The sequence below is a fragment of the Rutidosis leptorrhynchoides genome, chromosome 6, assembly GCF_046630445.1.
Source record: "Rutidosis leptorrhynchoides isolate AG116_Rl617_1_P2 chromosome 6, CSIRO_AGI_Rlap_v1, whole genome shotgun sequence".
NCBI lineage: Eukaryota > Viridiplantae > Streptophyta > Magnoliopsida > Asterales > Asteraceae > Rutidosis > Rutidosis leptorrhynchoides.
The window spans coordinates 330,101,381-330,245,559 of NC_092338.1; the positions used below are offsets into that span (position 1 = coordinate 330,101,381).

Below are 144,179 nucleotides of genomic sequence, written 5' to 3' on the forward strand. Positions count from 1 at the left end.
ATAACTTAATCAACTTGTATTGTATATTATGTAATCTTGAGATACCATAGACACGTATACAATGTTTCGACCTATCATGTCGACACATCTATATATATTTCGGAACAACCATAGACACTCTATATGTGAATGTTGGAGTTAGCTATACAGGGTTGAGGTTGATTCCAAAATATATATAGTTTGAGTTGTGATCAATACTGAGATACGTATACACTGGGTCGTGGATTGATTCAAGATAATATTTATCGATTTATTTCTGTACATCTAACTGTGGACAACTAGTTGTAGGTTACTAACGAGGACAGCTGACTTAATAAACTTAAAACATCAAAATATATTAAAAGTGTTGAAAATATATTTTAAACATACTTTGATATATATGTATATATTGTTATAGGTTCGTGAATCAACCAGTGGCCAAGTCTTACTTCCCGACGAAGTAAAAATCTGTGAAAGTGAGTTATAGTCCCACTTTTAAAATATAATATTTTTGGGATGAGAATACATGCAGGTTTTATAAATGATTTACAAAATAGACACAAGTACGTGAAACTACATTCTATGGTTGAATTATCGAAATCAAATATGCCCCTTTTTATTAACTCTGGTAATCTAAGAATTAGGGAACAGACACCCTAATTGACGTGAATCCTAAAGATAGATCTATTGGGCTTAACAAACCCCATCCAAAGTACCGGATGCTTTAGTACTTCGAAATTTATATCATATCCGAAGGGTGTCCCGGAATGATGGGGATATTCTTATATATGCATCTTGTTAATGTCGGTTACCAGGTGTTCACCATATGAATGATTTTTATCTCTATGTATGGGATGTGTATTGAAATATGAAATATTGTGGTCTATTATTATGATTTGATGTATATAGGTTAAACCTATAACTCACCAACATTTTTGTTGACGTTTTAAGCATGTTTATTCTCAGGTGATTATTAAGAGCTTCCACTGTCGCATACTTAAATAAGGATGAGATTTGGAGTCCATGCTTGTATGATATTGTGTAAAAACTGCATTCAAGAAACTTATTTTGTTGTAACATATTTGTATTGTAAACCATTATGTAATGGTCGTGTGTAAACAGGATATTTTAGATTATCATTATTTGATAATCTACGTAAAGCTTTTTAAACCTTTATTGATGAAATATAGGTTATGGTTTGTTTTAAAATGAATGCAGTCTTTGAAAAACGTCTCATATAGAGGTCAAAACCTCTCAACGAAATCAATTAATATGGAATGTTTTTAATCAATAAGAACGGGAAATTTCAACCTGGGCTACTGGAAAGTTGATTTTCAGTTAGTTCGGTTCGAGTAGATGATTTTCCGTTTAGACCTCGTCTTAATCCGAGTTACGGTTTAGGATTTATGGCCTTCCGAAAGTCACTACACCCTATTAACGTTGTGCTGAAATTTCTGACCTACTCGAACTTAAACCGTCGCCACGGTCAAACGATGACGAGTTAGGTTCTAAAAATTGGTCAGCAGTTAGGGGACTCATATACGGAGCCATAGCCACTGACTACGCGTCTTTTCATTTTGTATAGAGGTCGTAGCCGCTGACCGAAGGCAGCCTATTGTTTCGATCTCTATTCTTGTCAAACTTACTTAGCTTTTATTATGATGAATGATGATGATGATGACACTTAAACTTATATTATGCACTATTATAACTTATGAGGATAACATACTGACCTAGTAACCTTTGACTTAGGTTGACGACCTTTCGGCCGACTTACTACTTGCATACTTTCATTATCGACTTTACCGCTCTTATCACTATGAGTTATAGCATCTCTTTTTACTTTAACTATTTTGGGACTAAGAATACATGCGCTTTTTACGCTTTACATACTAGGCATGAGTACTTAAGCTTTATATATGTGTGGGTTATACAACGGCATAAACTTTCCCCTTAGCTCGGTAACGTTTAGTCATTGGTTTTTGAACCAGTGAACGCGAATCTTAGATATGGATCCATAGGGTTTGACATCCCCACACGGGCTAGTCGCGCTAGCATTTAACGGGTGTTTAATACTTCGTAAACATACGCACTCGCCAAGTGTACTTTTAGGGGGTTATAAACGTTAAGTTAGTTACCAAGTGCCCACGGTTGAACATATACTTTTCATACTGTTTTGAAGCACTGAAATCTCGTGGTCTACCTTACATTACTATTACAACTTAAACTATAGCTCACCAACATTATTGTTGACGTTTTTAAGCATGTTTTCTCATATGTTTAGAGGTTTGTTGCTTCCGCTGTTTAGACTTGCTGTCTTGGTGTTTAAACTTGCTGTTAACGACCTGCTGTGCTAGAATTCTGCTGCATTACTTAGAGATGTCTCAATCATGAAACTTTTCTTTTGCATTCGTAATTTATGTTATTTTCAAATAATGACTTTGTAACGACCTTTGTGTCACGTTATCTTTTGTAAACGCTATCGTTTTATGAATGCAAAACTGGTTTTCAAACAGCATATAGTGTTTGACCTTGTAATGATCCTGTTGATGATCCGTACGGGGTGTCACATTTGGTATCAGAGCATTGGTTGTAGGGAATTAGGTTGCATTATGTAGTGACCCAAACTTTTCCATGTTTATATATATTAATTGAGATTGATATTTACATGACTAAATTTTTCCAACGTGTTAAGCAATCAAACTTGTTAAGACTTGATTAAATGAAATAAGTTTCATATAGACAATTGATCACCTAAGTTGACAGGTGATTCACGAACGTTACAAATTTGTAAAAACTACATGTTGTGGTATATATAGACATATATATATATATATATATATATATATATATATATATATATATATATATATATATATATATATATATATATATATATATATATATATATATATATATATATATATGGTTGACATGAGATTATGATGAGTAAGTATCTCACTAAGTATATTAACAATGTGTGATATACATAAGAAATGATATTACTAAGTTAAGAAACTCGAAATCAAATATATAACGATTATCGCTATGATAACGTCTACTAAATACATATGTATCATATTAAGATATTGATACACTATATTTAACATGATAAAATGATATTTAAATATATCATTAAGTGTGTTAACAATGATCTACATATGTAAAAACAAGACTACTAACTCAAGAATTACGAAACGAGACATATATGTAACGATTATCGTTGTAACGATATTTTAATGTATATATCATTTTAAGAGATATTCATACATCATAATATCATGATAATATAATAATTTAACATCTCATTTGATATAATAAACATTGGATTAACAACATTAATTGAGATCGTTAACTTAAAGGTTTCAAAACAACACTTACATGTAACGACTAACGAAGACTTAACGACTCCATTAGAATGTATATACATGTTGTGTTTTGATATGTATTCTTACACTTTTGAAAGACTTCAAGACACATATCAAACTACTTCTACTTAACAAAAATGCTTACAATTACATCCTCATTCAGTTTCATCAACAATTCTACTCGTATGCACCCGTATTCGTACTCGTAACAATACACAGCTTTTAGATGTATGTACTATTGGTATATACACTCCAATGATCAGCTCTTAGCAGCCCATATGAGTCACCTAACACATGTGGGAACCATCATTTGGAAACTAGCTTGAAATATCTCATAAAATTACAAAAATATTAGTAATCATTCATGACTTATTTACATGAAAACAAAATTACATATCCTTTATATCTAATCCATATACCAACGACCAAAAATACCTACAAACACTTTCATTCAATTTTCTTCATCTAATTGATCTCTCTCAAGTTCCATCTTCAAGTTCTAAGTGTTCTTCATAAATTCCATATAAAAATCAAGAATACTTCCAAGTTTGCAAGTCTACTTCCAAGCTTTCTAATCCATTTCAATTAATCATCTAAGATCAAGGAACCTTTGTTATTTACAGTAGGTTATCTTTCTAATTCAAGGTAATATTCATTTTCAAACTTTGATTCAATTTCTACAACTATAACAATCTTATTTCGAGTGAAAATCTTACTTGAACTGTTTTCGTGTCATGATTCTGCTTCAAGAACTTTCAAGCCATCCAAGGATCCTTTGAAGCTAGATCAATTTTTCTCATTTCCAGTAGTTTTATCCAGAAAACTTGAGGTAGTAATGATGTTCATAACATCATTCGATTCATACATATAAAGCTATCTTATTCGAAGGTTTAAACTTGTAATCACTAGAACATAGTTTAGTTAATTCTAAACTTGTTCGCAAACAAAAGTTAATTCTTCTAACTTGACTTTTAAAATCAACTAAACACATGTTATATATCTATATTATATGCTAACTTAATGATTTAAAACCTGGAAACAAGATGAACACCATAAAATCGGATATACGCTGTCGTAGTGAAACCGGGGGCTGTTTTGGTTTGGATAATTAAAAACTATGATAAACTTTGATTTAAAATTTGTTCTTCTGGGAAAATTATTTTTCATATGAACATGAAACTATATCCAAAAATCTTGGTTAAACTCAAAGTGAAAGTATGTTTTTCAAAATGGTCATCAAGATGTCGTTCTTTCGACGGAAATGACTACCTCTTTAGTAATTGACATGTAACTTAAATTTCTGACTATAAATCTATAATTTTTCTGTTTGGATTCTTAAATTAGAGTTCAATATGAAATCATAGCAATTTCATTCACTCAAAACGGATTTAAAATGAAGAAGTTAGGGGTAAAACAAGAATGAATATTTTTGATCTTTTTAGCTACGAGAAATGTTTAACAAATCTATACAAATCATATCCTAGCTAACTTATATTGTATTATACATGTATTCTAATATATTATGTAATCTTGGGATACCATAGACACGTATGCAAATGTTTTGACATATCATATCGACCCATGTATATATATTATTTGGAACAACCATAGACACTCTATATGCAGTAATGTTGGAGTTAGCTATACAGTGTTGAGGTTGATTCCAAAAAATATATATACTTTGAGTTATGATCTAGCCTGAGACGTGTATACACTGGGTCGTGGATTGATTCAAGATAATATATATCGATTTATTTCTGTACATCTAACTGTGGACAACTAGTTGTAGGTTACTAACGAGGACAGCTGACTTAATACTCTCAAATCTTTAAAACATAATAAAAATGGTTGTAATTATATTTTGATCATACTTTGATATATATGTACATATTTGTATAAGTTCGTGAATCGATCCGTGGCCAAGTCTTATTTCCGAGGAAGGAAATATCTGTGAAAGCGAGTTATTGTCTGAAATGTCCCGTTCTTATTGATTAAAAACGTTCCATATTAATTAATTTAGTTGCGAGGTTTTGACCTCTATATGAGATGTTTTTCAAAGACTGCATTCATTTTTAAAACAAACCATAACCTTTATTTCATAAATAAAGGTTTAAAAAGCTTTACGTAGATCATCAAATAATGATAATCTAAAATATCCTGTTTACACACGACCATTACATAATGGTTTACAATACAAATATGTTACATCGAAATCAGTTTCTTGAATGCAGTTTTTACACAATATCATACAAACATGGACTCCAAATCTTGTCCTTATTTTAGTATGCAACAGCGGAAGCTCTTAGTATTCACCTGAGAATAAACATGCTTTAAACGTTGATAATGCTAAAAACGAACATATATTTCATAGCATTATTCCTCAAGAAAGACAAGCTTTTAGTTGCAATTGTTCTATTTACAAGTGATATTCGTTTAAATAATAAAAGGTGAAGACAAAAGACAGATTCGACGAATTGAAGACGCAAACGACCAAAAAGCTCAAAAGTACAAAAGACAATCAAAGAGGTTCCAATTATTGATAAGAAACGTCTCGAAATTACAAGAGTACAAGATTTAAAACGCAAAGTACAAAATATTAAATTGTACGCAAGGACGTTCAAAAATCCGGAACCGGGACCAGAGTCAACTCTCAACGCTCGACGCAACGGACTAAAAATTACAAGTCAACTATGCACATAAATATAATATAATATTTAAATAATTCTTATAATTATTTAATATATTATATTATTTATAAAACCGTCGGCAGAAGAAAACAACCAAAAATGAGCCTCCCCAGCTGGCCATGCGATCGCATGGCCTGGAAGGCATAAATCCATGCGATCACATGAGCCCCAGTTCCAGCCCACATGCCTATAAAAATCGAGCTTTGGTGCACCAAAAATCAATCAATCTTTCTCTCTTCTCTCATATATACGTAAAATATATATATATATAATTTATATTTTAATTTTAATTTTAATTTTAATCCTAATAATAAGGGTATGTTAGCAAATATTGTAAGGGTGTAAGTCGAAATTCTGTCCGTGTAACGCTACGCTATTTTTAATCATTGTAAGTTATGTTCAACCTTTTTACATTAATGTCTCGTAGCTAAGTAATTATTATGCTTATTTAATCCGAAGTAATCATGATGTTGGGCTAATTACTAAAATTGGGTAATTGAGCTTTGTACCATAATTGGGGTTTGGACAAAAGAACGACACTTGTAGAAATTAGACTATGGGCTATTAATGGGCTTTATATTTGTTTAACTAAATGATAGTTTTTTAATGTTAATATAAAGATTTACAATTCGGCATCCCTATAAATTACCATATACACTCGATCGGACACGATGGGCGGGGTATTTATATGTACGAATAATCGTTCATTTAACCGGACACGGGAATGGATTAATAGCCACTAGAATAATTAAAACAGGGGTGAAATTATGTAAAAGGACACTTGGTATAATTGATAACAAAATATTAAAACCTTGAGTTACACTCAGTCGACATCCTGGTGTAATTATTAAACAAAGTATTAAAATCTTGTTACAGTTTAAGTCCCCAATTAGTTGGAATATTTAACTTCGGGTATAAGGATAATTTGACGAGGACACTCGCACTTTATATTTATGACTGATGGACTGTTATGGACAAAAACCAGACGGACATATTAAATAATCCAGGACAAAGGACAATTAACCCATGGGCATAAAACTAAAATCAACAAGTCAAACATCATGATTACGGAAGTTTAAATAAGCATAATTCTTTTATTTCATATTTAATTTCCTTTATTTTATATTTAATTGCACTTCTAATTATCGCATTTTTATTTATTGTTATTGTATTTAATTGAACTTTTAATTATCGCAAGTTTATTTTATCGCACTTTTATTATTCGCAATTTCATTATAGTTATTTACTTTATGCTTTAATTTAAGTCTTGTATTTATTTTTAATATTTTACATTTGGTTTTAACTGCGACTAAAGTTTTAAAATTGACAAACCGGTCATTAAACGGTAAAAACCCCCCTTTATAATAATAATATTACTTATATATATATATTTGTATTTTTATAAAAGTAAACTAATATAGCGTTAAGCTTTGTTTAAAAAGATTCCTCGTGGAACGAACCGGACTTACTAAAAACTACACTACTGTACGATTAGGTACACTGCCTATAAGTGTTGTAGCAAGGTTTAAGTATATCCCTTCTATAAATAAATAAATATCTTGTGTAAAATTGTATCGTATTTAATAGTATTTTCTGCTAAAATTTAATAGTATTTTATACCCCTTAGCTTTGACATCAAACGTCAACAAAAATATTGGTGAGTTATAGGTTTAACCTATATATATCAAATCGTAACAATAGACCACAAGATTTCATATTTCAATACACATCCCATACATAGAGATAAAAATCATTCATATGGTGAACACCTGGTAACCGACATTAACAAGATGCATATATATAAGAATATCCCCATCATTCCGGGACACCCTTCGGATATGATATAAATTTCGAAGTACTAAAGCATCCGGTACTTTGGATGGGGTTTGTTAGGCCCAATAGATCTATCTTTAGGATTCACGTCAATTAGGGTGTCTGTTCCCTAATTCTTAGATTACCAGACTTAATAAAAAGGGGCATATTCGATTTCGATAATTCAACCATAGAATGTAGTTTCACGTACTTGTGTCTATTTTGTAAATCATTTATAAAACCTGCATGTATTCTCATCCCAAAAATATTAGATTTTAAAAGTGGGACTATAACTCACTTTCACAGATTTTTACTTCGTCGGGAAGTAAGACTTGGCCACTGGTTGATTCACGAACCTATAACAATATATACATATATATCAAAGTATGTTCAAAATATATTTACAACATTTTTAATATATTTTGATGTTTTAAGTTTATTAAGTCAGCTGTCCTCGTTAGTAACCTACAACTAGTTGTCTACAGTTAGATGTACAGAAATAAATCGATAAATATTATCTTGAATCAATCTACGACCCAGTGTATACGTATCTCAGTATTGATCACAACTCAAACTGTATATATTTTAGAATCAACCTCAACCCTGTATAGCTAACTCCAACATTCACATATAGAGTGTCTATGGTTGTTCCGAAATATATATAGATGTGTCGACATGATAGGTCGAAACATTGTATACGTGTTTATGGTATCTCAAGATTACATAATATACAATACAAGTTGATTAAGTTATGGTTGAAATAGATTTGTTACCAATTTTCACGTAGCTAAAATGAGAAAAATTATCCAATCTTGTTTTACCCATAACTTCTTCATTTTAAATCCGTTTTGAGTGAATCAAATTGTTATGGTTTCATATTGAACTATATTTTATGAATCTAAACAGAAAAAGTATAGGTTTATAGTCGGAAAAATAAGTTACAAGTCGTTTTTGTAAAGGTAGTCATTTCAGTCGAAAGAACGACGTCTAGATGACCATTTTAGAAAACATACTTCCACTTTGAGTTTAACTATAATTTTTGAATATAGTTTCATGTTCATAATAAAAATCATTTTTCTCAGAATAACAACTTTTAAATCAAAGTTTATCATAGTTTTTAATTAACTAACCCAAAACAGCCCGCAGTGTTACTACGACGGCGTAAATCCGGTTTTACGGTGTTTTTCGTGTTTCCAGGTTTTAAATCATTAAGTTAGCATATCATATAGATATAGAACATGTGTGTAGTTAATTTTAAAAGTCAAGTTAGAAGGATTAACTTTTGTTTGCGAACAAGTTTAGAATTAACTAAACTATGTTCTAGTGATACGAGTTTAAACCTTCGAATAAGATAGTTTTATATATATGAATCGAATGATGTTATGAACATCATTACTATATCAAGTTTAGTAGGTAAACCTACTGGAAGTGACAAGAAATGATCTAGCTTCAAAGGATCTTGGATGGCTTGAAAGTTTTTGAAGTAGGATCATGACACAAAAACAAGTTCAAGTAAGATTTTTACTCGAATTAAGATAGTTTATAGTTATAGAAATTGAATCAAAGTTTGAATATGAATATTACCTTGAATAAGAAAGATAACCTACTGTATATAACAAAGGTTTCTTGATCTTAGATGATTACTTGGAATGGATTAGAAAGCTTGGAAGTAAATTAGTAAACTTGAAGGGATTTTTGAAGTGTTCTTGAAGTGTTCTTCCTATGATGATTATAGCTTGATTCTTGAAGTGATTTTTGATGAAGATGATGATTAACTACTGGAAAAATACGTTCATAATAGTGTGTGTGTGTTGAGAGAGAATTAGAAAGAGAATTGGAAGTGAAATGGAGTGAATGATGAGTGGTAATTGGTGAGTGGTGAGTGGGGTTAAAAGGAGTTCTAGTTAGTTGACTAGCTCATGGAAGAAGTTAAAATTGATTAGTAATACATGACATAATCAAGAGTGGAATCCCATGCTAGTTCCTATTGGTATATACTCATAGTAAGTACGTTTTGAAGCTGTGTATAATACGGGTAAGAATACGACTAGAATTCTTGATGAAAGAAAAGAATGGAAAAGTAACTGTAACCATTTTCATTAAGTATGAGTGTTTTGATATATGTCTTGAAGTCTTCTAAAAGTATTTTAATACATCTAAATACACTACATGTATATACATTTTAACTGAGTCGTTAAGTCATCGTTAGTCGTTACATGTAAGTGTTGTTTTGAAACCTTTAAGTTAACGATCTCAATTAATGTTGTTAACCCATTGTTTATTATATCTAATGAGATGTTAAATTATTATATTATCATGATATTATGATATATTAATATATCTTAATATGATATATATACATTTAAATGTCGTTACAACGATAATCGTTACATATATGTCTCGTTTCGAAATCCTTAAGTTAGTAGTCTTGTTTATATGTATATAACTCATTGTTAATATACTTATGGAGATACTTACTTATCATAATCTCATGTTAACCATATGTATATCCATATATATATATCGTCATGTCATTTTTACAAGTTTTAATGTTCGTGAATCGCCGGTCAACTTGGGTGGTCAATTGTCTATATGAAACATATTTCAATTAATCAAGTCTTAATAAGTTTGATTGCTTAACATGTTGGAAACATTTAATCATGTAAATATCAATCTCAATTAATATATATAAACATGGAAAAGTTCGGGTCACTACAGTACCTACCCGTTAAATAAATTTCGTCCCGAAATTTTAAGCTGTTGAAGGTGTTGACGAATCTTCTGGAAATAGATGCGGGTATTTCTTCTTCATCTGATCTTCATGCTCCCAGGTGAACTCGGGTCCTCTACGAGCATTCCATCGAACCTTAACAATTGGTATCTTGTTTTGCTTAAGTCTTTTAACCTCACGATCCATTATTTCGACGGGTTCTTCAACGAATTGAAGTTTTTCATTGATTTGGATTTCGTCCAACGGAATAGTGAGATCTTCTTTAGCAAAACATTTCTTCAAATTTGAGACGTGGAAAGTGTTATGTACAGCCGCGAGTTGTTGAGGTAGCTCCAGTTGGTAAGCTACTGGTCCGACACGATCTATAATCTTGAATGGTCCAATGTACCTTGGATTTAGTTTCCCCCGTTTACCAAATCGAACAACGCCTTTCCAAGGTGAAACCTTAAGCATGACCATTTCTCCAATTTCGAAATCTATATCTTTTCTTTTACTGTCCGCGTAGCTCTTTTGTCGACTCTGGGCGGTTTTCAATCTTTGTTGAATTTGGATGATTTTCTCGGTAGTTTCTTGTATTATCTCCGGACCCGTAATCTGTCTATCCCCCACTTCACTCCAACAAATCAGAGACCTGCACTTTCTACCATAAAGTGCCTCAAACGGCGCCATCTCAATACTAGAATGATAACTGTTGTTGTAGGAAAATTCTGCTAACGGTAGGTGTCGATCCTAACTGTTTCCGAAATCAATAACACATGCTCGTAGCATGTCTTCAAGCATTTGTATCGTCCTTTCGCTCTGCCCATCAGTTTGTGGATGATAGGCAGTACTCATGTCTAGACAAGTTCCCAATGCTTGCTGTAATGTCTGCCAGAATCTTGAAATAAATCTGCCATCCCTATCAGAGATAATAGAGATTGGTATTCCATGTCTGGAGATGACTTCCTTCAAATACAGTCGTGCTAACTTCTCCATCTTGTCATCTTCTCTTATTGGCAGGAAGTGTGCTGATTTGGTGAGACGATCAACTATTACCCAAATGGTATCAAAACCACTTGCAGTCCTTGGCAATTTAGTGATGAAATCCATGGTAATGTTTTCCCATTTCCATTTCGGGATTTCGGGTTGTTGAAGTAGACCTGATGTTTCTGATGCTCAGCTTTGACCTTAGAACACGTCAAACATTCTCCTACTTATTTAGCAACATCGGCTTTCATATCTGGCCACCAAAAATGTTTCTTGAGATCCTTGTACATCTTCCCCGTTCCAGGATGTATTGAGTATCTGGTTTTATGAGCTTCTCTAAGTATCATTTCTCTCATATCTCCAAATTTTGGTACCCAAATCCTTTCAGCCCTATACCGGGTTCCGTCTTCCCGAATATTAAGATGCTTCTCCGATCCTTTGGGTATTTCATCCTTTAAATTTCCCTCTTTTAAAACTCCTTGTTGCACCTCCTTTATTTGAGTAGTAAGGTTATTGTGAATCATTATATTCATAGATTTTACTCGAATGGGTTCTCTGTCCTTCCTGCTCAAGGCGTCGGCTACCACATTTTCCTTCCCCAGGTGATAACGAATCTCAAAGTCGTAATCATTCAACAATTCAATCCACCTACGCTGCCTCATATTCAGTTGTTTCTGATTAAATATGTGTTGAAGACTTTTGTGGTCGGTATATATAATACTTTTGACCCCATATAAGTAGTGCCTCCAAGTCTTTAATGCAAAAAACAACCGCGCCTAATTCCAAATCATGCGTCGTATAATTTTGTTCGTGAATCTTCAATTGTCTAGACGCATAATCAATCACCTTTGTTCGTTGCATTAATACACAACCGATACCTTGCTTTGATGCGTCACAATAAATCACAAAATCATCATTCCCTTCAGGCAATGACAATATAGGTGCCGTAGTTAGCTTTTTCTTCAATAACTGAAACGCTTTCTCTTGTTCATCATTCCATTCAAATTTCTTCCCTTTATGCGTTAATGCAGTCAAGGGTTTTGCTATTCTGGAAAAGTCTTGGATGAACCTTCTGTAGTAACCAGCTAGTCCTAAAAAATGGCGTATGTATTTCGGAGTTTTCGGGGTTTCCCACTTTTCAACAGTTTCTATCTTTGCCGGATCCACCTTAATACCTTCTTTGTTCACTATGTGACCGAGGAATTGAACTTCTTCCAACCAAAATGCACACTTTGAAAACTTAGCGTACAATTCTTCCTTCCTCAATACTTCTAACACCTTTCTCAAATGTTCACCGTGTTCTTGGTCATTCTTTGAGTAAATAAGTATGTCATCAATGAAAACAATGACAAACTTGTCAAGGTATGGTCCACACACTCGGTTCATAAGGAACATGAACACAGCTGGTGCATTAGTTAAACCAAACGGCATGACCATAAACTCGTAATGACCGTAACGTGTTCTGAAAGCAGTCTTTGGAATATCATCTTCTTTCACCCGCATTTGATGATACCCGGAACGTAAGTCAATCTTTGAATAAACAGACGAGCCTTGTAGTTGATCAAATAAGTCGTCGATTCTCGGTAGTGGGTAGCGGTTCTTGATGGTAAGTTTGTTCAACTCTCGGTAGTCGATACACAACCTGAATGTACCATCTTTCTTCTTGACAAAGAAAACAGGAGCTCCCCACGGTGATGTGCTTGGTCGAATGAAACCACGCTCTAAAAGTTCTTGTAATTGGCTTTGCAGTTCTTTCATCTCGCTGGGTGCGAGTCTGTATGGAGCACGAGCTATTGGTGCAGCTCCTGGTATAAGATCTATTTGAAATTCAACGGATCGCTGTGGGGGTAATCCCGGTAATTCTTTCGAAAATACATCGGGAAATTCTTTTGCAATGGGAACATCATTGATGCTCTTTTCTTCAGTTTGTACTTTCTCGACGTGTGCTAGAACAGCATAGCAACCTTTTCTTATTAGTTTTTGTGCCTTCAAATTACTAATAATATGTAGCTTCGTGTTGCCCTTTTCTCCGTACACCATTAAGGGTTTTCCTTTTTCTCGTATAATGCGAATTGCATTTTTGTAACAAACGATCTCTGCTTTCACTTCTTTCAACCAGTCCATACCGATTATCACATCAAAAATCCCTAACTCTACTGGTATCAAATCAATCTTAAATGTTTCGCTAACCAGTTTAATTTCTCGATTCCGACATATATTATCTGCTGAAATTAATTTACCATTTGCTAATTCGAGTAAAAATTTACTATCCAAAGGCGTCAATGAACAACTTAATTTAGCACAAAGATCTCTACTCATATAGCTTCTATCCGCACCCGAATCAAATAAAACGTAAGCAGATTTATTGTCAATAAGAAACGTACCCGTAACAAGCTCCGGGTCTTCCTGTGCCTCTGCCGCATTAATATTGAAAACTCTTCCGCGGCCTTGTCCATTCGTGTTCTTCTGGTTCGGGCAATTTCTAATAATGTGGCCTGGTTTTCCACATTTATAACAAACTTCATTGGCATAACTTGCTCCGACACTACTTGCTCCGCCATTACTCGTTCCGACACCATTTGTTCCTTTCGTTCTATTAACCCCTGGTCCGTAGACCTCACACTTCGCCGCGCTATGACCATTTCTTTTACACTTGTTGCAAAATTTGGTGCAGAACCCCGAGTGATACTTTTCACACCTTTGGCATAGCTGCTTCTGATTGTTGTTGTTGTTGCGGTTATTATTGTTGTTGAGATTATTGTTGTAGTAGTTGTTGTTGTTGTTGTTGTTGTTGTTGTTGTTGTTGTTGGGCCATTTGTTGTAGTTGCGATTGTTGGGATAATTGTTGCGATTGTTGGGATAATTGTTGCGATTATTGTTGTAATTGCTGTTGTTGTTGTATTGGTGATTCTTATCACCGTTTTCCTCCCACTTTCTTTTGACTTGCTTCACATTGGCCTCTTCAGCAGTCTGTTCTTTAATTCTTTCTTCAATCTGGTTCACTAGTTTGTGAGCCATTCTACATGCCTGTTGTATGGAGGCGGGCTCGTGTGAACTTATATCTTCTTGGATTCTTTCCGGTAATCCTTTCACAAACGCGTCGATCTTCTCTTCCTCATCTTCGAATGCTCCCGGACACAATAGGCACAATTCTGTGAATCGTCTTTCGTACGTGGTAATATCAAATCCTTGGGTTCGTAACCTTCTAAGTTCTGTCTTGAGCTTATTGACCTCGGTTCTGGGACGGTACTTCTCGTTCATCAAGTGCTTGAATGCTGACCACGGTAGTGCGTACGCATCATCTTGTCCCACTTGCTCTAGATAGGTATTCCACCATGTTAACGCAGAACCTGTGAAGGTATGCGTAGCGTACTTCACTTTGTCCTCTTCAGTACACTTACTTATGGCAAACACCGATTCGACCTTATCGGTCCACCATTTCAATCCGATCGGTCCTTCGGTTCCATCAAATTCCAAAGGTTTGCAGGCAGTAAATTCTTTGTAGGTGCATCCTACACGATTTCCTGTACTGCCAGATCCAAGGTTATTGTTGGTATGTAGCGCAGCCTGTACTGCGGCTATGTTTGAAGCTAGAAAAGTACGGAATTCCTCTTCATTCATATTCACGGTGTGTCGAGTAGTCGGTGCCATTTCCTTCAAAATAGTCAAATGGAACAAGTTAATCATACAGAATATTAAGAGTAGTTAATAGTATTTCGTAGCATAATATGAACTCATTTATAAAAGCTTTTTCTTCATATTAGCGTTTTATAAGTTTAAATTCGGGTAGTACCTACCCGTTAAGTTCATACTTAGTAGCTAATATACAATTCAACTACTACAATTCTATATGAAAAACTGATTGTAATAATATTTCGCGTTCAAACTTTTATACAATATTTTACAAACTTACAATACCGCTTATTTTACATAAAGCATGAAATATAGCACACAATAACTTTGATACAAGATAGTTGTGAAGATAATTCTAGCTAGTACACAAGTCGTTCAGCAAAGGCAATAAAGACACGTAATTCATACGTCCAGAAACAAGTCATGCATTCTGGTTTTACTAGGACTACTTCCCATCCTTGGTCTTGTGGAACATAACCGTTATGGCCGTTGATAAGACAGCGTGTTGTAACGTCGTCAAAGGGACGAGGGTTACGTAATGACCAACAGTCTCGTAATAACCTAAAAACCTCATTTCTTACCCCAATTACCGACTCCGTCACTTGTGGGAACGTTTTGTTTAATAGTTGTAGCCCGATGTTCTTGTTCTCACTTTGGTGAGAAGCGAACATTACTAACCAGTAAGCATAACATGCTTCTTTATGTTGCATGTTAGCCGCTTTTTCTAAATCACGAAGTCCTATATTCGGATATACTGAGTCAAAATAATTTCTTAACCCGTTGCGTAAAATAGCATTTGGGTTCCCCGCAATATATGCGTCAAAGTAAACACATCATGACTTATGGATTTCCCAATGTGATATCCCCCATCTTTCGAATGAAAGCCTTTTAGAAACCAAGGCATTCTTGGAACGTTCTTCGAATGTCTTACAAACTGATCTCGCCTTAAATAGTTGTGCCGAGGAATTCTGACCGACTCTAGACAAGATTTCATCAATCATGTCTCCGGGTAGGTCTCTTAAAATATTGGGTTGTCTATCCATTTTGTGTTTTTATACTGTAACATAGACAAGAGTTAGATTCATAAAAAAAATACTTATTAATACAAGCAATTTTTACATATATCATAAAGCATAAGCACACTATATTACATATATTACACCACACGAATACAACTATCTTATTCTGACTCGCTCGTTTCTTCTTGTTCGGTTTTGGTTCGTTTTGCCAAGTTTCTAGGGATATATGATGTTCCCCTAATACGAGCCGTCGTTGTCCACATTGGTTTAGAAAAACCTGGTGGTTTAGAGGTTCCCGGGTCATTGTTACAACTTAAGGACTTCCGGGGTTGACGATACATATAAAGTTCATCGGGGTTGGAATTAGATTTCTCTATTTTTATGCCCTTTCCCTTATTATTTTCTTTTGCCTTTTTAAATTCAGTTGGGGTAATTTCTATAACATCATCGGAATTCTCGTCGGGATCCGATTCATCGAAGAATTGGTAATCCTCCCAATACTTTGCTTCCTTGGCGGAAACACCATTGACCATAATTAACTTTGGTCGGTTGGTTGAGGATTTTCTTCTACTTAACCGTTTTATTATTTCCCCCACTGGTTCTATTTCTTCTTCCGGTTCCGATTTTTCTTCCGGTTCCGATTCTTCTTCCGATTCCGACTCTTCTTCCGGTTCCTCTTCGGGAACTTGTGAATCAATCCACGAATCATTCCAATTTACATTTGACTCTTCATTATTATTAGGTGAGTCAATGGGACTTGTTCTAGAGGTAGACATCTATCACATAATATCAAACACGTTAAGAGATTAATATATCACATAATATTCATATGTTAAAAATATATAGTTTCCAACAAAAATGTTAAGCAATCATTTTTAAAGAAAACACGGTCGAAGTCCAGACTCACTAATGCATCCTAACAAACTCGATAAGACACACTAATGCAAATTTTCTGGTTCTCTAAGACCAACGCTCTGATACCAACTGAAATGTCCCATTCTTATTGATTAAAAACGTTCCATATTAATTAATTTCGTTGCGAGGTTTTGACCTCTATATGAGACGTTTTTCAAAGACTTCATTCATTTTTAAAACAAACCATAACCTTTATTTCATAAATAAAGGTTTAAAAAGCTTTACGTAGATTATCAAATAATGATAATCTAAAATATCCTGTTTACACACGACCATTACATAATGGTTTACAATACAAATATGTTACATCGAAATCAGTTTCTTGAATGCAGTTTTTACACAATATCATACAAACATGGACTCCAAATCTTGTCCTTATTTTAGTATGCAACAGCGGAAGCTCTTAGTATTTACCGGAGAATAAACATGCTTTAAACGTCAACAAAAATATTGGTGAGTTATAGGTTTAACCTATATATATCAAATCGTAACAATAGACCACAAGATTTCATATTTCAATACACATCCCATACATAGAGATAAAAATCATTCATATGGTGAACACCTGGTAACCGACATTAACAAGATGCATATATATAAGAATATCCCCATCATTCCGGGACACCCTTCGGATATGATATAAATTTCGAAGTACTAAAGCATCCGGTACTTTGGATGGGGTTTGTTAGGCCCAATAGATCTATCTTTAGAATTCACGTCAATTAGGGTGTCTGTTCCCTAATTCTTAGATTACCAGACTTAATAAAAAGGGGCATATTCGATTTCGATAATTCAGCCATAGAATGTAGTTTCACGTACTTGTGTCTATTTTGTAAATCATTTATAAAACCTGCATGTATTCTCATCCAAAAAATATTAGATTTTAAAAGTGGGACTATAACTCACTTTCACAGATTTTTACTTCGTCGGGAAGTAAGACTTGGCCACTGGTTGATTCACGAACCTATAACAATATATACATATATATCAAAGTATGTTCAAAATATATTTACAACATTTTTAATATATTTTGATGTTTTAAGTTTATTAAGTCAGCTGTCCTCGTTAGTAACCTACAACTAGTTGTCCACAGTTAGATGTACAGAAATAAATCGATAAATATTATCTTGAATCAATCCACGACCCAGTGTATACGTATCTCAGTATTGATCACAACTCAAACTATATATATTTTAGAATCAACCTCAACCCTGTATAGCTAACTCCAACATTCACATATAGAGTGTCTATGGTTGTTCCGAAATATATATAGATGTGTCGACATGATAGGTCGAAACATTGTATACGTGTTTATGGTATCTCAAGATTACATAATATACAATACAAGTTGATTAAGTTATGGTTGGAATAGATTTGTTACCAATTTTCACGTAGCTAAAATGAGAAAAATTATCCAATCTTGTTTTACCCATAACTTCTTCATTTTAAATCCGTTTTGAGTGAATCAAATTGCTATGGTTTCATATTGAACTCTATTTTATGAATCTAAACAGAAAAAGTATAGGTTTATAGTCGGAAAATAAGTTACAAGTCGTTTTTGTAAAGGTAGTCATTTCAGTCGAAAGAACGACGTCTAGATGACCATTTTAGAAAACATACTTCCACTTTGAGTTTAACTATAATTTTTGGATATAGTTTCATGTTCATAATAAAAATCATTTTTCTCAGAATAACAACTTTTAAATCAAAGTTTATCAAAGTTTTTAATTAACTAACCCAAAACAGCCCGCGGTGTTACTACGACGGCGTAAATCCGGTTTTACGGTGTTTTTCGTGTTTCCAGGTTTTAAATCATTAAGTTAGCATATCATATAGATATAGAACATGTGTGTAGTTAATTTTAAAAGTCAAGTTAGAAGGATTAACTTTTTTTTGCGATTAAGTTTAGAATTAACTAAACTATGTTCTAGTGATTACGAGTTTAAACCTTCGAATAAGATAGTTTTATATATATGAATCGAATGATGTTATGAACATCATTACTACCTCAAGTTTAGTAGGTAAACCTACTGGAAGTGACAAGAAATGATCTAGCTTCAAAGGATCTTGGATGGCTTGAAAGTTTTTGAAGTAGGATCATGACACAAAAACAAGTTCAAGTAAGATTTTTACTCGAATTAAGATAGTTTATAGTTATAGAAATTGAATCAAAGTTTGAATATGAATATTACCTTGAATAAGAAAGATAACCTACTATATATAACAAAGGTTTCTTGATCTTAGATGATTACTTGGAATGGATTAGAAAGCTTGGAAGTAAATTAGTAAACTTGAAGGGATTTTTGAAGTGTTCTTGAAGTGTTCTTCCTATGATGATTATAGCTTGATTATTGAAGTGATTTTTGATGAATATGATGATTAACTACTGGAAAAATACGTTCATAATAGTGTGTGTGTGTTGAGAGCGAATTAGAAAGAGAATTGGAAGTGAAATGGAGTGAATGATGAGTGGTAATTGGTGAGTGGTGAGTGTGGTTAAAAGGAGTTCTAGTTAGTTGACTAGCTCATGGTAGAAGTTAAAATTGATTAGTAATACATGACATAATCAAGAGTGGAATCCCATGCTAGTTCCTATTGGTATATACTCATAGTAAGTACGTTTTGAAGCTGTGTATAATACGAGTAAGAATACGACTAGAATTCTTGATGAAAGAAAAGAATGGAAAAGTAACTGTAACCATTTTCATTAAGTATGAGTGTTTTGATATATGTCTTGAAGTCTTCCAAAAGTATTTTAATACATCTAAATACACTACATGTATATACATTTTAACTGAGTCGTTAAGTCATCGTTAGTCGTTACATGTAAGTGTTGTTTTGAAACCTTTAAGTTAACGATCTCAATTAATGTTGTTAACCCATTGTTTATTATATCTAATGAGATGTTAAATTATTATATTATCATGATATTATGATATATTAATATATCTTAATATGATATATATACATTTAAATGTCGTTACAACGATAATCGTTACATATATGTCTCGTTTCGAAATCCTTAAGTTAGTAGTCTTGTTTATATGTATATAACTCATTGTTAATATACTTATGGAGATACTTACTTATCATAATCTCATGTTAACCATATGTATATCCATATATATATCGTCATGTCGTTTTTACAAGTTTTAACGTTCGTGAATCGCCGGTCAACTTGGGTGGTCAATTGTCTATATGAAACATATTTCAATTAATCAATTCTTAATAAGTTTGATTGCTTAACATGTTGGAAACATTTAATCATGTAAATATCAATCTCAATTAATATATATAAACATGGAAAAGTTCGGGTCACTACATTGTCCCACTTTTAAAATCTAATATTTTTGGGATGAGAATACATGCAGGTTTTATAAATGATTTACAAAATAGACACAAGTACGTGAAACTACATTCTATGGTTGAATTATCGAAATCGAATATGCCCCTTTTTATTAAGTCCGGTAATCTAAGAATTAGGGAACAGACACCCTAATTGACGCGAATCCTAAAGATAGATCTATTGGGCCTAACAAACCCCATCCAAAGTACCGGATGCTTTAGTACTTTGAAATTTATATCATATCCGAAGGGTGTCCCGGAATGATGGGGATATTCTTATATATGCATCTTGTTAATATCGGTTACCAGGTGTTCACCATATGAATGATTTTTATCTCTATGTATGGGATGCGTATTGAAATATGAAATCTTGTGGTCTATTGTTACGATTTGATATATATAGGTTAAACCTATAACTCACCAACATTTTTGTTGACGTTTAAAGCATGTTATTTCTCAGGTGAATACTAAGAGCTTCTGCTGTTGCATACTAAAATAAGGACAAGATTTGGAGTCCATGTTTGTATGATATTGTGTAAAAACTGCATTCAAGAAACATATGTCGATGTAATATATTTCTATTGTAAACCATTATGTAATGGTCGTGTGTAAATAGTATATTTTAGATTATCATTATTTGATAATCTACGTAATGTTTTTAAAACCTTTATTGATAAAATAAAGGTTATGGTTGTTTTAAAAATGAATGCAGTCTTTGAAAAACGTCAATATGGAACGTTTATAATCAATATGAACGGGACATTTCACATTAGTGAGTCTAAACCGGACCGAGTAGGATTCACTAATAGGACTAATCTATAACTTTTTAGTTTACTTGTTTCCGCGAAACTTACTGCATGCTGCTATTTACTTTTACTGCTATATGACGTATACTGCTACTTGATTTTCACTACTGCATGACATTATCTGCTTTCGATTGCATGATACTTCTGTACGATTTGCTATTATTGTATAGATGATCTAGACTGTCGTAGTTATTTTGCCTAATACGTGCTTGCCTTATGACTTACTGACATGGAAAAAGTTATTTTTCCCTGTTCAGATGTCGGATATCCCGCCCGTTATCATTTTGGAGAGCGACTCAGACTCACCCTCCACCTCGCCTGCCATTGTTGCCGATTCATAGATCCCGTCATTGACGCACTCCAGTGACTCTGGCGCTTCGTCCTCTGGAGCCAGTGGCCATGCACCCGACCCAGTGATCATCTCAGACGTACACGAGGATCCACCGGAGATTCCAGCTCCACTCATCCCAGGACCCTCGGAGCCACAGCACCATTCTGGTGGTGTTGTGATTCCCGGGGAACACGGGGATGTTCCGTTCCGTAATGAGCATAACCATTGGTCTAGACACCTTCTTGATGGATGTGTCATGCCGATCCCACCTTTATTATGACTACCGGCCAAGCAGAGCCACCTCCAGCTGTTTTTGACGACTCATCATCCGTCAACTCATCCTCTGATGACTCCAGTGACGAGGATTCCAATGAGGACCCTGAGGAGGCGCTCGTGTAGCCACCCTCTACCTTGCCGAAGAAGCGTTATCGTTTCGATGGTACCGTTATTCAAGGGGTTAACGGAGGTAGGTCGTCCGTTAACGCACATGGACTGAGGACTAGGGTCACCGCCTGCAAGCGGGTTGTGCCATATCCTGCCGATCCATTCGTGTGTAAGGCTTACCATTACGCACCATCTACTTCTGGCACTGGATCGTCTACACCACCTGCACCACCTGTACCATCTGCACCGCCTGCCCCACCATCTCCCTCAGTCGAGGAACTGACGAGGGAAGTAGAGATCCTCCGTGCTCGGGTAACTGAGCTCGAGGACCAGATGTCCCACGTAATGGACATCCTTTACCCACCATCACCATAGGGCATTGTAGTAGATTTCATTATGTAATATCGTTTGTAGTTTCATGTTTTACTCATGTATTATACGAACCTATGCGGATGTATGCAACTTATTATTAATGAATGGAAATTAGTGTTGTTTACTTTTTGTACGGTGTTCTAATTACGTTACTGTATGATGATTCTCTGGTATCTGCATCTAGTTGCATTACTTAGTTAACATGTGTTGCGTTGATTCCATGTTGGTTGCCAAATACTATATTATTATTTATTAAATGCTGGATTTTGACTTAAGTCAAAAATTTTGTTTAGTAGAGCAATGGCAAACGGAAGAACAGCGCCCACAGCAGCACAAATTGAGGAAATGATTGCTGAAAGAGTAGCCGTAACTATTGCGGAAATCAACCCACAAGCTCCATCAGTTAACCAGCCCATCCGTAACGAGTGTACATATAAGGAGTTTCAAAGCTGCAAGACCCACAACTTTAGTGGTACTGAGGGGCCAGTTGGATTGACTAGGTGGTTTGAGAAACTAGAAGCTGTGTTCCGTGTAAGCAACTGCTCAGAGACGAACAAAACCAAGTATGCCTCCTGTACGCTATCGGACGGCGCCCTAACCTGGTGGAACACACTTGCTCAGGCCAAAGGTATTGACGAGGCTTATGCTACTCCTTGGGAAGAATTTAAGGGAGCCATGATCGAAGAGTACTGCCCCAGAACAGAGATACAGAAAATGGAGGCTGAGTTCTGGGAGTTGAAGGTTGTGGGAAATGATCTTGATGGTTACAACCATAGGTATCTGGAATTAGCGCTGATGTGCCCCACGATGGTTACCCCGGAGTTTAAGAGAATGGAACGATACTTGTGGGGACTTCCCAAGTCCATTCAGGGAAATGTCACCTTTTCTAAGCCACCCAACGTCCCGGAAGCTATGCACATGGTGCACACCCTGATGAACCAGATCACCCACAAGGAACCTGAGAAAGCGAAATCAGAATCGGGGACTAGTCAAGAGAAGCGTAAGTGGGATGGAAACAAGGGAAAGGTCTTTGATCAAAACCCAGCTAAGAGGCATGAGGGTTTCAAGGGAAACAATGACTGGAGGAACCCCAACCCGACCCCTAGCTCGAACCTCAACTATAAGGGTAGTCTACCGCAGTGCAAGAGGTGCTACAAGCACCATACCGGGTACTGTAATGTGGTCTGTGAAAAGTGCAAAAGGACCGAGCATATTGGTAAGGACTGCAAGATTCCCACCCCAACGGTGAAGACAAACCCTACTGGACCAAGGCAGTGCTATGAGTGCGGAAAATAGGGCCACTTCAGGAATGAATGTCCCAACAAGAGAAAGGACAGCGGGCCAGCGCGTGGAAGAGCTTTCAATGTAAACGCAAGGGATGCCCGTGAGAACCCCGACTTGGTTACAGGTATATTCACTATCAACAATCTATTAGCTTCTGTCCTATTTGATACTGGTGCCGATAGGAGCTATGTTTGTAGACACTTTTGCTCTAAGATAGATTGGTCGTTAGTTCCTTTAAAGGAGAGTATGCTTGTCGAGGTAGCCAATGGAAAACTTGAGAAAGTTGACCAAATTGGCCGAGGAGCTATTATCAACATAGCTGGTGTAGATTTCGAGATTGACTTGATACCCATCAAATTGGGAAGCTTTGATGTAATTGTCGGTATGGACTGGTTGACCAAACTAAGGGCTGACATTATCTGTGGAGATAAAGCTCTTCGTATACCCCACGGAGATGGTGAGCCACTGATTATTTACGGAGAGAGATGTAGTTCGAAGCTGAACCTCATTAGTTGCATGAAAGCAGAAAAGATCATGAAGAAAGGACGTCTTGCTGTTTTAGCACATGTGAAAACATTAGAAGCCGAGGTGAAGAGTGTGAATGATGTACGAATTCTGAACGAATTTCCCGATGTCTTTCACGAAGAATTGCCTGGATTACCGCTACCGAGAGCAGTAGAGTTCCAGATCGATCTAGTGCCGGGAGCTGCACCCGTAGCTCGCGCACCTTATCGACTAGCACCTTCTGAACTGCAAGAGTTGCAGAGTCAACTGCAGGAATTGCTAGACCGTGGATTTATCCAACCAAGTTCATCGCCTTGGGGCGCACCTGTTTTATTCGTGAAGATGAAGGACGAATCTTTTCGTATGTGTATCGATTATCGTGAGCTGAACAAGTTGACGATTAAGAATCGGTATCCCCTTCCCAGAATTGACGATCTTTTCGATCAGCTGCAAGGATCCAGCGTTTATTCCAAGATCGATTTGCGATCCGGTTATCACCAATTGAGGGTGAAGGAGAGTGATGTGATGAAAACTGCGTTTAGAACCCGCTATGGTCATTATGAGTTTCTCGTGATGCCATTCGGTTTAACCAACGCACCTGCCGTATTTATGGATCTCATGAATCGTGTATGTAAGCCATACCTGGATAAGTTTGTTATCGTTTTCATAGATGATATCCTCATCTATTCCCGAAGTGAAGAAGAACATGAACAACATCTTCAACTAGTGTTGGAACTCTTGAGACAAGAGCAACTTTATGCCAAATTCTCCAAGTGTGAATTTTGGTTGAAGAAAGTTCAATTTCTGGGTCATATTGTGAGTGATCAAGGTATCAAAGTTGATCCCGCAAAGATCGAAGCTATCAGCCAGTGGGAAACCCCCACTACTCCGACTCACATCCGCCAATTTCTAGGTCTTGTCGGTTACTACCGAAGATTTATTGAAGGTTTCTCTCTGATTATGTGACCTTTGACCGCACTGACTCACAAAGGGAAGAAGTTCGTTTGAGAAAAAGAACACGAATCAGCATTTTAAAACTTGAAGCAGAAATTGACCACCGCACCTATCTTATCTCTTCCTGAAGGCAGTGATGATTTCGTCGTATATTGTGATGCCTCAAAAAATGGTTTTGGTTGCGTATTGATGCAAAGATCGAAGGTTATTGCTTATGCTTCTCGTCAACTAAAGATTCACGAGCGAAACTACACTACTCACGACCTCGAGCTTGAAGCCGTTGTCTTTGTGCTCAAATTGTGGAGACACTATCTTTATGGAACTAAGAGTACCATCTTCACCGACCACAAAAGCCTCCAGCACATATTCGATCAGAAACAACTGAACATGAGGTAGCGATGATGGATCGAGACGTTGAACGACTATGATTGTGAACTTCGTTACCATCCTGGAAAGGCAAATGTTGTAGCCGATGCCCTGAGCCGAAAGGAGAGGACGGTACCTCTTCGTGTCCGCGCCTTGAACATCACCATTCATTCAAATCTTAATAGCCAGATCCGAGTAGCCCAAGATGAGGCTCTCAAAGAGGAAAATATTTCTCAAGAACACTTGAACATTCTCGTTTCACGATTCGAGGTTAAGGAGTCTGGATTCCGATGCTTTGCTGGAAGGATTTGGGTACCTAGTTATTGTGATGACCCGGAAATTTCCAACCAAATTTAAACTTGATCTTTATATTATTTCAACACGATGAGTAAAGTCTGTAATGTTGAGTCACAAAAATTTTGAACTGTTTCATATATTCGTTTGACTTTCGACCATTTTCGACGATTCACGAACTATTACATATAAATAAATAAATACATATATATTTAAATACATACATATATATATATATATATATATATATATATATATATATATATATATATATATATATATATATATATATATATATATATATATATATATATATAATACTTTGAAATATAGTTTGATATAATATATGATAAAATAAAATGATATAAGAGATAATAAAAGTTATTATTAAAATAAATCTATATATATACAAAAAAAGTATATTAAACATATATTTTGTGATTTCGAAGTTATTTAGTAAACAACGGTAACACTCAATTGTCATATTGATTGACAATGAACGAGTTAAAAAGAAACTTATTTAATTTTAAGATAAACAGTGATTCGAAAATGAGTTTTATAAATTTTAGGCTTAATAATAATATATGTAGAAGTTGTTTGTCAAATTTTAAAACTTTTTATATTTTACTTGGGGGTTGGGAGTGAATAATTAATGTAATTTTTATTTAAAAGTTAATAACCAAATTTTATGTCATAATGACCAAAATAAATAAGGACATTTAATTTAAAAATTTGGGATTATTCTGTAAACTTTTATCCGTCACTAAATCACAAGTACGAAATGTTATCCTAAATAAACTGTCGGCAGAATATTAAACTACTGTACTATTTAAAAACACGTTTTCTTTCACTTGAGACCTTAATTATTATTATAATATTTAAGTAACTGCTTTTGGCCATTATCTAATCTAAATTTATATGAATTATATGAATATGCTTAACATACATACTGCATTAATCGATTGATCAACCTTTAGTTTCTTTTTTTATTTCATTCCACCAACTGCATACATATGATTATATATACTACCTACATATATTATATATACATAGCATATATGTAAACACCCATCATCTATGATCAAACGATCACCTTCCATTTAACCTCCGTTCAACCTATCATCGCCATCCTTGATCGCCACTACAACACCACCACCGGGAACCACCGCAACACCACCTCTCTCTCTATCTATCTCTCTCTCCTAACCTTGTTCGAGAGCACCGTCTTCATCCTTGCATCACCACCACCATTGTCAAACTTTAAAGCACCACACATCACCGAAAAACACCATACATCACCATTTAACTCCACCTCTAATCAACACCCTCAACCATCATCTCAAGGCTGCATGTTATTTCTGTCAAAGAGGATCAACCCAAAACGAACCACATACAATCACCACCACAAACCATCATCGAACCTCCAGTCGAAGGCCACCTGCTGTTGCACTATTTTTGCTCGAGCCATAGAGGAACCAAACACCATATTTTCTTCCTTTTCCTCTTGATTCTTCTACGGCGACTGCATCGTTGTTTAAACCACCATCATCGCCACCATGATGATGCTAAAATTCTGTTTTAAACCTCTATACACCACAGTTATCCATCATCATTTATCACCACCAAAAACTATTACAATTCAGTTTTCTTTTTCTTGTTTCTGCTCAACACCAAGTGATTATCATCATCATCAACACTTACGATCACCATCATCATGGTTTACTGCTGTTTTCTTTTCCTGTTGACGGATCGAACGACCCAATTAAAACCACCATTTACAACCTGCAAACACCAACCCAAAACAACCGTCAATATTATGCTACTATTCCGGTGCTGTGTAACAGTAACGTTGATATTAAAGATGATAATACGTAAATATTGATGATGATATATTGATGACAGTGGAATGATGAAAAGCTTGTTGGTAATCAATCGTGAGTATTGATGAGGCGAGTATGAGGTTTCATGATGATGATGGAACCCTAAAATATAAATGATGATATAACTGTGCTACTGCTACTGCTACAGCAATGATGATGAATGAAGAACTTGGCGGCTGTGATAATCGAGCAACAGACATACATTTTTTTTTTCATCGGGCTTATTAAATAATAGATGGGTTCATGATCCATTAATCATAACGGGCCATGAGTGTTTCCTCTCTTGGGCTTATTTTAAACTGTTGGGCTGTTCGAATTATAGGGGTTAAATAAAACTAGGTACCAGTTAGTTCAGAAAAACAATAAGGTGTGCAGTGGCTAGAAGGGGTGTTGGGGTATCGGGAGGTCGCGGTTCAAGGCAGGCAGTGGCAATGTTTTTTTTTAAAGCTTATTCTAGTGAGGTAGTAATTTTATTAGCTTTACTATTATTATTATTTCATTATTATTATTATTACTATTACTATTACTATTACTATTATTATTATTATTATTATTATTATTATTATTATTATTATTATTATTATTATTATTATTATTATTATTATTATTATTATTACTAATATTGGTAATAAGATTATTAGATAATTAATATTATTAACATTATTGATAATATTGTTGTTATCATTAATTGATAAATATCATTATTAGTAAGAGTATCATTATTATCATTAATATTATAAATATCATTATTATTATTATTATCATTATTATTATGAATATCATTATTAGTAATACTATTATCATAATTATCATTATAATTATTATCATTTTGTTAAAATGAGAACTAATACTGGTATTAGTATTAGTATTATCAATATCATTATTTTTTTGAAATTAGCAGGTTTATGAAAATATATTTTTAAAATAAATATACTGTTTTCAAGGAAATTATAAATGAAAGATCATTATCATTAATATCACTAATCATTATCAAAATTGGTACAAATAGATACTCGTATATAAAAATTTCATTACTATAATATTAGTAATACATATTGATAATGCTAAAAACGAACATATATTTCATAGCATTATTCCTCAAGAAAGACAAGCTTTTAGTTGCAATTGTTCTATTTACAAGAGATATTCGTTTAAATAATAAAAGGTGAAGACAAAAGACAGATTCGACGAATTGAAGACGCAAACAACCAAAAAGCTCAAAAGTACAAAAGACAATAAAAAAGGTTCCAATTATTGATAAGAAACGTCTCGAAATCACAAGAGTACAAGATTCAAAACGCAAAGTACAAGATATAAAATTGTACGCAAGGACGTTCGAAAATCCGGAACCGGGACCAGAGTCAACTCTTAACGCTCGACGCAACGGACTAAAAATTACAAGTTAACTATGTATATAAATATAATATAATATATAATTAATTATATTAATTATATATATATTATATTTATATATATAAAACCGTCGGCAGAGAAACTCCAAGGGTGTGAGCTGTAATTTCTATCTCCGCGACTCGCGGAGTTTTAAGGGCATTTTGCCGCGAGTCGCGGAGCCCCAAAAATCAACTCTGGCTATAAAGCCAACCGAATTCTGATCAAAATTTCATCATCTTTTTTTTTCTCATTCATACGAGATATATATATATATATAATTTATATTTTAATTTTAATTTTAATTTTAATTCTAATAATAAGGGTATGTTAGCGAATGTTGTAAGGGTGTAAGTCGAAATTCTGTCCGTGTAACGCTACGCTATTTTTAATCATTGTAAGTTATGTTCAACCTTTTTACATTAATGTCTCGTAGCTAAGTTATTATTATGCTTATTTAAAACGAAGTAATCATGATGTTGGGCTAATTACTAAAATTGGGTAATTGGGCTTTGTACCATAATTGGGGTTTGGACAAAAGAACGACACTTGTGGAAATTAGATTATGGGCTATTAATGGGCTTTATATTTGTTTAACTAAATGAAAGTTTGTTAATATTAATATAAAGATTTACAATTGGGCGTCCCTATAAATTACCATATACACTCGATCGGACACGATGGGCGGGGTATTTATATGTATGAATAATCGTTCATTTAACCGGATACGGGAATGGATTAATAGCCACTAGAATAATTAAAACAGGGGTGAAATTACATTCAAGGGTAATTGGTGTAATTGTTAACAAAGTAGTAAAACCTTGGTTTACACGCAGTCGATAACCTGGTGTATTCATTAAACAAAGTATTAAAACCTTGTTACAATTCGAATCCCCAATTAGTTGGAATATTTAACTTCGGGTATAATAATAATTTGACGAGGACACTTGCAATTTATATTTATGACTGATGGACTGTTATGGACAAAAACCAGACGGACATATTAAATAATCCAGGACAAAGGACAATTAACCCATGGGCATAAAACTAAAATCAACACGTCAAACATCATGATTACGGAAGTTTAAATAAGCATAATTCTTTTATTTCATATTTAATTTCCTTTATTTTATATTTAATTGCACTTCTAATTATCGCACTTTTATTTATTTTATTTTATCGCACTTTTAATTATCGTACTTTTTAATTATCGCAATTTTATTTTATCGCATTTTTATTATTCGCAATTTCATTATCGTTATTTACTTTACGCTTTAATTTAAAGTCTTGTATTTAATTTATATTTTACATTAGGTTTTAACTGCGACTAAAGTTTTAAAATCGACAAACCGGTCATTAAACGGTAAAAACCCCCCTTTATAATAATAATATTACTTATATATATAATTGTATTTTTATAAAAGTAAACTAATATAGCGTTGAGCTTTGTTTAAAGATTTCCCTGTGGAACGAACCGGACTTACTAAAAACTACACTACTGTACGATTAGGTACACTGCCTATAAGTGTTGTAGCAAGGTTTAAGTATATCCATTCTATAAATAAATAAATATCTTGTGTAAAATTGTATCGTATTTAATAGTATTTTCTGCTAAAATTTAATAACTATTTTATATACACCTCGCTTCACATCAAGTATTTTTGGCGCCGCTGCCGGGGACTATCTTAAAAGCCGGAAGCGCAACGCTAATATAAAAAAAAAAAAAAGATTTTTAGTTACTTTTATTAAAAGTCGTTTTTGTAAAAATACGTTTTAAATATTCGAAAATATAAAAAGAAAAACAAAAATATTAGTATTTTTAAGATTTTGTTAAATATTTAAGTTTTATAAGTTTCTTTATTTCTATTTTAGTTTATAAAAATATAAGTTTTATTTTAAAACCTTTTATTTATTTAAAAAAAACAGAAAACATAAAATAAAAAAAAATAAAAATAAAGAAAACGCGTAAAAACTCAACCCTGTCAGCTGAATTTCTGATCCCCGCGACTCGCGGGGTTTTCTTCTTTAATTGCCGCGACTCGCGGAGCATCTCTGACACGCGCACAGGAAGCCCTAATCGAGCATTAATTACGGGATATTATTAATTATAATTATTATTTAACCTAATTATTATTATTATTATTATTAGTTTTAGTTTTAATTTTACTTTTTATTTAATTTGTTGTATTTAGTTTTAATTAGTTTTATTAAATTGTAAAATTAATAGTTTTATTAAATAAATAATATAAAAATAAAATTTTTATAAAAATTGTACTTTTTACAACTTTTTGTATATTTTTATATTTTGTACCTTTTTAATCGTTGTAGCGTAATATTTGTATTTTTTAGCTCATATTTAATTTTAAACTTAGTTTTTGCTATAGTTATTTTTACTCCTAGATTTTTAGGCTTTGCCGTAGAATTCCTTAAGTGCTTTTTCTTTAGACTAAAGATTTAGGTGCTTTAGAATTTTGCGACGCCTTTTTAAGTTTTAGTTTCTTTTTAAGTTATTTCCATTTGGGATTTAGTTTTTCCTGTAAGCTTTAATATTTTTAGACCTTTTACTATGTACCAATTATCATTCCAATTAGTAATTTCAATTTGCGATTATAATTTTAAGTTAGTTGTAGTAATAAGGTTAGGTTAGTTAAAGTATTTTTAAGTTTTGATAAGTTTCTTTTATTTTTCCGTCACCTTTTATTTTTTCAACCATTTTTCTTTTTCGACCTTTTGCGACGCACTCTTTTTCTCTCTTATTTCTCGCTATTCTAGTTTTTAGGACTTAGAATTTTTTCTACTTCTTATCTAAATTTCTTAAAATTACGAAAATTTATTTTAAGTGGTTAAATTAATAGACATCAAAATTTTCTGGTTCGTAGTAATAGTTGGATTTGTACGTGGACCGGGTTATTGGAGCCAAACAGTCCTCAATTATATTGAGACCAAACGAATCCTGCCCCTCTGCTGCATCTTTTGGCTATTCGAAACGTGGGCAAAATCAGAAAAGTCTATTAATTGGATAACTTATTATAATTTTTCTTTCCTTTTTAAAACTAATAGGATATTCTGTGAATGCACCGAGCAAGACGTTCATCATCTTTTGTACGTTCACCACCTGTAACTCGATCAAGACATCGTTTAACAAATATAACCGCCGTTGATTTTTCTTTAGAATCTTCATCCAGTCGACCAAGTACTTCAGTTCAAATTACCGATAATCCATTTTTTGAACCCGACCTCACAATTGAGAATCCAGAGAATATTCAGGAACGGTTCATAGATCCTGAACCATTAAACTTTCCTCCGGAACCACCAATCATTCAAACAGAGATTGTTGAGGAACGAACCATTAAATCAGAATCATCTAGTGATACCGATTCAACAAATTCAATTATGGAGAATCTGGAACCTTTAAGTATGGAAGACCGAATGAGAGCTAAACGCACTGGCCAAGGTCACGCAATTACTCATCCAGACATTAATGCGCCAGATTATGAAATCAAAGGACAAATTCTACACATGGTGACTAATCAATGCCAATTTAGTGGTGCGCCGAAGGAAGATCCAAATGAACATCTACGTACCTTTAATAGGATCTGCACACTATTTAAAATCCGAGAAGTGGAGGATGAACAGATATATCTCATGTTATTTCCCTGGACTTTAAAGGGAGAAGCCAAAGATTGGTTGGAATCGTTACCTGAAGGAGCGATTGATACATGGGATGTTTTAATTGACAAATTTCTTAAACAATTCTTTCCTGCATCTAAAGCCGTAAGACTTCAAGCAGAAATTGTTACGTTCACACAGAAGCCAAATGAAACTCTATATGAGGCGTGGACAAGATATGGAAAGTTATTAAGAGGATGTCCGCAACATGGTTTAGACACCTGTCAAATAGTACAAATATTCTACCGAGGATGCGACATCACTACAAGAAAAGACATAGATATAGCAGCTGGTGGTTCTATTATGAAGAAAACCGAAACTGATGCTTACAAAATTATTGATAACACTGCTTCCCACTCGCATGAGTGGCACCAAGAAAAAGACATCATTAGATCATCTAAAGCAGCTAGAGCCGATTCTAGCCATGACTTAGATTCCATTTCCGCAAAGATAGATGCTTTCGAGAGACGAATGGAAAAGATGACTAAAGATATTCACTCAATACGAATTAGTTATGAGCAGTGTGGAGGACCACATTTGACAAAAGATTGTCTCAGTATTGAATTAACAATGGAACAAAGAGAGAATATTTCATACATAAACCAAAGGCCTGGAAATAATTATCAGAATAATTATCAACCGCCAAGACCGATTTACAATCAAAACCAGAATTATAACCGAAATATTCCATACAACAACCAACAAGGTCCTAGCAATCAACAAGTATCCAATAATACTTACAATCAGCAAAGACCGAATTTTCAAAACAAACCACCACAACAAACCGATGATAAAAAGCCGAATTTAGAAGATATGATGACGAAGCTAGTTGAAACTCAAACGCAGTTTTTCACATCTCAAAAACAAACTAATGAACAAAATGCTCAAGCATTTAGAAATCAACAAGCTTCTATTCAAAATCTGGAACAAGAAGTAAGTAACCTAGCAAGGTTAATAGGTGAAAGAAAACCGGGAAGTCTACCAAGCGATACAAATGCTAACCCCCGGAATGAAACAGCTAAAGCTATTACCACAAGAAGTGGTACAACACTTAAACCACCTGAAATACCTGTAAATTCTGATGAAACCATTCCTACTCCACAAGAACCACAACCTGATCAAGATAAGGAAAAAGAACCGGTAGTTGAAAAGGTTAATGAAGATAACACAGTTAAGGATAAACCTTATGTAAAACCATACCAACCACCACTTCCTTATCCGAGTAAAATGAAGAAAGAAAAACTTGAAGCCGAGCAATCCAAATTTTTGGATATGTTTAAACAGATAAATGTAAATCTTCCTTTCATTGATGTGATTTCAGGAATGCCAAGATATGCTAAATTCTTGAAAGATCTAATCACAAATAGAAAGAAAATGGAAGAACTCTCGGCTGTTACTATGAATGCTAATTGTTCAGAAGTGCTGTTGAATAAGATACCAGAAAAACTATCTGATCCAGGAAGTTTCACAATTCCATGTTTTCTGGGTAGTCTTAGTTCAATAGAAGCATTGGCAGACTTAGGTGCTAGTATAAATCTAATGCCGTATTCACTATACGCTAAACTAGACCTTGGAGAATTAAAACCAACCAGAATAAGCATACAGCTAGCGGATAGATCAATAAAATATCCTAGAGGGATAATGGAGAATATGCTAGTTAAAGTTGGTACTTTAGTATTTCCAGTAGATTTTGTTGTTTTGGACATGGAAGAAGATTCTCAAGTTCCTCTCATATTAGGAAGACCATTCTTAAACACGGCTAAAGCAATGATAGACGTGTTCGGTAAGAAACTGACCCTAAGTATAGAGGATGAGAGTGTTACCTTTTCAGTTGATAGAGCAATGCAACAACCACAATCTGCAGATGATACATGTTATTATATTCAAACTATAGATGCACATGCAGAATTATTAGAAGAATTTCCAGAATTACAAGGAACAGGAGAATGTTCTTTAGGAGAAGGTAATGAACCAATTGATGAAGCTGAAATGTTAGCTACACTAATAGCTAATGGATATGAACCAACAACAGAAGAAATTCAAATGCTAAAAGAAGAAGACAGATATCGATATAAATCATCGATAGAAGAACCTCCGAAATTAGAGTTAAAGCCACTTCCAAACCATTTGGAATATGCTTATTTACATGGTGAATCTGAATTACCTGTAATAATATCATCTTCTCTTACTGAAAATGAGAAATCACAACTCATTTCTGTGTTGAAAGCTCATAAACCAGCCATTGCATGGAAGATTCATGATATTAAAGGAATAAGTCCTTCGTATTGCACACATAAAATCCTTATGGAAGAAGGTCATAAAACGTATGTGCAACGCCAACGAAGACTAAATCCTAATATGCAAGATGTTGTTAAGAAAGAGATTATTAAACTGCTAGATGCAGGTTTGATATATCCAATCTCTGATAGTCCATGGGTAAGCCCAGTTCAATGCGTACCTAAGAAGGGTGGCATGACTGTCATTACAAATGAGAAAAATGAGCTTATTCCTACTAGGACTGTAACAGGATGGCGTGTATGTATTGATTATAGAAAATTAAATGACGCCACCAGAAAAGATCACTTTCCCTTACCTTTCATAGATCAAATGTTGGAAAGATTAGCCGGAAATAGTTACTATTGTTTTCTAGATGGATTTTCCGGGTATTTTCAAATTCCAATAGCACCCGAGGATCAAGATAAAACCACATTCACGTGCCCTTATGGTACTTTTGCTTACAAACGCATGCCATTTGGACTTTGCAACGCCCCTGCAACCTTTCAAAGGTGTATGATGGCAATTTTTCACGACATGATAGAAGAATGCATGGAAGTATTCATGGATGACTTTTCAGTCTTCGGTGATACATTTAAATCATGTCTAGTTAATCTGGAACGAATGCTAATTAGATGCGAAAAATCAAATCTAGTACTTAATTGGGAGAAATGCCATTTCATGGTTAAAGAAGGCATCGTTCTTGGACATAAAATTTCAAAAGAAGGAATTGAAGTGGATAGAGCTAAAGTAGATGTAATTGCTAAACTTCCACATCCCACAAATGTTAGAGGAGTTAGGAGTTTTCTAGGGCATGCCGGTTTTTACCGACGTTTCATAAAAGATTTTTCTAAAATTGCCACTCCTATGAATAAACTCCTAGAAAAGGATGCGCCATTCATCTTTTCAGATGAGTGTATCAAATCTTTTAATATTCTTAAAGAGAAACTCACTAATGCGCCGATCATGATAACACCAAATTGGAATCTACCATTTGAGCTAATGTGCGATGCAAGTGATTTTGCAATGGGAGCCGTTTTAGGACAAAGGATTGAAAAACGATTTCAACCTATATATTATGCTAGTAAGACATTACAAGGAGCACAAACGAACTATACCACTACTGAAAAAGAACTCCTTGCTATTGTCTTTGCTTTTGACAAATTTCGATCATATCTCGTTCTAGCAAAAACGGTGGTCTATACCGACCATTCTGCTCTTAGATACTTATTTTCAAAACAAGATGCTAAACCAAGATTAATCCGTTGGATCTTACTCTTACAAGAGTTTGATATTGAAATCCGAGATAAAAAAGGAGCAGAAAATCTCGCCGCTGATCATCTTTCTCGTCTTGAAAATCCCGAATTAGAAGTTCTAAATGAATCGACCATACAAGACAACTTTCCTGATGAATATCTATTAAAGATAGATTATAAAGAAATCCCATGGTTTGCAGACTATGCAAACTACTTAGTTTGTGGATTCCTTGAAAAAGGATTATCGTACCAAAGACGAAAGAAATTCTTCAGTGATATAAAACACTATTTCTGGGAAGATCCACATCTGTTTAAAAGTTGTCCCGATGGAATAATACGCCGATGTGTATTTGGAGATGAAGCTAGTAAAATTTTAAACCATTGTCACACAGGACCAACAGGAGGGCATTATGGGCCTCAACTAACAGCAAGAAAAGTTTATGAAGCTGGATTCTATTGGCCTACAATTTACAAAGACGCACACCTTCTTTGCAAATCCTGTGATGCATGTCAAAGGGCCGGAAAAATAAGTCAACGTGATGAAATGCCACAAAATGTCATCCAAGTATGTGAAGTATTTGACATTTGGGGTATTGACTTTATGGGTCCATTTCCAAAATCTCATAATAATCTATATATACTCGTAGCCATTGATTATGTATCTAAATGGGCGGAAGCACAAGCTCTCCCAACTAATGATGCACGAGTTGTAGTCAACTTTTTAAAACGTCTTTTTGCAAGGTTTGGAACACCGAAAGCTTTAATAAGTGATCGGGGTACTCATTTCTGTAATAATCAACTTGAGAAAGTTCTTAAAAGATATGGAGTAACTCATAAAATCTCCACCGCATATCATCCACAAACAAGTGGACAAGTTGAAAATACCAACCGAGCTTTAAAACGTATTCTAGAGAAAACCGTAGGATCAAATCCGAAGGAATGGTCCATTAAATTGGAGGATGCACTCTGGGCTTTTAGAACAGCCTACAAAACTCCAATTGGAACCACACCTTTTAGACTTGTTTATGGAAAAGCATGTCATCTTCCAGTAGAAATTGAACACAAAGCATTTTGGGCTTTGAAGACATGTAATATTGATTTACATGAAGCTGGACGTCTACGATTAAGTCAACTAAATGAATTATGAGAATTAAGACATGAAGCATACAAAAATTCGTTAATCTATAAAGAAAGAACGAAGAAATGGCATGATAAAAGAATCAGAAGTTCAAAAGAATTTAAAGAAGGAGACAGAGTTCTTCTTTTCAATTCACGATTCAAGCTATTTCCTGGAAAATTGAAATCAAGATGGTCTGGACCATTCATAGTCAAAAGAGTTTTCCCATACGGAACGATAGAATTGATAAATTCAAATGGGATTGAATTTAAAGTTAATGGTCACAGAGTTAAACATTACATACATGGTCCGATGGAAGTCAACAACGAAGTTAATCACAATTTCGACACCACAGCTAACTAAGTGTGGGGAGAATCAAGTCTTTAAAGGATAATATGTATTTCTGTTAGAGTTAGATTGTCTGTTTTCGTGTAGTTCTCGAAAATGGAACACGTATGGTCTTTCCCTAGCAGACCCTAAAGAACTAGTCTTCTCCCCCCATTCTGAATTTTTATTTTTTTTAGGTTTTTACAAAATGAAGACTGCCTGTGAACTAAACCATGGTCTAATGCTACACGCTTTGATCACTAAACGTAATAATGACATACTACCGAGTGAATTAGTATCAGTAATCAGAGAAAGAATGGACGGAGTTAGAAAAGGATCCAGATGCGAAGATAATAAGTTACAATTTGGTAAAGGAAAATCAAAATCCGCAGCGAAAAGAAGAGCACGACACCTAGAACGATGTCACAAATGCGGAAAATGGTCACATGGAGGTAAATGTTCAAATAATCAAACCTATTCAAATACCGAATTTGTTACTTTATGCAGAGACGGACCGTTCATATGTTTAGAAGAAAAGACAATGAATGCTCGAGGTTACGCCTATGTAGCCATGGAAAATCAATTAAACCGACTATCTTATGAATATAATAGATCATATAACTAAGAAATCTATTTCACAGGTATGTCTGTACAGTTTTTATTTTTATTTTTATTTTTAACCTTTTGATAATAAACGCTAATTTGTTCGCTAAAAAGTATTAAATTGGTATTGAATAAAATTAGGTTTGGCGACCGAAATTATTGATATCATTCAAAAATTTATTACATCACTGCGAAATTTAACGTTTATTCTTAAGGTATAAATATCTTTAAACAATCAACCCAAAATATTTCAAAAATTCGTCATGAGTTAAATTAGGTCTTGGAACCGAAATTACTTTACCCAAAAGAGGGGCGCATATTTTTGATAATATTTGATTGATTAAAGTGGGATAAAAAGACAAAAAGATTTTTAATTTTATTATGTTTTTAAAATTAATATTTAAATCTTAAATTAATATTGTAAATTTTGTAAAAACAATACATTTAAAATTGTAAATATTTGAAAAATTAATATAAGTTTGGTATGAATTTATAATATGAATTTTTAAATTAAGTTTGGTGTGAATTTTTAATTTTTAAAATATGAATTTTTAATTTTATGCATTTCAAATTTTAAGTTTGGTGTGATTTTTTTTTTTATTAATTTTGAATTTTATATTTAAGTTGTGTGAATTTAAAAACAAAAATTTACTTTATCTCATTAAGTTAAGAATATGATTTTTAAAATTCGTCGTAAGTTGAAGATTAGGTCTTTGAACCGAAATTGCTTTACCCGAGGGAGGGACGAGAACTTTTATTATCATTATTTTTAATCTTATTGATTTAAAGTATGCCAAAAAAATTAAAAAAACCCAAAAATCTTAGCTTTTAAAACAATCGCTACTAAAAGACAAATAACAAAATTTTGTCGAAGGACGGACTAGGACATCGATCCGAAACGACCTCGTCCTAAATAACAAGGGAAACAAAATTTTAAAATTAATTTCTTAATTGTTTTATAAGTTAAAGATTATATAAAAAAAAAAAAAAAAAAAAAAAGTAAACTCCGCGACTCGCGGAGTTTGAAGTGCAAACCTCCGCGACTCGCGGAGGGACCAAAACCCAGAAAAAAAAATAAAATAGCTGAACGATCAGTTCACTCCCCACACAAAAACAACTCGAAAAACACTGCGAAATAGCTGCGAAAATACACCCAAAAACACCCCAAAAATCTCAATTTTTAACCGTTAATCACCAAATTTTTTGCTAAAATCATGTTAAGAAGGATGCTATCTAAGAATTTCTCAAGAAAAACGGTAAATTTCTACACCTAAACACCATTTAATTCAAAATTTGGTGTTCTTGAGCTATTTTTTCCCCAATTTGATTTTGATGCTTTTTAGTGTAATTAGACTTAAATTGTTTATGTATTATGCTTGTATAACCTAGATTGATGCTGTTTAACATGATTAGAAGCCTTAAACTTCAAATTTTGAATAATCTAGGGTTTGTGTTCTTGAGCAATTTGGGGCTTTTTGATATAAACAGGTTATGGACGATTTTTGTCATGAATTGTTGCTAAATTGAGTAGTGTAACATGTCTAGGTAGTTAAATGATCCAAACTTTGAGCCTAAACATGATTTTGAGAATTAAAGTGGACTTTTTCAAGTCCAAAATTCATGAACTTGATTTTTGAAAGATAATGCCATTTGAGACTTGTTTAATTGCTAGTAATGATTATTTTGACATGTTATTTGAGTTGAATGCTTATGAACTTGGCGAACATTTTCGTATATGCTTATTTGAAAAAGTGTAGATTTGATAAAAATGTGAAAATAAGCTTAAGTTTGATATAAATTGATAATGTCATTGTAATTATTTTGATTGATGATTTTGCTGACACTAATGCATATTTGGATGCACAAAATTTGTGTTTGATGTGTTTTGCAGAATGAAAGGGGTGAATCTTCATCCCAAGCCCGCCATGCTCCTGCTGAGAATTTGGACCAACAGGAGGTAGATAACTACTACAAGCAGGATGTACCTCATCCAGTCCTGACCTTTTCCGATATGCATTTGGAAGAGTTGCACCCGAACCTGAGATTTGACAGACTTTGGATAGATTATCCAAAATATCAACGGGGTTTGCATACTCTTCATTCCAAGGTTGTTGAGGTACCGAGGGTCATAGAATGGGGACCCTTAGAAGCTGTAGAATTGGCCGGGCCAATTAGGGAATTACTTGTACAAAGGTATGGTAATTCTTCTTTTAATGACTGGATATGTTTATTCACCATACGCAGACCTGTATATAAAGTATGGTGTGAAGAGTTGTTATGTAGTATAGAGTTGAATGATCGGGTAGCTAGTTTAACCGATCGTTCTTTTATTAGATTTTTGTTAGGCGGTTCGATGCGCCACATGTCTTTACTGGACATGGCTCAGGCTTTACGTATATATACGCCTGAGGAGTTAGCGTCTGCCGATTGTAGAGGATTGATACTAAACGGTAGAAAGATAGATGAGAATTTTGATACACACGGTGTGTGGAGTCAAATGACAAGCCATCACCGTTTCAAAGGGGGAAACTACTCTTATTTGGATATAGATAGAGCCGAATTAAGAGTGATACATAGGTTTTTAGCCAATTCGATTACACAAAGGGGTAAGAACAAAGAAAAGGTAAATGAACAAGATTTGTTTTACCATATGTGTATTCGAGACCCACAGAGCGCTGTAAGTATACCATATTGTGTGGGTTATTATTTACCAGCTATGGTTCTGGGGATGCGACCACATAGCATAATAGGAGGTGGTATTTTTATTACTTTGATTGGTGAATATCTCGGTGTGGATATAAGTCGGGGGGGATTATTACTAGAAGAGCCGGAACCCCGCGATACTATAGGTTTAAATGTATACCATGGTGCGAAAGTTTTGAAGCGGCGAAATAACGCCGCAGTACGATACCATGGTAGACATCCACAGGTGGAGAGAAACCAGGAACAAGGTAATGTAGGAGGGGGGAATGAGATGCAAGAAATGCATAGGTTTATAGCTTCTCAGGAATACGAAAATGCTAGACAGAGAGCATTTGAAGATTGGCAAGTTCATCAGAACCAGATCATAGCGCATTGCCAACATATAGGTAGAAACTATATTCCTACACCGAAACCCGTCTTCCCTCCTTGGTCGATAGAGATGCAGCCACCATATCCTACGTATGACCCTGCCGAAGCATTCTATAGCACTTATGGTTATGCGTGGAACCCCTATTGGTACCAATATCATCCTTAGTTTACTTATTATTTTTTTTTATTTTGTAATTTGTAATTATTAATACATTTAATATTTTTGTTAATATTGTAATCATTTTTATAATTATCTATCTTTTATTCTTAGATTTTAATAATTTTTGAATGTGGGGTAATAAACCAAACTTCAAAAATATGTATATATGTTTGCAGTTTATCTTATGTACACAACAGGGTAAAACAACGCATTTTCAAAGACTGGCATTAAGTTCAGCAAAAGCAACTAATTTTGACGACAAGATGCAAAATATATGTGAAATAACAACAAGACGGAATGAACAAATAATGTGCACCATTTATCATTCAGCAAACAAACGCCAATATATTTGGAAACTTTGGTAAAAATTTAATCATTTTCACACAAATCACCCTCAATAATTTAATTGTTACTGATTTCTTGCAAATGAGGGCATTGCAAGATCTTAAGTGTGGGAAGGGGTTAAATTCTTTCGGATTTTAAAATTTTTATATTAAACACTTGGTTACCATTAAAAATACTAGTAAAGCAGTAGTTGTATTAGAATCTAGTGCTCTCTGATAAAAAAGAACAGCCCTAGTCTTATATACTGACTACCCAATTCTAGTAAAATCTTTCAAAATTTTCAATTAAATGAATTCAAATCATGTTTATACATATTTATGAACGATAAAACTAGGTTTTAACACCGAAATTATTGTTATCTCAGAAAGAACATAAATTAAGAAACAAACTAAAATGTCAAAATTCATTTAAAATGGAATAGAGGACGATAAAAAGAAAAATAAAAAGCCAAGTGTGGGAAAATTTACCAAGTTATTTTAAACATATGTCACATATATCTGTAACAAATAACTGAAAATACTTTTGCTTTGGACTAAACTAAACTGTTTTACCCGATGAAAGAAAAGAAGAGATGGATCTACACGATGAATCAATTCCATCATTAAAAGGAAGTAAAGTCTTCCGAAAAAGAAACACGCTTCTTGATTTAGGTCATGAAGTTGTCGTCCAGACCAGCTGTAGGTTGACGAAAAATCTAGAAAAGTCATCACTAAAATCAGCAGGAAATCCACGGACCTCAGCATTAAATAGGGTCGCCAAGTGGTCAGATTTATCCTAACCATGAGAAGGATTTATCTCGTACAATGGGGGGGCACCGTGCAAATTAGCTGGATAAGACTAATGAATCAGATCCCCAGAAAGGATAATCTCCTTAAAGATTAAAAATCAGCTTTTAAGACTGATATTACTCAATCCTAGAGATTGACCTTAAAGATTGAGAATTCAAACTCATGGAATTCAATGATATCTAAACTCGAGCTTAAACGAGAAAATATTTTGATCGAAATTATAAACCGATTTGTTTTCTGAAAACCCTATTTTCAATGCGTTCATTACCATTGAACGTAAAATCCTAAGAATTCACCTGGAATTCATTAGGTCACCTGAACTAAATCGGGTGTCAACCGTAAGAACGGTGGTTGCATAGTGGTCAAAGACAGGACCTTGTTTTCATAAAGATCCAATTTCCTTAATGGATCTAAATTTTTATAGTCATGTGGGACTGTAAACCATATCGTTACTACCATTGTTTATACCGCCGTATAGAAATCACTGATGTACAAAGTGTGAAGAATAAAGAAGTGATTCTAGTATTTCAAGACAATATTGCTTGAGGACAAGCAACGCTCAAGTGTGGGAATATTTGATAATGCTAAAAACGAACATATATTTCATAGCATTATTCCTCAAGAAAGACAAGCTTTTAGTTGCAATTGTTCTATTTACAAGAGATATTCGTTTAAATAATAAAAGGTGAAGACAAAAGACAGATTCGACGAATTGAAGACGCAAACAACCAAAAAGCTCAAAAGTACAAAAGACAATAAAAAAGGTTCCAATTATTGATAAGAAACGTCTCGAAATCACAAGAGTACAAGATTCAAAACGCAAAGTACAAGATATAAAATTGTACGCAAGGACGTTCGAAAATCCGGAACCGGGACCAGAGTCAACTCTTAACGCTCGACGCAACGGACTAAAAATTACAAGTTAACTATGTATATAAATATAATATAATATATAATTAATTATATTAATTATATATATATTATATTTATATATATAAAACCGTCGGCAGAGAAACTCCAAGGGTGTGAGCTGTAATTTCTATCTCCGCGACTCGCGGAGTTTTAAGGGCATTTTGCCGCGAGTCGCGGAGCCCCAAAAATCAACTCTGGCTATAAAGCCAACCGAATTCTGATCAAAATTTCATCATCTTTTTTTCTTCTCATTCATACGAGATATATATATATATAATTTATATTTTAATTTTAATTTTAATTTTAATTCTAATAATAAGGGTATGTTAGCGAATGTTGTAAGGGTGTAAGTCGAAATTCTGTCCGTGTAACGCTACGCTATTTTTAATCATTGTAAGTTATGTTCAACCTTTTTACATTAATGTCTCGTAGCTAAGTTATTATTATGCTTATTTAAAACGAAGTAATCATGATGTTGGGCTAATTACTAAAATTGGGTAATTGGGCTTTGTACCATAATTGGGGTTTGGACAAAAGAACGACACTTGTGGAAATTAGATTATGGGCTATTAATGGGCTTTATATTTGTTTAACTAAATGAAAGTTTGTTAATATTAATATAAAGATTTACAATTGGGCGTCCCTATAAATTACCATATACACTCGATCGGACACGATGGGCGGGGTATTTATATGTATGAATAATCGTTCATTTAACCGGACACGGGAATGGATTAATAGCCACTAGAATAATTAAAACAGGGGTGAAATTACATTCAAGGGTAATTGGTGTAATTGTTAACAAAGTAGTAAAACCTTGGTTTACACGCAGTCGATAACCTGGTGTATTCATTAAACAAAGTATTAAAACCTTGTTACAATTCGAATCCCCAATTAGTTGGAATATTTAACTTCGGGTATAATAATAATTTGACGAGGACACTTGCAATTTATATTTATGACTGATGGACTGTTATGGACAAAAACCAGACGGACATATTAAATAATCCAGGACAAAGGACAATTAACCCATGGGCATAAAACTAAAATCAACACGTCAAACATCATGATTACGGAAGTTTAAATAAGCATAATTCTTTTATTTCATATTTAATTTCCTTTATTTTATATTTAATTGCACTTCTAATTATCGCACTTTTATTTAATTTATTTTATCGCACTATTAATTATCGTACTTTTTAATTATCGCAATTTTATTTTATCGCATTTTTATTATTCGCAATTTCATTATCGTTATTTACTTTACGCTTTAATTTAAAGTCTTGTATTTAATTTATATTTTACATTAGGTTTTAACTGCGACTAAAGTTTTAAAATCGACAAACCGGTCATTAAACGGTAAAAACCCCCCTTTATAATAATAATATTACTTATATATATAATTGTATTTTTATAAAAGTAAACTAATATAGCGTTGAGCTTTGTTTAAAGATTTCCCTGTGGAACGAACCGGACTTACTAAAAACTACACTACTGTACGATTAGGTACACTGCCTATAAGTGTTGTAGCAAGGTTTAAGTATATCCATTCTATAAATAAATAAATATCTTGTGTAAAATTGTATCGTATTTAATAGTATTTTCTGCTAAAATTTAATAACTATTTTATATACACCTCGCTTCACATCACATATCAACATATTATTTTCTTTTATGATACTAATTAAGTTATAAAAGATATCAATTGATATATAAATATATTTTTATCATATAAAAACCCTAGTATAAGTTTTTATTTGTAACCTGTTATAAAGAAAGATAAATATTAGTATATATAAAATATACAAATTAAATATATTAAATAACATATAATATAACAAGCATATTATTAATAATAATTTATATAAACTCGCTCGATTACAATTATACGTGTTAATAGTTATACAAATGATATAGGTTCGTGAATCCGAGGCCAACCCCGCACTTTTCAATATCGTCATATGTATTTTTACTACAAAATACATTATTGTGAGTTTCATTTGCTCCCTTTTACTCTTTACATTTTTGGGACTGAGAATACATGCGCTGTTTTTACAACTGCTTTATTAAATGCTTTTGAAATATATTTTTGAACTGCGAATACATGAAATGCTTTTATAAATGTTTGACTAGATAGACACAAGCAAAACATTCCTCGAATGAATTATTATGCAGACAGAAGTTTTGTGGATTATTATTGAATTATGTGGACTTGATAATTGCCACTAGTTGTTGTGAATATTTTTCCCCTGATTATTATTGCTTGGTAACCTAAGAATTAGAATCAGGTATGGCCCTAATTCACGCGAATCCTAAAGGTAGCTACCGGGTTTAACACCCCCACCTAGAATGTTCACTAGACGGAAGGGCTAGTGGGCGTGGTGTTTAGTACTTCGAAGTTTATATGATTATTATACAGACGAGATGTTCTATTTTGGGGATATTATTATGCGCATTATATGTTAAGGTTGGTTACCAAGCCAAGCTATGAAAGCAATGAAAAGTGAATGTTATGTATCGAGGGAATGATTTTATACACAGGTTATGTGTATGTTATTTTTGTGCACGAGATATGTGTACGGTTACTAAGATTTATGAAAGATGATTTCGTACACGAGAAAGGTGTACTGTATTTAAAAGATATCGCATGTACATTACAGGTGGGTATAGGATTCAGGCCCATTTGTACCATGCAGGATTTAAATCTTGTGGTCTATCAAAATGATGAATTTTATTGTTTTATGATAAACCTATGAACTCACCAACCTTTTGGTTGACACTTGAAAGCATGTTTATTCTCAGGTATGAAAGAAATCTTTCGATATGCATTTGCTCATTTTAAAGACATTATTTGGAGTCGATCATCGCAATGGGACCAGATGTTGGTGACTTCGTCCAGATGGATTAGGACGGGGTATGACAGTTATGGAGATCTACGGAGCCATGTACTAGATGAAGCCCACAAGTCAAGATATTCAATTCATCAAGGAGCCGGTAAAATGTACCACGATCTCAAGGAACAGTATTGGTGGCCTAATCTTAAGAAAGATGTAACAACTTACGTTGGTAAGTGTTTGACTTGCTCAAAAGTTAAGGCCGAACATCAAAGGCCATCTGAATTACTTCAACAACCAGAAATCCCGCAATGGAAGTGGGAAAGGATAACAATGGACTTCATCATGAAGCTACCAAAGACAATGGGCTGATACGATACCATCTGGGTTATTATTGATCGTCTTACCAAATCTGCACACTTCTTAGCCATGAAGGAAACGAATCTCGCTCAACTATACATCAAAGAGGTTGTATCCCGTCATGGTGTGCCCTTATCGATTATCTCAGATCGCGATACCCGCTTTGCTTCTAGATTTTGGCGTTCTTTGCAAGAAGCCTTGGGAACACGTCTCGACATGAGTACCGCATATCACCCGCAGACCGATGGACAAAGCGAACGCATGATTCAGACTTTGGAAGACATGTTGCGTGCTTGTGTTATTGATTTCAGAAAGGCTTGGGAAAGGCATTTGCCTCTAGCCGAATTTTCTTACAACAACAGTTATCATTCGAGTATTAATGCCGCACCTTTTGAAGCATTGTATGGTCGCAAATGCCGTTCTCCTATTTATTGGGCTGAAGTAGCTGAAAAGCAAATCACTGGACCCGAGGTAGTCCATGAAACAACCGAGAAGATTGTCCAAATTCAAGCGAGACTTAAGGCTGTCCGTGATCGCCAAAAGAGTTATGTCGACCTTAAACGTAAAGACTTCGAATTCAACGTGGGTGACCGTGTAATGTTGAAGGTTGCACCATGGAAAGGTGTGATCCGTTTTGGAACGCACGGAAAATTAAACCCGCTATATATTGGTCCTTTTGAAATCTTGGAGTGTGTCGGACCCGTTGCTTATCGTTTGGACCTTCCGACTCAGTTGAGCGCAGTTCACCCTACTTTTCACGTGTCGAATCTGAAGAAATGTCTTGCCGAACTAGAACTTGTCATCCCTCTCGATGAACTTACGATTGATGATAAACTCCACTTTGTGGAAGAACCTGTCGAAATCCTGGACCGTGAGGTTAAGACTTTGAAGCACAATAAGATTTCAATTGTTCGAGTCCGATGGAATGCCAAACGTGGACCGGAGTTTACCTGGGAACGAGAGGATCAAATGATGCAGAAGTATCCTCACCTTTTCCCGACTCCAACACCTGCCTCAGCTTAAAATTTCGGGACAAAATTTCCATTAACAGGTGGGTAATGTAACAACCCGACTTTTTCGACTTGTTTTTGTGCCTTGTGTTTTTACAAAACTGCGTATTTGTGCGTACTGTACTACTTTATACTCTAGAATCTTTATACACATGGCTTACTTTCATTTATGTGTTAAAATGTGCCTTTAAGTACGTAGGATACTTAACTTGATCACCGGAAGCCTTTATGACCGTTAGTGTCACTTGATGTTACGAACAAACTGCGTACTGCGTACACGTTTAACTTTTGTCGTAATCGGAATATTATGACTACGAAATCTTAATTATTATTTTATAATAATAATTACTTGAGTTTTTGGATGCTTAATTACGCGTAGTAATTTACTTATGCTTACTAGTTAGTCTTGTTGGACTTTCTACCTTGTTGGGCCTTAGCCTACCCTACACTAGTTAGTGGTCTATTTAATTAGCCTAATTATTAATGGCTAGTGACCCATTAATATGTAAGACAAATGCCCATTTATTAGAGGGAACATACTAGCATTTTTGTCAAGTATTATCCTTAATGTTGCATGGGATCCTAACATAAGCACCAACTTTAGACAACCATTAACCAAAAAGCAAAAGTTGGTCTCCCTTGTCCCCCCATGAAAATCACGGCCACATACCCCCTCCCCTCACCTCATTCACCTATAAATACAAGCCTTATTCAATCCATTTTACACTTGCTCTCATTTATATTTCACACACACTTACTCTCTTATTTCCTCTCTAGTCTTTCTCACTCTAAAACTTGTAAGTTTTTGAATTTCTTCTTCTTCTTCTCTTATCATTTTCGTGTTCATCATCATCAATAAAGGATCAAGCTTTTTAGCTTTGATCTTGATTACATCTTGTAGATTCAAACTTGGATTTGAATCCTTCAAGAACATGGAAGATTCAAGCTTTCTAGCTTTGAATCTTCACCTACTTTGTAGATCTATATATTTCAACTTTAATCTTGTTATTTTGTTATAAAGATTCAAACTTGTGTTTGTAATCTTCATGTAACTTAAAGATCCAAGCTTTATGCTTCAAGATCTTCAAGAACAACCAAGATGCAAGCTTTCTAGCTTGAATCTTCATATCTTTTGTTGGATCTAAGTTTCCTAACTTATGATCTCATTATTTTATTATAAAGATCAAAACTTGTGTTTATGGTCTTCATGTAACCTAAAGATCTAAGCTTTATGCTTCAAGGTCTTCATGAACACTAAAGGTTCAAGCTTTCTAGCTTTATGACCTTATAACTTGTGTGAAAAGGATCCAAGCTCTCTACCTTAGGGTTCCATCACTTCATTTGGCTTAGATTATGTTCATACTTGCTTGATTGAAGTAAAGTTTGTAGCTTTAGTTGTAAATGTAACTTGTAATTGTGTTAAGACTAAGGATATGATGTAACCATGGTTCATCATCCATCTAAGACTCTTAAATGAGTTGTGTTCTTACTTGTTCTTAACATATTATGTGTTGATGGTAGAATCTTAGTCAAGGTGATGCTAACCCATCAACGAGTTGCACACTTGAAGCTACAAGTATCAAGGATGAGAATCGTGATGAGCATCAAGCACTAAGAACCCCACCGGAGCACCTTGCTTACAATTTTCGGGATCTGATCAGACCACCTGGGCTACTGGAAAGTTGATTTTCAGTTAGTTCGGTTCGAGTAGATGATTTTCCGTTTAGACCTCGTCTTAATCCGAGTTACGGTTTAGGATTTATGGCCTTCCGAAAGTCATTACACCCTATTAACGTTGTGCTTAAATTTCTGACCTACTCGAACTTAAACCGTTGCCACGGTCAAAAGATGACGAGTTAGGTTCTGAAAATTGGTCAGAAGTTAGGGGACTCATATACGGAGCCATAGCCACTGACTACGCGTCTTTTCATTTTGTATAGAGGTCGTAGCAGCTGACCGAAGTCAGCCTATTGTTTCGATCTCTATTCTTGTCAAACTTACTTAGCTTTTATTATGATGAATGATGATGATGATGATACTTAAACTTATTTTATGCACTATTAGAACTTATGAGGATAACATACTGACCTAGTAACCTTTGACTTAGGTTGACGACCTTTCGGACCGACTTACTACTTGCATACTTTCATTATCGACTTTACCGCTCTTATCACTGTGAGTTATAGCATCCCTTTTTTACTTTAACTATTTTGGGACTGAGAATACATGCGCTTTTCACGTTTTACATACTAGGCATGAGTACTTAAACTTTATATATGTGTGGGTTATACAATGGCATAAACTTTTCCCTTAGCTCGGTAATGTTTAGTCATTGGTTTTTGAACCGGTGAATGCGAATCTTAGATATGGATCCATAGGGTTTGACATCCCCACTCGGGCTAGTCGCGCTAGCATTTAACGGGTGTTTAATACTTCGTAAATATACGCACTCGCCAAGTGTACTTTTAGGGGGTTATAAACGTTAAGTTAGTTACCGAGTGCCCACGGTTGAACATATACTTTTCATACTATTTTGAAGAACTGAAATCTCGTGGCCTACCTTACATTACTGTTACAACTTAAACTATAGCTCACCAACATTATTGTTGATGTTTTTAAGCATGTTTTCTCAGGTTTTTAGAGGTTTGTTGCTTCCGCTGTTTAGACTTGCAGTCTTGGTGTTTAAACTTGCTGTTAAGGACCTGATGTGCTAGAATTCCGCTGCATTACTTAGAGATGTCTCAATCATGGAACTTTTCTTTTGCATTCGTAATTTATGTTATTTTCAAATAATGACTTTGTAACGACCTTTGTGTCACATTATCTTTTGAAATCGCTATCGTTTAATGAATGCAAAATTGGTTTTCAAACAACATATAGTGTTTGACCTTGTAATGATCATGTTGTTGATAATCCGTACACGATGGTTTTGTACGGGGTGTCACATTTGGTATCAGAGCATTGGTTGTAGGGAATTAGGTTGCATTAGTGAGTCTAGACCGGACCGAGTAGGATTCACTAATAAGACTAATCTACAACTTGTTAGTTTACTTGGGTAACATTTTTAAAAATCTAGATTTCTCTAATTCGTGTTTTTGACTTGAAATGGTGTTAGTTAGTGTCTATGGCTCGTGTCTAGCATGAATATATGAATTATTTGCTCGATCTTGTTGTTTTGCATAAACTAGCATGAACTTGAAATGGGTGTGCTTAATCTTGAATTTTGGATGATTAAATGTTGCTTTAATGTTAAAGTTCATGTATTAAATGTGTTACTAGCATCATTAGCTTCATTTTGATGTGTAGGTTGATTTAGAAAAGCTTCATTTACAAAATGATTGAATTCATGATTTTGATTAGGGTTTGATGAACTTTGAAATGAACTTTCGATGCGTTGAACACTATGAAATTTTGTTACTAAGTGTTTAATTGTATTGTATGTTTAATTACCTTCGAAACGGCATATCATATGTGTGGATTGGATTCCCGAGTCAAGAAATGCATTTTATGAACTTGAAACTTTGATTTTGAACATTTAACGATCATTCGACGAGGTTTTTGTTTTTGTAAATGATGAACTTGATTTATGAAAAGTGTTTAGTTGTATTCCTCGTCAAAATACCTTTCCAACGATATAAGATACGTGTTTTGAATGTTTACGGTTCATAAGTTATGGTTGTTTGAAGTTGGATTCGTCTAAGTGTTAAACTGCCCCAGAATTGCTGAACCAGACACAGATGCGGCGCATCTGCCTTGGATGCGACGCATCTGAGGCAGACTGCACAAAAATGTCCGTTTTCGTTTAATTCTAGATATACTACGCACCCCCGATTGACATGAAACTTGGCCAACATGCTCATATATGATTTCTAAGCTTAGGAAAATAGTTCGAGACCCGACCCGAACGTGTTGACTTTTTCGTTGTCTTTGACTTTGACCAAGTTTGACTTTTAGTCAAACTTAACCAAACACTTATGCAATCGTTCTAACGTACCTTTATACTTGATTCTTGCATGAAACTTGACAACGTGATTCACATGCTATACTATTCAAGTCATAACGAGCCATAGGACTAATTGAACACATTTCGCCTGACCTTGTGTCGTAACCGGTTAATTGATACAACTTACTTGTTTAGGTCAAGGCTAAACAACTTTCATGCACACATTTACTTTTGAAGTACCTTTATACTCGTGCACTCGAGGTGAGATCATAATCCCACCTTTTCAATAACTTTTATACTTTTAAATCGTGGGCTGAGAAACATATACTTTACTATATCTTGTACTACTTACTTTTATGCTTTGAACACAAGTACGAAGAAACAAACATTCCACAGCGAGTTTGAACAAAAATCCTCAATTCGATTATCATTAGTTACACTTGCCGGGTGTAAGCGAGAACTTATGTTGTATGGCCATACGGGTTTGACAAATCCTCATTCGGACGGTTCGCTACCGTTATTGGATGAAATATATTTTCGAGAAACAGTGTATGTTCTAACACTATTGTGATGGGATTCTATGGATGGAAAGTTAAGCCTTGATAATTGGGTGCTCGCGAACATACTTTTGGAATGCAAACGATTTAGATAATCAACGTTATCGAAATACTAAATCTTGTGGCTCAAAATAACGTTTACAAATACACATATGATTTCACCAACGTTTTTCGTTGACAGTTTTCTATATTAATCTCCATCTGAGCATCCACAAACTAAGTCAATGTGTCCTCTAATTTTTGTATAGAGGCATGCTGCTTATTTAAATCCTTATTCACGGAATCATTAAATTTATTCTGCACAGTCACAAACTTAGAGAGTGCGCCCTCTAGGTCCCCTTGGTTTTGAGCACATTCACCAAGAATTTGGCTAGTTTGTGTCTGCATTATCATAAATTCTTGTACCAACTCCGTCATCGTAGAAACCTTTTCCTCAAACATCCAAGGTAACGGTTGTTGTTGACAGATTCCAAGGTAAAGGTTGGAATCTTCAAACATCCTCACATGTTGATGAACATTCCATCCCAGTTGAGACAAAATTGTTCCTTTCCTAGCTTCCATGATGTCCTCCATGGTCCTATTCATGTAATATGCCATTTAACTGCACTAGTTAACTGTAAGTTGTAGAACACAACTAATAAACCAATTACAATAACCGATTTAACACAACTACAAGAAATAAAAACTAAATTACCTAAAAAATAATAATAACACAATAGCTATAATCTCAAATAAACAAAGTTTTGTCCCCCGGAAGAGGCACCAAAACTTGATGTGTTATAATCAAGTTATAAATTTAAGTAACGAGAAAATACCAATCATAGACTAAATCAAAACTACATGAAAGCGTACTTGATCCTGTAGTAGTATAATAGTAAAATCCAGGTTTCTTTTCAAGAACAGTATCAATGCATTTCAAGAAAGCTAACTAAGATGTAATTAATTAACTAAAACAACTAAACAAGCAATAGGTTTTTTTTATTAACGACTGGATGTCAAAGAAAAGTATTTTAAATTAAAAATAAGAAACAAAGCAATTAACGAGAGCAAACAATCAGAATACGCGAATATAATTACCTAGACTTTATTCACTTGTATTAAGATTTAGACCTAGTTAACTTTCTATTACGCGTGAAGTCATTTAGCTAGGCATACTTGCACGGTCACAGTATAGTTACCTGGACTAGCCAACAATCAACAAACTTAATGACTAAACTTATGGAGTCGTACGGTCGCGGTCACCGCTAATTGGTAATCGTAACAATTCACTTCTACCTGATTTCTCAATTGAACCTAATTTGTCTCCCTGCTCGGGTTGGACGAACAAATTATGTCACTATTTGTAAATTACTAAGCCTAATTGGCGAGTTGTCAATTCAATAAAATAAAGAAAAAGTAACCAATTAAGTCGAATCAATAATAATAGTGAAAATGTGATTCTTTTATTCAAACATTAAATCATGTAATATAAAATTAACCAATACAAAATTCATTCAAAGAATACATAGTATTTATTCTAAGTAATCACAATTAAACTAACCAATAATCATGTTGTAAATAAATATCAAAGCAAAATTAAAGATACAATTCATCATAGACAATGAATCGACTTATAACATGAAATATTTTCTTTTAAATCCTTGATTATAGCTCCTTCTGTGATGATTAGAAGGTGTTAGGCCACTCGCAGTGGACCGTTAACCACTTCCGTGACCCACCGCCACCAGCTCATGGCCACCACCAGCAAACCGCCACCAGGTTCGACAGTGGTACCTGCAACGAGCCTAACAGCTGGAAAAGTGAGCCCCACTCGTTTTTTTTTTCAATCGGCTAGTATGTTTTTTTTTTTCTTTTAATACACTTTACTTATACTATACATATTACCACTTTACACAAACAAAATCACACACTCAATATCAAACGCTCTCAATATCATACACTCTCAATCTTCCATTCCTTCAATTCAAACAAATGTCTCAACCAAATAACAACGATTTCTTCAACCATATGTTAAACAATCCAATCCCATCACCGAATCATTCATCATCGAACCAAGCTAGCAATTCGTCTCCAAGCCAAACTAGTTTTTCTCAACAATAACAATTTGTTCCATCACAAGAGCTACCACCATTTCAACAACATTTATAGTTTGTTCAACCACCACCACTACCATTTCAACAACAATTACAATATCAAAACATGAATACATATTATTCACAACAACAATTTCCTATTAACCATCAACAATTCTTTTCACAATCATAACAAAAAATTCCATACATACAACAACATTTAACACAACCGAGCGTACTGGAAACACAACCCGAGACCGAAAAACAAAAAACTAAAGGAAAGGGAAAAGGTAAATTAGTCGAAGGAAGTGAAAAGCCGAAACGTCAAATTATGCATTGGACTCCCGACGAAGACGAAATTTTGGCCGAACGTTGGCTCGATGTGACGGAAAATCCGAAAATAGGAACCTCACAATCGGCCGATTCATTTTAGAATACGGTTGTAGCTAACTATAATCAACTCGCTGATCGCAAAAGGAACAACGATCAAATAACCGGAAAATGGGCGAAAATGTCAAGAGATATCAAAGTTTTTATTGGAGTTTACAATCAATTAAAAAAAATTAGCGAAGTGGAACTAATGACTCAAATGTCATTGAAGCGGCGCATGAAGCATATCGGAGGCGTCAAGGTGTTCCTTTTACGCATTACAAAGCATGGCAAGTACTTCGTAATTGTTCGAAGTTTTGTGTCCCAGAAGGCGTAATGACATCTCGGAGGCGTCCACAACCGGAACCACCGATCACTTTGGTGGACGATGAACCTTTAAGGGTTGATCCAAACCCCGATCACGCTTCTTTATTCAGGGACGACCCAATCCGGTGTCCAACTGGTCGACTAGCTGGAAGAAAAAGTCGAAAGAATTCGGATTCGTCCGGCGCTGCCTCATCTTGTTCACCCGAAGAAGTTCGTTCTCAAATCATGCTCGCCCAATAAGAAATTTCTTTAACTAAAAAAAATGTGAGTCGTCTTTAAGGAAAGTAATGAATCCCGTCTTTCGAATTTTCAACACAACCGTCAACCCGAGCTTGCCAAAGAAAAACCAAAAAATTCTTCAAAAGTATCGACAAAAAATGAAGACGATCTTGTTATCCGACGAAGAAAACGAAGACGAACAACACAACGAAGACGACGACCCGACACCTCTCGAGTAGTTTCATTCTTATAATATTAAGTTTGGTTTTTTAATTAATTATGTAACGTTTTTATTTAATTATGTAATGTCTTTTATTTTTCATTATGTAATGTCTTTTATTTTTAATTATGTAATGTTTTTATTTTATTTAGTAAAATGTTATTTGTTTTATTTAATAATTTTAAATTGGTTAAAGTTTGAAATGAAGTGTAAGATAGTGAGGGTTTAGTGAAAGGAATGTTAAAGTGTTTATGCTGAGGTGGCGCTGGTATGAAAGAGAAATTTTGTGTTAAAGTTGAGTACCATTGCAAGTGGCTTTAAACTCCTTGAAAATCTCCCAAGAAATCCCTAAAATAACCTAGGGGACAACCCCACATGGCTAGGGTTTTTCTTAACTTGCATATGGCTAAAAAACTTTATGGTATGTATTTATAGTAGCATGGATCGACACGCCAAAGCGGCGCTTTCATTAAGAAAGCGGGTTTCCTCGGAGAAAAATCTCACAAAACCTAGAACAAAGCAACTCTTTCCCTGGCGCTTTCTCTTTCAGCTCAGAACTCTCGAAATTTTTTACAAATAGGAGCTTAACTCCAAAGCGACGCCTTCAACCTTCAAGCGGATCTTTCCTCTTCAAATAGACTTTATGATTTGATTCATTTAATTTCTTCATTAGGTACCAAGCGACGCTTTCTTATGTTTTTCGGCAACTCATATTTCCTTCTTCAATCATCTGTGACTTAATAACTTGATTCTACATTTAGATCCAAAAAGTCATCAAAACTCCAAAATTATCTGAAATTAACTATAATATAATAAGTATCGGAAGTTATATAATTGATTCAAATTTACTTAAAATAAATCAGACTTTTCCTATAAAAGATATATATAAACATGTACAAAATAGGCAATATCATCAAAATTCAACGAACCAAACGAATACCCCTAAAAATAGAAATGAAAGTTCTAACATGAACAAACAACACCCAAATAAGTGAACCAAATTACTTCTTACATCATTCAGATAAGGAAAAATAGCCTTAAAAGGTAGCTAAAAGCCAAAATTTCTTAATAAAGAGAATACCACTTTTACATGTGTCTAAAAAGATTTTGGATTTCATTTTAGTGCGTAAAAAAGTGTTTATTTGAAAAACTCTCCAATAAATGTACAAATCAACATCTGGGATTTTTACTTGAATTTTTTGTTAAGTTGACAATTCCACTTGTAAACCATTATTGCTATATCATTTTCCGGTGATCATCTCCGACCAAACTCTGATTAATCACACAAATTAATTCAAAAATATCTATGAATATATTTAGCTTCGCCTACATATCTTCATTAATGTTTCAAGTTAAACTCTTGTAATCTATTAGACTAGTTTTAACGTGGTGTGAGAAAGTAACGCGTCAGACGAGATGGACCAATCTGACGCCCCCGATGCCTATATCGCGGCGTGAAAAACTGACGCGTGGGGGCATCAATTGGAAATTTGATTGAAAAAAACGGGGCTGCACCGGCCATGTGTCAGCATTTGGTTGGTTGAGGGTATATATCCGTTACCCAACGGATATATACCCGTTTTTTCAATATATTTTTTTTAAATCAATTTTTTTACCTATATAAACACCAAACACCAATTCATTTTTACACCTATCATTCTACACTTTTTCTCTTTATATTTTTTTTATAAAACTTTACAATTTTATAAATGGGTTCGAGGTAACGGGGGTCTAATTCCGACTCCGAAGATTTTTGGATTGTTCAATTAATTCAAGAAATAGAAGAAGATGTCTCCGAAGTCGAATCGGCACCGTCTATTCCGAAATTTAGAGGTTACATTCCTAGGGAACATGAGGTTGCTGTACAAAGTTTTTGGAATGATTATTTTTGTGAGACGTCAAAATATCCACAAAAAAATTTTAAAAGGCGTTTCCATATGCGGATACAATTATTTCTTCGGATAGTGCAAGGCATAACTAATTTTCAAAGTGATAATATGCCCTAATATTTTAGTTACTTTTCTCAACGTTTTGATGCTATTGGCAGGTCTACATTTACTACTTTACAAAAATGTACGTCGGCTATACGCCAATTGACGTATGGAACCGCTCCCGATATGTGGGATAAATATTTGCAAATGAGTGAGCAAACATCAATACTATGTCTAGATTACTTTTGTATGTGTGTTATTACTTTGTACAAAAGTGAATACATGCAATCTCCGAATGCACATGATGTTGCTAGATTATATAGTGCACACGAGGAGAGACATGGTTTTAGGGGTATATGCTCGGGAGTATAGATTGTATGCACTGGGAATGGAGGAATTGTCCTGTTGCTTTAAAAGGACAATACACTCGGGGTGATCACAAGAAACCGACCCTTATGCTTGAAGCAGTTGTTTCATATGACTTGTGGATTTAGCATGCTTTTTTTTGGGATGGCGGATTTTAACAATGATATTAACGTTTTGAACCAATCACCTATATTTGATAAACTTAAGAACGGAACATTTCCATACACACCGTTTGAGGTAAATGGGCATGAATATAGCAAAGGATATTACCTTACAGACGGTATATATCCCGATTGGGCAACTTTAGTTAAAGGATATTCATGTCTCACTGAAGAACCAACGATTAAGTTTACTAGATTTCAAGTTAGTGCCCGAAAGGATATAGAGAGGGCATTTGGGGTTCTTCAAGGTCGGTTTCATATTATACGCATAGCTTCACGAAGTATGTCAGTTAACAGGATGCGTATAGTGATGGAATGTTGTCTCATATTACATAACATGATACTGGAAGATAACGGTTTTGCACTTTCTAAATGGGAAGAAAGATTCACTACCGAAGAAATGGAAAATGGTATGGAATGTATACGTACCAGAGGACGAGATCGAGACATTATCGCAAGAGAAATAAGGGATCGAGACATGCACAACCAACTTACCGAGGATTTAGTCGAGCATATCTGGAACCTTCCAACAACTTTTCGCAATGCGAATTAGTATTTTTTTTATTAAATCTATGTAATCGTTAATTTATGTATTTTTAAATTGTTATGAAAAATTAATTAACGTATTTGTTTATTTAATATGTAATTTATTTTATTTTGTTGTATTTATTTACCATTTTAATTCATTTGGATAAAAAATACAAAATTGGTGAACCCTACTGAATTTGACACTTTTATTTGACATTTGAGGTTATTGAGGGTCAAAATCTGACACTATCATGTCACAGGCAAATGCATTTTTTGGGCCAAAAAGAACAAATCTGCCTGTGATGTCACAGACAGGATTAGAAACAGTCTTAATGAAACAAATATTATAAGGGTATCATCCCTTTACCAAAAAAAAAAAAAAAAAAAAAAAAAAAAAAAAAAACTCTTGTAATCCTGTACTAACAATATATCTACAATATATCTAAAGGTGGTCATGAAAAGAGTCAGAAAAGATCACTAATAATTTGGTTAGATTGCATATGTATGAATGAGTAAAATACTCACTCTCTCCTGAGAATTTTATAAAAGAAAACTTTATACGTTTATCATTTAAAATTTTTATATATACGTAGTAGTGGATGCTTGGTATTGGTGGCTTAGCATTTTAGGCGTTCGTATTTTAATGTTTAGTTACATCATAGGATTTCAAGTTTTCAACCATTTAATAATATAAATTTCAATTGATTTTAATATGCATGAATATAAATATATATAATGTTGGTGGTAGTGGTTAACCCTTTATTATAAATTTTCGAATGTAATTTCCAAGTTATATGTCTACCTTCAAGGGCATAAAGTCTAAGTGTGCTTAAGCCATCAAGTAATTAACAACTTGATGGATACATACGATATAGACATCTTTCTTAATTGTCCCAGTTTTTAAAGCATATGCGAATTGCTTAATAAAATCCAACATTCAAATGTGAAAACATGTTTATGTTTATTTCACTATCAGGTGATACAACCGTATAACGTAGAAGATAAACCATGCATTACGCAAATGGATAAACAACTGATAATATTTTTTTTTGAAAAGCAAAAAGTATTATTATAACTTATAGAATGTATCGTTACAAGGCCCTACATTCAAACTATACAATGTATGAACAATAACGGAGCGAATGGACATATTGGAATATAAACAATTGAAGTAGGAATCGGGAGCATCGAAGCCTTCTTAGCAAAATGAGGGAACGAACTTGATAGAGACAAGCGGGGAAGGAGGATGCAACCGTACCGATCAAGCGGCGACAAAGTTGACAAAACACCAACCCATTTAATCTACCCACATAAGCTAAAGAAAAAACTCCGGCACTACCCGATTTCTGGGGATTCGAATTAGCCAATTCCCACGCGATTTGGAGATGGAACCGAGTAAAACGAAGGGTTTAAGAGCCATTGGTGCCATTCAATAGGATTTTTCTTCCGTGTTCGGGTTGAGATCCAGCTATAGCTTTGCGATTGAATTTCGGAGATGATCATAGCAGGGTTCCACATTTTATTTGAAAAGACTTTTAAGTTTCTATGTTTCCATATAATATAGCATGCTATCCATTTGGTGGCAAGCCATAAAGATGATCCAAAGGCGTTTTGTGGGAAACCTTGATCGGAGATGATGGCCCCGTTTATGTCGGAAATTGAATAGTTATTTTGATTCCACCAGTCAAGTATTTGTGTCCAGATTGAGGAAACCTTAGGGCAAGTGATCAGCGCGTGTTCAATGGATTCGATATGATGTTCGCATAAGGGACATAGGATGGTGTGTAGATCAATTCCTTTTTTATCTAGTTCACTTCTAGCAGGTATCTTTAGCTGTATGACCCTCCAAGTAAAAATGAAGACTTTTTGTGGGACGAATTTGTTGCGAGGTATATCAATGTTTCGAGAATGGATACCGTATTTGAGTGCATTGATCAGATTTGATAATGATGATGTAGTGAATATGCCAGAGGCGTCGAGGGTGAATTTCCATGCATCGGGGCGATCTGTGATACACACGGATGATATTAAATTGTTGAGTTCCGTCAGATCATCCAATGCCCGGCCGCTAGGTGGACGGGACCAATCCCAGATTCCAAAAGACTTGGAATTATCATACGATATTCTGTCGGCAACAGATGCTTCTTTTTGAGATTCCAACATGTAAAGTCTATGGAAGAGAGATTTGAGGTTATCGGATCCGATCCATATATCGTGCCAGAAACTAATCGAGGTGCCATTACCGATGCGCTTTGAAATTGATGTTGTGAAGTGAGTTCCTAACTTGTCCGCAGCTTTTCCGGCCTTAATAATCTCCTTCCAAATGGTGCGACCTGAAATATTCCTGCATAAAACATTAGTATCCAACCCCCCTCCCGCCCCATAAATACTTTTTATAATTTTTACCCATAGAGCATTATGTTCATTTTTGAACCTCCACCACCATTTACAAAGAAGTGATATGTTTTTAGCAAAAAGAGACCCCACATTCAAACCCCCATTTTCGTATGGTAAGATAATCTGATCCCATTTAATCCAATTAATTTTGTTATCATTTGAAGAACCTCCCCAGAAAAATTTACGTCTTTTAGATTCAAGTATCTTAAGGATATCGGTAGGTGCATAGAATAGTGAGAAGTAGTATAGTGGAATACTACTAAGGATGGATTTGATGATCGTAAGGCGACCCCCGAAGGAGATGGATTTGGCAGCCCAATCTGAGAGTCTCTTGTCGAATTTTTCGACAATTGGTTGCCAAGAAGATGCGTGGGATGTCGGTACACCAATAGGGAGGCCGAGATAAGAGAACGGGGTAGAACCCGCGGAGCAATTTATGTAGCTAGCCATTAGTTCGGTTTCAGTGATGGATGTTCCAATACCATAAAGTTTACTTTTGCGAAAATTGACTTTGAGTCCTGAAATGTTTTCGAAGCACTTTAAGAGTTTAGAAATATTTTTGGCATTTCTTTTATTCCACTCACCAAAGAATATCGTATCATCCGCATATTGGAGATGTGTGATGACAAGGTTGTCATGGCCGATTTTTAAGCCTTGCAGATGACCATTTGAAAGTGCTCTTTTGACGAGGATATTAAGACCTTCGGCGACGATGATAAAAAGAAACGGCGATATGGGATCACCTTGTCGAATTCCCCGTTCAGGGGTGAATTCTCTTGTGGGAGAGCCGTTGATTAGTATGGAGATGGATGAAGATGAGAGGCATGCACGAATGAAGCTAATCCATTTAGGGCCAAAGCCCATGAAATGCATGGTATTGAAGAGAAAATCCCATTCGATGCAATCAAATGCCTTTTCGAAATCAACTTTGAAAATTAGGCCTTTTTGTTTTTTACGTTTTAATTCATCGATTATTTCGTTAGCAATTAGTACGCTATCTAAGATATTGCGGCCCTTGAGGAAGGCGGTTTGTTCGGAGCCTATGACTTTGTGAATGACTTTGGCTAGACGGTTGGAGAGAATTTTCGTGAGGATTTTATAGTAGCTACTTATTAGGCATATTGGACGATATTCGTGCAGACCGATAGGATTAGGTTTTTTCGGGATTAAGGTGAAGAAAGAGGCGTTGCATCCTTTGGATATTTCCGAATTATCCCAGAACCAATCTAGAGATTTTATGAGGTCGTTTTTGATCAGTTCCCAGTGTTTTTTAAAGAATTTCATATTAAAACCGTCAGGACCAGGTGCCTTTGAACTATCACAATTAGAAATAGCTTCCCATATTTCTTTTTCGCTGAATTTAGATTCTAATATTTGATTGTCTAAAGAGGTGATATAGTCTAGGTGTGGATCGTTATCGAAAGGGCATTCATCACGAAGGTGTTTAGATTTAAAGAGGTTGTTAAAGTATGAGAATGTTTCCTGTTTTATAATGGTAGGATCTTCGGACCATGTACCGTTTATTGATAGACCATGGATGTTATTTTTACATGTTCGGCGCTTAATGCAGTTGTGGAAGTATTTTGAGTTTTCATCACCCTCGAGTGTCCATTTAATTCGTGATTTTTGTTTAAGCATATTAGTTTTCTTTTTTTCTTTATCAAGGTATTGCTTTTTTTCTTCAATCCATTTTTGTTTTTCCGATTCGAGTAGTGGTCTGGTTTCCGCAATGTGTTCCCAGTTATTACATTCGGTTTGATGTTCGCGAATTTGTGAATCAATGTTGTCAAGTTGTATGCTATGTTTTTTAAGTTCAAATTTGACATTTTTTAGTTTATTACGGAAGATGCAATCAGGTCTATTACCAGAAAGAGGAATCGACCAAGCACGTTCTATGACGGTGTCGGCATCATTAAGGTTTAGCCATGTGTCGAATACACGTATAGGTTTAGGGCCAGAGTCAAATGGGTTGTTTCTAAGGACGATGGGACAATGGTCAGAGAGATCGCGATCGAGGGTTTTGGAAGATGTGTTAGGCCAAAGTGTGAATATGCTATCGGATACAAGAAAACGATCTAATTTACTAAATTTCATTGTTTTCTCACATATTCTTGTAAATCTTTTTCCCCCCAAAGGGAGATCAATTAAACCCGCGTTATTAATGAAATTATTGAAATTATCTGCCCAATGTTGGTTATATTCTGTGTTCATACGTTCAGATATATTTCGGACTTCGTTAAAATCACCAAAAATAATTTGGGGGATGGTGAGGGAGTTGGTGAGAGATGTAAGTTCGGTCCAAAATCTTCGCTTTTTAGGACTGGAGTGAGGGCCATATACGTTAATGAGAGAAATATCTGAGTCATAACCCGCCCATGATCCACAGATTGCAAGGAAAAATTCCCCCTCGATAGCATATTTAAAAGAAAAGACGTTGGTATCCCAAATAGTTAGGATACCACCGGATGCACCAACCGAATCCTTTTGGACGAATTTAAAGTCGGAATTTCCCCAGAAAGATTCAATAGTGTTTTCACTAGATTGCCCGCATTTGGTTTCTTGAAGTCCTAAAATCGATGGTCTTTCATTATTACAGATTCGTTTGAGCCAGCTTATTTTACCCGTTTGTCCAATTCCCCGAATATTTAAAGAGATTGTACACATAATAGAAAAATAGAAAAAACTTACAGTAAACGATGCAAGCGGATGGTGAAATCACTGGATGTTGCGTCGGATCCCGATACTTTTTCCGAATTCGTTCGTATCCAAACTGTTACTATTGGAGGGTCCTGCTTTACTGGTGTTTTTGGCGCGTAATGGTTCGTTTGAGATCCCTCTAGTAGAGTGTGATGAGATGCCCCCGACCATAGATGAGGGTTTACAACGTTTAGCCAAGTGTGAGATTCTTAGTTTTTGTCCGCTTCTCGCAAGATGTTTAATGTAGAGCATATTGGATCTTGGTCTAGATTTTTCGGTTTCATGGGGGGTGTCTCGTGGGATTTTGGAAGTATCGTCTCTGCTAACCCTTTTAAAGGTGGTGGACGCGTGCGTTGAAGTTTTGGTGCGATTGGTTCCGATGTTGACGCTTTTTTTCTTTTTAGCTTTAACGTTGTCGGAGAAAAGTAATGCATCAAGCTCGAATGGATCGGAGTTTGCTTGTTGTGTGTCATTTGGTGCGGGCATAAAATTTAACGGGGAGTTAGGTTGGAGGGTTGAGAGGGGGGCGATTGAACCTTGAACAGTATCCATTGGTGCGGTATTCTCATGTATTAAAGGGTAAGAAGAGGATTGTATCTCGCAACCTTTTGGAGTAGTTTGATCAAAACCAGCCGAGACATCAGACTGCATATGTTCGATGATGTTAGAAGTTTGACCAGGGTTGTTGGGCTCATTAGCATTGGGCTGTGGAGAATCAAATGGCCCATGATTGATAGGATTAGAGGTTGATGGACCAAGGTGAGATTGACCTGCATCAGTTACATGTTCTGGTACATTAACAGCTTCGCTACAGTCTGTATCAGCTTCAGAATAAACAGACTCGGCGTCGACTGTTAGATTATGGGGATTGCACGTTTCATCGTGATCAGAAAAAATAGGTATAGGGGGTGGTTCATGTGTTTCGGGTTCACTTGATGGTTTGTGATTATGTGATAAGTATCCAGAATTTGGAGTATGGATGGGGGTTGAGGGATCTTGTATGTATTCGTTATTGATGGATGTCGAGAGGTTGGATGTTTGTTTTGGTGGGGTATCTATTTTTTGTTGAAGTGGTACGGTATCCATTCGTTTGGAGGAGTTGGTAGACGTGTGTTTTTCGGGTGAATTTGCGTTATGTGATTGACCGGGGAAGTGATAGGATGTATGATTATTCAAATTATTCTTACCTTCAACAAAGTTATCACAATCAAGATGAGATTCTTCGTCCGAAATTTGGTCATCCGATAAACTATCATCATCCCAATTTGATGAGTCGTCTAAATCTCCGTAAAGATTAAACATAGAAAAATTTTGTACTTCATTGATATAAACAGTGGTTTGATTGGTGTCCCCGGGGTTGATAATAGCTTGACCGTTTATCGGGGAGAAATCACTTGTTTTGATGATAACCGAACCATGTGAGAGATCTTGGTTGTTTTCGTTGGTGATGGAACAATTAATCGTTTCAATAACGTCACCCCAATTCTTTGCAATATCTATAAAAGTAGATTCCAACCAACACGTAATAGGAACCCCGAAAATGTTGACATATGCTAAACGCCCCGAAGATTTATAAACTTCAGGGTCCCAAGGGTTAATATCCTCAAGCCATTTCCAAAGAGGGTGTTCCGAGTTATTAATCAAGTCGAGAGCCGGTTCAGATTCGTCAAATATGAGCATAATATCATGACCCCCCAAATATTTAATTGTAAAACCACCAAAGTTTTCACTTTCACAGATTTCATTAAAGTATTCTAAATATTCGAGATCTTTTACCTTAGCGATGACGGCTTGACCAAGGATTTGGATAAGTTCAGCGTTAGAGTTTACCTTGATCGACGGAATGTTGTTTTTCGTGGCCTGCCTGTTAAGAATCACATCCAGAAAGTTCCTGTCATCAACCTGTGAAGTGAAAGCTGCAGTCGAATTGGTATAAGGTGCTGTTTTAGTAGATTTTTGTTTCACAACATGATTCTTGTCGATTGGATCATGAGCCTTATAAACCTTGAGCATATAATCGCCAACCACGATGAGACTAAGTCTTCTTGCAAGAGAGTCTTTGTGATAATCGGGCACATCAATGAATCTAACGAAACCAAATTTCCTTCCGCTTTTTAGAGTCTTCTTTGGGATGTATACCTCATGAATGTTTCCATATTTTTTAAATATATCCCAAAAGTCTATAGAACGCCACTCATCAGGAAAATTGTGGAAAAGGTAAGATGTTATTCGTTCCTTATTTATCGTTTTAGGGGTGCGATGGTTGCTAGAGTTATCCGTTTTAGGGGTGCGATGGTTGCTAGGGTTATCCGAAACGTGGTTAGGGTTTCCAAAACGTTTGATAAGGTTAATGGATGATTCCTTGTGTTTGAAATTGTTGTAAATCTGATGGGAAGAGGTATTGAATCTTGGGATATTAGGTCTAGTGTTGTGGGAGTTTCGGTTTAGGTTGTTCTTCACATTTTGCGAATTAGGGTTAGGGTTTTTGGGAGGTGTAGGGTTAGGGTTTTTAGGGGATGATTGCTGTTTGTTACGGTTAACCTCGACCCATATACCCTCATTGATCGGTCTGTAAGTGATGTGTTGGCTAGTACTGGAAGTTGCAGGTATGTGGTGCGATTTAGGGTTTTGGTGTTTGGGGGTGAATGGGGACACAGGAATATTGAACATGATGAAAAACAGATACGACGGTGGGACAAACAGAGAAGAGTAGTGCAGAAAACTAAAATAAATTAGATCTAGTACGAAGATTACAGATTACCAGAGGTGTTAATCGGTGGATTCATGAAGCGGCGGTGTCTTACATGAAGCCTAATTTAAACGAAACAATTATTATAACAACTGATAATATTACTTTTATAATCAGGATGGACGGCGTCATTGTATACACAATCAACAAACAAACTGTTTATTAAAAAATTAGGCGGCAAATTAAACAAACCAACCTTCATAATTGAGAATCTTTTATGTTTTCTTTTTCCTCCAAAATATCTATTACTTCTTTTACTATTATTTTAATTGGTACCAAGTATTCAAATTACTTGTTCATACTAAAATTTCATTGCCATATATAATATAATATAATATAATATAATATAATATTAAGTAAAATCAATGTTTAAAATAAAATCATTAAAATTTAAAATATAATTAAAACGAAAACCATTAGAAAAAAATTAAAACTACATAAACTTTATAATAATAATTTTTACATGTAAATAAATTAAATCAGATATAATGTTGACGTAGATTAGTGTTAAACACAAAGTAGTTTTAGAAAAGTTCAAAGTTTTATATTCTTTCGTTCACATGTGTATTTAATTTGTAATATGAATATATAACACTTCATACAATATATTTTACATGCAATTCTAGCTTTTCACTATTGTTTGCTAGAAGATTGTCATAGGTTAGTTTTTACCATCGTCCTCGCAACTGGCCTCGAGGGCTCCGATTGTAGAATATTTGCCCTTGTGCGCCTTCTTGTTTTTCGCTCCCTCTTATTCATACTCAATAGCGTATTTTTAACACTTGCAGAACCTGTCAGTTCTTCCAATCGAGCCCAGTCTATATTTACTTAGTAATGTTGCTTCTTTTTATATCTCCTAAAAACAAAAAGGAAAAACGTGAAAGGTTGGTTACTTTACTTTAAGTGAGATGGCAAAAATACCCGTATCTGATGGGTCAACTCAAAACTCGACATTTTTGGGCCAGGTACAGGCCGGGTCCGGGGGTCTTAGGCCGAGTATGGGGATGATTTTAAATTTTTATGCTAGTTCGGTTTTGAAGACAGTTTTAGATACAAACAAGATTAACTAGCCGGTATACCCAAAAATTAACCCGAACCCGTATACCTAACCTGTTTAATATAAATTGTAAGGAACTGTGTATTATCGACGATTTCTACATAAGGCGGTAAGAGGATATCTTGAGCAGTTACATATCCAGGGCCCCTGACACAAATAGACGCCTCACAAGTTCCATAGAGATTACTTCTCAATACGACTTCTTTCAAATTCATTAAAATTTCATGTACTGATTCTTGAATACCCATTATGGTAGAATATTCGTGAGAGATTTTCTCAGATTCGCATTTCGAACAGGCATGAATACTGGATCTATAGGATGACTTCCATCTTGAAAGGTATTTGGCGCTTTTATAAGATATCCGCGATTCTTCTCTAAAAGAGGGTAAATAGTTCCTTAACGATTTCGTAAAACTTTTTTTGAATTTTTCAAGATCAAAGTGTCGGCTTGTAAGATTTAAGTGCGAAATTAATCGTCTTTGTATTTGAACGTGTATAATGAAATGAAATAACACAAACACCAAGATTTATAATGGGTTGGTAGAATGTTAACTAATCCTCCTTAATCCACTCCTCGATACACCTTATCGAGAGTTAGCTTCACTAAGCAATTCTTTAAGCTCAGCGGAGATCCGTTTACACCAACTTACTTAGATCAATGTTTTCTTCACTTTGAACAAGTGTTAATCTCTAATAAAATTAATCAACTTCCCTAAATCCCTCTAAGGAAGTGGATCACTAAGAAAGATGATGTTCTTATCACAAAAACTAATTAACTTCTTGTATCACCCCAAGGTAGTATCTCGCACATAGAACAAATTACAATGAATCATTAATGATACTACTCTCTCAAGTCTAAACACACTTATAAAAGTAGTTTACGATGATATAGTTACAAGTTCTAATATTTAGAACAAGTAACTTCTTCCTCTCAACTCCAATCAAGATTGTAAGAAGTTTATAGTTTACAGTGAATACTTTTTACAAGTATCTCTCCTGCTAATGATCATTAAGATAAAGATATGTATATCTGAAGCCCTAATGATCGCTAGAAGAATATTTGAAAGTGTGCTTGCAAGAGGTGAGTCTTCGGTGACTTCAATGCTTGGTATTTATAACAAGAGAGTTGTAAGCTCAGGCTATCTTTAGTCGATCCGACGGTCGACCGCACGATTGCTGTAAAGATTCCTAGCCGTTGTAGACACAATGTATCAGTTGGATTGGAACACCTTTAATCAATCTCTTGGATTTATTTCTTGAAATGGAACCTACAAACACAATGGCATCTTTAAGTTCAAATATTGGATCTCATCTTTATGATGACTAATGGTGATAATTAAGTTTAAATATGAAAGTAATTGAACCTTGTTAATTATTAGTTAGAAACTCATATAATATCCATTATATGAAGTTTCAACCATTAAAAGTGTCAAACCATAGAAAATCATTAAATATAGAAAGTGAATTTTGACAAGAGAGAACTGTGATTGAATCACAACATAATCGTGGCTTCAACCGCACGTCCTTGAAAACTTGTTGGTTCAAAGACGTGTTCCCAGAGACCGCAACCATGCTGCTTTTATTAAACGATATTTTTTGCAATCATAGAACTCATAAAAAGTAAGCTAATATCAATTTGTTTATCAGGCACTCAAAAAGTCACTCATGATCTAAGACAGGTATCTTTGTTTCAATGTATGTTAACTTAACTTGAGATAATATTATCTGAGTATTTTAGTTAACAGTTTGGAGTGTCCTATTAGATCATAAACATAAACATTTAAGTGTACTGGATTAATTCTCAACATGCCAGAAATATCATGAGCATATAAGTAAATAAGCATGATATCAAATATATGGCATGTTTGTTGTAACAAAGATTTAGCACAATACTCCTACAATAAAATTCAATTAGCAAGCTGTATAACATTTAACAGTGCGATTTTAACCATTGTTGATTACAAGAAGAGAACTCAAGTTGTTAAACATAAAAATCATATAGGCCACTAAAATATGAAAAGTAGATGTTATACACCTGAACATAAAAGCATGGAAAACATATATGTCACATATGAGAGATAAAGCAAAAATCATGCAATTTACACTAAGTGTAAAATGAGTGAAAAATTGGCAAGCCTAGAGTGTAAAGCATTTTATTAACCAACAATTCAATTTTATCTATCATGTACTTTTCAAACTGACAATGCACAAGTTCAGAGAACTCTTCACAGGAAAAATGGTTAATTGGGTATGTGATAACGTCATCATATATTGCACAAATAAATATTTCATTTTCATGATATTTGGCAAACAATGTATAGTTAACCATTTCATATGCGTAATCAAGTAAGAAATGTACTAAGTCTATCGAAGCTCTAAAAATGTGGTGGCATAAGCTTTTTCATGCATGTATGCATTCTTGACATTCTTTTAATTAGGGATGTTTGAAATCTAAGGCACAAAAATAATCAAGTAAACTTCTAATGGATTTTCATCTATCAATCGGAGCAAATAAATAATTTCTAGAGTATCATCTTTATCATTTCGTTCTTCTTGTTTTGTGTTTGTCTAGGCATAAATATTAGATCATGTACATCATTTCTCGAAAATTGATACAATTCTTATTGTTTGGGTATTCCCAATTTTCATAAGTAAAGCCCGTTAAAAAATTGGCCTAAGTGCAGAAATTAATGCACACTATGAATTTAATTTAAGAGTTTGAGATCAAGTTATTCTTATGTTAAGATCACACTTAAGATGATATCTTATATGTTTGGCATTAGTTAAGTTTTTATTGTTTGAGATTACATGATTAGTTTCAACATCTTCGATTTTCTTTTTAACGTGATTAGCTCTAGTTAAACTAGATAATTAAAAGGAATTATTACCATTCTAGTTCAAGGAAATTATTGACTACTAATCACATTATGTTAAACTTATCACGTTAATGTGATCTTTTGTTTTTATTGGAATTTCTTTAGCAGCTTTTACTCGTAATGGTCGGTCGCGTATGCGTCTCTCTGATCATTCAGGAGTTGGTCGTTTCAACTTTCAGAGAGCGTGACCTGTCGTACGAGGAATCAGAGGTATTAATTATTTATAAGGTCATGGTTCTAAATTCGTACACTCTCTTCTATAACAGGTAGATAGGGTAAGCATATCCGAGGGTCGTTCTACCACTCGACCAGTTTTGGTAGAGAGATGAAGGTAACTAAAACTATAGCTTGACTAAGCTTTTATTAAGCGAGCACCATATTTTTATATCCAAAAAATATTTTGATAAGTATCGTATTTAATATAATAGTAACTTCTTTTTGTGAAACGATTTTCTGTTTTAGTTGTGATTTATCAAACTTTTATCGTATTTAGGGTTGTGTAAAAGTCTAACGGGGATAAAACCGTAACTTTTTGTAAATAAATTTGTTGTAAACACTAAGGCCTTCTTGATTTTTCATTTAAGAATGTCACGGGCACCTTAGGCCATGGGTGATTCGGATTCTAGGTTACCTTACCTGTCCCCAGCACCGCACCCTCCAACATAGAATACTGACGGTCTTCTCTTAGGTTATCCGAATAAGACGGAGGCCCATTTAATATTACAGTTGTTCTTAACGACAAGATTTTAGTAAATTCTGTAGGAAAATATACGAATTACTTCAAGATATATTTAAGGCTATGAAAAAGTTTGTTTTAGACTTTGGAATATATCGAGTGCAATGTCAGAACTCCTTTAAGAAACTATTTTTGACGACAAAAAACCCTTTTTTTTAATCAAGTTGTTTGTCCCATACTACTTTGGTCTCCCATGTATTTTCGTAATTATTGTTACGCATAATTATTTCAATCTCACCCGAGATGTTAACAAAGATAATTAACGAGTTTAAATGAAACCATTACATGCAGAGACTCCGACAGCTCTTCTAAACTATTACATGTCACACCCCCTAAAAGGGACCGGGGCTAACTGTGACCAACCAATATCAAATACAAGTGTATAAGCAAGAACGACTCTAAATGGGACGTTTTTATTAAAACCCATAATTAATATCGCAGCGGTAAATATTAAATGTTTATATTGAAATCCAAAATATATCTAATAATATTTAATTCAATAATAATGGCAATATGAAGACTCCATGTAACAGCATTCAATCACCAAGTAGCAAGTAGAGCTTAGCAATCACCTGAGACAAAACATGCTGAAAAGTGTCAACAAAAAGGTTGGTGAATTTCATAGGTTTATAGGTAACAACCAAAGTTTTTAGACCACAAGATTTAGTTTACAAAGTTTGATATAAACATATCAATTCGAAAGTAGTGCTATGGTGTATGATATCGAGACTAAACATAGTTTACCACATAACACTTTATCCGTTCGTGTCGTTAAATCATTATTATGTATCCATTGACCAACGGTCACCTGGATATAGAAGTTACTCTCAATAGGCCTACTCACAATAATTAAGTTTGCGTTTATACGTAGCTACTCACGATATCATCGCAGAGATTTAGCATGAAACATAGCATGGCAACACAGTTATAGTTTGAATACTTGTGTCTAAAGTGTAAAACAGTTTAAAAGAAAGCATGTGTCTCACCCCAAAGTTTGTAAAATAATTACGAAATAGTAAAATGCGAGGCTATGAAGTTCAAACAGAAGATGAGGTTATTCCATGGATGTAACTGAACGGAAGTAAACAATCGATATCTCAACCTAAAGATATAAGTTTGGTCGTTAGTTTGTTCAATACGACAAGTAAAGGTTCATAAGTAAACATATGAGTTGTAGTTTGTTTAACAAGTTTGTGTCCACTACAATCATGTTTAGATGTGGTACAACTTTGTCCAAATCTCGGTGCTATCAAGTAAGTCAAAAGATGACCATATGCGGGGGTCAGGAACTTTTAGCTAGACTTAGTCTACCACCTTTCGTTTAATACAAAACCGTATTCCCATAAGCAGCTAAGAAATCATTTCGTGACCGTAAGTATCAGTGAAGCTTGTGATAGGTCAGATCATAGTGAAAATTGAAGATGTGAGTGATAGAATGAGACTCGGTATAAAGAAGAACAGATTCGGTATTAGAGAGATTCGGTAAATTTTACATTCTACATCTTAATAAACTCAGTTACAATGCAATGGCTATCTAATTAGGACTACTAAGCTTCCTTATATAGCCCTCTTCTAAGGAACCATCTAATAAGTTTGTTTCACATTAACACTATACACTTTTCGGGGTCATAACAATCCCCCCTAGTGTTAAATGTGAAAATTATAATGTAATCCTATTGTGTAATCTTGAGAGGTTCAAAAGTAACTTTCCATCTTGTACCCGCTGGATCAGAAAATCCGACTTGATTTTCTGAAATCTTCTTTGAAGGTTTCCAGGTACCCCATGCTTTTCTTGGATCTCTTTCATGTAATGGATATTCATCCATTTCTTTGAAATACCTTCTCTTTCTTTGACTACGAAGAATCTCAAATTGTCTTGTACTGACTCGGAGCTTTAGACGATCTCTGATATGTTTAATGAATTCTCCCAGACCCATTTTCATGTCAATATCATCAAACTTGCTTTGACGGAACTTGAAATACTTCAGTGCAGCCATTAGTGTTCCATCTGAATATTTGTTCAGCTCATTCGTTCTGATGAACACCTTCTCCTTTTGAGAATTAACAAACACAAACCCTTCAGGTTCAAATAGTGTCTGAAACATTTTCATATCCTCCAGTCCCTCTTGAGACTGATTCAGACAAGTTATCCGAATCTTTTTCCTATTAGCTTCGAGACCGATTTGAAAGTCCTCAAGTCTTATCAGTTCAATATTCTCCATCATGTATCTCTTTACAGCTTCCAAAGCTTGAGTTTTTGCATAAGGTCGATTCAAGAGAATACTGAGGTAGTTGTAGATGTGAATGATGTCAAGCATATACAGATTTTGAAAATCAGCCTTTGTAAACTTGTACTCCTTCTCATCTTCTCAAATAACATGGAACTGACTGATAACGTCTTTCTTCACACTGATGTTTACTCCTACTCGAGTAATATCCAACACTTCTGACAACCGATACTTACGTTGTAACCACAAATCATCTTCGTTTATGTTGATATGTTTCCTCCACATAAAACGATACCAATTTCTTTCATCGGCTGGAAGTAATCGTGAACCAATATAGGTAAATCTTTCACTTCTTAGAGTCAAGTTAATGCGGAAGATCTTATAAGCATTTTCCTCGATGAATGTGTTTCTTAACGTCACGAAGTCATGTTCAACTCCCAATTGTAGTCGATGATCCCGATTCTTGAAAAATAAACCGTTGTTGTATTTAAACCAGGAATTTACTGTAGAACTTGACGTTGTTGCACCAGAAGTTGAACTCTTATTCACATTAGTTAGATTTGAACTGGATGATGTTGATCGATCTGAAGGATTTGTTGGATTTTCAGTTGGACCATTATCATCTTCAATATGATTAAAGATATCATCTGTGTTAGGATTTTCATATTGATTATCACCCTCTTCATCAGAAGAATCCTCTTCATCAATACATTAAATAATTGGTTCTGGATTCCCCTCGTCAACAATCTCCACATCATCAGGTATAGCAGATAGTGAAGACAGTGTACTTAGAACAACAAACCCATCATCATCAGTTTCTTCAAGATAGAAATCACTTAGGTTCAAATCCTCATCAACTTGTCCGCCTTCAACCTCATTTTGAGTTGTATGCATAATTGGAATAATCACTTGTTTAGACTCTACATTCTCAATCACATCATCATGAGTTTGTATTGTCTCAGATCCAACATTAATCGTTTGAGCTTGTGAAGTTGAAGCAAACCTCGCACCACCAGCCCTAGTTGAAATGTTCACCTTTAGAAATTCTCCATCTACTCCTATTTCCCCTCATGGCTATTTCGAGGATCAAAATCGTCATGTTTATCATCTTGGTGAGGACTTAATGGAGAAGATCAGGAAGTAAGTGGATGCTTTAAACGAGCACGAAACATAGCTTGGAACGAAGTACGTCGAAGAACATCAATATTGATCTTAGAAAACATACGACCAAAGTATGCTTGCTCCAAAGCTTCATAATAATCGGTGTTGTTGGTGGAAAAGTAACAATCGGAACAGCAGCAGCAGCATCTGATGTTGTTGGTGATGTCGGTGGAAGTGTGTGAGTTTCCGTGAGGGCAGGTGAGGATAAGAGTGTGGTATTATTCTTGTATGTAGGTTGATACGTACAACTAGTCAGATTATCCCTTCTGATGGAGGTTGGTTAACAACCGAAGTTGTAATCGGCGAAGACTCTTTCGGGTCGCTCGCCTCCATGATATATGTCTCATGGGACTCTAACAGAGTAGAAGAACTACCTGTCTTTAAAGTTCTCGCAGGCTCATTAAGATACCCGACTACCGAAGTCATCAAAGTACCATGAGGTGGCACATCTCTTTCAGTTAAGGACTCATCACCCAGACCCTAAGTTTCAAGATCCGGATGAGAAGTGGTTTGAACCAAAGGATCAATTTCTTGAACCAAAGGAACAGTCTGCTGGAAGTCTGATAAATTTCACGAAGGAATGTCATGTTGACTCATCTTTATGGGACGCAACAGATATCCCTCATCAAGATAAGCCGGACCTCCAGGCCTTGTTGGACGTTGAGGCAATACAACATCACTAGGATGAAGTACATCAAGAGGATTTTCGGCCGATACGCAGGGTGCCTTTTCAAGGTTTTTCGGCTCCCCTTCAGCTGTTATGGACTTTAATGACTGAGTTTTCTCAATCAATTGAGTCAGCGCAGACTTTACTGCAGAGGAAGAATTTACTTCCTTTTTAGATGCCAAATCACCTTTGCCAGTGGGATTTATCTTAAATCCTGATTAGATTGGATGGACTAATTGGTCTTTTTACCATCCGTGTGTTTAGATCTCTTGCCTACCGAAGCTTGCGCTTCATTTTATGTAGGCCTTACTGTTATTCTTGGATGTGATACGGAGATGGGTGAAGGTGACCTAGTTGGCTCTAAGTCTTGGTCCGTATCACCAATGGTTTCAGTAACTGTTGGGCGAAAGATAGGAGTCAAAGTCCTATATCTAGTTACGCGTTGAGTAGGCGGAGTCTGAATCATCTCATCAGGTACATATCGTGTCCTCTTCCTCGTTTTCTCGGGAGATGATTCAGTTGCTGAAGAATTGGTGTCACTTCCCTCAGGTGTAGTTGATAAGGTAGGAGAATCCCTATTTGGACTAGGCTCTCTGATCCTCACGGGTTGAGCTTGTTGTACAACCCTAGGGTGTTTCAGGTTTATCCTAAGTGAGGTACTGGCTGGTACGAGTTGGATTCTAGGTTCCTCTACAACCTCTAGGACTGGAACTGCGGCTGGTTCAACTTTATTCTTATTGTACCGGGTTCAGAAGAGGTATTCCTACAGCCTCAAAGTATACACGCATTCTAGCGTCCAAGGGATTTGCTAAATTTACCAACCAATTTGGAATTGGTGCAGTGAATTGATTATCAGATAGCACAGAAGTATTCATTTTCATCTCCGCAAATCTCACCATTCTCATACCTTGAGTATCTAGAATAGGGATATTGGCATTCCTGCAAGATTTTAGTGCATCATGAATAAAAATACAGAAAAACCTTTCACAAGGAGCATAAGCATTCCTTGTCTTATCCACTTGAGCCTGAACTAGATCTGATAGAAGTTCAGCATAATCTGGATTTTCTACTCTGGTGAATGAGTAGAACAGCTTCAGCATTGGGATTGTCAATCTGTTAGATTCATCGCGTGTCATCAGAAGACATCTGGTTATGATCAAGAAGATCACATACCACCTGAAATGTAAATATTTCTTTTGAAATTAGCAGGTGTAACAGAAGTATCTCCACTATAACCCAGTTGGAAAATGGACTTCATCATATGTTGAGTAGAAGGGAATGCAGGAGCATTGTTCACGACTGGAAGCTGAAATATTCTGCTGAAGTCAGCCTTAGTTATTCTCCTTAAACCATTCACTCCTATAAGCTCAAACTCAAACCTAGCAGGTTCTCCTTGTGGATTAGCAGCAGTAGGTTGTGTAGCGTCAAGTAACTTGATTATTCTGTTCAGAAGTCTCAAATCTGTCTCAGGCACACTGACAGTGTTACTTAAAGCACCCCATAGTTGATGCCTTTCCAGAATTGCCAGCCAGTATTTTCCGGGTATGTTGGTTTCAGTATTTACAAAGTGATTGTTCGTCATTTGGTTGTTTAATAAGAAATATGTTAACATTAAGCACATATCTCTATTCTTATTTCCTTTGAAGTCCTTTGTATTTTATCATTTTATGATTTTTATGGATTTTATAAGTTATAAAATCATTTATTCCTAATATTCGTAAGTATTTGACAACCATGATATTCAAACTAAGCATTATAAGTTTCAAACATTTCAAATATCATCATGATTAATCAAATAAAATAACCAAAAATCCAACAACACTTAGTCATTTTTCAAAAATTATGAGCAGATTCGGTAAATGAAATATCTCAGATTTTTTTTATCAAATGTACTTTTCTTTTCACACAGATGAACTAGATTAAGCATGAAAGATTTTCAAACTCAAAACATGAAGTTTTAATTTACCAAAAATCAGACTCAGTATGAAGACCTAATATCAGATTCGGTAACTTGAAATTTCACATATTATATCCTTAACATGCATTTCTAGTCATATAACTCTCATGTTCTTAACCAGAATCAAATTGAAGTACAAAACAATTAGATAATCATGTTATCATGTTGAACAGACTTGGTAACTGTAGCATAAACACATTCGGTATGTACTGAATCCATTAAACATGAATTAATCATGCAATCTGAGTCATTTCTATGATAGATCAACTTATCAAACATCGAATAGACTTTAATTTTCATCAATCAACCACACGAATCTGTTTTAACACATAACTTATTCCAAGTAGATGTTTTGTTCACAGAAGTAAAACGAAATACATGTGATGACTTCCTAGGTCGACTAGCAGACTTCTTGTCTTGGTTTCCTACTTTCTTAGTCTTTGAATTAGGAACCCATATAGACTTGTAAATCAAGTTTGGATTATAACATGTTACATGAAAAACACCTTTGTTAGTGAGACGTCCAAACTTTTTAGTTGACATTTGAGTAGATTGACTTTGCAAAATTTCTATTTTGATTTTACGTTCCTTTTCATCATACTCACTCAAATCAGGTTTTGAACTCATGTGTTGTTTTGAAGACTTCATTGATTTCTTTAAAAGACTTTCCTTTGTATGGTTTGACATGAACATCATAGGAAGTTTTTCAGTAGAACAAGAACCATCTGGATGTTGAACCTTCTTAACAATAAATTGCTTTGAAGGTGCAACATTTGAAACACTTTTCTCAATTTGAGAACGTAAAGGATTTTAAGAATGGTAATGGGTTTAGAAGCATTAGATTGTGTTTTCCCCTTAACCTTCTTGTCAATCCCTCCAGCACACTCATAAACTTTATTCACACAAATAGAAGTCTTATGTAGTGTGTGTGCATTTGAAGAATCATGCGTTTGTGTGTTAGTCTGCCATAGTAGAACTATCTTACGATGTAAACTTTGAATCTTAAGACACAAGTACTCCTCAGCAGAAACTACGACTTCACCTTCCCTAATGGTATAAGTTCATTCTTTCCTAGGAAGTGGTGGAAGTTTATCACATATCTTAAGCATTTGCGTCAAAGATTGACATCTAAGTTGCAATTCAACTTTTTCTTTTTCAAGTTTATCAACTAGATGATTCAAATCCATCTTTTCAGGCTTCTTGTCATCTGTTTCTACCTTTGGTTCAACTTTTGGTTCTACCTTAGGTTCTACTTTTCCATCTAAAGCCTTGTGACCTATTGATTTTGACTTATCAAGTTTCAACTTGTTTTTAATCTTGTCTACCTAAGTTGCAAACTTGTTGGTTAAGTCATTTAGTTCATGTGCTAGGTCTTCACAGATTTTAACTTTAGAAACAGGACATGCATGTAAGGCCGGTAGAATTAGTTTTGCTTCAATAGCAAGAGGCACACTAGAACTAGGATTTCCAAAAAACTTCATTTTCTAGCGTCAAGATGTATTTCTCTTGCATGAGTGTAGGAATGTAAACCAATCTATGTGAAGGCACATAATCAACATTTTACATATTCTGTTCATGTTCGACTAGTTCATGTAAGAAACTAGGATGTGATTTACCCAATTTAGCATTAATCTTTTGATACATCAAGTTGATTTGATAATATTTCTTAGATGAACGATTCTTAATCACATTATCAAAATTAGCATCAGATGAATGAACAAAATGATATGGTAAACCAGCTTGAAAGTAATCAGAATGATGTAAGCCAGGAATCTTTTTGGAAATATCATCCAACGTCTTGGGATCTTCATACCTAACCCCCCAATTATCACCCTGAATCGTTTTCGGTCTACTCATAAAGATTGTTTGCTTTGAAAGTTCCATTTTAATGATAGCTTTTGATTTCTCTGTTCGATAGAGTTTTTCCTCGTATCGAACAAGTTGAGCTTTCATTTGAAGAGAATCTTTAGTGAATAGTCAAATTTCATATTTCTTTTTAATTATGGTTTCTTCCAATTGAATAATTTTCTTGTTTAACTTGGAAATTGTGGGTTCATGTTGTTCTTTAAGGCCCGAAAGATCTTTTTCTAAGAATTGAAATTTCTCCGCAAGACGTTCGGATTTCAAACGATAATTCGTTCTTTCAATCTTAATTGGAAGTATTGACTTTTTAAGTTCTTCTAACTCGATATCCATGGAGCTGAATTGGGTTCTCAATCGATTCAGTTCCGATTGTGAATTGGATAATGAAGAAGATTTAGTCTCATTAAGTTTGATTTTCTCTTTCAAAACATTATTTTCAGATTTTAAACCTTTTACCTCTTTTGACATTGAGACTAAATTCTTCATCATGTCATTTTGCATTTTCACAAAATCAGTTGAGATTTTAGTAAATTGTACGTCATCATCAGATGTTGAGTCAGAGTTTTCCATTGCTTCCTTTGCTTTGTTAAGCTTGGTCACCTTGCAGACATCAACCAGTTTCAGCTCTCTCCCATTCTCCATAACCTTTGCCATCAATATTTTTTTCTTGTAGTAAGCTGTGTCCCTCTTCTTAGGCATTTTGCACTCACGGGAGAAATGGTCAGCTTTGCCACAATTATATCAGATTGAATCATCCTTCTTGGAATCATCAGCATGTTGATGTTTTGAAGAATCAGGTTTCTTGTAGTAACAGGAAGAAGATGAATTCTTGCGTTGGTTGCTTGATTTTCCTTTAAATATGTACTTGTTCAAGGCTTTGGTGAACATAGCAGCCATCTTGACTAGTTCAAGGTGAGAATCATCAACATCTGAAAGGTTGAGCTCTTCAAAATCAATTAATTCTTCAACAAGCACATTCTTGGATAAGCTTTTGGAAGTAGTGTAAGATTTACTCTTCTTCTTAACAATGAAAGCAAGTGAATCACCCGGAGAAGACTCTTTCCTTTCCTCTTGAAGTTTAGACACGGTTGGTTGATAATGCATAACGACTCCAACAAGCTCATGAATATTCAACTTATCAATCTCTTTGGTCGATCGATTGATGGTTCCATAAGGAAGCCAATCAGTGTTGAGCTTTTTGAGAAACTTCATGTTGATCTCAGCATTCACTTTAGTAATCTTGCACCTTTTCAACTCATTAAGGACACCATTGAAATGTCGGTAGGTTTCCTTGAGGAGTTCTTCAAGTTTCTGCTTGAAATCTTCATAAAGTCCTAGAGCCTTATTCAGTTTGGTGACATCAGACATGTCATAACCTTCTTGTTGTCTTTTCATCTCATCCTATATGTCCTTAGCAGTAGTGTTGTTATCAACATTTTCTAATAACTCATACGGGCTGGCTTGCATGATGATATTTTTAGCTTCAACATCACCCTGAGATCTGTCACGCCTCTCTCCATAAAGTTCATAGACTGGAATTGGCATACCAGTTTCTGGATGGAATTCAGTAACTGGACCTTCTTTCAAAGAAGCCTATATGTACTTTGCCTTTTCACCCTTGTAGTCTATGTACTGAGTGATACGATGAAGCCACTGGTTGTACTTGCCATCAAACAATACTGGAGGTCTGGAATCTGATCCAATAATCAATGTATCTTGAGTAGACATATTTACAAAATCTGAGGTAAATTCGGTAAAGATTCGATATATCACACAACCCAAGATTCTGGTTCAGAAAAATCTAACAAAATGTCAGATTCGATATCTGGTTCGATACTGTAGCAAATTCGGTATCTGGTTCGGTATTGTAGCAGATTCAGTATATCAGATTTTGTATCAAAAACTGATAAGAATGACAAGTATCTCACAAAGATTCGGTAAAGATTCGGTAAATACAAAATTTGAAGCCTTAGAACACTTAAACCCCAAAATATATCAAGTATATCTGAGATTCGGATTCATATCTAGTTCAGTAACCAGATTATGTAAAAAACACAAACAGATGAATCCAATCCAATGCTTAACACTTTGAATCAAATTCGGTAACCTTGCTGCACAAGGAAATAAGTTAGTAACACGTAAAATATTAATGAAACCGAGTGTGTTGATACCAAATGTCAACTGTAGCAGTTGACAAACCGAGTCTAAGAGTGAAACTTAGAAAATCCAACGAATAACTACTAGAATTACTTGAATTAGCTGCGTTTAATCGAACCGAATGTGACTGAATCACAAACACTCCGCAATCTGCAACACTTTAACTGAATTTAAGAGATGAAGCAGACTCGGTATGGCAGTTGAGATACCGAATGAGGATCAAATGACCAAAAATTGATGAATTGATGAAATTAAACCATCAATTAGTTGCCAAATCACCTCGCGAACTAAACTGAATCCACTGATCTTAACTTGAACACATAAACAAGCTTGAATTGATCAAAATATAGAGTTTTAGCCACAAACTCTAAAAAATAGCTTGAATCTCCATAATTGTTGTTGTAAAGTTGTAATTATGATCGAAATACTTTCCATTACACTTAACAAAAAAGATATATATATATATATATATATATATATATATATATATATATATATATATATATATATATATATATATATATATATATATATATATAATCTTTTTCTTTTTCCAATTGTTCATTCCTCTGGAGAGGAAGAAGCAGATAGAGCAAAGGCCTCCTCTTTCCGTTCGCTCTTCCCGAAGTGAGATTGAGTTCCATAAATTTATCAGTGAAAACAATTATTTTATTAGTGGTTTTGAGAGTTCGGTTACGAAAACATTTTCCATTACTCGTCGTTTGTAAATTCTCACCCAACATTTCTATATTTCTATTTATTTGTTTGTATCTAATCTTTATGAGGATGTTATTCTGGGGCGGGTCGTCTAAGGAAGGAATACCAACTATTGATTTTAGAGCTCCCGTCTTATTCCATTTTTTTTAGATGAATTTGACCGAGCTTTCGAAGAACAGTTTCCAAAAATGCCACACGCCCGTTATGATTATGAAATTAGCGTTCCTCTTGGGATTGGAAAATGGAAGGAATTTCATGTACCCAAATGGGAGGAGTTATTGAATGGACTAGGTCTTGTTGGAAAGGTTATGCGTTTAGTCCTTTGGGGATGGGTCTGCGCGCAGGGGCTCTTTTTAGCACTTTTAAGGAAGTGAAGACGAATAGTCGACTTTGTTGCCTGCTTTCATCTCCTGATGTCAGAAAAGGTGTTCTATCGCACTCTTTTAGCTGCAAGGGAACCATCAGGTTGTAGTGGTAAGGTATACTGAGGGTAGGCATTCGCCGTCCCTCAATCGCTTACTGATATGCTTTATCTCATCTAGCAGCACTCTAAGACCCTCTTTCCACCCTACTGGCTTTAGGTAAGGGTCTCAGATCGTATGCTTTCTAGCCTGCCTCTTTCTTGAGCTGGCCATGGAATAAAAAGTAGATCTCTATCTGATCTTATCACATGAATCGGAACGTCAAATTATCAAATTCGATGATACCGAATGTGATTCAATCTAACCGAGTGTGTTCAAATTCTGTAGTCTACAATCTTTGGATCGATATAGTGATGTAATATCACTCCCTAGACGCTCTGATATCAAATGATAGGTCATATCATAGTTAGAATTGAAGATGTGAGTGATAGAATGAGACTCGGTATAAAGAAGAACATATTCGGTATTATAGAGATTCAGTAAATTTACATTCCATAGCTTCTTAAACTCAGTTACAATGCAATGACTATCTAATTATGACTACTAAGGTTCTTTATATAGCTCTCTTCTAAGGAACCATCTAATAAGCTTGTTTCACATTAACACTATACACTTTCTAAGGTCTTAAAAGCTTGTATAAGCCATACGTTATTCGTATGATTATAGTTTCCACTTATTATGTGTGTATAGGAATACACCACATTAATAATTTACTTTGTATATTAATATACTTATAGTATTAATTATATAAATGTTTTAATAGTTTAATTAATATTACTTTATAATATATATTAATAATGTATATGTATAAGTTTGAATTTATTAAGATTAGTTAAGTATGATATATTAGATTTTGATCATAATATTATCCATTTCCTTATAATAAATAGTAAAATGGATAATATATATTTTACAATGATAATATATTGTTATTTGTTATTTATTTACAAAATAAATGTTCGTATATTAATTTATTAACCATAAATATATATAATTATATAGAAAAATAATTATATGATATATAATTATGTATTACATTATTATTTACGGATCTTAAATTAAAAATAATATAAATTGATTAATATATATTTTATAATAATATTATATCTCGTTTTTAAATTTATTTAGAAATTATCTTTTTTTGTTCCTCGGTTTAATCATAAAAAAGTTTAATTATTAAAAAATACAAATTCGACCCTAATAAATATATATATATAATTTTTATAACTTCAAACTAGTGTTATAAACTCATAAAAATTTATAAATTAATTTTATACTATATATATTATTTATTTGGGATTTAATACCCGAATACATGTATAAATTGCATATATTAATATTTAAATATATTAAACCTTACAAAAAATTATGTAATGACTTAAATATGTTTTATAATAGTTCTAGATAGTTTTCATGTAAACCTTACTATTTTTTCTATTTTATACAATTTAAATTCATTTTATACACTTTAAAATAGCTTTGGTATATATTACCACTTTTTTTTAAACAATTTATATGATTTAATACCCAATTTTTACACCAACTATATAAACTGAAAATCTAATAAATAGAAAATAATTAATAAATAAATTATGTTTTAATGTTAGAATAATAATAATATGAATTTTAAATAGATCCCACGAATTTATATGATTTTTAATCAATTAGTTTTGTATTTAATATTTTTCGATTAACAATAATATCCATAAATCATTATAAATTCGTATTTAATATTTATAAAACTTATTTTGGTCAGAATAATTATTTTAAATATATTACTTTACTTTACTGATATAATATTTATGTAATTTAATTCACAATATTTCATTATTTATTTATAATATCAATAAATCATTATAAATTCGTATTTAATATTTATAAAACTTATTTTGGTCAGAATAATTATTTTAAATATATTACTGTACTTTACTGATATAATATTTATGTAATTTAATTTACAATATTTCATTATATATATATATATATATATATATATATATATATATATATATATATATATATATATATAATTAAATTTGTTTTTAATTGTTTAAAAATATTAATACGACTTTAAAATCTAAAAAAAATTTTTTACATGATCTTAAAATACATAATACTAATTGTTACATATTAATATTAATTTATTACATTGTGTTTTGATTTAAAAAGAATTTTATAAAGAAGAATGGTTCGGACGAATAAAAAAAGAAAAAAATGAAAAATAAAAGAAAGCAAAAGTAAGAAAATTACCTCAAAATACTATAGAGCTTGAGGGAAATTTCCAAAGAACATGATATAATTTTTGAGGGGTTTGGCCTTGTATTTATTGTTAAACAATTTCTTGGAAAACAAGTTAATTCAAATAAGGAAAGTAAAAATACAAAAATTAATTTAATTATCATAAACAATTACATGGGGGTATTTGGCTGGAATTTTTTATATAAGGAAATATTATTTTCTATTTTTTATTAAATATATAATTGATGGAACATTCTAGAATATAATGTATTATTACTTATTAATTATAATTATATCTAATTTTTAAAATATATATATATATATATATATATATATATATATATATATATATATATATATATATATATATATATATATATATATATATATATATATATATATTTGGATTTTTCTATAATCATATTAATTTTATCATTTATTTAATTTATAGTTTTATATTATAGTTTTATATTTTATAATTATGCAACAATTATTTAATACTTTTATTAATATTAACTAAAGTATATTATATATAAATAATATAAACTTTAATTAATTATATCGTACTTTGTTATTTATTTCAACTCATATAAATATTAACTAAAGTCATTATATAATAATATAACTTTAATTAACATAGTGTTGTCGACTAAAAGTAAACATTCAGTCAACGTTTGTATTATTTCGTATTAATTGTGTTTCAAATAACAACCCTAGATACTTAATACACATATCCATGCAGAAACCCTAGGGGTATAATAGTCAAATCGAAAGTAGAAAAGTGAGGGTTGTTATATTACAGCATTCTTCCTCCGTAGCCTAACTACTTACTTACTATTATAAACTACATATTGACATAATTTTGGGGCTACAAAGTGGAAATGAAAGGGTATACAGAGAGAATTCTCTCTGCAGAGGTATATGTGTGTGTTTAATGATGTGTGTGAAGGTGTGTGTTCATCAGTGAAGAGGGAGGAGTATATATAGGAAATAGATACATAACCACTAAGCATGAGTCCCCAGTTACACTCCCTGGGTTGCCACTTTGAGGTCCTGGGTAACTAGTTACATGCCCTAGGTTGCCAATTGTAGTAAACGAGTCACCAGTTTTGCTAACTGGGTTGCCATTTATAGTAATGAGTTGCCACTTTGCATCATTTTATCTTTCTATGTCGCCATTTTGGACTCCTGGGTTGCCAGTTTGGAGGCCTGAGTCTCCAGCTGTCATTTAGTGGGTTTTACGGATGTTTGTTGATTGTTGCAGTCTTCAGGTCTTAACCGTGGGGTGTCCTGTACCACGGTTTCTGAGGAACTAAGTACACAGTCGACACCACGGCTGATCATGGTTCGACCGCAGTTGTTCTGTCCAAAACTCTTGACCAAATAATGTTTGACCCATTTGGGGCATCTATAATTCTAGAAATATCTTTCAACATACTTGGAATAGTTGCCCCTTTCGTATCAAAAAGAGTTTTGGTCACTAGAACGATAATCTTGGTTAATCACACCCAATGACATCTTAATGACATTTTAGCCTTGATTAAGGATAACACATAAGTTTTTCTAAAATGTATCTAGACATATTTAGGATGGTCATCAAGTCCCAACCAAGAGTTTCTCTGTGATGACCCAGGAATTTCCGACCAAATTTAAACTTTAATCTTTATATGTTGCCGACACGATAAGCAAAGTCTATAATATTGAGTCTCGAAAGTTTTGAAATCTATAATCATGTAATCAATTACCCTTTGACTATGCCTGACGATTCACGAACAAATGTTTGTAAAATAATATGTATATATATATATATATATATATATATATATATATATATATATAAGTGTACACATTAAGGTGAATTAATAGAATATAAAATGATCAGTTGAATTGAAAGTGTAAAGTAAAATACAAATTAATAAAGCTATTATATATATGTGTGTGTATATATATATATATATATATATATATATATATATATATATATATATATATATATATATATATATATATGTATGTATGTATAAATTCTATAAATATTATTATTATATGAATATTGTAAAATATATATATAAGTTATAAATACTATGTGTTAGAACTTTGCAATATCTATTTCTATTATAAAATAACATAATATCCTAAGTAAAAAAAATATGTCATTATATATAATAAATAATTATTAAAAAAAATAATGCTATGTAATATCAATGTACTAAACTTACTTACAAATTAAAATATGGTTATTATTGTAATAATGTTATTATTACTTTAATTAGAACAAATATTAATATTAATGTCAAAAATTATGAATATTATTATGTTAATATTATATATAGATATAAAATCTAATACATGTAAATTGTTACATTAATGTTGTTATTTTTATAAAATCATCATAAAGAAAATAATACAATTTATTATCATCACTAATAATATTATTATTATCATATTTGTTAATATTATCATTAAATATTATGAAACTTATTAAAAATCATTATTATTGTTATTATTATTAATATTACTCATTTATCCTTAATAATAATAATATTATTATTATTATTATTATTATTAATACTTTGGATTAATATTAAATATAAATATAATTATAATTATTAATTATGAATATTATTTATCAAAGAAACCGTAAAATCTGTTTTGGAATTAGAATCAATTTCAAGTTCATTTCAACCTTTATATAATTTTGGATTCTTGTTTAACAATTGATCACTATCAACACAGTAAAAGGGTACGATTTTTGTTAGCCATCCACTTCAGTTTTATATTTTTTTTATATAATTCTGTCCTTGAAAATATATTCTGTCGAGCAACTTGGAATTAAAGTTGATGCAATTCAGTGTTAAGTGTTAACAATAATCCCACGCATTCAATTAACAACTACAATTATCTTTTACAGAGTCTAAATTGTCGAAATTACAACAAACATCGAAGAACACCCAGTAATATACCCTGTTCGTGCGTTTTAAATCAAACACCTCGAAATTGAGTTACATTTTAAAATAAATTAATGCAGTGTAGTTAGTAGTCTTCCATTTAATCTAACTGCAAAACTTCAGGGTCCAATTTCATCTATCAAGTTCGAATTTGAGAGTCAAATGTTTTATTTTAAAAGTCAACCTATTGTTCTTCGAGAAAATTAGAGTTCGTTTTTATGTTTCTTAGTCAATTGATGATTCAGAAAGATTATATGGTGGATTTAAAACATATTTCGTGTTGAAAGCATTGTCTAAAAAGTTCTCGAATTTAAGATTGATATTTGAGTTTTAAATACCCTTCGAGTAACAGCAGGCACCCTTTAATTCTTATTTTTTTTTTTTGTTTTTCTGTGAATCGATTATAACCAGTTAACTTCTGTTTCTATCCCACGTTCCATAACAAATTTGAAGCTGTGTTGATATTACATGATCCCTGGTCGAGTGAGTTTGTAAAGAAGAAAGAGTAACATAAATAACTAACGGGTTATATAGAGTTTAAGGGTGTTTTAAATCAGAAACTGGGCAACAGCCCAACGGTTCAGAGTGTTTAAGGGTGAGCGGGAGGTCGCGGGTTCGAGTCCGGCTTGGGAGAAATCTTTTTAAATAAGCTTCTAAGGTAGTTTCTTTTCTTTTATTATTATTATTATTATTATTATTATTATTATTATTATTATTATTATTATTATTATTATTATTATTATTATTATTATTATTATTATTATTATTATTATTATTATTATTGTTATTAACTTGTTACCATAAACTAATATTGTTATTGTTATTATTGTTATGACAAGTATTAAAATTATTATTATTTGTAATGCTAGAATAAGTGTTAAATATTATTATGAATAAAATTACAATTATAAATAATATTAATATTATTATCATTTTGTTACCAAGTAACTTAATTAAATATTATTAGTGTTATTATTATTAGTATTAGTAATATTGATAAAAGTATTATTATGATTAGGATATTATCATTATTATCATTAAGTATCAGAATGATTAATTATTATTAAGTATTACGAACATTAGTTATTGCTGTTATTATTACTAATATAAGTATTAGTTACCATTTATTATTATTATTATAACTGTAGTTACAATTATAATTATTGTTATTATTATTATTATTATTACTAATATTATTATCAAAATAAGTATTATAATTAAGTAATATGATTATCATTATTAATGAGATTTCCATTACTATTATTACAAGTATCAGTATTAACAAAATCATTATTAGTATTATTATTAGTAAAATTATTATTATTATTATCAGTAAATCGTTAGTAAAAACTATCTTTTAAACAGATAAATATTTTGTATCTAAAATATATTGGTTACATATACTATAATTATATTAAAATTTCACATAACTATATATATATATATATATATATATATATATATATATATATATATATATATATATATATATATATATATATATATATATATATATCAAAACTATTAACATTATTTATATAAATACATACAAATAACAAACTATCGATTTTTCAATATAACATTTAAACAATTATGTATATAAATATGGATATATTAATATAACTATATAAATATTAACCATTATGAAAATACACAAATTAAATACACATTATATATAAATTAATGATATAATAAATAAATTTGTTCAGTTACAATTATGTGTATTAATAAATATCTAAATGATATAGGTTTGTGAATCCGAGGCCAACCCTATACTTGTGCAATGTCGTTCTATGTATTTTTACTACAAAATACATTAGGTGAGTTTCATTTGCTCCCTTTTACTCTTTACATTTTTGGGGCTGAGAATACATGCAAATGTTTTATTAACTGTTTTACAATAATTATATGCGTGAGTTTCATTAATCCCTTTTTAAATGTTTTTGCAATATATATTTTTGGGACTGAGAATACATGCGCTGTTTTTATAACTGTTTTACGAAATAGACACAAGTAATTGAAACTACATTATATGGTTGAATGATCGAAATCGAATATGCCCCTTTTTATTAAGTCTGGTAATCTAAGAATTAGGGAACAGACACCCTAATTGACGCGAACTCTAAAGATAGATCTATCGGGTCCAACAAGCCCCATCCAAAGTACCGGATGCTTTAGTACTTCGAAATTTATATCATGTCTGAAGGAGGATCCCGAAATGGTGGGGATATTCTTATATGCATATTGTGAATGTCGGTTACCAGGTGTTCAATCCATATGAATGATATTTTTATCTCTATGCATGGGACGTATGTTTATGAGAAATAGAAATATGAAATCTTGTGGTCTATTAAAATGATGGAAATGATTGTTTATATTAACTAATGAACTCACCAACCTTTTGGTTGACACTTTAAAGCATGTTTATTCTCAGGTACGAAAGAAATCTTCCGCTGTGCATTTGCTCATTTTAGAGACATTACTTGAAGTCATACATGACATGTTTCAAAAGACGTTGCATTCGAGTTGTTGAGTTCATCAAGATTATTATTAAGTCAATTATAAATAGATATATTATGAAATGGTATGCATGCCGTCAACTTTCGATGTAATGAAAGTTTGTCTTTTCAAAAATGAATGCAATGTTTGTAAAATGTATTATATAGAGGTCAAGTACCTCGCGATGTAACCAACTGTTGTGAATCGTTTATAATCGATATGGACTTCGTCCGGATGGATTAGGATGAGTCCTTTCATTCTCTTCCCATTTACATGTCTTAAACATTAATGTATACTTATAAATTAATCTTGCAAAGTGCCATATTTCAAGTAAACTTATTGAGCCTTAGCGTATTGTTATGTCATCACTATGTGTTTGATCTTAGAATAATCACTAGTGAATTTTTGGTATTATTACATGAGTATTACTTGATTATGTGCTATTTGCCTACTTGCTTATACTCAGTTAATATGTATTAATGATAATATGATCTTTGTCTTGCTATATATTATAAGTTAGGAAACCACAAATGTATGCTTAGCCTACTCTAATGCATTAAGTGTAACTTGGTTGATAACAATTGAAGGTTCATAATCAAATGGTTTACTGTTTGACCCGTATCCGAGGGTCGCTTCTCTTAAGACAGGCCTTGGATCGCGAAGACCCGAACCTTACCTGCTCCTTCTTCCATTGAGAACTCTACTTTTCTTCATTAGAGATGACGGATACAGAGCGGTACCACTTGTAGGCTCATTCTTAAAAGTTATTAACACACATTGAAATATCACAAGAAACATGTTTAAGTCTAGCAACATGTCTAAGTATGGTTTAGTTTTGATTAATATGATGTCTTGCTTATGATGTGCTCAATTGAGCTTATATGTTTCACTTAGTAAGATATCATAAACACACCTAATTAATCTATGTGCAAGCTTAAAGATGAACTATAATATGCTTAGTGATTAATTAGGATAATGTTTTAATAACATGTTGACTAGCCAATAGCACTTAAGCATGTATGTTAGAAACAAACAAATGATTATGACAAATTTGAGATTATCTCAAATGATTATCAAGAAATGTATCCAAGAAATGTAGACTTGCCTCTTTGGACATGACAAGTCACTATCAAAGTAATACATCCAAGAGCAATCAAGCACTTAATGCATATAGAACTTGTATAGGATGTTGGGTAACTTTTGCAGGTATTAAATGAAGTAAAGAGGCCAAAAGAATCAGATTTGAATTAATTCAACGGTCATACAATGGCTAGGTGAAAGTGACCAGACAGCGTGCGGTCGACCGTAGGTCGTCCGTGAGCTGAGCCGTTGCAACAACTATTTTTTTTTCTGTCACTCACTACAAGAAAACTGGCTTTATAGGACCCTTCGTCTAGGACCCCGGTAAAAAAGGGTCCTAAGCAACCAAAAAATAGGACGGGGCAATTTTTGGGGTCCCATATGATTCAGGTAAAAGATTTGGGGTCCTAAAACGTGATACACTTATAAAGTGGGGTCCTAAAATGCTATAGAATAGGACACATGGTTTTTGGGTCCCTTTATGCCTTACGCTAATAAATCTGTGTCCTAAAAAACTGTTTAATATGACACATAATTTGTTGGGGTCCTATTATTCTATATTTTTATAGGAAACTTAGAAGGTGAGTCGCATGATGTCAAAAAATCTGTATGATATGACACATAATTTTTTGGTCCTACCTTGATAGGTGTTCATCGGACACTTGATATGTTCATTTCATACACATGATTTTTGGGTCCTATTATCATAGGTGCACATAGGACACTTGATATGTTTCATAGGACACTTTATTTGTGAGTCTTATTATACTGCAACGTGTTGCGTCACTTTTATAATAAGGTCATAAAAATAGCACGCTTGGGTATTTGAGGTCCTAATTATCATATGACTATTAGGACCCTTAAATTTGTGGTTACATAAATGTACTTAATGGGAAATTATCTTGTTGGTGTCTCATAATGATCAACCAATAAGATAATAAGGTCACAATAATAGGACGCTTGGTATTTAATGTCCTAATTATCATATGACTATTAGGACCCTTAAATTTGTGGTTGCATAAAAATGTACTTAATGGGATATTATCTTGGTGTCTCATAATGATCAACCAACAAGATAATAAGGTCACAAAAATAGGATGCTTAATATTTGAGGTCCTAATTATCATATGACTATTAGGACCCTTAGATTTATGGTTGCATAAAAATATACTTAATAGGACATTATCTTGTTGGTGTCTCATAATGATCAACCAACAAGATAATAAGGTCACAAATTAGGACGCTTAGGTATTTGAGGTCCTAATCATCATATGACTATTAGGACCCTTAAATTTGTGGTTGCATAAAAATGTACTTAATTGGACATTATCTTGTTGGTGTCTCATAATGATCAATCAACAAGATAATGAGGTCACAAAAATAGGATGCTTGGGTATTTGAGGTCCTAATTATCATATGAAACATATTAGAACCTTTACTAAAGTCGTATTATTTCACTTTTGTTACAAAAATTATTTAAGTATTATATAAGTGAACTTTCACTGATTATTCAAGACCATTGATAGCGTATTGACTTGTGTGTAATCTTTTCAACTGATTGACCTGGGTTCAATTCCGTCTTATGTCCTTTTTTATTAAAAAATTAAAATTGTATAACAGATCTGAATTTCAGCTGGGAGTTGTGGTTGGGCCATATTTAATGGATTCATTTTTTATTAAGCATTGTTAACAGATCGGACTTTCAGGTGGGAATTGTAGTTGGGCCATATTTAATGGATTTTTTTATTTGTTTGGCCTAAAAACATGGTTTGTTATCTTTTTTTATTAACTCCGTACTTTTCAAACCTACCTAACTCAAGTCTCAAACCTTGGCTGCTTATTCGTACTCTTCAAACAACACGAATCCAATGTCAGGAAGAAAATATTGTGATTGTGGTTATCCAATATCTGATGGAATTGCATGGACTCGAGCAAACCTAGGAAGAAGATTCGTCAGGTGTCCAATATTTGTAAGTACTCAAGTTGCCCTAATTTTAAGTTTTTAATTTTTTTCCCCAATTGATTGTTTCTTTGGCAGGATAAACAAAAAAAAGTGTAAATTTTTTATGTTTCTTAATGATGAGCTTCCAAACCAACATTACAAAGATCTGTTATACAAAATGCATTTGCAAACTAAGAAATTGGTCCCTCGAATTCATGATGTTGAAGATTTGAAAGTTACAGAAGAATTAGCTATTTTCCAGACAAAGCTGGAAGTTTATGATAAGTTGTTTTTAGCTATGATAGAAATTGTGGTTTTCTTATGTGTAGTAGTTGCTATTTTGATAGTTAGATGAATGTATGTGACTGTTCTTGTTCTTATGTATTTTGAATTCAAATTATGCATTTCAATGTTGGCAATTAGTGCAGAAATTGGTTACAACAAGATGAACTAAGAAAGGTTTGTGATTCTTTCAATGCGTATTCATTGTACATTCTATTTACATTACAAAGTAACTCACTCAAACAATAAAAAAAAGTAACTCACCCATATTTAATGATGTACTTAATAATGTTAGTTAATGATCTAATGATTTGAAATGAACACTACCCCTTTTCCAGCACTGAATTGAATTTTGCATTTAAGAAAATAAAAGATTACTGTATTACTATAGTAGATAGAACATAAACAAACATGTAACACCCCGTCAAATCCCTTTAACGGAATGTTAACTCTGGTCCTAGTGCTTGGCTTAACATCTACGTAACAGCAATATTCTACAGCGGAAGCAATTAATACCTGAGAATCAAACACGCAAAACGGGTCAACAATAATGTTGAGTGAATCTACAGGTTTTAGGTAAACAATACAGTATGTTTAAGAAATAACATTTCGAAAACGTTTACTAGTGGAAGACCACCAAAGTTTAATGTTAAAGTTTTAGACAACACCGTTTCTCGTTTCAAAAGTTTGTCGACACTACCATGTCAAATTTCAATCATTTGTAGACAACACCCTGTCAAGTTTTATCTCATTTGCTCATAAACCACAGTTTAAATATCATTGTATAGTAGATGAAAAACAGTTATCAGAAAAATAGTTTAATTTACTTAACCACGAGATTCTATCGCTGCATACACCGAGCACCTGAATACTAGCATTAACACGAGTATAGAAACCACTATACCCGCCTTTACCTCCTAAAATTTTATACACTTGTACGAGTGTATCTAATGTCTAAAATAAATGCACCACTACTTTTATAGTGGGTGAGGTTGTCAACCTAACGGATCCGTCCATCTAAATTGTGCTTACACCGATGGTATTAAAAGTATTCAAGCTAGAGGCTTTGTGTACAAACTCAGTATGCATATGTGTAGTACTCATGTCAATATAAAAGTAATTGAAAATGTAAATATAACAGCGTGTATTCTCATCCCTGAAAACATGTATAAAGCGGGACTGTAGACTCACCTTTGAATAAAGCTCGGAATGAAAGACAAATGACTTGTACGGTTTAGACCTGAGTAATGTAACCTAAGTATATATATTTAGGTTGGTCAATATATGTATCTTAAACACTTGTGGTTTCATAGCATACGTTGTCTTATTGCTCGACTCGACGCGATTTAAAGTAAAAGTCAACTATATCATGCAAGTCAAACAAAGTCAACCGAAGTCAAACCGAAAGTCAAACTTGGTCAATGTGGTCAACTAAAGTCAACATCAGTAGGTTCATGTCAAATATTGGCCAACATGTCAAACCTAAGTCATAAAATACGTTTTAGGTCATGAATAATCATTTTCACAATTTCAGTTTATCGTTGTGCACCAAATCCATGAACACGTAGCATACTTAGCACATTATCTCATAGTACAAAATTCATATAAATATGGAAAACTCCAGATCATAAATAGACTTAAAATAGATTCCAAAAAGTCTGACCAGGGACTCATACGATAATTAAAAGTCAGGAATCAGAAGGGATACATTTGGGGTTTGCCAAGTCAGTTTCTGACCGCGTACTAATTTCATTTTGGCTATAACCGGAGTTAGGAACATGCGATTGATACAATACCAGTGGCCATAGTTCAAGGACAAATTAAAGTAACACATATCAAATATCTAGAAACTTTTGTTTAGCCAATTTGTACAGTTTATTCGTGCAACTTGAACATTCAGTTTTCAGCTCAAATCAGAATTCACATAAAGTATGGCTCTATTGTGCCTAATGCATAAGATTTCAGAGATTGACATAAACAAACAATAAGTCAAATATCATGTTAAGTTTCATTTTCCATAAGCATACATGCTCAAACAATTCACATAATCCACAGAGTACAAAACCGTTATCAATTTACAGATTCGATTCTCATTTAGTTAGTCACATTCAAATACGATTATCCGAAGATCTAGATACAATTAGCCTATGATATCCCCATGAAAGATGAAGTACTTTTTATCTAATTTTCAAATATATAAAGCTTTTATCACAGAAGTTAACACATGTTATCATGCAAGGTTATTTTCATGCAAGTGCTGTATAAAACTACACTTACACCAATTCTAGCATATCTCAGGCTATACATAAGCAAACGACAAGATATCCTAGTCTAACTTGAGTGTTTTTAAATTATATTTCCAGTGGTATAAGTTTCACATGCCAATTCGTTTTCTATCAATACCAGATTTCTGATCAAGCAACAAAAATACAACGATAATTCAAATCGACATAACTTAATCATACGGAAACGAAATCAAGCGAATCCAAAGCCTAAACTCAATAGTTTTTCACAAGGAATCAGATTATAACATGATAATTAACATTTGAAAAACTTAATTTTTCTGATCAAACAAATACAAATTCGTTTTTAAACCCTAGCGCATCAAACAATCAAAATAACGATAACGATTAACACGTACGCGTATAGACTTGAGCAATTGACAACATAACTATGAAACTTTAATAAAAATCAGATTTTAAGAATTAGGGTTCATGTAAATATACCTTATATCGTAAAATTAATTACACGAATACGTAGAGGACGATGGGAATTACAACGTTTGTGTAGAACACTTAATCTAAAAGTGAAAAATTGAAGGTGATGTTGTGAGGTGGTTGGTCATCGATCATGGCAGAGGGAGAGGGATTAGGTGACTGAATTTTGGGTTAGGGATAATGAGTAGTGATTAGGTTTGCTAGTATAATTAACCTCGGGCCAAAAATTAAGACTAGCAACAAAACAAGCCCAAATTAGAAATTAAAGGGGTATGGGGATGGGTCACGGCCGAATGGCCCATGGGTGGTGTCCCTGGCTCTTGTTTTACAAAAGCGTGTACTCGTGGCCCGTTTTAAGTGTCCTTTAGTCGTGCCGAAGGCCCGGAACGCTAAACCGACCGTTAAACGCAACCAATCGTTTAATTTATTAAAAATCCATTAAATTAAATATTTTAAAAAGTTAATAATTAATTAAATTAATTATTAAAATAAGCCCGAGCATTTCGTTTCTCAAAAAGCTATGATCAAAATCGTATCGTTTGTATCGTATTTCATTATCCAAAATATTTATTCGAATTAATATCAACCCATATTAATTATTAAAACCCTCCGAAGATCAAGTACGCATTTAATACATGTAAACGCATAAAAGTTAAATAATCGCCGTTAAATAAACTAACGGAAAGTTAACAGAAGTAACGGAAAAATCAGGGTTGTTACAAAACAAAACAAATGGAATCCTTCCTTTTGAGGTAGTTAAACTTTAGATTATAAGAAAGTGTTCTCCATCATATCCAAATATAGAAAGGGACTAATAGGGATAGTTTTAAGCAACAGCAAGTCAACATCAAAGTGCAGACCAACATACAACGGCTAAAAGAGCAGCTAGTCAACAACAAACGTTAACAAGGAATCAGCTCTTTGGGTGTTCTCTTTTGTGTTATTAGTTTTATTAGAGGCTCTTTTCCTCTTATTATTCTATAAATATATGACTCTTGTAAGATTCAAAGGCACTTACTTAGTTTGAAATAACTGATAAAAAGCACTCAATAAACAAAAAAAAAAAGCCTTTATTTTTCTTTTGTTAACATAGACAATAGTCATGTTAGATATAGAAATATAAAAAACATCACAATCCACATGACACGAAGGAAAAATGGAAGCAATCAACTGATCATATATATGATAATAGAAATTACTACTAATATTTGTTGGAAATTTAGTGTAATTGAGGGATTTAGTCTACACTTGTAAATGGGTTAGGAGGTATGGAGTGTACACCCATTAAGTGATAGATTACCCGGACCCAAGTGGTTTTCCTTTAGTCACTATAATGACTTAGTCAGCTCGAAATCTGACCAAGTGTTTTCGTGCATAGTCTTCTTAGTAAGCACAAAATGTCATGCTTGGTCTTCTTAGTAAGCACGAAATGTTTACTAAGCGTTTTCATGCTAAGTTTTCTTAGTAAGCATAAAATGTGGCTAAAGGATTGTGGTTTGTAAGTAACTAGGGATGGATAGTTACTTGGTGGTTTCTTAAAATGTTTTCGAAATCTTTAACAATCAAAATATAAGTTTTAAGTGTGGAAGCATTTGTGTTTTTTAATGCAAGTATGTAAAGAATGTAAGTGCACAAACACAAGGATTTATAGTGGTTCGGGAGGATGTTAACTAATCCTCCTTAATGCACTCCTCGATACACCATATCGAGAGTTTTCTTTACTAAGTTTCTCCAAACCTAGTGGAGATCTGTTTACATCAATTGATCTTCAATAAGCCGCTACATATGAATTCTTACATCCCTTTAAAGAATTCACAATCACAAAATGTTCTTACCACAAGAACAACAACTACCTTCTAGATCCCTTTAAGAAGACATGTAAACTTACAATTAAGTTTACACAATTATTCTACTAACTCAAACTCTTATAGTTCTTCAATAGGTCACACCAACCTTACTTAGATCAAACTTGTCTTCACCTTGGACAAGCATTAATTCTCAATGGAATTAATCAACTTCCTATATCCCTTTAAGGAAGTTGCATCACTAAGTAAGATGGTGTTTCCTATCACAAGAACTATTTAACTTCCTTGACCTCCTAAGAAAGTATCTCACAAAGTAAACTTAAAGATACAAATGATAAGCATGAAGTTTACAATGTAATTCTACTTACTGTAAGTAGAATCTCTCTTTATCTCTTATAATCTCTCCATTAATATGTGATTAAGGTTTGGGAGATTAGTTGATCAGTTGATATGACTTTGAAAGTATATTGGAAAGTGATACTCTTCAAGTTTGGCAAAGTGGTGTATTTATAGTCCAATGAAAATTTGACAAACAAAACTGGGTCGATCCACGGTCGACCGTGGAGTCAACCGCGAAGCCTTCTGTTAGCTTTTCAATATATCCGTTAGAGCTCCTTTTTCTTTGAATTTTTGGCTTCTTTACCCAATATAGATCCTTCAAAAGATGCTTAATACACCCGAAAGTCCTTGACCTTCATCTTATACATTGGATGCATTCATTGAAGTGGACATGAGCTCGCAAATGAGGAAAGCATCTTCTCTTGAGACTTTTGTCATTGATTCCAAAAGAGGTAAGTATTGATTTTTGCTCCATGACAATCCACAACAAGCCAAACCCCAAATCCCATGTCTTCATACAATTTGTCTATACTTGGATGGAAGCATGTAACCTCATTGGTTACTTGTAACAAGCCAAATGAGACTAATTTGAACCTTGCAAAGACTTTTTGAAAGTTGCACTAATTACCAAGATTAATCATACTTAAGCATATAAGTAATGCTTAAAAGTTAACCAAGTGGAGAGCATCTCTTTAATTGGGACTTTAATGACCATCTAAAGTATTATTTTAAATTTAGATTTAAAAAGATAAGATTCTAAAAAAAAACTTTTAGCCATACTTTTGTGTTTAACATTAATCACAAGCTAAAAGTGTCATTAAAGTGTCATTAAGTGTGATTAACCAAGATTAGTATTTTAGTGACCAAAATTCATTTGAATATCAAGGAGGCAACTATTCTAAGCATGTTTAAATTGGTTTTGTAATTTATAGATGCCCCGAAGTAGTCAAACATTTTTTGATCGAAAATTCAAACAGTGCGGAACTGCGGTCGACCCATGGTTGACCGTGGATTGACCATGTACGTTGTTTCGTAGAACCAAGGTACATGGCATCCACAGTCTGACCCACAATAGAGCGTAGACCCAACCGTGCACCTCAAGTGTTTTTTAAATGACTCTTTGACTTGTTTATTTTGTGTATTGGTCGTTTACTAGAGATTGTGCGTTGTTTACACACATAAGACTCGGTGTCATCATCAAAACAAAGTGGTTAACATTTGAATATTATCACTGGATCACTACCAACATGGTTAAAAAGCAATAATGATATAATCATGAGTTAGTATCATTATGATGAGACTTTTAACCTTCTTGAAGATCAAAGGTCTATGTGACTCTTGAGATGGATATACTTATGAAGGATTAATTGGCCATTAATTCACATAATGTCTTCCATGTTTTAGGTGCCTATATAAGGATAATAAACTATTCATGAGAATATAAAAGCAAATCACCTAATACTCTCTAGCACACGGGTTCTTACTTTGTGCCAAAAGTTAAAACATAATCGTTGTCTTATCCCAAAGTGATATTCGTGTAACCTGGGCAATAACGGTCGAATAGTTAGTTCGGAAAGTGATACTGATATCGGCTAAAAAGTCACATTTTTACCTCGATATTAGGGTTCAAAAATAATAAAGTTCCAAGCTTTATCAGTAAAATAATCACTTTGTCGGTTGATTTTGTAGGATTAGTAATTACAAAGACAATGCAAAGAGAATCAGGAGAATCAGAGAAAAAACGAAAATTCTAGAGTGAAAATGGTGAAAGACAAGTTACGACCCTGAAAACCAAGTTACGATCTAGCAAAAACAGCAAATCAGGTAAGCCATCTGGGCTGCCATACGGCTTGCCTACATCAGAAATGGCCTACCAGCATAAGGGCACAAGAAACGGTTTGCCATGCCATACGGGCATGCCATACGGCCAGCCAGCCGTATGACAGCAAAATTTAAATCTATTTAAAGGGCACTTGTCATCCATTTTCCACACACCTCTTCACACTCTCTCACTACAATACACTTTCTCTCACTAGAGCTTTTAAGGTCTTCTCACCTCCGAGCGGGAAATTAAGTACCCGGAGACGAATGCCGAAGATTGTACTAGGAGCGGTCTAGAGGATGTCAGCACTTGTAATGGTCCAGATCTCGTCTGTAAATGGTGAACACCTTCCTTAATCTAATAAAGTTATTTTGTTACTTTAAGTTGCTTTCATCATGCATGCTTATCTATCCGTTACAAATGTTTATTATATGTTGAATATCTTATCTGAAACTTATGCTATTGTTATGCTGAAACCTTGACGGTTTAAAAGTCTAATTTACGGACCACCCTTTCCATTTACTCACGTGGTATAACCTAATATTAGGACCTGATCAACCCTAGGATACAAGGTAAGTAGTTATGTGTGCTTAACTTCACAATAAGGATATAGTACCTACATACGGTTAACCATTTATCTGTCAAATAAGAGCTGGCCATTTAGGTTGTGATTAGAGTAGGCAATATAGAGTTTAGTGAACACTAGCTCACTCAAAAGCATGATTCATGTTAGAAGCAAAGTTCTTGAGATGTTGTAAGATGATCCGGGGTTGAGTAAGTGATCGCAAAGGAAAGACGTCTAATCCAATTAGCAGTACCTTATGATATCTAAGATTGCACATCTGTTAATGTTAAGGCATAGCTTAGTATTAAGTGGAGGAATGTTACTGTAGTTAAACCAACTAGGATTAAGAAAAGTTAAGACTTTTCTTTAGGGATATACCACTTTATTCATGTACCTAGGATTCTATCCTTAAGGTCTTTTAAACCCTCTAAGGTTAACGTTGGGAGTAGGGATATCCATCTTAGCCAGAATCTTTAAAGCCTAAACTCTTAGTGACAAATCGATTAGGTTCATAGCCGAATTGATTGAGGTTCAGTGTTCATTCTAGGAAGTTAAACTCTTCCAACAACTCTCCATCAGTATCATATTCTTCATACATATCCTTTTTTATCTTTATAGTTTGTATTACCTTAGTTAAGTTAAATTTATCACCACTCGTCTCTAGGGTTAACTATTTAGGCACTTTTGTCCCACATTACTGAGCAAAATACAAAAATATGAACCTAAGTTATACTTACCACTTACTCGCTAAAAGGAAGACAAGTAGTTGAATTATAGCTAGGAAACCCAGCTAAATATAAATAATTACACCATTACGCCTCTTGGTAACTGATTCTGACGTTTTGCAACCTGACGACACCACACAAATAAAGCCGTCCGTTTTGGCCATATCAGATACCACGATTCAGTGATTTATCCGGTCATCGATTATTTACCCTACCCGAATGTAACATCCTCAGATCAGGCCTAGAAGTAAGATGACTATTGTGCCCTTAGGCATATTTGTGCGATTATTTATGCCTTTATTTTATTTATATGTATAATATTATTTTATTATTTAGTTAAGACCATTTTGTGACAAGGGTCACATAACAGGTTCGTTTATTTAATTTGGACTTCGTTAGGGCAGTCAAATTAAGTACGAAAGACATTAGATAACTGGTAAATACCCGTGTGTGATGGGGTATGGAATTTTAATCCCAATTAAGTGTATAGTGCTGTCCTTTTCTTCTCATTTCTTCTTGAATATTCTAAATACTTCGTACACTCTCATCTCATTCCATCAAACCCTAGATTTCCAATTTGTGTTCTAGAGCTCAAATCATTCATATCATCTTATTCCTTACAATTTACTGAGTCTTTTGAGGTAAGAATCATAGTGTATCAAGCTTTAATCTTTGTAAAATTGAGGTTTTTGTGTCAAAAAGTGAAAATTGGGTCAAAATGGTTGATTTTGATGTTGTTAATATCAAAATCTTGTGGGTTTGTGTTTATTGATGTTTAGTGTAGTCGATTTGGCCAGTTTTGAGGTAAGATACGAGCTCTAGAGCAAAAAATGGCGAATTTTGGGTTAAACCCGTAGCTGTGTTCATCTTCTTCATCAGATGAACACACTCGGCCGAGTGTCTCTTGACACTTGACCAACCGTGTAGACGATCGATCGGTTGAGTGACACACTCGACCAAGTATGTCTGAGTTTTGACCAGATGCTTTATTTTACTCAGTCGACCGAGTGAGAGGACACACGACTGTGTGTGTGTGTGTGGAAAAAGTCGACCGACTGTGTGAGTCAGTCGGCCGAGTGTCTTTGTGGGAAGAATATTTTACTAAGTGTTGTTTCCTAGCCGTTATGCTATCCGCGTGACTTATGATGATCAGGATGTAAATTCTGAAAATACATAAGTGTTAGGTGGACTTTTAGCGGCGCTTTTTGTGACTGATTTACTGTACTGTGCTGTTTTGTGTTAACAGACAGAAACTAACTTGATTTTCCTTATGTTCAGGTGATAAGGATAAGGAAGCCGCTCAGTGATAGATTATTTGAGCTAGTTGCTGGTATTCGTTGAGTGGGTCTATCTCCGGATATAGTATTAAGTAGCTGACACGCTACTTGTTCAGACTCTTTATATTATGTTTATTTTCAGTATGATTACCATGCGTAGTTAGATATTGTCATGCTAGTTAGGACGATTGCATGATTGTTTATCTGTGATCTTATGTGCGCACTGTCAGTTGGACACCAACCGAGGCGGCAAGGTTGGGAACCCACCGAGGCGGCAAGGTAGGGTTGATGTGAGGTCGACCGTGGTAGCCTAGTCGGGTCATGATGTTACTGATTGTTCAGTATAGCATAGAAGGATGCATGTGTTGCGTCTGGATGGTTATGAAGTGGAATCAGTAAAGCGGACTATCGGTAGACTGTAGCCTGATCAACTAAGTCGTGTGCTTGTATAAGCCGCTGATCCTTATATTGTCAATTATTGTTGTATGCTAGTTTAGGACGTTAGCATAGTTGTGACCCCTTGCATGTTCAGTTGCTTATGCTTGGTCTATTAGATAGTATCCATTCACTTAGCAGTTGTGCTAATTCCCCCACATTTTCACCCCTTGTAGGTTTAGGTATTGCTGGTTAGAACGGGTGTTGCGTACGGGTTGAAGACATGTTTGACTATGCGTTGACTCTGATGTTCTCTAATTTAATTATGTTTTCACGTAACACTGTTGTTGTATAAAGTGGGTTTGTAAACAATGTTATGTAAACATTAACTAAGGTTACTTTGGTAATTAAATATTTACTTCTGCTGTGTTTAAAAAAAATCTGGGTGTTACAACTTGGTATCAGAGCATAGTTTAGCAGCAAGTACGTGCGCGTAATTGTTCCTAAACCATGAGTTAAGTCAAACATGTCCGTGGGATGGGAGCTAAGTGAACGTAGGATGTTGTGCATGTTAGTGTTTAGGAAACTAACATTTATCCACTAAGCTTTTATACGAGTTTTTTGTAGCACAGATGGCAGATAAAAGGGATGCGAACGCTACAAACCCGATCCACCCCAGAACGTTCAGTGCTCTAGATGTGAAGGATGAGGCAGAGGTTTACGATGCTGATTATGTGCACGAGCTTGAAAGTAAGTTTAAGGAAGCTCAGGAAAAGATTGCTGAGCTTGAGTTAGCTAGAAATTCGGGTAATGAGGATACACCACCGGGTTTTGCTACTACTCAGTCGCATACCGTACCACAGATAAACCAGAACCGGTATTAATACCCCTTCCAGAATCAAGTCCCTCAATACATCATGCCACCACAGGTTAACTACCAGTACTCAAACCCAATGATAATGAACCAAGTGGAGCCACCTATATATCAACAACCATTTCCACAACAGCAATTCCAACAACAATACCAGCCACCAAAGAGATGCACTTTTAAACAATTCAGAGATTGTAGACTGTCTCCATTTTCGAGAAGTCCTGACCCAACTGTGACTCTCAATTGGTTACGGGAGGTTAAAAAGGTATTTGAGGCTTTTCAGTGTGAGCCAGAACTAAAGGTGACTTATGTAAGCAGGTTATTGAAAGATAGAACAATGGTGTGGTGGGATTCTGTGATAGCTAGTGTTCTACCAGAGCAAGATAAAATGATCACCTGGAGCAGTTTTATGCAAAAGTATGTGAGCAGTATTGCAATGTGTTTGACATGAACATAATTAAGATGGAGTTCCTTGAAATGTGGATGACGCCGCAGATGTCAATTGATGAAGTAATTGAGAAGTATATGGACAAGTTGAGGTTTGTGCAACAGTGGGTGCCGGATGAACAATCTCGAATTCAGCATTTTGTGAACATGATCTTGCCAGAGTACAGGACCTTTGTGAGGTCAGCACCGACGTTATCTCAAGCTTTTGTGATGGCAAAGAGAGTGAAAAGTGATGTAAGAGCAGCTAGAGGAATGAATTGGGGAAATATTTGCACCGCAGGGTAATCAGGCTACCAGTCAATCCGGTTCGAAGTCTAAGAAATCATTTGGGTTTAGACAAAAGGGTAAGGGTAACCAAGATGGTTCAGGTTCAGGAAAAAAAGAATGGTGTAAGGGATATAAGTCTTCTTACAGTGGGCAGTGTTCAGAGGCAACGAGAAGGTGTTTAAGATGTGGTATGGTAGGTTATGAATCTCAGGGGTGTTCCTTCAGGGAGAATGTGTGTTGGAGTTGTCATCAGCCGGGTCATCGCTCAGCAAGTTGTCAGGCGTCTAAGGGCACAAGTTTCGGGGCAGGGTCAGGGGCACCTTCGGCATCTGTCGGGGGTTTCACAGCCTCAAGTGGACAGAAGAGAAAGGACCCGCCGACTGCGGAAGCCAGGGCCTTTTAGATGACAGTTGAGGCTGTAACTAATAGTGATAACGTCATAACTTGTATGTTCTTGATCAACTCAATACCTGCTAGAGTATTGTTTGATTCGGGTGCAAATAGGACGTTTATGTCTATAGATTTCTGTACTAAGTTAGGGTTACCTGCTACTGTGCTGCCTGAGCCTGTTAGAGTAGAGGTAGCTGATGGTAAGATGGTTCTAGTCACAATGTATGTGTCTGGAGCTAGTATAGAAATTGATGGTAGACCGCTTGCTATGTCCTGTTTAGTGTTGCCTATCCCTAGTTTTGATGTAATGTTAGGGATGAACTGGATGAGCCTACATAAGGCCCACATTAAGTGTGACAAGAAGATTGTGACCTTCAGTTTGACCGATGGAACCCGTATTGTGGCCCGAGGGGAACGAAGTGGGATCAGTTTTCCGTTGATTTCTATGACGAAGGCGAAGAAGTCACTTTCGAAGGGGTGTGAGTCTTTTATAGCTTATGTTATTGATGCTAAGATAGAGAAGAGATCTGTTACTTATATTCCGGTGGTTTCAGAATTTCCTGAGGTGTTTCCTGATGAATTACCGGGGTTGCCGCCAGTAAGAGAAGTAGAGTATAAGATTAAGTTGGTTCCTGGAACAACTCCAGTAGCTAAGGCTCCTTATAGGCTAGCACCTTCCAAAATCAGAGAGATGATGTCTCAGATACAAGAATTGTCAGACAGAGGGTTTATAAGACCGAGTTCTTCGCCGTGGGGTGTACCGGTGTTGTTTGTAAAGAAGAAAGATGGTTCGTTAAGAATGTGTATAGATTATCGAGAATTGAATAAGAGAACAGTTAAGAATAAGTATCCGTTGCCTAGAATCGATGATCTGTTTGACCAGCTTCAGGCTGCGTCGTATTTTTCAAAAATAGATCTTAGATTCGGGTATCATCAGGTTCGGGTTGCAGAATCAGATATACCGAAGACAGCGTTCAAAACTAGATATAGGCATTACGAGTTCTTGGTTATGCCATTTGGGTTAACAAATGCTCCGGTAGTCTTCATGGATCTGATGAACAGGGTTTGTAAACCATATTTAGATCAGTTTGTTATTGTGTTTATCGATGATATATTGGTATATTTTGAAAGACAGAGGCTTATCATGCGACACATCTTCGATTAGTGTTAGAGTTGTTAAATAAAGAGAAGTTATACGCTAAGTTCTCGAAGTGTGAGTTTTAGCTTCGAGAGGTGCAGTTTTTGGGTCATGTTATCTGTGAGGCAGGTATTAAAGTGGATCCATCAAAAATAGAAGCGGTAATGAGTTGGAACTCGCCGAAGACGCCGACAGAAGTTAGGAGTTTCTTGGGTCTTGCGAGTTATTATCATCGATTTATAAAAGATTTTTCTAAAATAGCGGGTCAGTTAACCAAATTGACCAAAAAATATGTAAGTTTTCAATGGGGTGATCAACTGGAACAGGCCTTTCAGACTCTGAAACAGTTATTGTGTCAGGCTCCAGTGTTAGCATTGCTAGAGGGTTCAGATGACTTCGTGGTTTATTGTGATGCGTCAATTTCCGGGTTGGGGTGTGTTCTGATGCAGAGAGATAAAGTTATCGCGTACGCTTCTCGTCAGCTAAAGACACACGAATGTAACTATCCGGTTCATGATTTAGAAATGGCTGTAGTGGTGTTTGCTTTGAAGTTATGGAGACACTACTTATACGGTACAAAGTGTGTAATATGTACAGATCATAAGAGTCTTCAGCATATTTTCACGCAGAAAGAACTGAATATGCAACAGAGACGGTGGATAGAGCTTATAAAAGACTATGATTGTGAAATAAAGTATCACCCGGGCAAAGCAAATGTTGTTGCCGATGCTTTAAGTCGTAAAAAGACCGCAAAGACCGTAAAATTTATGAGAACCGAAATAGTTTCTGACCTAATTGAACAGATAAAATAGGTGCAAGCCCAAGCTTTATTGGAGGAGAATTTAAAGACTGAATTGATGACCAAAATAAAAGACCAATTGATTGACAATTCTCGTGGACTTAAGACGTTTAAGAACCAAATTTGGGTGCCTATGCTTGGAGATTTAAGGAAATTGATCTTAAATGAAGCACACAAATCGAGGTTAACTGTCCATCCGGGTAGTACTAAGATGTATAACGACTTAAAACCGATGTATTGGTGGCCAACAATAAAGAAAGATGTTGCTCAATTGGTGGAAAAGTGTCATATTTGTGCGCAGGTTAAGGCAGAACGTAAGGATCCCTATGGTTCATTACATTAGTTGAAATTTCTAGAGTGGAAATGGGATCATATTACGATGGATTTTTTAACCAAAATACCTAGATCTCAGAGAGGTAATGATATGATATGGGTAATTATTGATCGACTGACAAAAAGTGCACATTTCTTAGCAACAAAAGAGACAGCTTCGTTGAGTACTTTGGCAGAATTGTACTTGAAAGAAATAGTTAATCGACATGGGGTTCCGTTGTCTATCGTATCTGACAGGGATTCTAGATTTGTATCGAACTTCTGGAATAGTTTACAGAAAATTTTGGGAACGAGGGTAAATCTGAGTACCGCGTATCATCGGCAGACCGACGGTCAAAGTGAGCGTACTATACAGACACTAGAGGATATGCTTAGCTCCTGCGTATTAGAGTACGGTGGTCTGTGGTATATACATCTACCTTTGATCGAGTTTGCCTACAACAACACTTACCATTCGAGTATTGGTATGCCGCCTTATGAGATGTTGTATGGTCGCAAATGTAGAACGCCAACTTGTTGGTTAGAAGCTGGAGAGAAATAGTTTGTAGGTCCATCATTAGTTCAGATAACAGCAGACAAGGTAGCGATAGCACGTGAAAAGTTGAAAGCGGTACGTGATAGACAGAAAATGTATGTCGATCCACGTAGGCATCCAGTAAACTTTGAAGTGGGAGATCATCTTTACTTGAAAGTTTCGCCATGGAAGGGTGTTATCAGGTTTGGTAAGTGATAATGCTAAAAACGAACACATATTTCATAGCATTATCCTTCAAGAAAGACAAGCTTTTAGTTGCAATTGTTCTATTTTCAAGTAATATTCGTTTAAATAATAAAAGGTGAAGACAAAAGACATATTCGACGATTTGAAGACGCAAACGACCAAAAAGCTAAAAAGTACAAAGTACAATCCAAGTGGTTCAAATTATTGATGAGAAACGTCTCAAAATTACAAGAGTACAAGCCGTGAAACGTAAAGTACAAGATATTAAATCGTACGAAAGGAAGTTTGAAAATCTGGAACCGGGACCTGAACTGAGTATCAACGCGTGATGCGACGGACCTAAAATTACAAGCCAACTATGAACAAGAATATAATATAATATATATAAAATTATATAAAATTATATATATTATATTATATAATAAATAAATCAAGAGCTGCCCACGTTTTTGAAAGCATTTGGTGCTGGAAAAGTAGGCCATGTGATCGCATGGCCTGGAGGCCTTATTCCCATGCGATCGCATGGCTGAGGAAACCTGGCCGCATCTATAAATTGGAACATTTTCCGGCCGAATAAAACACACCTTCATCAACTACTTCTCTTACTCTCTCTAAATATATTTATATTTATAATTATAATTTTAATATTAAGTTAATAATAATAAGGTTATAGTAGCGAATGTTTTAAGTTTGTAAAGTCGAAACTCGGTCCATGTAACACTACGCGATTAATACTCATTGTAAGTTATGTTCAACCTTTTTACATTAATGTCTCGTAGATAAGTTATTATTATGCTTATTTAAATCAAAGTAATCGTGATGTTGGACTAAATATTAAAGACTGGGTTATTGGGCTTTGGACCATAATTGGGGTTTGGACAAAAGACCGACACTTGTGGAAATTGAACTATGGGCTATTAATGGGCTTTATATTTGTTTAACTGAATGATAGTTCGTTAATTTAATATAGAGAATTACAATTTGACGTATCTATAAATAACCACATACACTCGATCGGATACGATGGGCGGGATATTTATAAATACTAATAAACGTTCATTTGACCGGACACAGGAATGGATTAATAGTCAATGGACTCATTAAACAGGGGTGGATTACATACAAGGAAAATTGGTGTAATTGTTAACAACGTATTAAAACCCTGGATTACACGCCGTCGATAACCTGGTGTAATTATTAACAAAGTATTAAGACCTTGTTACAGTTTAAATCCCCAATTAGTTGGAATATTTGACTTCGGGTATAAGGGTAAATTAACAAGGACACTCGCACTTTATATTTATGACCGATGGACTATTATGGACAAAAACCAGATGGACGTATCGAATAATCCAGGACAAAGGACAATTAACCCTTGGTAATAAATTAAAATCAACACGTCAAACGTCATGATTACGGAAGTTTAAATAAGCATAATTCTCCTATTTTATATCTCATCGCACTTTTATTTACTGTCATTTTATTTATCGTCATTTTAATTATCGTACTTTAAATTATTGCACTTTTAATTATCGTAATTTTATCGTCATTTACTTTACGCTTTAATTTAAGTCATATTTATATTTAATATTTTACATTAGGTTTTAATTGTGATTTAAGTCTTAAAATCGATAAACCGGTCATTAAACGGTAAAACCCCCTTTTTATAATAATAATAATAATACTACTTATATATATATATATATATATATATATATATATATATATATATACAAATATAGTTTTTAAAATTATAGCGTTAAACTTAGTTGTATCACTGTGGAACGAACCGGACTTACTAAAAACTACACTACTCTATGATTAGGTACACTGCCTATAAGTGTTGTAGCAAGGTTTAAGTATATCCCATTCTATAAATAAATAAATAACTTGTTTAAAATTATATCGTATTTAAAATTATTTCGTAGTAAAATATAATCTATTTCGTACTACACCTCGCACACATCAAGTATTTTTGGCGCCGCTGCCGGGAACCCGAAAGCGAACGCTATATATAAAAAAATATATATATATTTAGTTTCTAAGCTATTTTTGTAAAAATATATTTATATAAGTTTTAAATATTAAAAACAAAATTATAAAAAAAGTATATATATATATATATATATATATATATATATATATATATTTAAGTGTTTAAATAAAAAGAAAATATTTTTTATATAAAGTATAAAAGTATTTTTTTTAGTTCTAAAAAATATAAATTTATTTTAATAAATATTACTTATATTTAATTTTGTAAACATTATTAAAAAAAATACACGTTGAACCTGTCGATTTTGAACCTGCATGTGAACTGAACCTGAACTCCATGCGACCGCATGAGATTGACCCTTTAACCCCATGTGACCGCATGGACTAGACTGACATGCCTGAAACCTTGGACGTACGGATTAGGGTTTGTGTTTTATTATTATTATTAATTAATTAAGATTAGGGTTTTAATTTAATATAATTAGTTTAAGTGTAGTTTTAATTAATTATAAGTTTTAATTAGTTATATTAATTTATAAATTAATACTTTTATAAAATAATAATATAAAAATAATATTTTTATAAAATTTGTATTTTTATCAATTTAGTTTCTTTTTATATTTATATCGTCTTTTTTTCGTTTAATTCGTAAATTGTATATTTTTTGTTCGTAACTAGTTTTAAACTTAGTATCTTGCCGTAGAAACTTTTATATTTCTAGATTTTTAGGCTTTGCCGTAAATTCTCTTAAGTGCTTTTTCTTTAGATTAAGATTTAGGCGCTTTAGAATCTTACGACGTCGCTTATCGTGTTAGTTTTAAATAAATTTTAGTGCCTTTTAAGTTACAGCCGTTTTGGATTTAGAATTCCTTTTAAGCTTTAATACCTTTAGACGCAATCTTTAATTTTTAGTTTTTAGGCTTTTAAGTTTCGACGCTTTACTTCCTTATTATTATTTTTTGACTGTTTGTTTTTCGACATTTTTCGACTCTTATTTCTCGACGCGCTTTTTCTTTTTCATTTCTACGCTCTAGTTTTTAGGACATAGAATTTTCTTTATTTTCTTTAAATTTTGACGAAAAATTATTTTAAGCGGTTAAATTGATAGACATCCAAAATTTTCTGGTTCGTAATAATAGTTGGATTTGTTAGTGGCGAGTTGTGGGCTTCCGATTTAAAGGGTCCTGGCTACCTGCTGCATCTATTGACTATTCGAAACGTGGGCAAAATCAGAAAAGTCTATTAATTTGATAACTTATATAATTTTTATCTTTATAACTAATAGGATATTCAGTGAATGCATCGAGTAAAACGTTCACCACCTTTCATACGTTCACCACCTGTAACTCGATCAAGACATCTAGCCAATATTGTCGCCGTTGATTTTTCTTTAGAATCATCATCTAGTCGATCGAGTACTCCAATTCAAATTTCCGATAATCCATTTTTTGAACCCGACCTCACAATTGAGAACCCGGAGGATATTCAGGGACAATTCAGAGATCCTGAACCACTAATTATTCCTCCTGAACCATAAATCATTCAACCAGAGATTGTAGAGGAAGAAACCATTAAATCAGAATTTTCTAGTGATTCAGATTCAACAAATTCAATCATGGAAATTCAGGAACCTCTAAGTATGGAAGATCGAATGAGAGCTACACGCACTGGCCAAGGTCATGCCATTACTCAACCAGACATTAATGAGCCAGATTATGAAATCAAAGGATAAATCCTACACATGGTAACTAATCAATGCCAATTTAGTGGTACGCCAAAAGAAGTTCCAAACGAACATCTTTGAACTTTTAATAGGATCTGTACTCTATTCAAAATTAGAGAAGTTGAGGATGAACAGATCTATCTCATGTTGTTTCCCTGGACTTTAAACGGAGAAGCCAAATATTGGTTAGAATCGTTACCTGAAGGGGCGATTGATACATGGGATGTCTTAGTTGAGAAATTTCTTAAAAGATTCTTTCCGGCATCTAAAGCCGTGAGACTTCAAGGAGAAATTGTTACGTTAGCGCAGAAGCCAAATGAAACTCTATATGAGGTGTGAACAAGATTCAGAAAGTTGTTGAGAGGATGTCCTCAACATGGTTTAGACACTTATCAAATAGTACAAATATTCTACCAAGGATGCGATGTTGCTACACGAAAAGACATCGACACAGCAGCTGGTGGTTCCATTATGAAGAAAACTGCAACTGAAGCTCACAAAATTATTGATAACACTGCCTCCCACTCACATGAGTGGCATCAAGAAAAAGATATTTGTCGTTCATCTAAAGCGGCTAGAGCCGATTCTAGCCATGACTTTGACTCTATTTCTGCAAAGTTAGATGTTTTCGAGAGATGAATGGAAAAGATGACTAAAGATATTCACGCAATACGAATTAGTTGTGAGCAGTGTGGAGGACCACATTTGACAAAAGATTGTCTCAGTATTGAACAAACAATGGAACAAAGAGAGAATGTTTCATACATGAACCAAAGGCCTGGAAATAATTATCAGAATAATTATCAATCGCCAAGACCGAACTACAATCAAAATCAGAATTATAACTGAAATGTTCCATACAACAGCCAACAAGGTCCTAGTAATCAACAAGTATCTAACAATACTTACAATCAGCAAAGACCTATTTTTCCAAATAAAGCACCACAAACCGATGATAAAAAGCTAAATTTAGAAGACATGATGTCAAAGCTAGTTGAATCTCAAACTCAATTTTTCACATCTCAGAAACAAACTAATGAACAAAATGCTCAAGCATTTAGAAATCAGCAAGCTTCAATCCAAAATCTGGAATAAAAAGTGAGTAACCTAGCAAGGTTGATAGGTGAAAGAAAACTGGAGAGTCTACCTAGCGACACAAATGCTAACCCCCGAAATGAAACAGCTAAAGCCATTACCACAAGAAGTGGTATTACACTTAACCCACCTAAATACCTGTAATTTCTGATGACTATATTCCTACTACACAGGCACCACAGCCTGAGCAAGAGAAGGAAACAGAACCGGTAGTTGAAAAGGTTAATGAAGATAACACAGTTAAGGCAAAACCTTATGTTAAACCATACCAACCACAGCTTCCTTACCCGAGTAAAATGGGAAAAGAAAGACTTGAAGCCGAGCAATCCAAATTCCGGGATATGTTTAAACAAATAAATATCAATCTTCCTTTTATTGATGTGATTTCAGGAATGCCAAGATATGCTAAATTTCTAAATGATCTAATCACAAATAGAAAGAAAATGGAAGAACTCTCGGCTGTTACAATGAATGCTAATTGTTCTGCAGTGTTGTTGAATAAGATACCAGAAAAATTACCAGATCCAGGAAGTTTCACAATTCCATATTTTCTGGGTAGTCTTAATTCAATAGAAGCATTGGCAGATTTAGGTGCTAGTATAAATTTAATGCCGTATTCATTATACGCTAAACTAAACCTTAGAGAATTGAAACCAACAAGAATAAGCATACAACTAGCCGATCGATCAGTAAAATATCCTAGAGGGATAATGGAAAACATGCTAGTTAAAGTTGGTACGTTAGTATTTCCAGTAGACTTTGTTATTCTGGACATGGAAGAAGATTCTCGAGTTCCTCTTATATTAGGAAGCCCATTCTTAAACACGGCTAAAGCAATAATAGACGTGTTTGGTAAGAAACTGACCCTAAGTATAGAGGACGAGAGTGTTACCTTTTCTATTGATAGAGCCATGCAACAACCACAATCTTCAGATGATAAATGTTATTATATTCAAACTATAGATTCACATACAGAATTGTTACAAGAATTTTCAGAATTTCAAGGAACAGGAGAATGTTCCTTATGAGAAGGAACTGAACCAATTGATGAAGCTGAAATGCTAGTCACACTCATGGCTAATGAATATGAACCAACAATAGAAGAACTTCAGATGCTGAAAGAGGAAGACAGATATCGATACAAATCATCGATAGAAGAGCCACAGATATTATAGTTAAAGCCACTTCCAAACCATTTGGAATACGCTTATTTACATGGTGAATCTGAATTACCTATAATAATATCGTCTTCTCTTACGAAAAATGAAAAATCTCAACTCATTTCTGTGCTAAAAGCTTATAAACCAGCTATTGCATGGAAGATTCATGACATTAAAGGTATAAGTCCTTGGTATTACATACATAAAATCCTTATGGAAGAAGGTCATAAAACCTATGTGCAACGTCAACGAATACTGAATCCTAATATGCAAGATGTTGTTAAGAAAGAAATTATTAAACTGCTTGATGCAGGTTTAATTTATCCAATCACTGATAGTCCATGGGTAAGCCCAGTTCAATGCGTACCTAAGAAGGGTGGCATGACTGTCATCACAATTGAAAAAGATGAGCTTATTCCTACTAGGACTGTAACATGATGACGTGTTTGTATTGATTATAGAAAATTAAATGACACCACCAGAAAAGATCATTTTCTCTTGCCTTTCATTGATCAAATGTTGGAAAGGTTAGCTGGGAATAGTTACTATTATTTTCTTGACGGTTTCTCCAGATACTTTCAAATTCCAATCGCACCCGAGGACCAAGAGAAAACCACCTTCACGTGCCCTTATGGTACTTTTGCTTACAAACGCATGCCATTTGGACTTTGCAACGCCCCTGCAACTTTTCAAAGGTGCATGATAGAAGAATGCATGGAAGTTTTCATGGATGACTTTTCAGTCTTTGGTGATACTTTTGAATCATGTCTAATTAATCTTGAACGAATGCTTATTAGATGCGAGAAATCAAATCTAGTACTTAATTGGGAGAAATGTCATTTCATGGTTAAAGAAGGCATCGTTCTTGGTCATAAAATTTCAAAGGAAGGAATTAAAGTGGATAGAGTTAAAGTAGATGTAATTGCTAAACTTCCACATCCCACCAATGTTAGAGGAGTTAGGAGTTTTCTAGGCCATGCCGGTTTTTACCGACGTTTCATAAAAGATTTTTCTAAAATTGCCACTCCTATGAATAAACTCCTTGAAAAGGATGCTCCATTCATCTTTTCAGATGAATGCATCAAATCTTTTAATATTCTTAAAGAAAAAATCACTAATGCGCCGATCATGATAACTCCAAATGGGAATCTACCATTTGAACTCATGTGCGATGCAAGTGATTTTGCAATGGGAGCCGTTTTAGGACAAAGGGTTGAAAAACGATTTCAACCTATCTATTACGCTAATAAGACGTTACTAGGAGCACAAACGAATTATACAACCACTGAAAAAGAACTCCTTGCTATTGTCTTTGCTTTTGACAAATTTCGTTCATATCTCGTTCTAGCTAAAACGGTGGTCTATACCGATCATTCTGCTCTTAGATACCTATTTTCAAAACAAGATGCCAAACCAAGATTAATCCGTTGGATCTTACTCTTACAAGAATTCGATATTGAAATTCGAGACAAAAAGGGAGCAGAAAATCTCGCCGCAGATCATCTTTCTCGCCTTGAAAATCCTGAATTAGAAGTTCTAAATGAATCGGCTATACAAGACAACTTTTCTGACGAATATCTTTTGAAGATCGATTATAATGAAATTCCATGGTTTGCAGACTATGCAAACTACTTAGTATGTAGATTCCTTGAAAAAGGGTTGTCATACCAAAAACGAAAGAAATTCTTTAGTGATATAAAACACTATTTTTGGGAGGATCCACATTTGTTTAAAAGTTGTCCCGATGGAAAAATACGTCTATGCGTATTCGGGGATGAAGCTAGTCAAATCTTAAACCATTGTCACACAGAACCAACAAGAGGGCATTATGGGCCTCAACTTACAGCAAGGAAAGTCTACGACGCTGGATTCTATTGGCCTACAATTTTCAAAGACGCACACCTTCTTTGTAAATCCTGTGATGCATGTCAAAGGGCCGGAAAAATAAGTTAATGTGATGAAATACCACAAAATGTCATTCAAGTATGTGAAGTATTCGACGTTTGGGGTATTGAATTTATGGGTCCATTTCCAAAATCTCATAATAATCTCTACATTCTCGTTGCCATTGATTATGTATCTAAATGGGCGAAAGCACAAGCTCTCCCAACTAACGATGCACTAGTTGTAGTCAACTTCCTAAAACGTCTTTTTGCAAGGTTTGGAACACTGAAAACTTTAATAAGTGATCGGGGTACTCATTTTGTAATAATCAACTTGAGAAAGTTCTCAAAAGATTTGGAGTAACTCATAAAATCGCAGCCGCTTATCATCCACAAACAAGTGGACAAGTTGAAAATACCAACCGAGCTTTAAAACATATTCTAGAGAAAACCGTAGGATCAAATCCGAAGGAATGGTCCATGAAATTGGAGGATGCACTCTGGGCTTTTAGAACAGCCTACAAAACTCCAATTGGCACCACACCTTTAAACTTGTTTACAAAAAAGCATGTCATCTTCCAGTAGAATTTGAGCACAAAGCATTTTGGGCTTTGAAGACGTGTAATCTTGATTTACATGAAGTCAGACGTCTAAGATTAAGTCAACTAAACGAATTAGAAGAATTAAGACATGATGCATATGAGAATTCTTTGATCTATAAGGATAGAACGAAGAAATGGCATGATAAAAGAATCAGAAGTTCAAAAGAATTTAAGGAAGGAGACAGAGTTCTTCTTTTCAATTCACGATTCAAGCTATTTCCTGGAAAATTGAAATCAAGATGGTCTGGACCATTTGTAGTCAAAAGAGTTTTCCCATACAGAACAATAGAATTGATAAGTTCATACGGGATTGAACTTAAACTTAATGGTCACAGAATTAAACATTACATAGATAGTCCAATGGAAGTTGAAGATGAAGTTAATCACAATTTCGACACCACAGCTAACTAAGTGTGGGTAGAATCGAATCTTTTAAGGATAATATAATGCTGTCTAGAGTTAGATTTTCTGTTTTCGTGTAGTTCTCGAGAATGGAATCCAAATGGTCTTTCCCTAGCAGACCCTAAAGAACTAGTCTTCTCCCTTCATTCTGAATTTTTATTTCTTTTAGGTTTTACGAGATGAAGAATTCCTTTGATCTGAACCATGGTCTACTACTACATGATATGATTACTAAACGTAATAATAACAACTTCCCGAGTGAAGTGGTATCATTCATAAGAGGCAAAATGGACGAAGTAAGAAAAGAACTCACGAACAATCATAATAAGATACATTTTGGTAAAGGAAAATCAAAATCCGCAACAAAAAGAAGAGCACGACACCTTGAAAGATGTCATAAATGCGGAAAATGGTCACACGAAGGGAAATGTTCGAACAATCAAACACATTCCAATTTTGAATTCTTTACTCTATGCAGAGAAGGACCGTTCATATGTTATGAAGAAAAATTATTGAAAATTCAAGGTTACACTTATGTAGCAATGGAGAACCAAATCGAACGACTCTCCTATGAGTCGACTAAAGCAGGTCTTTGAGAATTCTATCTCACAGGTAAGTATGTACAGTTTTTATTTTTTTACTGCTTTTAACCTTTTGATAATAAACGCTAAATCGTTCGCTATAAAGTATTAAATTGATATTCAATAAAATTAGGTATAATAAACCGAAATTATTGATATCATACAAAAATTTAATTCATCACTGCGAAATTTACCGTTTATTCATAAGGTATAAATATCTTTAATCAACCAATCCAAAATATTTTAGAAATTCGTCAGGAGAAAAATTAGGTAATATAGCTGATGTTATGCGAGGTGTATATAAAATAGTTATTAATTTTAGCAGGAAATACTATTAAATACGATACAATTTTACACAAGATATTTATTTATTTATAGAATGGATATACTTAAACCTTGCTACAACACTTATAGGCAGTGTACCTAATCGTACAGTAGTGTAGTTTTTAGTAAGTCCGGTTCGTTCCACAGGGAAATCTTTAAACAAAGCTCAACGCTATATTAGTTTACTTTTATTAAAAATACAAATATAGATATAAGTAATATTATTATTATAAAGGGGGGTTTTTTTACCGTTTAATGACCGGTTTGTCGATTTTAAAACTTTAGTCGAAGTTAAAACCTAATGTAAAATATAAAATAAATACAAGACTTAAATTAAAGCGTAAAGTAAATAACGATAATGAAATTGCGAATAAGAAAAATGCGATAAAATAAAATTGCGATAATTAAAAAGTACGATAATTAAAAGTGCGATTAAATAACAATAAATAAAAGTGCGATAATTAGAAGTGCAATTAAATATAAAATAAAGGAAATTAAATATGAAATAAAAGAATTATGCTTATTTAAACTTCCGTAATCATGATGTTTGACGTGTTGATTTTAGTTTTATGCCCATGGGTTAATTGTCCTTTGTCCTGGATTATTCAATATGTCCGTCTGGTTTTTGTCCATAACAGTCCATCAGTCATAAATATAAATTGCAAGTGTCCTTGTCAAATTATTATTATACCCGAAGTTAAATATTCCAACTAATTGGGGATTCGAATTGTAACAAGGTTTTAATACTTTGTTTAATGAATACACCAGGTTATCGACTGCGTGTAAACCAAGGTTTTACTACTTTGTTAACAATTACACCAATTACCCTTGAATGTAATTTCACCCCTGTTTTAATTATTCTAGTGGCTATTAATCCATTCCCATGTCTGGTTAAATGAACGATTATTCGTACATATAAATACCCCGCCCATCGTGTCCGATCGAGTGTATATGGTAATTTATAGGGACGCCCAATTGTAAATCTTTATATTAACATTAACAAACTTTCATTTAGTTAAACAAATATAAAGCCCATTAATAGCCTATAGTCTAATTTCCACAAGTGTCGTTCTTTTGTCCAAACCCCAATTATGGTACAAAGCCCAATTACCCAATTTTAGTAATTAGCCCAACATCATGATTACTTCGTTTTAAATAAGCATAATAATAACTTAGCTACGAGACATTAATATAAAAAGGTTGAACATAACTTACAATGATTAAAAATAGCGTAGCGTTACACGGACAGAATTTCGACTTACACCCTTACAACATTCGCTAACATACCCTTATTATTAGGATTTAAAATTAAAATTAAAATTAAAATATAAATTATAAATATAAATATAAATTTTACGTATGAAGAGGAAGAAAAAAGATGATGAAATTTGATCAGAATTCGGTTGGCTTTATAGCCAGAGTTGAAAATTGGGGCTCCGCGACTCGCGGCAAAAACCCCTTCAAACTCCGCGAGTCGCGGAGGATGTATTTACAGCTCACACCCTTGGAGTTTCTTGCTGCCGACGGTTTTAATAATATATATATAATATATATATAATTAATATAATTAATTATATATTATATTATATTTATATACATAGTTAACTTGTAATTTTTAGTCGGTTGCGTCGAGCGTTAAGAGTTGACTCTGGTCCCGGTTCCGGATTTTCGAACGTCCTCGCGTACAATTTAATATCTTGTACTTTGCGTTTTGAATCTTGTACTTTTGTAATTTCGAGACGTTTCTTATTAATAATTGGAACCTTTTTGATTGTCTTTTGTTCTTTTGAGCTTTTTGGTCGTTTGCGTCTTCAATTCGTCGAATCTGTCTTTTGTCTTCACCTTTTATTATTTAAACGAATATCTCTTGTAAATAGAACAATTTGCAACTAAAAGCTTGTCTTTCTTGAGGAATAATGCTATGAAATATATGTTCGTTTTTAGCATTATCAAATATTCCCACACTTGAGCGTTGCTTGTCCTCAAGCAATATTGTCTTGAAATACTAGAATCACTTCTTTATTCTTCACACTTTGTACATCAGTGATTTCTATACGGCGGTATAAACAATGGTAGTAACGATATGGTTTACAGTCCCACATGACTATAAAAATTTAGATCCATTAAGGAAATTGGATCTTTATGAAAACATTTGATCTTTTGAAATCTAGTTTTTACCCTAGATAAGTTTTCCGGGATAACCCTTTACCGGTGTTTGCAAAATATTTTTGTGGGTTTGGTGGGTTTCAGATTTGAAAATTTTAGCTCAAAACTTGCGGTTTTGTGTCACCCACTTGCTAACCTTGTATTTGGAAAGCAACACGTCCAGTTTACTTGTCCCATATATTACCTTTTGGCAAACTACCGTCCGGTTGTAAAGGAAAGCGTTGAACAAGCAACTGTTAAGGCAATGTCCCGTGACATGCTTTTGATTATGGTCTATAACGTGTCGGACGCAATTACTATCCTTGGTAGGAGCAATAGTAAAGCTCACCCTTATAATTTGTCGGTCTGGCACAAGGTCCTGTCTTTGACCATGCTATGCAACCACCGTTCTTACGGTTGACACCCGATTTAGTTCAGGTGACCTAATGAATTCCAGGTGAATTCCTAGGATTTTACGTTCAATGGTAATGAACGCATTGAAAATAGGGTTTTCAGAAAACAAATCGGTTTGTAATTTTGATCAAAATATTTTCTCGTTTAAGCTCGAGTTTAGATATCATTGAATTCCATGAGTTTGTAATTCTCAATCTTTAAGGTCAATCTATAGGATTGAGTAATATCAGTCTTAAAAGCTGATTTTTAATCTTTAAGGAGATTATCCTTTCTGGGGATCTGATTCATTAGTCTTATCAAGCTAATTTGCACGGTGCCTCCCCATTGTACGAGATAAATCCTTCTCATGGTTAGGATAAATCTGACCACTTGGCGACCCTGTTTAATGCTGAGGTCCGTGGATTTCCTGCTGATTTTAGAGATGACTTTTCTAGATTTTTCGTCAACCTACAGCTGGTCTGAACGACAACTTCATGACCTAAATCAAGAAGCGCGTTTCTTTTTCAGAAGACTTTACTTCCTTTTAATGATGGAATTGATTCATCGTGTAGATCCATCTTTTCTTTTCTTTCATTGGGTAAAACAGTTTAGTTTAGTCCAAAGCAAAAGTATTTTCAGTTATTTGTTACAGATATATGTGACATATGTTTAAAATAACTTGGTAAATTTTCCCACACTTGGCTTTTTATTTTTTTCTTTTTATCGTCCTCTATTCCATTTTAAATGAATTTTGACATTTTAGTTTGTTTCTTAATTTATGTTCTTTCTGAGATAACAATAATTTCGGTGTTAAAACCTAGTTTTATCGTTCATAAATATGTATAAACATGATTTGAATTCATTTAATTGAAAATTTTGAAAAATTTTACTAGAATTGGGTAGTCAGTATATAAGACTAGGGCTGTTCTTTTTTATCAGAGAGCACTAGATTCTAATACAACTACTGCTTTACTAGTATTTTTAATGGTAACCAAGTGTATAAAGTAAAAAATTTTAAAATCCGAAAGAATTTAACCCCTTCCCACACTTAAGATCTTGCAATGCCCTCATTTGCAAGAAATCAGTAACAATTTAAATTATTGAGGGTGATTAGTGTGAAAATGATTAAATTTTTACCAAAGTTTCCAAATATATTGGCGTTTGTTTGCTGAATGATAAATGGTGCACATCATTTGTTCATTCCGTCTTGTTGTTATTTCACATATATTTTGCATCTTGTCGTCAAAATTAGTTGCTTTTGCTGAACTTAATGCCAGTCTTTGAAAATGCGTTGTTTTACCCTGTTGTGTACATAAGATAAACTGCAAACATATATACATATTTTTGAAGTTTGGTTTATTACCCCACATTCAAAAATTATTAAAATCTAAGAATAAAAGTTAGATAATTATAAAAATGATTACAATATTAACAAAAATATTAAATGTATCAATAATTACAAATTACAAAATAAAAAAAAAATAATAAGTAAACTAAGGATGATATTGGTACCAATAGGGGTTCCAGGCATAACCATAAGTGCTATAGAATGCTTCGGCAGAGTCATACGTAGGATATGGTGGCTGCATCTCTATCGACCAAGGAGGGAAGACGGGTTTCGGTGTAGGAATATAGTTTCTACCTATATGTTGACAATGCGCTATGATCTGGTTTTGATGAACTTGCCAATCTTCAAATGCTCTCTGTCTAGCATTTTCGTATTCCTGAGAAGCTATAATTTTTAACTTATAAAACAATTAAGAAATTAATTTTAAAATTTTGTTTCCCTTGTTATTTAGGACGAGGTCGTTTCGGGTCGATGTCCTAGTCCGTCCTTCGACAAAATTTTAAAATTTGTCTTTTAGTAGCGATTGTTTTAAAAGCTAAGATTTTTGGGTTTTTTAAATGTTTTTGGCATACTCTAATTCAATAAGATTAAAAATATTGATAATAAAAGTTCTCGTCCCTCCCTCGGGTAAAGCAATTTCGGTTCAAAGACCTAGTCTTCAACTTACGACGAATTTTTAAAAATCATATTTTTAACTTAATGAGATAAAGTAAATTTTTTTGTTTTTAAATTCACACAACTTAAATATAAAATTCAAAATTAATAAAAAAAATAATCACACCAAACTTAAAATTTGAAATGCATAAAATTAAAAATTCATATTTTAAAAATTAAAAATTCACACCAAACTTAATTTAAAAATTCATATTATAAATTTATACCAAACTTATATTAATTTTTCAAATATTTACAATTTTAAATATATTGTTTTTACAAAATTTACAATATTAATTTAAGATTTAAATATTAATTTTAAAAACATAATAAAATTAAAAATCTTTTTGTCTTTTTATCCCACTTTAATCAATCAAATATTATCAAAAATATGCGCCCCTCTTTTCGGTAAAGTAATTTCGGTTCCAAGACCTAATTTAACTCATGACGAATTTTTGAAATATTTTGGGTTGATTGTTTAAAGATATTTATACCTTAAGAATAAACGTTAAATTTCGCAGTGATGTAATAAATTTTTGAATGATATCAATAATTTCGGTCGCCAAACCTAATTTTATTTAATACCAATTTAATACTTTTTAGCGAACAAATTAGCGTTTATTATCAAAAGGTTAAAAATAAAAATAAAAATAAAAACTGTACAGACATACCTGTGAAATAGATTTCTTAGTTATATGATCTATTATATTCATAAGATAGTCGGTTTAATTGGTTTTCCATGGCTGCATAGGCGTAACCTCGAGCATTCATTGTCTTTTCTTCTAAACATATGAACGGTCCGTCTCTGCATAAAGTAACAAATTCGGTATTTGAATAGGTTTGATTATTTGAACATTTACCTCCATGTGACCATTTTCCGCATTTGTGACATCTTTCTAGGTGTCGTGCTCTTCTTTTCGCTGCGGATTTTGATTTTCCTTTACCAAATTGTAACTTATTATCTTCGCATCTGGATCCTTTTCTAACTCCGTCCATTCTTTCTCTGATTACTGATACTAATTCACTCGGTAGTATGTCATTATTACGTTTAGTGATCAAAGCGTGTAGCATTAGACCATGGTTTAGTTCACAGGCAGTCTTCATTTTGTAAAAACCTAAAAAAAATAAAAATTCAGAATGGGGGGAGAAGACTAGTTCTTTAGGGTCTGCTAGGGAAAGACCATACGTGTTCCATTTTCGAGAACTACACGAAAACAGACAATCTAACTCTAACAGAAATACATATTATCCTTTAAAGACTTGATTCTCCCCACACTTAGTTAGCTGTGGTGTCGAAATTGTGATTAACTTCGTTGTTGACTTCCATCGGACCATGTATGTAATGTTTAACTCTGTGACCATTAACTTTAAATTCAATCCCATTTGAATTTATTAATTCTATCGTTCCATATGGGAAAACTCTTTTGACTATGAATGGTCCAGACCATCTTGATTTTAATTTTCCAGGAAATAGCTTGAATCGTGAATTGAAAAGAAGAACTCTGTCTCCTTCTTTAAATTCCTTTGAACTTCTGATTCTTTTATCATGCCATTTCTTCGTTCTTTCTTTATAGATTAACGAATTTTCGTATGCTTCATGTCTTAATTCTTCTAATTCGTTTAGTTGACTTAATCGTAGACATCCGGCTTCATGTAAATCAAGATTACATGTCTTCAAAGCCCAAAATGCTTTGTGTTCAATTTCTACTGGAAGATGACATGCTTTTCCATAGACAAGTCTAAAAGGTGTGGTTCCAATTGGAGTTTTGTAGGCTGTTCTAAAAGCCCAGAGTGCATCCTCCAATTTAATGGACCATTCCTTTGGATTTGATCCTACGGTTTTTTCTAGAATACGTTTTAAAGCTCGGTTGGTATTTTCAACTTGTCCACTTGTTTGTGGATGATATGCTGTGGAGATTTTATGAGTTACTCCATATCTTTTAAGAACTTTCTCAAGTTGATTATTACAGAAATGAGTACCCCGATCACTTATTAAAGCTTTCGGTGTTCCAAACCTTGCAAAAAGACGTTTTAAAAAGTTGACTACAACTCGTGCATCGTTAGTTGGGAGAGCTTGTGCTTCCGCCCATTTAGATACATAATCAATGGCTACGAGTATATATAGATTATTATGAGATTTTGGAAATGGACCCATAAAGTCAATACCCCAAATGTCAAATACTTCACATACTTGGATGACATTTTGTGGCATTTCATCACGTTGACTTATTTTTCCGGCCCTTTGACATGCATCACAGGATTTGCAAAGAAGGTGTGCGTCTTTGTAAATTGTAGGCCAATAGAATCCAGCTTCATAAACTTTTCTTGCTGTTAGTTGAGGCCCATAATGCCCTCCTGTTGGTCCTGTGTGACAATGGTTTAAAATTTTACTAGCTTCATCTCCAAATACACATCGGCGTATTATTCTATCGGGACAACTTTTAAACAAATGTGGATCTTCCCAGAAATAGTGTTTTATATCACTGAAGAATTTCTTTCGTCTTTGGTACGATAATCCTTTTTCAAGGAATCCACAAACTAAGTAGTTTGCATAGTCTGCAAACCATGGGATTTCTTTATAATCTATCTTCAATAGATATTCATCAGGAAAGTTGTCTTGTATGGCCGATTCATTTAGAACTTCTAATTCGGGATTTTCAAGACGAGAAAGATGATCAGCGGCGAGATTTTCTGCTCCTCTTTTATCTCGGATTTCAATATCAAACTCTTGTAAGAGTAAGATCCAACGGATTAATCTTGGTTTAGCATCTTGTTTTGAAAATAGGTATCTAAGAGCAGAATGGTCGGTATAGACCACCGTTTTTGCTAGAACGAGATATGATCAAAATTTGTCAAAAGCAAAGACAATAGCAAGGAGTTCTTTTTCAGTAGTTGTATAGTTTGTTTGTGCTCCTTGTAACGTCTTACTAGCATAATATATAGGTTGAAATCTTTTTTCAATCCTTTGTCCTAAAACGGCTCCCATTGCAAAATCACTTGCATCGCACATTAGTTCAAATGGTAGATTCCAATTTGGTGTTATCATGATCGGTGCATTAGTGAGTTTTTCTTTAAGAATATTAAAAGATTTGATACACTCATCTGAAAAGATGAATGGCGCATCCTTTTCTAGGAGTTTATTCATAGGAGTGGCAATTTTAGAAAAATCTTTTATGAAACGTCGGTAAAAACCGGCATGCCCTAGAAAACTCCTAACTCCTCTAACATTTGTGGGATGTGGAAGTTTAGCAATTACATCTACTTTAGCTCTATCCACTTCAATTCCTTCTTTTGAAATTTTATGTCCAAGAACGATGCCTTCTTTAACCATGAAATGGCATTTCTCCCAATTAAGTACTAGATTTGATTTTTCGCATCTAATTAGCATTCGTTCCAGATTAACTAGACATGATTTAAATGTATCACCGAAGACTGAAAAGTCATCCATGAATACTTCCATGCATTCTTCTATCATGTCGTGAAAAATCGCCATCATGCACCTTTGAAAGGTTGCAGGGGCGTTGCAAAGTCCAAATGGCATGCGTTTGTAAGCAAAAGTACCATAAGGGCACGTAAATGTGGTTTTCTCTTGATCTTCGGGTGCTATTGGAATTTGAAAATATCCGGAAAATCCATCTAGAAAACAATAGTAACTATTTCCGGCTAATCTTTCCAACATTTGATCTATGAAAGGTAAGGGAAAGTGATCTTTTCTGGTGGCGTCATTTAATTTTCTATAATCAATACATACACGCCATCCTGTTACAGTCCTAGTAGGAATAAGCTCATTTTTCTCATTTGTAATGACAGTCATGCCACCCTTCTTAGGTACGCATTGAACTGGGCTTACCCATGGACTATCAGAGATTGGATATATCAAACCTGCATCTAGCAGTTTAATAATCTCTTTCTTAACAACATCTTGCATATTAGGATTTAGTCTTCGTTGGCGTTGCACATACGTTTTATGACCTTCTTCCATAAGGATTTTATGTGTGCAATACGAAGGACTTATTCCTTTAATATCATGAATCTTCCATGCAATGGCTGGTTTATGAGCTTTCAACACAGAAATGAGTTGTGATTTCTCATTTTCAGTAAGAGAAGACGATATTATTACAGGTAATTCAGATTCACCATGTAAATAAGCGTATTCCAAATGGTTTGGAAGTGGCTTTAACTCTAATTTCGGAGGTTCTTCTATCGATGATTTATATCGATATCCGTCTTCTTCTTTTAGCATTTGAATTTCTTCTGTTGTTGGTTCATATCCATTAGCTATAAGTGTAGCTAACATTTCAGCTTCATCAATTGGTTCATTACCTTCTCCTAAAGAACATTCTCCTGTTCCTTGTAATTTTGGAAATTCTTCTAATAATTCTGCATGTGCATCTATAGTTTGAATATAATAACATGTATCATCTGCAGATTGTGGCTGTTGCATTGCTCTATCAACTGAAAAGGTAACACTCTCATCCTCTATACTTAGGGTCAGTTTCTTACCGAACACGTCTATCATTGCTTTAGCCGTGTTTAAGAATGGTCTTCCTAATATGAGAGGAACTTGAGAATCTTCTTCCATGTCCAAAACAACAAAATCTACTGGAAATACTAAAGTACCAACTTTAACTAGCATGTTCTCCATTATCCCTCTAGGATATTTTATTGATCTATCGGCTAGTTGTATGCTTATTCTGGTTGGTTTCAATTCTCCAAGGTCTAGTTTAGCGTATAGTGAATACGGCATTAGATTTATACTAGCACCTAAGTCTGCCAATGCTTCTATTGAACTAAGACTACCCAGAAAACATGGAATTGTGAAACTTCCTGGATCAGATAGTTTTTCTGGTATCTTATTCAACAGCACTGCTGAACAATTAGCATTCATAGTAACAGCCGAGAGTTCTTCCATTTTCTTTCTATTTGAGATTAGATCTTTCAAGAATTTAGCATATCTTGGCATTCCTGAAATCACATCAATGAAAGGAAGATTTACATTTATCTGTTTAAACATATCCAAGAATTTGGATTGCTCGGCTTCAAGTTTTTCTTTCTTCATTTTACTCGGGTAAGGAAGTGGTGGTTGGTATGGTTTAACATAAGGTTTATCCTTAACTGTGTTATTTTCATTAACCTTCTCAACTACCGGTTCTTTTTCCTTATCTTGATCAGGTTGTGGTTCTTGTGGAGTAGGAATAGTTTCATCAGAAGTTACAGGTATTTCAGGTGATTTAAGTGTTGTACCACTTCTTGTGGTAATAGCTTTAGCTGTTTCATTCCGTGGGTTAGCATTTGTATCACTAGGTAGACTTCCCGGTTTTCTTTCACCTATTAACCTTGCTAGGTTACTTACTTCTTGTTCCAGATTTTGAATAGAAGCTTGTTGATTTCTAAATGCTTGAGCATTTTGTTCATTTGTTTGTTTCTGAGATGTGAAAAACTGTGTTTGAGTTTCAACTAGCTTCGTCATCATATCTTCTAAATTCGGCTTTTTATCATCGGTTTGTTGTGGTGGTTTGTTTTGAAAATTCGGTCTTTGCTGATTGTAAGTATTATTGGATACTTGTTGATTGCTAGGACCTTGTTGGTTGTTGTATGGAATATTTCGGTTATAATTCTGGTTTTGATTGTAAATCGGTCTTGGCGGTTGATAATTATTCTGATAATTATTTCCAGGCCTTTGGTTTATGTATGAAATATTCTCTCTTTGTTCCATTGTTAATTCAATACTGAGACAATCTTTTGTCAAATGTGGTCCTCCACACTGCTCACAACTAATTCGTATAGCATGAATATCTTTAGTCATCTTTTCCATTCGTCTCTCGAAAGCATCTATCTTTGCGGAAATGGAATCTAAGTCATGGCTAGAATCGGCTCTAGCTGCTTTAGATGATCTAACGATGTCTTTTTCTTGGTGCCACTCATGCGAGTGGGAAGCAGTATTATCAATAATTTTGTAAGCATCAGTTTCGGTTTTCTTCATAATAGAACCACCAGCTGCTATATCTATGTCTTTTCTTGTAGTGATGTCGCATCCTCGGTAGAATATTTGTACTATTTGACAGGTGTCTAAACCATGTTGCGGACATCCTCTTAATAACTTTCCATATCTTGTCCACGCCTCATATAGAGTTTCATTTGGTTTCTGTGTGAACGTAACAATTTCTGCTTGAAGTCTTACGGCTTTAGATGCAGGAAAGAATTGTTTAAGAAATTTGTCAATTAAAACATCCCATGTATCGATCGCCCCTTCAGGTAACGATTCCAACCAATCTTTGGCTTCTCCCTTTAAAGTCCAGGGAAATAACATGAGATATATCTGTTCATCCTCCACTTCTCGGATTTTAAATAGTGTGCAGATCCTATTAAAGGTACGTAGATGTTCATTTGGATCTTCCTTCGGTGCACCACTAAATTGGCATTGATTAGTCACCATGTGTAGAATTTGTCCTTTGATTTCATAATCTGGCGCATTAATGTCTGGATGAGTAATTGCGTGACCTTGGCCAGTGCGTTTAGCTCTCATTCGGTCTTCCATACTTAAAGGTTCCAGATTCTCCATAATTGAATTTGTTGAATCGGTATCACTAGATGATTCTGTTTTAATAGTTCGTTCCTCAACAATTTCTGTTTGAATGATTGGTGGTTCCGGAGAAAAGTTTAGTGGTTCAGGATCTACGAACCGTTCCTGAATATTCTCTGGATTCTCAATTGTGAGGTTGGGTTCAAAAAATGGATTATCGGAAATTTGAACTGAAGTACTTGGTTGACTGGATGACGATTCTAAAGAAAAATCAACGGCGGTTATATTTGTTAAACGATGTCTTGATCGAGTTACAGGTGGTGAACGTACAAAAGGTGATGAACGTCTTGCTCGGTGCATTCACTGAATATCCTATTAGTTTTTAAAAGGAAAGAAAAATTATAATAAGTTATCCAATCAATAGACTTTTCTGATTTTGCCCACGTTTCGAATAGCCAAAAGATGCAGCAGAGGGGCAGGATTCGTTTGGTCTCAATATAATTGAGGACTGTTTGGCTCCAATAACCCGGTCCACGTACAAATCCAACTATTACTACGAACCAGAAAATTTTGATGTCTATTAATTTAACCACTTAAAATAAGTTTTCGTAATTTTGAGAAATTTAGATAAGAATTAGAATAAAAATCTATGTCCTAAAAACTAGAATGGCGAGAAATAAGAGAGAAAAAGAGTTCGTCGCAAAAGGTTGAAAAAGAAAAAATGGTTGAGAAATAAAAGGTGACGGAAAAATAAAAGAAACTTATCAAAACTTAAAAATACTTAACTAACCTAACCTTATTACTACAACTAACTTAAAATTATAATCGCAAATTGAAATTACTAATTGGAATGATAATTGGTACATAGTAAAAGGTCTAAAAATATTAAAGCTTACAGGAAAAACTAAATCCCAAATGGAAATAACTTAAAAAGAAACTAAAACTTAAAAAGGCGTCGCAAAATTCTAAAGCACCTAAATCTTAGTCTAAAGAAAAAGCACTTAAGGAATTCTACGGCAAAGCCTAAAAATCTAGGAGTAAAAATAACTATAGCAAAAACTAAGTTTAAAATTAAATATGAGCTAAAAATACAAATATTACGCTACAACGATTAAAAAGGTACAAAATATAAAAATATACAAAAAGTTGTAAAAAGTACAATTTTTATAAAAATATTATTTTTATATTATTTATTTAATAAAACTACTAATTTTATAATTTAATTAAACTTATTTAAACTAAATACATAAATTAAATAAAAATAAAACTAAAACTAATAATAATAATAATAATAATAATAATAATAAGGTTTAAATAATAATAATAAATAATAACCCGTAATTAATGCAGTTTTAGGGCTTCCTGTCGCGTGTCAGATGGCCTCCGCGAGTTGCGGTGATTAATGAGGAAAACCCCGCGAGTCGCGGGGATCAGAAATTCAGCTGACAGGGTTGAGTTTTTACGCGTTTTCTTTATTTTTTTTTTTTATTTTATTTTCTGTTTTTAATTTTTATATAAATGAAAGATGTTTAATAAAATTTATATTATTATAGACTAAAATAAAGATAAAGAAACTTATAAAACTTAAATATTTAACAAAATCTTAAAAATACATATATTTTTGTTTTTGTTTTTATATTTTTCAATAATTAAAACGTATTTTTACAAAAACGAATTTTAATAAAAGTAAACAAAAAATCTTTTTTTTCTATTAGCGTTGCGCTTCCGGCTTTTAAGATAGTTCCCCGGCAGCGGCGCCAAAAATACTTGATGTTATGCGAGGTGTATATAAAATAGTTATTAATTTTAGCAGGAAATACTATTAAATACGATACAATTTTACACAAGATATTTATTTATTTATAGAATGGATATACTTAAACCTTGCTACAACACTTATAGGCAGTGTACCTAATCGTACAGTAGTGTAGTTTTTAGTAAGTCCGGTTCGTTCCACAGGGAAATCTTTAAACAAAGCTCAACGCTATATTAGTTTACTTTTATTAAAAATACAAATATAGATATAAGTAATATTATTATTATAAAGGGGGGTTTTTTTACCGTTTAATGACCGGTTTGTCGATTTTAAAACTTTAGTCGAAGTTAAAACCTAATGTAAAATATAAAATAAATACAAGACTTAAATTAAAGCGTAAAGTAAATAACGATAATGAAATTGCGAATAAGAAAAATGCGATAAAATAAAATTGCGATAATTAAAAAGTACGATAATTAAAAGTGCGATTAAATAACAATAAATAAAAGTGCAATAATTAGAAGTGCAATTAAATATAAAATAAAGGAAATTAAATATGAAATAAAAGAATTATGCTTATTTAAACTTCCGTAATCATGATGTTTGACGTGTTGATTTTAGTTTTATGCCCATGGGTTAATTGTCCTTTGTCCTGGATTATTCAATATGTCCGTCTGGTTTTTGTCCATAACAGTCCATCAGTCATAAATATAAATTGCAAGTGTCCTTGTCAAATTATTATTATACCCGAAGTTAAATATTCCAACTAATTAGGGATTCGAATTGTAACAAGGTTTTAATACTTTGTTTAATGAATACACCAGGTTATCGACTGCGTGTAAACCAAGGTTTTACTACTTTGTTAACAATTACACCAATTACCCTTGAATGTAATTTCACCCCTGTTTTAATTATTCTAGTGGCTATTAATCCATTCCCATGTCCGGTTAAATGAACGATTATTCGTACATATAAATACCCCGCCCATCGTGTCCGATCGAGTGTATATGGTAATTTATAGGGACGCCCAATTGTAAATCTTTATATTAACATTAACAAACTTTCATTTAGTTAAACAAATATAAAGCCCATTAATAGCCTATAGTCTAATTTCCACAAGTGTCGTTCTTTTGTCCAAACCCCAATTATGGTACAAAGCCCAATTACCCAATTTTAGTAATTAGCCCAACATCATGATTACTTCGTTTTAAATAAGCATAATAATAACTTAGCTACGAGACATTAATATAAAAAGGTTGAACATAACTTACAATGATTAAAAATAGCGTAGCGTTACACGGACAGAATTTTGACTTACACCCTTACAACATTCGCTAACATACCCTTATTATTAGGATTTAAAATTAAAATTAAAATATAAATTATAAATATAAATATAAATTTTACGTATGAAGAGGAAGAAAAAAGATGATGAAATTTGATCAGAATTCGGTTGGCTTTATAGCCAGAGTTGAAAATTGGGGCTCCGCGACTCGCGGCAAAAACCCCTTCAAACTCCGCGAGTCGCGGAGGATGTATTTACGGCTCACACCCTTGGAGTTTCTTGCTGCCGACGGTTTTAATAATATATATATATAATATATATAATTAATATAATTAATTATATATTATATTATATTTATATACATAGTTAACTTGTAATTTTTAGTCGGTTGCGTCGAGCGTTAAGAGTTGACTCTGGTCCCGGTTCCGGATTTTCGAACGTCCTCGCGTACAATTTAATATCTTGTACTTTGCGTTTTGAATCTTGTACTTTTGTAATTTCGAGACGTTTCTTATCAATAATTGGAACCTTTTTGATTGTCTTTTGTTCTTTTGAGCTTTTTGGTCGTTTGCGTCTTCAATTCGTCGAATCTGTCTTTTGTCTTCACCTTTTATTATTTAAACGAATATCTCTTGTAAATAGAACAATTTGCAACTAAAAGCTTGTCTTTCTTGAGGAATAATGCTATGAAATATATGTTCGTTTTTAGCATTATCAATAGCCGAAATTACTTTACCCAAAAGAGGGACGTATATTTCTGTTAATATTTGATTGATTAAAGAAGGATAAAAGACCAAAAAGATTTTTATTTTATTTTTACATTGTTTTTAAAATTAATATAAAACTATATTATTTTAAATGTAAGTTTGAAAAACTAATGTATATAAATATTAATAATATTTATATGAACTTTTATTAATATGTACTTTTAAAATTTAAGTTTGGTGTGAATTTAAAAACAAAAATTTACTTTATTTCATTAAGTTAAAAAAATGATTTCTAAAATTCATTGTAAGTTGAAGACTAGGTCGTTGAACCAAAATTGCTTTACCCAAAGGCGGGATGACAAATTTTGTTATCATTATTTTTAATCTTATTGATTTAAAGTATGCCAAAAACATTTAAAAAAAAAATCTTTGATTTAAAAAAAACGCTTTAATATTACAAATTTTAAAATTTTATTGAGGGACGAACTAGGTAAACATACCGAAACTACCTCGTCCTACATACCAAGGAAAACAAAATTTTAAATTTAATCAATTTTTGTTTCATTATTTAAAGGTTTTGTTCAAAAAAATAAATAATAATAATAATAATAATAATAATAATAATAATAATAATAATAATAATAATAATAATAATAATAATAATAATAATAATAATAATACTACACCCCATGCGATCGCATGGGATTTGCACTGGGTAACCATGCGATCACATGGGAACCCTGGACTGGACAGAAACAAAAACCTCACGAACTGGTCTCTGCCTTCTCATTTTTACACACATATACACGAAAATACACTCAAAACACTCTCAAATTTCATCATTTTTAATCAAAATTCACCAAATTTATTGCTATAATCCGCTCTAATCATACGTTTGTTCAGAAATTTTTCAAAGAAGGTAACGATTCCACCCCTAAAACTCTTTAAATTCTAATTATAGTGTTCTTGAGCAAATTTTTACCTAATTTGATTTTGATAATTTCTAATGTAATTAGAGTTAAATTATTCATATATTAAGCTTATATAACCTAGATTGATGTTATTTATCATGATTTGAAGCCTTAAACTTCAAAATTTTTAAAAATCTAGGGTTTGTGTTCTTGAACAATTTGGGACTTTTTGATATAAACAGGTTATGGCCAATTTTTGTTATGAATTGTTGCTAAATTGAGAAGTGTAACATGTTTAGGTTGCTAAATGATCCAAACCTTGATTCTAAACATGATTTTTGAGCATCAAAGTGGACTTTTTAAGTCTAAAATTCATGAACTTGATTATTTTGATATAAATGCCATTTAAAATTTGTTTAATTGCTAGTAATGGTTATTTTAACATGTTATTTGAGATGAATGCTTATGAACATTGTATACATTTTCATATATGCTTATTTGAAAAATTGTAGAATTGATAAAAATATGAAAATGAATATAAGTTTAATATGGATTAACCATGTTATTGTAATTGTTTTAATTTGTTATTTTGCTAACACTAATGCATATTTGGATGCACAAATTTTGTGTTTAATGTGTTTTTCAGAGAAATACAGATACGGACGGTGCATCATCGTCTAGACAACCTGAACAAGAACCAGATCAAGAACCACAACCGGAACCATAACCTGAACAACAACAACAACATTATGATCAACACATGCTATATCATGAGCCGGAACTGAAAGGACCCGTTCATATACATTATAAGCGATTCACAATAGTTGATTACATCGCGAGGTATTTGACCTCTATATGATGCATTTTACAAACATTGCCTTCGTTTTTAAAAGACAAACTTTCTTTACATCGAAAATTGACAGGCATGCATACCATTTCATAATATCCACTATCCAACGATAAATTGACTTAATAATAATATTTGATGAACTCAATGACTCGAATGCAACGTTCTTCGAAATATGCCATGAATGACTTCAAGTAATATCCTTAAAATGAACAAATGCAGAGCGAAAGATTTCTTTCATACCTGAGAATAAACATGCTTTAAAGTGTCAACCAAAAGGTTGGTGAGTTCATTAGTTTATCATAATCATTCATTTCCATCATTTTAATAGACCATAAGAATTTCATTTCCATTTCCCATAAATATACGTCCCATGCATAGAGACAAAAATCATTCATATGGATTGAACACCTGGTAACCGACATTAACAAGATGCATATAAGAATATCCCCATCATTCCGGGACATCCATCAGACATGATATAAAAACCCGAAGTACTAAAGCATCTGCAACAACGGATGGGGTTTGTTAGGCCCAATAGATCTATCTTTAGGATTCGCGTCAATTAGTAGATCGGTTTACTAATTCTTAGGCTACCAAGCAAAAGGGGCATATTCGGCTTCGATCATTCAACCATATAATGTAGTTTCGATTACTTGTGTCTATTTCGTAAAACATTTATAAAAATTTCGCATGTATTCTCAGCCAAAAATATAAAGGGTAAAAAGGCAAATGAAACTCACCATACTGTATTTCGTAGTAAAAATACATATAACATCATTGAACAAGTGCAAGGTTGGCCTCGGATTCACGAACCTAAATTAAATATATATATTTGTATGTTGGTCAATATTTGTCTAACAAATTAGGTCAAGTCATAGTGTACCACAATCCTAATGCTCGAGACTAATATGCAAAAGTCAACAAAAGTCAATTTGACTCAAACTGATTTCCAAAATTTATACATGATTATTATATAGATTAAATATCGTCATTTTATATTTTTAAATATTTTTAAAAGATTTATTAGAGTAAATAATATAATTCATTTATTAATAAATAAAACTTTATATAAAAATATACTTTTATATATCTTAAGTAATAAAATTTAAAAAATTCATTTAATATTATGATAGGTTTTATTAAGATAATTATATTATTTATATTACATATTTATTTGTTAAATTAACATTGATAATAATAATAAGTAAAAGTTGTATTATTTTATAATTATTATTATTATTATTATTATTCTATTAATAACAATATCAATATTTGTATTTACAAAAAATGATATTATGATAAAATGATAATTCTAATTATTATAACCTTAATATATACGATACTTTTTAATATTAACTTTAAAATAATAATTTTTATTTAAAATGGTAATAATAATAATAATTTATAATAACAATGACATTTCTATGATAATTTTTGTTAAAATGATAGTTTTAATACTAACGATAATTTTAATAATAATAGTAACGATAAAAATAATAAAACGATAATTTTATCTAAATCAATATCTTACAATATTTTAATTTCATCATGATACTCATACACATTATTTCGAAATCGATTCATTTAATAGCTTTTAATCGTCTTTTATATCGCGTTCATGTTAATGATAATAATAGTAATTATAATAATTAGGTGTTACTAATATTAGTTTCTAGTTATAATAATACAAATGGTAATAAATATAACGATAATATTAATGATAATACTAATTATAACTTTAATGATAATAATGATAGTAATAATAATAAAATAACAATTTTTAATGATAATACTTTTTATGGATAATGATAATAATAATAATAATAATAATAATAATAATAATAATAATAATAATAATAATAATAATAATAATAATAATAATTAGATAAAAACTAGAACGATGATAATAACGACGATAATAATAATCATTTTTAATAATAATACAAAAATTCAATTGACTATAACTTCTAATCCGTTCATCGAAACCATTCGATATCTAAATGAAAAATTCTTAATTTTTTGCTAGCTTTCTAACAACATGCATATCTTATACCTTATCTCAACCGCATATGTAACTAATTCAGGATTCAACATAACCTATCTAACGGCAATATCAAAAATACAAGCATGCATAATCCTATATACTCGAGCACTAGTCAGGGACACACTATTAATATTTAAAAATTAAATTATGAGTGCTTACGTATCAATATTGAGATTCAATATTGCAGGAAAGGTACGTAGACGCAACAGTGATGATAAACACTAGATTGACCTCTCGAGCATACCCATGAACCATACCCATCACCTCCATAGCTATAACCCATAATTTCCTTAGCCCTATCCTACTCGCAACCCAGTTTTGAAAATTACTTGAACAACACTTCGTCGTAGTATTTTATGTATAAATACTACTAATAGTACTCCTAACTATAATATTAATCTTAATAATAATAATAATAATAATAATAATAATAATAATAATAATAATAATAATAATAATAATAATAATAATAATAATAATAATAATAAAATAACAAAGTATACCCTTTAAAATATTTGAGTAAAAAGAAATGTTGCAGACGGGACTCAAACCCGAGTCACCTCGCTCACCCGCTAAAACTCTAAAGCCTTCCTCCATTTCCATTGTTCTGATTTTAACTTTCCTAAATAGATATATAAACCATCTGTCTAAACGTTTCTCTCTTCTTCTTCTTCTAAAATCTTTCAATCGACCAGAATAATCATAACAACAATCAAAGAATTGGTTTAAGGATTTACAACAATTCGGCTGTGGAGGATTTTGGATTTATAGAATTCGAAGGAACATAAAAATCAAACAGAATCAGTTGAAATTTTCTCGAATAAAAACTAATGAACCAAATCATTGATTTTGAGATTGGAATGTTTTAAGACCTCGATTCCTTCATGAACTATCTTCCAAATCATCTCTGTAACATTCTAGGAGTATCGATTGAACTTGAAACAACATTTAAATTTCGAATTTCTGAGATTAAAATTCGATTGACTTTTGAATTTGAAGTTTGACTCTTCGAATTCGCATTTGATTCAACGAATTAAAACCTGAGAATTTGAGGAATCATTCACGACGTAATTTAGGACACTTCTGCGTTTCTACATTTTGATAATTGATTTGAAATTGAGATATGGATTAAAACGTTTCGTGAAGAGAAAGGCGAACCTGTTCTTCAATTCTTTTGGGTTTTAATCCGATTAGCAGTAACGAACAGCAGTATATATAATAATATACAGGATAGTAATCGAATATTTGAAATAATAAGCATGATTTGATCGAGCTGTAATGTAGTGATGGTGGAGATGGATTACCGAGGTCACAAACAGAGAAAAGGAAAAAGAAGATAGGGATATAAAGGAGATACAGTGAATTTATATATATCTGCTTGTCTTGAATCATAGAAAAATCGACAGAATTAAATTGGAAACAGAAATAAATATAAAAAAAAAATTAAAAAAGTAGATTGAGATTGCAATGGTTTTGTTCCTAGTGCAGCTGATTGGTACAATCGATTCTATGTTTCTCAATTTAGGAGACAGCAAACCAAATTAGATATAGTTTGATTATAATGTATAACCGATTCTAAATATATATATTTGATTTTATTTATAATTTGTATTAATAAATAAATAAGTATATTAATAATGATATTAATACTAATCATAATTATATAAATAATAACAATAATAAAATTAATAATAATGATAATAATATTAGTAATTCTAATAGTAATAATAAATATAATAATAATAATGGTAAATAATAATAATTCTAATAATAATAAAGATGATAATTTGAATAAGTTTAATATTCATGATAGTAATAATATTGTTAATAATGCTAATAATAATACTACTTATACTAATGACAATAATAATATAATAATTTATACATATCAAGTTTCATGTATATATATATATATATATATATATACGTATTTTTATATTATAATTAATAATATTAATATTAACATTAACCTTAATAATAATAATGATCATAATATTAATATATCATTTATATTTTAACTTGACAATATCTATTTTCTAATTAACCTATATTCCCTAAATTTCACTTTCACAATACATAATATGTAGGTTAATTAATTTTATCTTATCAAAGTCACGGGGCAATTATTGTAGGGCATGTATTGAAAGTTAAGTAGAAATTTCTACTAACCCTTGTCCAACTATCGTTAATTGACGTATTTGCTCTTACTCGTAGGTCACAAATTATTCCGAATACCGTCAAAAAGGAAAGGTTTCCTAAATCAAAGTGGACCTCTCCACAGAAACTCGTAATCATAATTCAATGTATCTAATAATTCAATCATTTGATATTATCTTCTAATTTCATCGCTAATCATATTGAAACAATTACGTTCATGTAAAGTATTATTCGTTTAGTACTTTGTTAATGTTTCAAGTTAATATATACACATATACCTATAATCATATCCGTTCATTTAATGGTTCGTGAATCGTTAGAATTTAGTCGAGGTTAAATGAATGTATGAACATCGTTTAAAATCCTTGAGATTTAACTTAACAAACTTTGCTTATCGTGTTAGAAACATATAAAGATTAAAGTTTAAATTTGGTCGAAAATTTCTGGGTCATCACAGTACCTACCCGTTAAAGAAATTTCGTCCCCAAAATTTGATAGAGGTCGTCATGGCTAACAATGAGAATGTTATTATGACGATTATAGAGTTTTTATCATGTTCAAGAAGTATGGATAAAATAATTCGATTACTCGAAGCGTATGAGTGAAGTTATCATAAATGAATGAAATAAGATAGTAGTGATTCGTCATGTCTTTTGACGTCATCGCAATTGATCTCCGGATTTAAGAAAATCTTTGTAATATATATTGGATTTGATTCCTCGGTGATTAAGGAAATCATGATCCCCTTCGAATTAATGTGATAACCCATCTTGATTTCTCTGTCGGATATTTTACTATAAATCCACCTCCTTCGTTTCCTTACAACTCACACCTTTTATTTCTTTCATATCTGCCGTTCTTCTTTTTCATCTACCGCCAGAAGAATCTATTTACTTCTACTATACTCTTTGTTTTATAGTGTTTTTAGTTCTTCCATATTGCTATATGCATCGATATATACGGTTTGTAACTTCTGGTTTGTTGTTGGGTTTTGTATATTCCCTTATATTTCGATGTCCCTGCTTCTGTCTTCTATAATCATTGTCATCCCCTGTTAATGCTCTCTTTTATTTGCTGCGATTTATACCCCAATTTCTATTTGGGAGTTTTGTCCTTTCGTTTCTTCTTCTTGCGATTAAGCGCCACTTGTAATGGTCCAGAATTCGCAGATATGAATTTCAGAATGAACATTGTTAATGTTCTAAGAAGGAAGTTGTAATGGCACGATCTTGACTTGTCAAATTACTAGAATACCTCGAAAAAGGCCGAATCATCAAGAAATATTTTCTTGATATTTTAGAGGTTAAAGAGAATACAAGAGTCGTGTAACATAGCACATAATGATGTTATGATCTGTGAATCATCACGTTCCATTTAGAAACTCAGCATGAATTACTGTAATATAATCACGTTGATCAAGTGTCATTATATTATACTAACTCATGCTTCAACTCCCAACACTATTTCAAAAATATTCATATTTTAAACTCAAAGGTAAATGATTTCGGATAACAATAGTTATGAAGATATCTGCAGAAACATCGAAGATATTTATAATGAAAGATATGATGATATCTTAAAATTTCTAACATCGATGGATGATGATGAAGATTTGTTCGTAAAGGTTTAGAGTCAGGAGTAAGGTATTCGTTAAAGACTTCAGCAGTCACTGAATCATTTGGATTCTTTGAAGGCAGATTTAGTCTTTGTGATTTGTCCACAGCCTCCTTCCTACTTTGCTCAATCCGTTTTCCAGCTTCAAAACTTCTCTTTTTCTGCGCATTGCCAGCACACCATTCATTATCACCAAACTTTTTACTGTTAGAGCCGTTTATAGTTTTTGATGCTTTATCAGCATTTCGAGAACTAGTTCTCAATTCATGGTGTTTTTTAGAAACTTTACATTTAAAGTATGTAAGTCCAAGAGATAGAAGTTATATGTACACATATAACTGTTGACGTCGATAAGCTGCGAGATTTCAAAATAATGATTGCTAATTCCCAATGATTCGTATGGCGATTCTCGTTACAAGATGCAGATAACTAAATGATGGGGTTTTGATAATTATAATGATTTTTCGGAAAATCCTAGATCATTACGGTTGCTGATAAGTTTACCGCTAATGTGGTGAATTATAAACGGTTCCTCGGTAATGATGGCTAAAGGGCAACGTATATATCATGGTTATAATAAGACTGTTTCAGCTGAAAAGTTGAAGTTGACTTGCTGGAGCTGTGACAAAATTGGCTACTTTGAAAAAGAATTGAAAAGTCATTTTAGCTAATAAATGCCAAAGGGTCTGACAAGGATACATATTATACTATGACTTTGGTTTTGAAAGTTTTTCAGGTACGTAACTGTGGGTAATATTTGGTTGGATCATCATCTTGTTGATTCATTATTTAAAGTGTCTTCAGGAATTTCGAGGGATATGAACATAGATTGTAATCGTTAATATTCATATGATGTTCTAGGATTTTGAATGATGCAAATACTTTTCTGGGTTTTATGATGTTCTAACACAGTTTTGAAGTCAAAGTATAGCTTTGAAAGATGTAAGATTTTAAAAGTGATGATACCGGTTATATCTCGAATTAAATTTTTTTTTTATTTTTTTATTTTTTGAGATTTTAGAATCAAAATTATGTAATTGGATTTGAATGAGTATGGTTGTTTTAATTTCTATAAACGAATGTATGTTGTTGAGAAAATAGTTAGTATAGTTGATGATTGCTGAATCAGATTCAAAGAATGTATCATATTAATTGTGAATGTATATATCTCTGGTATTACCTACCCGTTAAAAAAAAATTTCACAGTTAATATTTTGTACAAAAATTTTATTACAGTCTTTATGAAAATATATATGTGTATATTTTCTTCAGATGTTACATAGATTTAATGAGTTAATATTAAATTAAACTCATTTGATTTACGGTTGAAATTAGAATTGAATAATCCCTAAAACTTTAGAAATTACATAACTTTTACAAAGTATTTCTTCAATGAAATTGAAATTATGAATTAATACTTCGTTATTTGTTGATGCATGATGTTGGTGTTCGTGGAATTCTTGTGAACTTCGCAAAGTATGAATGATGTTATCAGAAAAGTTTCGAGTACATCGATGATGAAAGTGTAAAATCAAACCTATATTTGAATAATACACTTGATTTATTATGAAATGGAATTCATTGAATTGAAACAGAGATCGTAGTTAACGATGGTTAAGTTGTTAAGGAAGGATGTACATCATAGCATATTAGTAATATGAATTAACCAAGTAGTTAAGATTAACACATAATAGCCTGGTACGGAAAGTTTTATTATGGTTTAAAAATTTATATATATATATATATATATATATATATATATATATATATATATATATATATATATATATATATATATATATATATATATATATATATATATATATAGGATACATATAAATCTTTCGGTGGAAATGAGTTAATACTTCATAACTCGTTGATACAATGTACTCGTTGTTGATTTCATAATGATGTCCACAGTGATTCTTGAACTGACGGAGTTTGTGATGTTATAGGTGTTGCCGATTCTGATGATGCTGACGGCACTGTCTGTGCTGATGATGCTAACGGTACTATTGATGCTGTTGGTAAAACAAGTCTAACTCGTAAATCACACATCATTCTTGTCAGGGTTTCTACTCTTCCTTTTATCATTTCGGTTCATCTGATTTCTGGTTAGGATTAGAATAGATAATCTCCAAGACTTTAGAGACTACATAATCGTCGCAGAACGTTTCTCCAATGAAGTTATGAATCAACACTTCATCGTTTGTTGTTGTTGGTATTCCTTGGTATTTACAGAGCGTATGACATTGTTGCTCATGGGACAGATTGTAAAGTTGAAGTTTACAATGCGATTGTGGTTGGGGGTGGTAATGGTACTATTGGAGTTGATGATGGTGGTACTGGTTATGCTACTAGTGCTGCTGCTGGTGTTTGTAATCTTTGCACCATATTCTCCAAAGCCACTACCAGAGCGCAAAGCTCGTTGACTTCTTCTATTACACCGGGGTGATTGTCGGTTCGGTCGAGCGGATAAATAAAGTCTAAAATTTAATGTAGTATATAATCGTGACGAGATACTCTGGAAATGAGAGAGAAAATGGTGTTTCGGACAGGTTCACCAGTAAGTGCTTCAGGTGCTTCGCCAAGAGGGCAATGTGGTGGATGGAAAGGATCACCTTCTTCTTGTGTCCAATGATTGAGGAGGCTACGAACCCATCCCCAATTCATCCAAAATAGATGATGGCTGATTGGTTGATCCATTCCAATCACACTGCTTTCGGAGTTTGAGTGGGATTCCATATCGGAATTCGAGGGACTTGAACTAATGCCGAATTCTATTTCGTACGATTGAGTAAAGGATTTTCGATATGAAATGATTTTCGAATATTGGATGATATTCTCACTACATAGAATATCTATATATATAGAGCAAAAGATTTCGTAGATTGCGGAGGAATTTACGGAATATGTCAGGCAAAGTTTACAGTTTCAGATATGCTAAGATATGAATTTTGTCTATACACTATTCATGCAATCAATGCAATAAGATGTGTCTAGACTAAGAATGATAAGTAGGTAATTTCCTAAGGATGATAAGTAGGTAATTTTTGACACAAAATGATAAGCAAAACTTTTGACATGCAGACACGGTCAAAGTCTAGACTCACTAATGCATCCTAATGACTTATCAGTTAGACACACTAATGTAGACCTGGTTCGCTAAGACCACCGCTCTGATACCAACTGAAAGGACCCGTTCATATACATTATAAACGATTCACAATAGTTGATTACATCGTGAGGTATTTGACCTCTATATGATACATTTTACAAACATTGCATTCGTTTTTAAAAGACAAACTTTCTTTACATCGAAAATTGACAGGCATGCATACCATTTCATAATATCCACTATCCAACGACAAATTGACTTAATAATAATCTTGGATGAACTCAATGACTCGAATGCAACGTTCTTCGAAATATGCCATGAATGACTTCAAGTAATATCCTTAAAATAAACAAATGCACAGCGAAAGATTTCTTTCATACCTGAGAATAAACACGCTTTAAAATGTCAACCAAAAGGTTGGTGAGTTCATTAGTTTATCATAATCATTCATTTCCATCATTTTAATAGACCACAAGAATTTCATTTCCATTTCTCATAAATATACGTCCCATGCATAGAGACAAAAATCATTCATATGGATTGAACACCTGGTAACCGACATTAACAAGATGCATATAAGAATATCCCCATCATTCCGGGACATCCATCTGACATGATATAAAAACTCGAAGTACTAAAGCATCCGCAACAACGGATGGAGTTTGTTAGGCCCAATAGATCTATCTTTAGGATTCACGTCAATTAGTAGATCGGTTTACTAATTCTTAGGCTACCAAGCAAAAGGGGCATATTCGGCTTCAATCATTCAACCATATAATGTAGTTTCGATTACTTGTGTCTATTTCGTAAAACATTTATAAAAATTTCGCATGTATTTTCAGTCCAAAAATATAAAGGGTAAAAAGGCAAATGAAACTCACCATACTGTATTTCGTAGTAAAAATACATATAACATCATTGAACAAGTGCAAGGTTGGCCTCGGATTCACGAACCTAAATTAAATATATATATTTGTATGTTGGTCAATATTTGTCTAACAAATTAGGTCAAGTCATAGTGTACCACAATCCTAATGCTCGAGACTAATATGCAAAAGTCAACAAAAGTCAATTTGACTCAAACTGATTTCCAAAATTTATACATGATTATTATATAGATTAAAATCGTCATTTTATATTTTTAAATATTTTTAAAAGATTTAATAGAGTAAATAATATAATTCATTTATTAATAAATAAAACTTT

General features: G+C 33.5%; 1 protein-coding gene across 1 annotated transcript; it reads left to right on the top strand.

Annotated features, from left to right (window-relative positions):
• Positions 1-57,894: 57,894 nt before the first annotated feature.
• On the top strand, positions 57,895-58,464 carry LOC139854715 (uncharacterized). Its single transcript, XM_071844002.1, has one exon. It carries the CDS (start codon positions 57,895-57,897, stop codon positions 58,462-58,464), a length of 570 nt encoding a protein of 189 aa, XP_071700103.1.
• Positions 58,465-144,179: the final 85,715 nt, after the last annotated feature.

What these genes read in the sequence shown, in the direction of transcription:
- LOC139854715 (XM_071844002.1), top strand. Translation starts at nt 57,895, where the DNA reads ATGGCGGATTTTAACAATGATATTAACGTTTTGAACCAATCACCTATA.